At 41.5% G+C, this 140,733-nt stretch overlaps 4 protein-coding genes and 1 long non-coding RNA gene across 25 annotated transcripts; 1 reads left to right on the forward strand and 4 right to left on the reverse strand.

The window, feature by feature from the left end:
* Window positions 1–9,688: 9,688 nt before the first annotated feature.
* Window positions 9,689–36,514, reverse strand: RAB8B (RAB8B, member RAS oncogene family). The gene is made up of 8 exons (XM_033070747.2): window positions 36,313–36,514; window positions 20,200–20,260; window positions 19,100–19,160; window positions 17,657–17,734; window positions 17,161–17,250; window positions 16,306–16,371; window positions 14,245–14,295; window positions 9,689–13,770 (listed from the first exon to the last, which is right to left on the reverse strand). Exons 1-8 carry the CDS (start codon window positions 36,434–36,436, stop codon window positions 13,678–13,680), a joined length of 624 nt encoding a protein of 207 aa, XP_032926638.1. The 5' UTR covers window positions 36,437–36,514; the 3' UTR covers window positions 9,689–13,677.
* Window positions 36,515–45,116: 8,602 nt separating this feature from the next.
* RPS27L (ribosomal protein S27 like) lies at window positions 45,117–48,025 on the forward strand. The gene is made up of 4 exons (XM_033070203.1): window positions 45,117–45,163; window positions 45,582–45,690; window positions 46,343–46,453; window positions 47,537–48,025. Exons 1-4 carry the CDS (start codon window positions 45,158–45,160, stop codon window positions 47,563–47,565), a joined length of 255 nt encoding a protein of 84 aa, XP_032926094.1. The 5' UTR covers window positions 45,117–45,157; the 3' UTR covers window positions 47,566–48,025.
* A 3,514-nt stretch (window positions 48,026–51,539) lies between these two features.
* LACTB (lactamase beta) lies at window positions 51,540–59,944 on the reverse strand. The gene is made up of 6 exons (XM_033070991.2): window positions 59,914–59,944; window positions 59,000–59,066; window positions 57,294–57,484; window positions 56,618–56,954; window positions 55,171–55,336; window positions 51,540–53,056 (listed from the first exon to the last, which is right to left on the reverse strand). Exons 3-6 carry the CDS (start codon window positions 57,429–57,431, stop codon window positions 52,513–52,515), a joined length of 1,185 nt encoding a protein of 394 aa, XP_032926882.1. The 5' UTR covers window positions 57,432–57,484; window positions 59,000–59,066; window positions 59,914–59,944; the 3' UTR covers window positions 51,540–52,512.
* A 12,514-nt stretch (window positions 59,945–72,458) lies between these two features.
* TPM1 (tropomyosin 1) lies at window positions 72,459–92,894 on the reverse strand. 21 transcript variants are annotated; one of them, XM_033070384.2, is made up of 10 exons: window positions 92,566–92,876; window positions 91,800–91,925; window positions 91,500–91,625; window positions 85,034–85,167; window positions 83,353–83,470; window positions 82,838–82,908; window positions 81,960–82,035; window positions 81,358–81,420; window positions 81,024–81,093; window positions 72,459–73,394 (listed from the first exon to the last, which is right to left on the reverse strand). In XM_033070384.2, the coding sequence occupies exons 1-10, from the start codon at window positions 92,677–92,679 to the stop codon at window positions 73,312–73,314; spliced, it is 981 nt and encodes a 326-aa protein (XP_032926275.1). In that variant the 5' UTR covers window positions 92,680–92,876; the 3' UTR covers window positions 72,459–73,311. The 21 variants fall into 21 exon arrangements, with proteins under 21 accessions (XP_032926275.1, XP_032926259.1, XP_032926267.1 ...); XM_033070371.2 differs by lacking the exons at window positions 72,459–73,394; window positions 91,800–91,925 and adding exons at window positions 78,078–78,283; window positions 79,698–79,776 and having other exon boundaries at window positions 92,566–92,886; XM_033070368.1 differs by lacking the exon at window positions 91,800–91,925 and having other exon boundaries at window positions 92,566–92,886.
* Window positions 92,895–95,273: 2,379 nt separating this feature from the next.
* LOC117002128 lies at window positions 95,274–109,519 on the reverse strand. The gene is made up of 4 exons (XR_004419218.1): window positions 109,428–109,519; window positions 105,357–105,474; window positions 103,122–103,146; window positions 95,274–95,362 (listed from the first exon to the last, which is right to left on the reverse strand). It is a non-coding gene; the product is annotated as an uncharacterized LOC117002128 (long non-coding RNA).
* Window positions 109,520–140,733: the final 31,214 nt, after the last annotated feature.

Genomic DNA, 140,733 nt, shown 5'->3' on the forward strand with positions numbered 1-140,733 from the left:
GGAGGTGAAGGATTGTTAGTGCTCAACTTTTCCGAGCAGCAAGAGCATTTTCAGCTGACTCCCATTTTGAGAGAGCTTTTGCAGTTTGGTAAGCTGCTCACACAAGCCCGGTGCACTGCCACTTCATTCTGGGCTTTATGCGATCCAGCGAGAACTGACACACATTGGAGAACACTCGGGCACACTCAAACACACTCAGATACAGTCGGGTGAAATCAGACACACTTAGATACAGTCGAGCATACTGAGGCACACTCGGACACACTCCACAATTCTCACATACATTTGGGAACTTTCAAGTACATTTGCACACACTCTGGCACACTCAAATACACTGGGGCACACTCGACAACACTCACACATATTTGGGAACATTCAGGCACACTCTGGGACATGTGGGCACACTTGCAAACACACGAGCGTACTTGACAATGCTAACACACAATCGATAACACTCGGGCACATACACTCTTGAACACACTCAAAAACACTCTGGAAAAATCACACACACTCTGGCACAGTTGACAAAACTCAGGCACTCTTGGGCACAGTTGCACACACTGGGACACAAATACACTCAGGCACACTCCACAATACTCATACACAGTCGGGAGCTCCCATACACACTCGGGAACAGTTGACAACACTCAAATACACTTGGGCACCCTCGACATCATGCACACTCGGCCACACACAGCCACGCTCGCACATAATGGGACACACACGGGTACAATCATGCACACTTGGCACACTCATCCACACCAAGGCACACTCGGCCACACTCGAGAACACTAAAGCAAACTGGGGCATAGGCGGGCACATGCAGTGCCAGGTTCTGTCCACAACAGCGCTGTACTGCTGGGGAAGGGCTGCAGTACCAGGTTGTTTCCACTAGGGGGCAGCAATACCTGCAGGTTCTGCAGTACCGGGTTACATCCACCGAGGGGCAGCATTGGCGGGGAGCGGTGGCTGCAGAACCGGGCTGTGTCCACCAGGGGGCAGCGCTACCCGCGTGGGGAGGGTCTGCAGTACCGGGCTGTGTCCACCAGGCGGCAGCACAGACCTGCAGACCAGCCAGACAAAAACTCTCGAACCAAAGAGGAGGGGCAAAAAACCTGAAAGACAGTTACACATGAGAGGAGAGATGTGTGCTACTGTCTATACAAACAATTTTATGGGTGTTAGCGTCTTTGAAATGGGTCTGAACCTTTCTACTGACTTTGGGCAGCGGGTTTGTTACTGGGCCTAGACAGTTTGGCTGCTGAAGTAGGCAAGGGTCTGAACAAGCCTGAAGTTCTGAACTTTGTGGCAAAAGGATGTGTTCAAGGGGGAAGTATGTGGTAGGCAGTTCAGGAAGGCTGTACCTTCTTAGTACCTTGGCCAAGAGGGAAAGGAAGAGGGCAACACGCAGCCAGGAGTTTAGGCTAAAAGGAGGCTGCTCCCTCCAAAACCCCAAGAGAGGGAACACCCCGTGGGCATGTGGTGAACTCTCTGCCTTTATTTGAATCAAGTTGAAGGACTTGTCTGTCTCCTTTTTGGACGTAAACCTCCAGTGTTTGTGGATTTTTCTGACAATTGGAACTCGTCCAGGGTCCTTGCACCATCTGGGTCCAGCTTGCAGCAAGAAGAGCTGGAAGGCTTGCCTCATACAGTTTCAGTGACCAGCTCCCTCCGACGCTCACCAGCACCAGGTGGTTGACTGGGTACCTGAGAGAGATGAGAGGCAGAGCAGGGTGGTCTGTAAAGGGGAGAGGTGGACCCGGAGGGGTCCATGAAGAGTCCAAGGAAATGACCCCTGGACATGCCCAATAAGGGAAAGTGGGGAAGGGTCTTGGCAGATCTCACCCATGAATACATCTTTGGGGAGTAAAACATGGCAGGATGTCCAGGGTGGGCAACAAAGTAAAGTCAGAAAAAGGGTCTTGACTATAGGGATGACAATCCCAAAATACCCCTGAAGCATCCTTCAGGAGAATGTTGAGATGGTTTGCACCTTCTTCCAGAGGTAGTTAAAAGAACGTGGATGCCCGGAGCAGGCAATATGGTGTATGCCCATATTTTGTATTCCTGGCTTCCAGGACAGGGAAAACGGGGGAATTTCGTGTACATCTACCAGTGCTGTTCTGGAAAATCACATTATAAACAGTATGTAAGACTCATGTGATTGCCTTTTGCCTGTGTTTTATTGGTGCAGAGCACATGTGTGAGGGTTACAAAGTCATTGCAGTTTAGGTGAGGAAGCTCAGAAGAAGTGTATGGCAGCATTATGACAGGGATGGAAGTTGTTCAGACTTGTTGAAGAAATTTTGTCCTTCATCTAGCATACAGACCACAGCTAGTTAGTTTTGATGTTGCCTGGAGGGGAAAAAGGAAAAAAAATTAAAAAAAAAAAAAAAGTAAGTAAAAGTAGCAGTACAGATTTGCAAACAGCATGAAAATAAATTTAACAGCCACCTTTTCTTAAAAGAAGTTATACAATTTGCACTTCACTTGTAGTTAATTAGGTAAGTGAATTCTGCACTTTTCCCCTGCATACAGAAATACAGCAGCACTGAAAGGGAGGATGCAGCGGAGAAGGGGCTCAGCCCTGCGCCCTGCAGCGATCACTGCGAGCAGGTCCCAAAATCAGCCCACGCGATCGGTCTGGAACACCAGCTGCTGGGACACTGGTGAGTGATGGAGGGGCGGGTTCTTGTTGGGAAATCTGAAGGCTGGTTTATTGATGTTCAAATATGGGTCCAGGGGCAAGAACAGGGATGTGGTGAGGGTACAGGATTATATTTGGGGCAAAAGGGGATGGTTTGGGTTTAGGGTCCAATGGGGACAGAGCAAGGTACTGCATAGGAGGGGTTAGGGATGGGGAAAGCCAATGGGGATTGCCCCAGGGTGGGGCAATGGGACAGAACAGAGCCAGCAGAGATCCAGGGAAGGGAGAACATTCTAGGGAATGTACCCTGGCTGAACCGGGGTGGTCAGGGTCAACAGGACAACAAAATTATGGGGAATTAACATATGGGTGCAAAAGTTTGTGGGAAAGAGGCTTTTCTCTCCACAACCTTGGGGTGTATTACTTGTGAATCTCTCCAAGGTGGAGGGATGATTTCAATCACTTGGCCCTTGGACCTCCACACTCCCTCTTTCTATTTCACAAGAAAAGCCTCCACCACAGATCTTTGCAGACAACCAACCGAACATGAGAGCAGGATCAACATAACGACAATAACAATCAAAACCCGTAAAACAGATTTAACCAATGACAGAAGCCAACCCTTGAGTCCCCAGCCACCAAGGAGTTCGCCTATTCATTCGCCACCACTTTCTGCTTGGATTTTCTTCACTTGGTTGTTTAGGAAGATGCTGTGATGTATGGACTCACGGTGTGAGGACAGATTGAAACAGCACATCCCCTAAATTCCTGACAGCTCTGTCCATGGGAGGCAGTAGACAGTCGATGGCTGCTCGGTTTTGTAAGGTACCGTGCCAGATGGTCTCAGCATCCTCAAGGAGGCCTCAGTGTAACTGGGGTAGTGTTGGACTGCATGCTAAGCCATGCCCTGAATGATTTAACTCTCCAAAAGCCTTAGCAGCAGCCACCCAGGGTAGAAAAAGGGACACTGCGGCTCTCTCACATTTGCTCCAATTTGTAATTTGGCTATCACAATTTTCATCAAATTCCTTAAGAGATCTCTTTCTGCGGGCCAATTGATTCCTGCAATCTTGAATGAGGATAATGTTAGGGGTTAGGATAGCAAGCCATCCAAGACTACAGGCACCCGCCCCCCTGAAGATGAGATGGGATCCTGGGCCATGCTGGATCCCCACAGATGAGAAACACACCCTTAGGTAACCTTTTGGGATAGGAGCTGGACCAAGCACCACTTCTTCTTTCTATATGGGGAGTGACATCTTGTTTAGTAATTGTTCCCTGTTTTATCAATCTGATGTTCCACTCTTCCTGTCTGGGCTTATAATAAAATTCAATGCAGTAATTCATTTTTGAGGACCTCAACAGATCCAGTTCTTGGGGTTCCTCTGGTGCATGCTCAAGTCTCTTGGTCCGGTTGTCCTGAGTATCCGCTGGGCTGGGCTTCTTATGGGTGTTGCTGGGGGAGCTGCCTTCCTTGTTATGGATGGCTGTTCCTGGCCACTCATCCACAGGCAACCCTACCAGGCATGTAGAAGGGGGTTGTCAGGGCTTCCCATGGACAGGCACGTGCTATCTTGTTTTGTCCTAGTAAGGATGACTCAAACATTGTGGCTGGGTTGTGGGATCACCCAGCTGAGGAGCATCCAGAATCCTCCCACAGCAGTGATGAGCAGAGATCTCCTGGTCACAGAGGGATTTGGGTTTAGGGGCATGGCTTGGCCTCAAAAGGTTTTGTCATAGCTGCTGTACCCTCTGGTCCTTCAAACTGGATGACATTCTTGCTCTTCATGCTGCTCGTGGCTCCTCTGACCCCTGTCAATGGTGTTAGGGTCACTCTGTTGGCCACTTGCAGTGGGATACGATGGTGATGTGTGCTCTGATGTCCATCATCCCAGAAAGACAGACTCTTCCCGCTCAAGGACAGAGTGATCTCTAGCAGAGGTTTCTTGTGTCCTGGGATCAGCTGCCTCCTGGTCCCTGTTGTACTTGGATGACTCGATGGTGTGTAAGTTCTCTGTGGTGCTGGTTCCTTTGCAATGGATTGCAGGAGCTCGGTGCACTGGTTCTTGACATCCTCAGCAATTAGTGGGGAGGTCGGGTGGGGAATGACCTTAATTTGGTGTTTTAGTGCGACGCTGTCTCATGCTCTGCTGGAAGTTTCCCAGAGGCTTTGGATGCTGTTGGTGAGGCTGACATTGAGGACAGTGTTTTTTATAGTTTGAGCATTTAACAGAAGTCTCAGTACATTCTTTTCAAAAATATCCAAGCTCCCCACACTTACAGCAGCAAGTATTGCCCTGGCTGTCTTTGGGGCTGCAGGGAATAATTCTTGTGGCTGCAAGTGCCTCTACAACCCCTGGCCAGCTGCCTGAGCAAGGCTGGCATTGTGTTCAGGAACTGCCAGGTTGGGTGCATGCCTCAACCATTTGAGTGATGGTCGGCTCAGGGTCGAGGGGAAGCGCTCTCAGAATTTTCCTGCATTGCAAATTGGCTTTTGAAATAGCAAGCTCCCACAAAAGGTCCTCTTGAACCTGCAGGTTGTCTATTCGTTTATCAGCCACCTCTTTGAAATTATCAATAGGCGTAACAAATGTCTCATTTGGCTCTTGTTGACTGTCTGCAAAGCCAAGACTAGGGGTCACCCCATCAGGTGTCTGGATTGAAGCAGTTTTTGCAGCAGCTTTGATGTCTTCTGAGACAGACCAGGGAAAGTCAGTGGCCTGATCGTCAGGCTTAGAGTAATCCCCTTCCCCAGCTAGGTGTTCTAGAGAAAGGTGCGCTCACCCCTCCTCCCTTGCATAGTCTTTTATAAATTTTGAAAGCTGTCTGTTCCATACTCCCTCCTACAAGATGTATTCAATGGGAGGAAGCAGGACAGACATCATGTGTTTTCAATCATGTGGCACTAAAACATGCGCTGTCAAAGTTGCAGACAAAATGTTATTAAAGTAGGGTGATCCTGTCCCGAAATCCTTTACAAAGCTCTATCATCTCCCCATATGATAAAGACTCCCACTGGGGCTGGCTCCCCTCCGGTACCGCACGGGGGCTGGATGGATTTCAGCAGCCATTGCCCCTTCCTTGACCATGTGCCTCCACATCCTCTGCCAAGGGTTGTCCGGCTCATCCTCACAATCGATGAGCCTTCTCTATCCTCCTCTGAGGAGGGATCATACTCTTGGCAGAGTGTGATCGTCAGAGGGCTGCGTGGCCTGGTGGTGCAGCCACTGGTGGCCAAGATGGCTGCCTCCCAGTCATTCCCAGTTCTGGGAGCTGAGTTACTGGAGAGGTTCGCTCAGAGGTGTGAGGGGAGGTGGGGTGTAAGAGAAGGGGCTTCTCAGCGGAAGGGAGGGTCCCAACACAGGGGCAGAGCTCGATGCAGGGGTGTAACAGGTGCAGGGAAGGAACTCAGTGCAGGGGTGGGAAGCAGGGGAGGCACTGGGAGAGTGTCACTCACCCGGGAGGGACCGGGGAGTGACCAGAGTGCAGGGGCCTTCTGGGAATACAGGCAGGAGCAGGATGGCAGCGCTGAGTGGGGCAGGCAGAGGGACCAAGGACCGGGGAGCCCCTTGATGGTGGTGCCAGAGTGGGGCAGGGAGCAGCAGTTCCCCAGTGGAGGGACAGAGGGACCAGGGCAGGAACAGAGGGACAGTGTCACTTAAGGTGGCAATATCCCTTATGGGGTCACCAGCATTTATTGTGGGGTAACAAGAGAGAAAAGGGTTGTGGGGTGATGGACTGTGTGTGAGGGAAGGTCCCAGGAGAGCCTGGCCAACACTGTCTTGGTGAGGGATGGAAAGGGAGAGGGGCTGGCAGAAGGCAGCTGGCTCATCTGCGCTTTGAGTGGTTTCCATCTCCCGTCCTGTTCTCTAGGGCAGAGAAATAAGGGAGGAACATGGGAATTGGAAAGTGCGGTTTGAACATGAAGCTTGAACTGCCTCATAAATTAAATGAAAAAGAGCATAAAACTTATCAACTTTAAACTTTCCCTCTGTTTGAAGAACATTTTTCCCCAACTGAGTCCCTAAACCCCAGTGAATTAAGAGTCCTTAGAAACTGAGGGATGTTCTTAAGCAGCGAATGAACTGTTTTAAGTCCCTCTTTGGAAATGGCTTCCCCCTAAGAATGAGAACCTCCCTAACCCGCATACACACATCCCATTCAGCCATGCTAAGCACATTACTCATGGCTGTTTTACCCCACCCACAGGACTCTTTAAAGGACCCGGACCCTGGGCAGTTCCCCTGCAACTCACCCTCCTGCGGGTCTGGGAAGAGGCCAGGTGTGAGATTTTCTGTGGGGGCTCGTCAAAAGGGCTGCTCCTCCGTCTGCATGAAGGGTGCTGACTCTCTCCTGTCAGCTAAGCCCAATAAAACAGGCTCAGAGTCAGGGTAGGGGCTAACCCAAGCACATCTTTTTCCTGCCCTGCAGGTTGTTGCCAGGGTTGCTTTAAGGGACCTCAGGAAGAGTGTCCCCATCGGGTGCCACTTGTAGCTAGCACCAGGTCCTGAAAGCAGCCTGTGTGCCCGGGTCTGGGGCACCAGCTACGGGACACTCATGAGCAGTGACAGGATGGGTTCTTGTTGGGAAATCTGAAGGCTGATTTATTGATATTCAAATACAGGTCCAGGGTCAAGAACAGGGAAGTGCTGAGGGTACAGGATTATATTTGGGGCAAAAGGGGATGGTTTGGGGTTAGGGTCCAATGGGGACAGGGCAAGGTACTGCATAGGAGGGGTCAGGGATGGGGAAAGCCAATGGGGATTGCCCCAGGGTGGGGCAATGGGACAGAACAGAACCAGCAGAGATCCAGGGAAGGGAGAACATTCAAGGGGATGTACACAAATGGGAGATGGGGGCTGAACCGGGGTGGTCAGGGTCAATGGGCCAACAAAATTGAGGGGGTATTAACATGTGGGTACAAAGGTTGGTGGGAAAGAAGCTTTTCTCTCCTTGGGCTATATTATTTATGAATCTCTCCAAGGTGGAGGGATGACTTCAGTCACTGGCCCTTGGGCCTCCACACTCTGCCTGCTCCTGCCCCAAAGGAAGTGTCACAGAAGCATCACCTCATGCTGTTCTACAAAGGTGTTAAACAAAGTCAGAAAGGTCAGTGAGCACAACAGCAGCATTGCCCTGAGATATCAAATCTGTTTTTAAGCAAGTGCAGGGATCTGAGAGCCCAGTACCAACACAAGGCCTTGGGACACCAGTCAGAGCTGGGTGTCATGGACATGGCTCCAGGGGTGGCAGAGGCAGGAAAGGTCTGTGCAGTCAGCCATCTCAGCCATCTACTCAAGGAAGGTATTTCAGATTAACTAGGGTGAAATTCTCAAGGCTGAGTGGATGTTCACAGAGTTCTTGGTCACTCTGGAGGCAGCACAGTGTATTTAGTAGTACAGTTTAAGTTACACACACTTTCCACAATTCATTAAACCTGTTAATTCCTTAGATGGGGAAAATGCTCATATCCTGCTTATAACTTACAATTTTATTTCAAAAACTGAACTAACAATGAATACCAACTGTGTGCTCAGAACTCATGCAGCATTTGTTCTCACCAGCAGCTTCTTGCTGCTGTGCTCTGCTGAAGACAGTAAAAAACTTTTGAAGCAACTACAACACATAGAAGAGCACAACTTTTCAGTGTGTTTTGCATTCCATGCCATGCCCTTTCTTTAAACCTCCAGATGGTGAGAACATTATGCAACATAAAAGCTTCATTTATGTATCTCATCTGTTGAAGTTTAGAATCTTTTAAAGAAAAATTAATGTGAAATCTTATTATACTGATGACTTTGGTACAGAGCCAACTGGTCAACTAAGTAAGAAAAAGAATATTTTATGAAAAAGGCAATTTACCAGATTATAAAAACTGGATACATTCTGAATATGTACAACTTGCCTCTGATGCACAAGTGTGCAGTATTTGTATCATAATTGCTAGTCTGCAACCAAAAATAGGTCCAGACAGAAGCTGTAATAAATCTTTTTTTTTTTTTTTTAGTGTAGTTATGTCTGCTATTTCCTTTTAATAAAAGCAGAGTGCAAATGTACTTAAAATGTCATTAACTACTGTGAGGACTTAAGGACTGCTGAGCATCTAAACCCAGTTCAGATCTAGGGGATTTGTAAGATAATGTTTCAACGGTTGCTCCTAAACAAACAAGCCAGAATCAAGAAATAGTAAGGTGTAACAAGGATGTAACTCCAGTTTTGTGTTGCTAAGGGTAGAGACAATAGATCCTTTCAGCTAAATATAGCTGATGAGGGGAACACATAGAAAACACACTTTAGAAGCTATCTGTCATCCTTGAGTTTCCATTTATTTCTTAGGATGTCTCAACTATTAACTTGCTTTTGCCTTGGGTAGATAAAACCCTTCTTTCCTTAGGTTTGCTAATTTTTTGTACCAGTTGTGAGCTTCTGCCAAATCAGAATTATTTGGAAAGCAGAAACTGTTGCTAATGAACAGCTAACAAGCATTTGCCAAATCCTCAATTTGGCATTTGTTCCTCAGTGCTGAAGGACACTAGACAAACAATATTTCTATATTGATGCAATGATATTTGTGCTCCAGGCTATTTCAGAGTCACACCTTCCACATAATGCTGATTTAAAGCAACAACAAAAAAAAGAGAATATTAACATGCTTAAGCCAGTAGATGATTCTTAATGAAACTGGAACTTGTCTCATGTTACCTTTACAGGCATTGCTTAGAAGTTACTTTAAAAGGGCATTTCATGACACTAAATGTCTAGAAAAATGGTTTCTTAGGAAACTGAAGGTCATCAAAATAATATACTTAGATTTAAGCAATCACTACAGAAATAAAGAATTTTCCTGGACAACTCTAAAGGACAGTGAAGTTTAGGAACATGCAAAGACAGACAAAAACCCTTGTGCTTTATCACTAGTTAAACTAAGCTTTACAGATACAACTCAGCTGGACACCTTTCCACAACAAACATACCAAAAGTAGAGTGGAAATGCCAACTGTATAAAAACTACATGGAATATTTCATACAGAATACTCCAAATTGCTTTTCATGATGTAATTTTTATTTGAGATGCACATTGTAAAAAAAATTCACATGAAATAATAAAACTATTGGACTATGAAGGTTTTCTTAGGAGCTGGGTTTGGTTTTTGGTCTATATACATCAATACACATTTAATGATTAGGTTTATGAGTTAACCACATGACAAGTCCACTTTTATCTGCAGGAGCTTTTCACATTACACCTTTATATCAGAGGTAAAATGTGCTTAAACACACACAGCAGAACACTTCTATTTCAAAATTAGGCATTTTCTCAAGGACTATATTTTTTATTCTGAATTTAGTAGCTATATAGCATTAAAATAATGGTAATTGAAGTTTTATTTGCAAAAATGTTCGTAAGGCCATAGGAATGCACTGAAATAGTTAAATTCACCAGAAACAAGAAAAATCAATGTAAATTCTGCTTTTTTTGGAAGAAAGAAATACAAGTTTTATTTATAAGAGTGAAAATGATATAAGCAGTTCAATGAACAGAGGAGAAAAAAGACCCATACCTACATCTCACCTACAGACCAATCCTAAGCAAGTTTTTGACATTGCAAAAATTCCATTACATTAACAGGTAACCAAACAACAGATGCATCTTCACAAATAATGCATTTATGCATTTTACATATTATTGATGGATTCCAAATCATTAGGCTTTCACAATATTTTAATGCGATATGTACATTCAAGACTTTTTTATTCACTTGTGAAAATGATCTACATAATTCACTTAACTTCAGCACACTAGTATGAGAAAGTCATAATGGGAAATATTTTCTGTAAAAAGAACTACAGGTCTCTACAGGTCTGAAAAGTCAATCAGCATTTTTGAGAGTGTCCCCCAAAGAGAAAAGTGAGCTGCAATAGGTTTCATGAGTGGTTTAAACTTTAGCAATATTAGAACTCCCAGATAAGTCAATAACATATTCTATATACACTCAACAAAAAGTTCTTGTGCATGTTTTGCTGAGCACAGACTGAAAGCTAAAATCACAAAGCACTGAGACAGTTTGTTTTTCGTTTGGCTTTTTTTAAAAAAATCATTTAGAAAAGTATCGGTCAAGATATAGTGCACAGGCATGGGGCTGAGGGAAAGTTCTAAAACTCCAAAGCAAAAGCAGCATTTTTGTTTTATTGAAATCCACCAAAAATGTCTGCTTTCCTGAAAGGTTAATGGCAACTTCTGGAAGAAAACAGAAATACATTTGCTGCTAAATCAATAATAAGTAATGGGCATTAGAGTACTAACTAGTTGACTGAGGTATAGTTAAGAGTCCTTCAAAACTTAAGATTATCCAGCCTTGAGCAAAGTAACAACAAAGACTGCATAAAACAATCATAGTGATATTAGAAAAGCCTGTAATACCCAGCATCTGATGTGTAGGCAGAACACACCATTCTCATCACCCACTTGTCTAGAGGAAACCATAGCTAAAATATCCCAGTAAAACATACAGCTGATTTGCATGCTAAGGTACAGCACAGTTTTCCACGTCTGACAGGGCAGACCGTACACAGAAAGGTCTCTACTGACCAAAAGTTAGCACACTGATGAAGTGCAGCCACTCAGCCATTTAATACTGCTGGAGAAGTGGGGTGGGGGCAAAGACATAAAGAAAGAAATCTGCATTTTACCTTATTCATAAGATCACATGAAATTAGAATTCTTCAGTTTCAGCAGATGACAACAAAATTGCATTAAATTCTTCTACAAATAGAAAAAGAGGAACTGTACATGAATAATCAGCAAAGTGAAATATTTACTGCAGTACTTTCTCATGCATAAAGTGGATTTCCTATGGTCTTACCTCACATTTATGTACAGTTTAGCACAGCTAAATGTAAGAAAATAGCAAGTTCTTTTCTCCCTCCCACCCTCCCCCATACAGAGCAGATACCCCAATTCGCTGCTGCTTCAAGAAGCATAGACTCTACTACTTACAGGCTCTTTCAAAGGGAAGTTCATGGAGACTAATATTGAATGAACATTTAACCACACAGTGAAGACAGGAAAAACAATACAAAGCATTTTGTAAACAGTGCCAAACGCAGAACATGTCAGTTTTGGTTTGCAGACAACCCCTGAGATAAAAATCAAAGTATTATGACACCAAGTAAGTCAGAGGTAAATTACTGAAAATAAACAACATTCATAATTGGTGTCATAACACTTTCTGTATAGAAACTTTTTTTAACCATACAGAAAATATAACTGCTTTAGCCTGTCCAAGAAGACTATCAAGGGTAGACAACAGAGCAGTTAGGGTTGCTTTGTTTCTTCACTAAATCTTGTTGCCATTAATGTTTCTCTGTTCTAGTGCAGCAACAGCAGTTTATGAGATCCACTATCTAGTACTACTTCTGTTAAGCTACATGTGGGAACAGGCTGATAACCACCTAAAACTTTATGGAACCAGCCACTAAGGTTAAACCTTTTAAAATCAAAAGCTTTACATCTACACTATTGGCCCTGTTCGTTTTCAAACTATTCCAAACAGACCCAGAGATGACAAATTCAGTACCTAATGCAACAAAATGGTTATCTGTGGGAACAACTAACTCACTGTTTAGAACTCCAGACAACGAAGTGAAGCAAAAGCAAGCAAGCACTCAGACCTTTTCTTTGACAATGACAGAACACACCCATCCCCTAACAGCAAACATGCTGGCCACAATCTTGTAGTTAAAGCTTACAATGGTCCATGTTTGGCACACCAACAGAACTAAAGCACCTGTTTTAATTGCTCATTTAGGAAATTTTCCAGAAGACAATAAAATAGTAGAACAAAGACTAGGTTATACAATGCTCAGTTGAGTAAAAAAGGCAACTATGTTTCAGCTCTGCTTCTAACAGTTCAGGTCACTGTACCAGTTTTTGATGAAAAAACAACTGCTTGAGCAGACCAAAGACACACATTCAGCATTAACTGCATAACCAGGAGTACATTATAGCCCTAGTGCCAGGCTTCCTTAGTGCCAATGCTGAACAAACTATCCTTAGAATTAAGAGTAGAAATGGAAGTCACCTTTAGAAACAGTCATTTCTGAACAAGTGAATCCACAAAGAGGTTATGCAAAACTCATGCATTCAGCTTCCACAAGCCACTTAAATGTTAGTGACAAGGCCAATTTGTGGTGATGATTTCAAATCCAGAATGTACTTCCTCATCAGGAACAAACAAAGGAGCAGACAGTCTGAGCTAACAAAGGGAAGAGAAGTGAGGAAAGACACTGTGTTTATTCAAATAACTGAAAGGTGCATCTGTGAATCAGAGAGTGACTGGCAATTCAGAACACAACTTTTCTAAGTCTGGTAAAAAAGCAACATAACTACATTCCAAATAGAAGCCATAGCTTCTGCATAAACAGATTATGCATAACAGATTTATGCATCTAAGAGACAAAATCTGTACAAATTGTTAAATGCCAATTGTTACAGTAGTTCTCATCACTAGAGCAACAACATCATCCATGCTGCATGACCACAGGTATACAGCATAGAAAATAGGAAATGAGACAATTTTTTCCCTGGCTCTTCTGCTTGAAAATAAATTTGTTTAAAAAGAGAAAGAAAAGTGTGCACAAATCTGTTAAGAATCTTACAAGTCAAACTGAGCAAATACAAATGTAAGATTGTGCTGTAACAGGCAGTAAGAGGCCAATATGGATGTGCAAAGTTAAAAGAAACATAGCAGCTTTTGCAACAGGCAATAAAATAGAAAGTAAAAAAGGAAAACAAGTTAAATCTTGCATTTGTGTCTCCACTTCATAGCTTCCATATTTGAGAAAGAAGAGCCTGACAGGTCAATAGGCTTAGTGAGCAAAATCCACTTGGTATTTGTGTATCGCAGTCTACGTTCAATGGAGCTCTCAGCAGCAGCTTAGTGGTATTATTTCTGAGGCTTTGTGTCCCTGTGCTTTCAAAGAAGCAGAAAAGGTTCTAAGTGTGCTGCAGTCTTATCATTAGAAGTTCATCAAAGTAGCGTGCATCGAAAGAAGCTGCTCTTCTTAGATCGATTTTCTGTTATTTTTACTGGCCCACCTGCCCCCGATGAACTGCTGTCATTCTGAAAGAGAAGAGTATCAACATCATAAAATGCAGAAAACAGTATCTCTAGCTTCCCTAGTCTCCCTCCCCACTTCCTCCACTTGCAAGGCAAACCAGAGCAAAGATCTGATGCAACTTGAACTCCTCAGTTATTCAGATTTTTTTAATCACTTGGTAAAAATACCAAAAAACATTTACCCAACAGTTCAGATTTAAAGAATTAGCTGGAGAAGAGACCACATAATAAAACACTGATCACACTGTCGCATTTAGAAACAACACATCAGTTTCAGGTTGCCCAACATAAATGTTCATGCAAAATAATGAACAGTTATGCACTGATGTGTAATAAAGCGTGATAAATCACTGTTTGCTCAAATTTGATATAGTAACTAATGTGTTCTCCAGGAGTTTTTTGGCAGGGCTACTACTCAGCATTATGATAATTGTCCTCTCACTTTATCTAGTTTGTATGCTAATTGGAAATACAAACCATTTTTCTGTTGAGCTTTGTCATAATGTCTCGTGCAAGTGTGAAAAACGCCTGGTGAGGAGTGGAAATAAAGAAAAAACAAACAAGAGTTAGTCACAGGACACATTAAGGACATGATAAACCTGGAGTGGCCAGATACATTAACATTACACTGTTCTGTAGGCTACTAGAAGCACTTTGAGTTGCAAGACACTCTACATACAATATCTGTATATTTAGAACTTTAGTAAAATGCTTTAGAAGAAAAAACTATTTATTTTTAGTCTCCATCTTGCCAATCTTTGAAGCAAGTGAACAGACCTTCCCATTGCATACCTCTGGGGAGAGAAAGAAAATTCAGCTGAAGACAAGGCTGCCTATACTAATCCTGTTTTTATTTCCCCCTCTAAATGAACTGCATCACAATTAGGAACCCAGAGAGCTTTGAGAAAGACAAGCCTGCAAATTCACATTAAGGTTAGCTTGCTTTCTGTCCTCCAAAAGCTTTACTCCTGGACTATCTATAAGGTTATTCTATAAGGATCTCAAACCCTATTAAAAACAAAAACCCATGAATAATTACTCTGGCAAATCTCAGCATCCCAGATTTCAATGTATGAAGGAGCAAAGAAACTTCTGTAGCAGGAAAATACTGCAATTCTGCAGGAGCAGGAAAAAGCAAGACTTGAGGCTATCTGGAGACCCTAATAATCAAAGGACAGCTCCAGAATGTAGGAAGTATCAACACTTTCCCTCTCATTGTGTTTGGAATATAGCCAAAGACAGATACTCATTTAATGTAAAAAAATTGCAACAAACAAATTAATTAACTTCTGATTCCAAGAATATCACAATTGTAATCTAAATCATCAGTGATTGCCAAATGCCTACACCAGCTGCATTTTTTAGTGCTTTCTTCACTATTCATGTGACAATTAAAAGAAATATTCAGAGAGCCAAACATTTTGGAGTAAGCACAAACTACTGTTGTGCATTTCATGACATGCAGGGGTTAAATGAAACTGCCAAATCATGACAGAGGAACTCAGGTATCCACTCTGGTATTGACTCCTCATGGTCCCACTTCCAGTGTCTGCTCTGAGAATCACAAGAACACTGTGAAAATCGGGTCAAACTAGTTCAGGGGCAGCATGATGCAGATTATTCCACTCTAACTTTATCCTGTGTAACAATCACCCTGCAATCAGAAAAAAACCACACCTGGCTAGCACTACATCCCTCTTGTTATTTTAAAGTAACAATGTCCTCAGTTTCTAGTTGATTTGTTAGGTACATGAGTGAATTAAGTAGGTATTTGCAGAACTTTTAAAGGGTATCCCATAGAAAGACTTCTAAATTATTACTTACAAGGACAACACAAGTCCACATTATTGGATGAATAAATCTTAATTTAACTGGCTTTTGATACAGTTTATTTTCCCCCCACACTTCTCATACAACTCAGATCCTCCCCCCTCCACACATGATTTATAGTAAGATAGGCTGGACTTGGGCCACTCTTCCTTCTGACTCTATTTCCTTAAGCCCTCATAGAGATCTTGTGGGTTTAGCACAAAATTTATTTGCAGGAAAACAGATTACAAATCTATAAATAGTATTGTGAGTCTTCTTCCTCCTCTAACATGAGCTTATGACCTGGTGTTCCAGGCTAATACACAAATTGTCAGCCTCATCCTCACAGCATGTATTTAGTAGTAACCTGAAGGTTCTATGTCACAGTAGAATGTTGTCCTCAAAGTAAAGAATCCCATTTCCTGCACAAGGCACTGTTCTAAAATTAAACCTATGTGTTATCCAAAAGGACTTGAAATTTAAGTGGCAAGGCCCAGACATTTAAAACAAATATTTGCCACAGTAATAGTAAAGCACTCTGTTAACACCCATTTTTAAAACAATTCCAGACACTACCAGAAAACCAGAAACAGTTGGATTGTAGCAATAGACTCAGGAGCACATTTGGGACTTCAGGTCCCAGGTCAGGTGAGAAAGCCCAACAGATCATGGAACAAACCTCCACAGATGTAATTCAAGAAACACCTAAGTGTAGCACCCATCTCTTACCTCTTCCACATTTATGCTGGATTTTGCACTTGTCTCCAAAAATTTGATTCCATAATCTATTGCTAACTGGAAGAGAGGTTAAAGTTTTTCAGTGGTTTTGTAGTTCCTTAGTAAAAGTAATGTTTCATACATAGGTACACAATAGGTACCTAAACATCATAAAACAATAGATGCTGTATGCTGCAACAAGCTTTAAAAACCAAAATAAGCAAGCTTCACTTCTATTTTCTCTTATAAGAACATTAAAGACAATTAGACAAAGTATTAGAACTCATCATACCCTCATATAAAGTCATAACAAAACAGCAAAAACCCCATTAATTTCTCACCAAAATACTTATTTAGGCTCTAAAAGAACATTAATGTATCAATCTTTATTGACCAGATAACTACAATACAGTCATCCCATAAACTGTTACCAACAGCTAGATTACTTCAGCTGTACAAGATAGATTTTGTAGTGTTCTTCCTCACTTGTTTGTTCTGTAGAACAATTAATTAATTATTACTTAAGCTTTATGAAACAAGAATAAGTAACCACCATGGTGAATTGAGTACAACGTGGTCAAACTCTACAGAAAACTTTATATTGAGATCTAGAATACTTCATGCTCTAGCAAAGGTCAACATTCTTCACAGGATGTTGCCCTCAAGACAACAGTACCATTAAGTTCATTCAAACCTGAGCACAGTTAAGTGCTGTTTAAAAACTAAAAACCCCAAACCTGGTATCCTATACATATAAAAGTTTCTGAAACAAGAGATATGAGATCCATTCTCTCTCACATGCCTAAAACATATGAAGCTAGAATCCTAGAAGTAGGCTTCTAAACAGGATGAGTTTCCAAATTTTACCTTCTCTCCTTTTTCTTTTGAGACTTGTCTTTTTTCATTCATATCACACTTGTTACCCAAGATCATTCTTTCTACATCTGAAGAGGCATGCTGGAAGAAGAAAAAGTAATTTCTCAGGAACAAAGTGCATCATTGTTGAATAGAAACTTGTGTGTCAAACTCCTCCACAAAGGACTATTTTATTTTAGAGAAATTATCTAATGTGAAGGCATTACTGTGAGAAGCTGACTCTTGAAATAAGCAATTAAAATATTAAAATAGGCTGGAATAATTACTCCTAGATTACATTTGCCCATGTACTGTAATAGATTAATTGTGTGCCATGAGCTCTGTAGCAGGTTGCACACATGCACAGGCATTTGGCTATTCTGGAAATGTAACAGTACACACTTGTAAGTGATGCATGGCCATATATGTTGGCTGCTGCAATGGAAGTGAGTAATTACTTGATTTCTATTTGTCTCAGGGAAATCATAAAATGGAACAAAGCACTTACCTCCTCTATGTTTCTTATCCAATTTTTTATGTTGTCAAAAGACTTCTCATTTGTGATGTCATACACCAGCATAATTCCCTAAATAAAGTCAGGAAAATCTAGTTAGATGAGCCAGTACTATTGGCTGACTTTTGATGTATGCTGTAGTTTTAATTATAGTTCCAAAAAAATTCAACATAGGATTATAGGTGAATAAATTTTTTCTCAAGGCATTATGCCATGGCTTGGAACTTACCCAAAATATTACTATTTAACATTGTTACAATCCACACACCACCTACACAAACTTTTAATTATTAGCCTATAGTCAGGGCAAGTTTAGAAATTCTACCACAGCAGCAACCAGGACTCTATGGTTAAAGTCACATTCAGATGCAGCAGCTTTAAGCAGTCACATTTAGAACCAGCAGTAAGATATCAAATCTGTCAGCCCCAGTCTGCTGGGTGGGCAGACACTCTCACCCCTGTGGCTCTCCCAGAAGCTTTAGCTCTTTCCAGCAGTTCTGTACATACACTGGCATGGGATCTCAACAGTTAGCAAAGCATGGGAAACCACAGAGCCACTGCATTAAGGACAGATTGCAAAGTTCACCTCCATTTCCTAAGGCCTTTCCAATCATTCCTCATAGGACAAATAGAAGTCCTTGGCTGTGGACTGGGGAGCTGGCCAGGTCACTGCCAAAGCCTTTTTAAGCACTGGAGAGCTCTAATACAGAGCCACAACCATTATTATTTCTCCCTGTGTTCTTTAACAGTGGTTATTTGGACCCACAGCCTATGAATGTCACAGATCTGTTCATACAAAGTAGCAAGAACCTAAAACAGCAGCACAGGGAGTAACCAGCAAGTCAAAATTAAGTGTCCCAACAGAATTATCTCAAATCATAGCACTAAGAACTATTACAAGTGTTGCACCAAAAGGGTGCAGGTTCTAAGTCTATTATTTGACTTCAAGTCACTCTCAATGGAGGAAAACCTAACAGTAGGTGTTGCAGGTGATTGTATTTCAGATAGCATTCTCCATTGGCTGAAGGAAAAGCAATTCAGTGAAACACACTTTTAATATTAAAATTATTCATTATCCATTTTTGAAACACTTCAAGTGTTTAAAGGGGTTAACTGCATTTAAAAAAAACCCAAATCTATCTCATTAAAGCTTGGTAACTTATTTTATTGAAATCTGCAAAAATTTTAATTGTGTTAAAAAAGACAATAGAGCTGGAAGTTTCATTGCAAAAAGGCAAGCCTAGGCCAAGTACCAGCACATTTAAAAAGGGAAAAGCAAACAAACAGTAAACCCCCAACCAAACCACAAACTTAATTCCCCACATCTGAAGCCACAATTATCCAGTCCTTCAGTGGAAGACTTACATGACACAAACTTAGGAACAGCAAACTAGTTCCACTAGTTGTGTTTAGGCTTTTTGAAGTGTGAGCACTCACCATGGCTCCTCTGTAGTACGCTGTCGTGATTGTGCGGAATCTCTCCTGGCCTGCTGTATCCCTACAATGGAGTGGAAAAAAGGGATTTGTTTTACACTCATCTGTACTTAGAGATGTCTTATTAAAGAAAGTAACAATGCACTGATACTTGTTCATTAGGAAAAACACACCTTTGGCTGTTTGCACAAATTTCTCCAGCCCTCAGCAGTTTCCACATCCCAAGCCACTCTCCTTTTATCGGCAGTTAGAGCAGTGCCAGAAACGTGGCACAAAAACTACTCCAGTTTTCATGCAAGCAATAAAACTCAGCACTACACAGCCTGCCCTCCAGTAATTAAATAAAAAAGCTCTGATGCATCCAAGTCCTGTCTTAAACAGAAGTTAAAACATACAGCAATAAAACATTTCAGGATAGTGCACTGTCATACACAGTTTGCTGCTAAGGTAAGCCACTACACCTCAGTGTGCTGGTGTTTTGTCTGTCCTGGGTGACTTGAAAGCACTACCTGTCTGTGAGTGAACCAGCAGACCCAAATCTTTAGATACCACTCACACCTTGGGAAATCTGAATCCCAAAGGCCTGACAAAAAGCAGCCTTTTTAACATATATTACAGACAGAAAATTTTTATCAGCCACTTCTGGCACTGCACCTCCTTAGTCACAAGGATTCTGGCTCAGGAGACTCAGTTTCTACTAAGCCACCAGCCAAGGAATGGGAGCATTATCTCTCACCTGTGCCTTGGTGAGTACAACCAGGTATCAAAGTACCAGAGATTACATTTTATTGGCTTGCGTCTTTTAACTTACAGCTATTGAGTTAATATTTCTCCTCCACACAGGAAAACTAAAAGCACATTTAAGAGGACAGCTTTTGATAAAATAGGAAATTGTTGTAATGCTTGCATGTGAGTAGGCTATTTTCAGTGCTACTGAAGCAGAACCACTCCAAGGGCAAGCCAGAAAAAAGCAGAAACCTTATGAACAGTTAATGAATAAAAGGTATGAAACTTCTCGTTCACTGAAGCTCAAAAGCTATGCAGTATGCTTTTTCAAAGTGAATTCAAGTCACTGAAAACCTGAATTACTTTGGAATACTTACCATATTTGTAGCTTGATTTTCTTTCCATCTAATTCTATTGTTCTGATTTTAAAGTCGATTCCTGCCAGAGAAAGAAATACTCCTAAGTTTTGCAGTTCATGAAAAGGAAGTGTTCAGTTTCCTTCTGGCAATTTAGTAAGAGCAAACTTAGTCAAAAGAGCTATTCTGAGCTGCTATTTCTTCCACATACTTGGAAATGCTGAGAATACACAAAGGTTTTCAGCTAAATCCACCATGGCAAGGATAAACTATTCTGCACAATGAAACCAGGCCAAACTCACACTCACTACTAGTTAGCCAAGATCATTAGAGGAAAACCTGATCTCCAAATCCTTCCATTCTACACCAATAAGGTCACTAGTGTGAATGTGTATTTCCCCTGAACATTCCCTGCTACCTCTGGCTCAGAGTTAAAAATACATCCTGTGACCCCTTAGTTCCTTTTCAAAGCCAGCATCTGCTTTTGAAAACTGATTTTTGATGCAATCTAATCAGACATCACAGTAAATGGTAACACAATACAGAAGATATGAGACTCATTTTTCAAGAATACTCATTTAGAAACAATTTATATTTTCTAGGAAGCTCCAAAAAGTATCAAGAAAACACTTGTCTCCTTTTCCCCTTTATACTTCCACATGGTACCCATCAGTCCTCAGACTGATTTTGAAAACAAATTTCAGATTTTAAGCCATAGGTTTTTAAAAAAAGATTGAAAAAATTAATTCAGAAGAGCTTAATAATGTCTTTTTAAGTTTTAGAAGAGTGAAATGGATTTCCAAACAGACTAGCCTTAATCCTAGCTACTTTAACTTTTGAATCTCTAAATCTGTATTACTGCAGAAGTCAAATTGAGACTGCTCAAGCCTCACTACTACATGACTGCCAGATTTTTCAATCCTGTGACAGCACCTCCCACATTAATTGGTTTGGAAACAAATGGCTCACTTCTTCTTTATCTTAAATAGTTACTTGATACTTAGACGTAGTTTTTAAAACATGAGGTTAAGTTAGAAGAAATTTTAAAAACTTTCTTAAAATGTAATTTAATTGACAATTATCAAGGGTGTCTTAACTGAGAAAATGCTGTTTCTAGCTTTAAGAATTCATCCATCCATTAAACAGAAAGCTATGCGAGTTTTTGCTATACCACAGCAGAAACTGAATATGAAATATCAATGTTCGTTAGTTATTTGAATTTCATTCTTCTCACATGCACTATCACTATTTTAATATACTAAAAATAACAAGTTTTGGCCACTTAATGTGCCATGGATACACAGTTCAGCTCATTAGTTAGACTAAAAATTATGAGGAAAAATATCACATCAGCACTTAAATAGCATATTAAATTAATTGCATCAAATAAAAAAAGCTATGATTACCAGTACAATTACAATTTCAGAAGATTCACTGGTAGATTTGCAGGAAAAAAGATACTTTCATTAATTCACACTTATAAAAATTACATGAGAATTATATGCACTTTCAAAAAATCTTTATTCTATGTAATCTAAGTTTGGCAAGTGTTTCCATTTTACACTGGAGAGGATATAGCCGCCCTTGTAAAGATTTTTCTCCTAACTAGGTGCAATCACAGCTGCTGAAATCACAGATAATTATATTCAGGTCTGAAAACAAATAACCTTTGCTCTGAATAGATTTTGTTTTGGCCTCAAAGGTTATAAAGCACAAATATGGGTTTCTCTGGAAAGAGCATTTTATCATGGCAACAGCAAATTAAATCAGTTTTAAAAGTTCAGTTGTGTCTTGGCCAGAAGCTTTATGAAACAACTATCAGGAAAACTAGATTCAGAGACTGCTGTGGCTTAAAGAGAATTCTGCCTGTCCTGTGAGCTGCTGAAGCTAAGGCACAGCAGTGACAGACTCCTGCAGGGGTGGCTTTCTGAGAAGGACTCCTGACTGCAGTGCAAGCTTCCCCTGTGCACCAATCCAGGTCTTGCACAGACTGGTTTCTTCTGGTTACTCATTTCCCTTGTAGCTCTGAAATTATTTCCACAACCACTCCTTTGATGACTTCTAAAAGTCAGGACCCTGCACAAAAAACATCTTCTCAGAACTTAGGATTTCTAGTATGAACTTCAATAAAATTCTCAAAGATTAATTTCAAAGCTAAAAGAAGAATATAAAAGGAACGGCTGTAAGTACCTCTGCAACTATAACTTTTGGGAGGTTAAAATGAGCTAGAAACTGATGTTCCTTTTGTTCTTTCATTTCAGTATGAGGAAGTGGTGAGCTACACACATTTAGAGCAAGCCTGGTAACGTGTGCTACCACTTCCGTTCGAGTGCTGCTGCATGGCCAAGCACAAACCATGATCTGGTTACAGCTACATCGAAATTACACCATGGAAAACACTCCAACAGCTACAGCATTTCATTCTTGACAGAAGACTTCTGTTGTTAATCTACTCTTCTTTTGCACAGTCATGCACTGGGATACAAAAGTTTGAAAAGTTACTCAGGCCAAACAAAGAGGAGTCATTTGTGAATTAAAGTTTGCTTGCAAAGGATCACAAAGTTTGCAGTTTTAAAATGCAACATGAAATGCTGTTCTTCCAGTAGGGAGAAAAAGCCCAGAAACATTTGGATGTCCATCTGAAGTTATGTTTTAGAAGCTTTTAGAAAACACAGACTCAGATTAATTCTTAAGAGTGTAAATGCTAACAGGATAATTATTTGTTGCCAAGTGAAAGTCTGACACACAGGTGCCCACCTAGCATGTCACTAGATCAGAGCTGTACAGAAGCATTTGTTGCAGGAATCAAAATCTGCATTCCACAAGGATAAAACCCAGAATGTGCAGTCTGAACTGCACATTAGTTAGGGCTGGAATTGCTTGCATTTCCCTTGCAGCATTGGGCAAAAGTAGCTGAGGGCTTATTGTTCTTCAAAATCCTTTCCAGATCCTTGCTAACTAAAGGCCACAGACCCATCCTCTCTCCTCACTTCACTGAGGGTATTTGCTTCCACAGCTTCCAACAGAACTCTTAGAACACACGGGGCAGCATCATTAGTGCCACACAAAGGCTCTCACAGAACACTGTGGGAGCTGTATGTTGCTGTGCAAAGCTGATAAAATTCAGGGCATGCCTGGTCAGTGACACACAGCCAAATGTCACAAGCCAGGGGCACTGGCCTCTTTTGGTTTAAGCCAAGGAGCCATGTCCATCTCATATCCCAGATCTCTTCTGCCTATTCCACTTCCCAGCTACATTTCTTCTAATTCCAACCTACCTGGGCAGATTTTACCCATAATTAAGCTGCAATGCAATAATTTTAAAGACACTGTGAAATATTAGAAAGAGCTCACAACACTACATAGCAAACATCCAGGACTGCCCAGCAGCACACATGGAGCAGTTCCTTTTCCAGCCCTAGCACCAATGGTTTTCTACCACGAACCTTAATAAACCAGCCTGACGCAATTCTTACAGGAATGGAAGGACAAACGGAGCAGGGAGGCTGAAAACATTCATTTTGATACTTTGCTTTTTAGAACAGTAGCTTACGCTCAGGGCATCACTGTTACTCTTTTGTTCTCCCCTCACCCTGATTTTAACCCTGTAGCTATCAGAGCCAACACCTCAGGTTTTTCATGCTACAGTATCTGTTCCAGCTAGGATTCCACTACAACGTTTCCCTACACAGTACCACGCCTGGACAGATTGTCTTGTTTCTTCTTTTCAACAAAATTGCTGTCGCAGAAAATGCTACAGCACAAAGAAACCAAACAGAAGTATTCTGGTTGGAGCGGGTAAACTGTTCCAACTACCAGAAAATATTTCTTGAAGGTAAAGGTTTCTTGGGACTTCAGGCTGCTCAGCAAAATGCTTCTGGGAAGGGTCATGTTCTTGAATGTTTGCTACAAGTGGTAAAAGGCAGACAGAAAAGAAACTTGTATAAACTAGTGTAAATAAACAAACTGAAACAAAAAATCCTGCCACTGATGGGCAAATATTAGAACTCCTAATCTTTGTCTTTATTACCCAATTCATCAGTATTTTGGGGTAATTTTTCACGTGGCTCAACACCAGTTTGCAGCAGCAGGACCTTATGTGTGCAGCCGTAGCAAGAAATCAGACAGGAAATCAGCACCATTCAGGACATAAATAATCAATCTCTGATAGCATCACTAGCCTGTATACCTACCCCAGCAGAGTATTGCTGCATCTCTAACAAATAAATACTTTAGGGTTTTTTTAAGTAGTCAATGTACTAGCATTTTAATTTGTTTAAATTTTGATTTTATTTACTATATAAGCCAAAGTAATTTCGAGAAGTCAGTGAACACAAAAATTGGCAAAGAAGCTGGGGAAAAATTAACACCAGATTAGCTTGTTAGAAAAACCTTATTTTAGTCCCACCTATCAAAGAACATAAAAGATGCACCACAGCTCATTAAAACGAAAAGGGAACTGTTTTGCATGACCTGCATATAATAAAAGCTTCACCCTCTTAAAGAAGTTGTCTTCCTATTTGTCTAAATCTTTCCTTACTCCTTTGAAGTAAGAATGGAAGAATGAAATGGAAATAAAACTTTTTTTTAAATGGAATTCCATGATAAACAGAACTTTGTGACACTCACTGGACATAGACCCACTAAAGAGGATGGGGGAAGGAGTCAAGGTACAAAGTCTTGTTACCCTTCTGAGCAAATCAGCATGGGAAAAATTGGAATTTATGCATCAAATTCCAAGCTAGGCTTGATCCAGCTTTACAGCACTGGTCCTTCCTAGCCAGCTTGATTTATATGTGAGGTTGTGGGGTTTTGATTTTTTTCAATGGGCTGAGCTGGAAAAAGAGAACATCTTAAAAACTTTTTACTACAAGACATGTAAGAGTCTTGAGATACACAAAAAGAAAGGAAAACGTTTTCTGCAGTCACTTGGGTGAAGTGAATTAAATGCAACTTTGAACCAAGCAAGTAGATTTTTAACTTAGCGTCAAAAAGAAGTGAGAAGAGGCACATAACTGAAAATCAAAATGTTTCACCTTCAGTTTGCTGAATCCTGGGACAGAATTACTCAGAAAATACTTCTCCCCACAGGCTGTGCATCTTGTGAACTGCAAGTGGCTGAAGCAAGAGCAGGGAAACAGCAATGTTCCTAGAGCACAGCTGCCACAGCTGCTGCTGTCCTGCTCATCCTTCCAAGGGTGCCCTGGAGCCTGAGAGCACCAGCACAAGCCTGTCAGCCTGGAGACACAGCAGCTGTTTCAGCATCATCTGCTGCCAGTGCATTTATATCACACTCTGAGGGGCTGTGAGCACTGAGGGCCCTGTCACACACCTCTGCCACCACCAGGTGACACACACCAGATACCAGCGCCGATCAGACACAGTCGAGCGAGGACACACAGGAACAGAGCTCAGGAGTTTCATCATCTTCCATGGACAGACCTACAGACCCGTACTGCACAAACTTTTTCTTTCCATATATATCCAACAGCTGAGGGATATCAACTTGTTGCCACAGATTTTTCCCACAAGCTTACCAAGAGATTACTCCTTTTTTTGTTGTACTCAGCAGGAGGTATTGCAGGGTTTGGATTAAATACACAATTTTTTTTTATGTGGTTTTCAAGAGAAGATTTTCTTGTGCTACATCAGTATACTGTCTCAATCTACAAACACAGATAAATGAAACTTCCGGAATCTGCTTTTAAATTAATCCTCCTGGAATAATTATAGTAAAAATATAAAAGGACAAAGTAGGAGTCAAGATCACGGTAAAAGGTGGGGTAAAGAACCCTTGCAACATACCAGTGTGTCATACAGCCTCATACAAAAGAACAAAGTCTAATCATTTTGAACTTGAACATTCAGCTTTAGTGCCTAGTAACATCTGCAAAGAGTCTTCAGATGATCTCAGCAATGTCTTGTATCAGCAGGTAAATTAAGGAGGCAGTAGTCTTTTATTGCACCCATTCAAAAATACAGCAGACTAACATGAAACACCACATCAGGATAAAGGTCAACAGTTTTTCAAAAGTTGTAAAATTAATTATTTTAGAATTAAATACAAGCGCAACCACTTCTAGTCATTCTTTCACAACTTAAAGGGACAAACTATATTCTATTATTTCTGGGCAGCTCACAAGAATCCACAACACACTAGAACCTTGAGTGGGCTGAATAAGCTCCTTCAGGTTAACTGGCCATTCTTCATCTAACTCCTCACCCACACAGAGAACCCCATAGCAGTGTTGCACAGAGCACATACACAATGAGGTACAGAGCAATGTCTTGCACCTTAGAACTTATTAATACAGAAAGGCTCTGAAAGTTTAGACAAAACAAATACATATATGTTTATATATGTTTATATGTGTTTATATATGTTTAGCAAAACAAACACATACAAATGGCTAAAGTAGGTAAAGCAATAAAGAATGAGGGTGCCATGTGCAAGTGTAACATAAGGCAGCTTCCTGCTCCTAAGGCCTTGAGACTTATGATCAAGATCAGCTCAGTGCTCAGGGTTCCAAGTAAACTGCCACTTCCTCCAGCACGTGTCCCCTCAGCTACAGCAGAACTGCCACCCTAAGCTTCCTTTCTTAAGATAAGCTACTTTTTACTTAAAAGAGAACAAGGCATTCAGAATACAATTTCTAATCAACAGAATTAGACCAACCTTTGAAACATCCACTTTTTTTACAGCTCAACAGCCTACTGTGTGATCTGATTACCACACTAAGAGCTGAATCCAGTGCTCTTCAGCCACTTATTCACACCAGTGCTCCCGACAGTTCTGCCACCACAACTCTGCCCTGCAGTGCTTCAGTGTGGACACTGCAACATCCTGAACACTGAAACTCTCTTTTCAGTGTTCTGAATCCAACTTACAGATCGCTTTGAGCAACCTTTGAAATGCATGATTTTAAACACCAAAAATACTCAATATAAAATTCAAGATTACAAAACAACATAACACTAGAAACAATATTACGTGACACGAGTGAAATTATCATGTGTCACAAGAGCCCAACTTTAAAAGGGCTGAGTCCTTGCAGAATTTATTTTAGAGCTTACAATCTAGATACTATGAAAGTGCACAGAAATTAACTTATGGTCTACCTCTCAATCTGTTTTGAATCTAAGATGAGCTACACTTGATGGTAACTCAACTTCATCTAAAATAATTTTTAAATAGATTAAAATTGTACTATTGATACAGACAGCAAAGTTTGTTTATTTTAAGGATTATTTACAGACTGACTGTCTCTAAGAGGAATGCATTAGTTGCTCAGAGAACATATTCCTTTCAATCCAACATGCAACTGGAAAGCAGCAAACATTAAAAAATGGCAACATTGAGGCTGTAGTTTCACAGCCAAAACCGGGGGAGGCACTGCCAGGATCAGGTGTCACAACCAAATCCTTTTCTCCTTTAACTCACTCATCTGTGTGAGCACCATAATTCAGCTTCCCACCATCTGTAACAACAACTGAAGGCATAACCTGAGAGCACAGGTACTCCCAGCCAGCTCCCTCCTCCTGTGAGTAGCAGAGATCTCTCTGTTGAACCAGGTATTAAACTGAAGCCCTGTTTAACAGAGGTTGCCCACAAGCAGCTTGCCCAGGCTCCAGTGTGGATTCTAGAGCAGGCTATCACAGCTGGCTCCATGGCAGTGCAGGAATTGTGTCCCACTCCAGCTAGGGCTAGGTGTGGAAGAGAAATAGCAGCAGTGACCTCCCAGGGACCCAGTCCCACACTCACTCAACTTGTAATGCAGCTGTGGGAGACTTGTGCATCTCTCATCCACTCTGAAGCTCTCCTTTCCCTCAGGTCTCCAGAACATACAGTGTACAGCTGTCTGCAACATGAAAAAAACCTCTGCCACGTGCTTTAACGGGAAAGAACAGCAGATTTCCCCATCTAGAAGGTGGTTTATGAACACAAAAATTTGATTCTTCTTTCAGAAGTCCAGTGCTTCATACAAAATGACATGTGATTGGTCCTTATCAAAAGCATACATTAATAGTTAAGACAAAAACAAAACACCACAAACCACAAACCACAAAAAACCCTGATCCCAAAATGGAATACTCAAGAACAGCAAAAAATTAGCCTGAATCTCTTGCCTGTAAATGATCTATGTTTGTAGAAGTAGAAAACATAGAAAATTATTTCTTTAACCAAAATAACTAACTGAATATTGCTGTCAGGAAAAAGACAAAAAGAAAAACTTTGTCCAAAGTTAGCATCTTAAGAATCCAAAAGGTTGAAAAAAAGTCCCATGCAATCAATACTGCCTTGTCATCATGACTTAAATTTCATTTTTTATTATTCATATACCAAGCTTCAGGTGTGATAATAAGAACAGGCCAAAAAGATTAGGATTGGTTTTGCTCTGTAATTTTTGGTCCTGGTAAATCTACACATGTGGCCAGTGAAAGATGGAGATGCCACTTGTTTTTTAAAAAGTCTCTTAAAAGTTTCTGGGCCCTACATAAACTGGTTATTTAGAGTGAGGAAATAAAGATTTTGGGGGGCCAGCACATAGTTTGTTTAAAACAGAAGAGGTGCTACATGAAAAGTGAGCACACTGCATGTCCCAGGATCCACAAAGCAAAGCAAGAACTGGCAAGTCCATGACTGCTTACAGATAACATGCCCTCTGTACGTTCACAGCTCAAACAATGCACTTTTCATCTTCTATTTCAGCTGTGCCTGGGACTGGCACCACCTAAAAACCCCATCTGCAGATTTAACATAGGTATGGAAAACAGCAAGGGAACAGTTGGTATGGACAGGTGATCTCTGCTACAGCCCAGCAACTCAGACTGGCAAACACTTCCTTGATAGATTCAGGGATGCTACAAAAGCATCAGAGATAAAAGTTGTTAAATTGGTTAATGTTAGAGCAGGTATAAATTGCATATGACCACTGTAAAGACAGAAGTGATGAAATGTTTGGAAGTTTTATAGGAATGCACAAATACCCCACTCACTTTACAGGGCAGAGACCTGCTTACACTGGAAGAAAAACTAGAGAACATGTGGGTATTACCAGGAACATAAAAATGCAACCAAAAAAAAAGCACATATCAACAATATCAGTAAGACAGCTTTTGCTTTAACTGAAACTCTGTCTGAAAGGATCCAAGAAGAGCAAAATGCCTCATCCAGCAAGAATCATCTTTGTTAAAATAAATAATCTAATCTAGAAATTTCAGTTAGAGTCTGAAATACAGTTGTTAGAAGAAAGTGTAAAAAGTACCTAGTGAAGTAACAAAATCAGGCCAAAAAGTCAAAGCAGAAGAGGTTTAAAGTTACAAAAGTTAGTTTGATAGACAGCACTCTCAGCAGCCCCAAAACATCATCAAAAACTTTTTTCTACTCATGTTTTAACACGGGGATAAGTATGGGGAGTGGGGAGATTGGTTTGTCATTTACTTGTTTGTTTGGGAAGTTGAGGACATGAGAGAAGAAGGGCTGCTTTAACTTCTCACATGAGTAACCAAATAGGCCTTTTTTGGAAAGGTTTTTAGTACTTATACTAACAGACACAGCTGCCGAACTTATTAAGAAAGGCCACACTTCTCTTTCTGGTAGCTGGTTCTGATAGCTATTTTCTTCTATATCATGCAAGGTTCTTTTAATGAATTAATTTTAATTCATTCTTTAATTTCTTCATCTGCTTTTCCTGCTTTGCATGTTTTAAGTACTCCTCTCTACATCACTTCTGCTGAGCCAGAAAAGTGCTCGCAAGCAGTTACCCTGACTGTATCTTCCTCCTTTCCATGCTTGGATTGACACAGATACTCTTTCTTTAATCCCAGCAGAAGTCATACCACACAGACAAGATATTTTGATACAGTAAAGGAAAGCTATTGCTCTCTAGCAGGTGGAAGAAAGGAGGATTTTGTTGGGAGGTGGGGGGGAGTGTATGTGTTCCCTGGCTGACAGACACTTCAGCTTTGCCCAATTTCTTATACTCAGCCTGTTTTTCCCAATCTCCAGATGTGACCAGCCTGCTTGACATGTTTTTTGATGCTGCCATACATATAAGTGGATGCCACTGACATTTAACATCAGGGTTTTTTTTTAATCTGGTGCCCAAAGCAGAAGAGTGTGCACAATGGCAGCAAAAGAAACACATCTTAAACTTGGTCAAGTGTTTGTTCTCCCTAAAGAGACGCCTTCTGACACATGCAGTACTTTACTTGCCTTTAACTACATACAATCTAATCAAAAGTGTCATAGCTTACATTTAACAGGAAAGTTTACTATAAACCACAAGATTAAACTGATATTAGATGCAATTACTGGTCAAAAACCCTCTAAAAGGCACTAAATTCCAACCCACTGTAACCTCTGTTGAGACAGGAAGTTACTGACCTCAGTTTTGAGTTGCAAGTCTGGTAACTAAAAGCCTCTGGATGAAGTTTTGGGTCCCCCCACAGTAAAAGAAAGACACAAATATTAAGAGAGGGTCCAAGGGAGGGCCATAAGGATGGTGAAGCATCTCGAGGGGAAACCTTATGGGGAACAGCTGAGGGCATTTGGTCTGTTCAGCCTGGAGTTGGACTCAAAGATATTTGTGTGTCTGTTCCAACTCAGGATATCCTGAGTCTATGATTCTAAAGTCTGACACAGTTCAACTTTATTGCTGTTACTATTACTCTTAATTTATCCATGTTAGAAAAGTATCAGAGTTATTTTATGTATCTAGTCAGCCTGATAACTTGACACTTAACCTACCATAACATCCAATTAAAGATAAAAAGCAATATAATATCCTTTGAATTAAAACCACCTAACTTCTACCACAAAACATGAAACAAGGCATCATTATAAACACTGCATGTATTACTCTTATTACTATGAATTTTAGTTAAATTCTGAAGTAAGACAGTCCAAGATGTATTTCTACTAAAAGGATGTCCTACTACAGAAGGACTAGGAAATCCATCCTAAAACGTACATTAAAAACTCCCAAATTAAAGCTGTGTCTTGAATACTTCTCTCAAAGCCTGTATCCATCAACCAAGGCATTTGTTCCTACCCTTATTCAAAGTTTGTCTGTGTTCTTAACTTTGCATTCAAACCAAGTCACAAAAGCAGCTCAAAACTGCCCTCCTGTCACCCACATAATCAGTAAGACATAACCACGACAGACCTCCACCTGCCAATTAGGAACAGGCATCCACACTCAGATATCTGTTGCACTGCTTCAGAGTAAAACACACAACACAAAAGCTGCAGCAGCCTTTTTAATAAAAGCCAAACAATTTCAATTCCATTGTTGCAGAACACAGTAAAGTAATGCAACCTCACCAGCTGAAAATCAAATTTAAATGTCCTTTTCTACCAACTAGGTGTTAGTATCAAATTTGAAGTTACAAGACACAAAACTTTAAAGCTTTTAACCTGCAACACCTTCAGCTACAACTTCCTGTTCAACATCAGGATATCATCTTGCTGACCACCCACCAGTGACTTTGAAAATAGAATCATTCTTCCACTTCCGCATTTCCCTCCACAAAACTGTCTTCTGTAATTCATGTAAGCCCTGTCCAAAAGAGACACTCCAGTCCCAGATCCCACAAGCCTTGAGCAAACACTTCCACTCTGTACATGTGTGTGTATACACACTCTGTAACAGTGCCACCTGAGTGTGAGTGAACCCATCTCAGTCACTTCAAAGCCCAGATGACAATCTGTAGTAATGACCATTAATAAAGTACTCCTGACAATGCTTTCCTGATGCTTCCCTGCCCTACCTTCCCTGCTCATCTATTATTGATGTGTTTTCTTCTACAGCTCCTACCATCTGGAGAAGCCCAAAAGAAATTTATTGAATAAGGATAGGAAATGTTGAAGCTTAATGGGAGTGTGGGTAACAAAAACCCAAACCTCAAGAATGCAGCAAGCAGTTCCTTGTCCATCCTGCAAACAAGTAACCATAAAGAAGAGGACTAGAAATATTCAGTGAGGCACGATTTGACTCGAATACACAAAAACAATTTCCATTACACACTACAGACATGGAAATTTCACTGCAAAAGGGAAGCTGATCATTTTGCTTGACAAAGGATTTTCACTGAAGTGTTCAAAGGTCAGTGCACACGTGCTTGCCTGCCAGAGTAGTGTCCTATTTTGGAAGATGTAGACTAAGGAAAAGTTACTTCTGTAAAATCAACAAATGGTTTCAACTCTCAGATACAGTACTATCTTGTAAGCAACTTCCTGCCAAATGCTGATATCATCCTGGATTAAAAAAATAAATACGACAAATTTTGTTTCTGTCAGCAAGCCTTTGTATTAAATCAGAAATGCTATCAGCTACAAAGATTTGCCTTCACTATCATAGAAACTAGTTGATACAAAAAAGCTGAAAGGAATGCAAAAAAATAAACCTTATTATTTCAAATTATAAACCAAATCCAGTTTTACCAGACAGCACTACTTGAACAGCAAGTTAAGATACTTAGAAACTACTAAATTAATTCTTCTGATTCTCATGTATCGCACTGAAACTACTAGCAAAATGCATGAGATATTCCAAGATAAGTTTTGCTTTAGGAGTTAAGTATGAAAATGAGCTGACTCAACTGCATTTTACTTTCCATGTAGAAGAAGTGCAAAAGAAGAAGTTTCCACTCAGAAAGCAAATTAAACAACACAACCTTACGTAACACACCCCCATTGTAAAAAGGAATTTTATCCCATGGTCACAGTGAAAAGCTGATCCTCACTAAGGACCACAGCAGTATTACGCCTTGCCAGCACTTTCAGAAATTCTAAGAGAGTCCTGTATGAAAAATTAAAAGCTTCTCAAGGGCAAAGACCTGCCGTGTCTCAAGTTGCTTAAGGCCAATCTGTGCTTTTACAGAGTGAAAATATGTCACTTTGAATAACCCAGAGGTCACTGGTTCACTTCTCATCATGGGTAGCAAAGTCTGCTGAAGGTATTAGTTATGCCAGGTAGCAAAGACAAAGATATGAAGGCTCTTGCACCAACACTCATCCAAAAAAATAATAAGTCTGATGAATTATAAATACATATGCATTGCACTTGTATCATACTTCTTTATGCAACTGTTGGCAACAGGACACCAGGCTGGAAGTCCCTGCTGTCTGAACCAGCACAACGTTGATTATGAGCATGACCAAAGTCTCGAGGAGAAAAGTCAAAGGAGCATTTCCTAACTTCTAAGCAATCTACATGGATGTTGTAGCCTTACAGGCATGTTTTACATGACAGCAAAACAGAAGGGAACCTGCACAGTATAACACGAATACACTATGCACAATGACAAAGTAACTACAATTCATTACTGACTTTTTTCTATAATATGTGCTTTGAGCAAAAGTGAAACAGTTATTCTACAATAAAACAGTATTTCCATATCTCCCTCCTATTTAATTTTTTTCCTTTTGGAAAGTGTTTTCATTGCTTTGGTAACTGGAGTGCTGTAGTTTAACCCTGGTTAAACTACTAAAGAACAATAGGTGTGGGAAATTATAAGGAAAGTTATTTGGTAAGGAAGTTATCTGGTACTTGGATATGATGTGGGCCCCTTTCATCATGGCAACAGAGATAATTTTAACTTCTGGACCTAAAAATCTAAGAAAAAAGTTGAAATTGTCAAAAATTTAACCCCACCATAGTTAAAAACTGCCCAACCTCACTCACAAACAGCATGTAAGTACATAGGATAGAACAATAACAGTTGATGCCAACACATCTCCAACATATGCCTTCCTAGACTTGTACAGTAAAACCAAGTCTGATCTTGTTAGCAGAGGCACACCACAGGAAACCTGAGGGCACACAGTATCACAAATCAATACATCATAAGTATCATCCTACTGCAGAATCTTCGTGGAGAACATACAAACCAAACAGCCTGGCAGCTCATACTCCAGGAAAACTCTGTGTACTCAATAAGGAATGCTAATCTGGGGACCTTAAAACTTGAACTGGCAGGGCTGCCTGTTTGGGGAAAGTGCTGCATCCCTGCACCTCCCTCCACACCATGATTAACTATGACTTAATCAGTCACTGGAAAAAAAACCCCCAGAATTGTTAAAAATGGAATTCCCCCAAGCTCAACAGATGGACCAGTTATTACTGTAAAATCAACTAGTATTGAGAAGCCCTTAAAAGACAGAGAGAGAAAAGGCATGCAAGCACATCTTCAAGAACAGATTACAGCCATGTGATAGACCTACAAGTAATACAAGCACTAAGAGAGGAAGACTGAAAAAACTCCAAGTATTTTTATTCAAGCATTGGTCAGCACTTTTATGAAGTTTCACTATTTCCTGCATCGTCAGCTTTCCTGTTTGGAGGTTCTTTGCTAAAAAATAAAAAGGGACTGGAACTATAAGAAGGAATAACTGTGTAACTGTGAAATCACAACTATTACCTATGGAATTAGAAATATGCCTCAGTTATTAATAAGTTTCTTCAAGCTGACTCATTTTGAAAATAAGACGTTTGCACAAGTAAATATAAAGGAAGGAAATTAGAACAAATCCTATATTTACTGGATAAGGTAACAAAAAACAACAGCATATTCACCTCAAGACTTCAAAGTGAATCAGTGAGAAAAAAAAAACTATCAAGGGGCTAAGCTGTTCAAGAAACACCAAGAAAATGGCTGGAAGACAGACACACCCATTTATGTCAGCTATCTCTTTAGAAATACAAAGAAGTAGCACAGTACCAAAGTAGGCTTTTTTTTTTTTTTGATGATACAGCATTTATTAATGTTTATTAAGCCTTTTATTCTACCACAGGTACATAATAATATCTGTTATAGTAAAATGCTACTCAGATCTTAATCAGCTGGTGTTACTGATACAGCATTTTGAAAATGGTTGCAGAGAGAAAAGAAATGTGCCAGAAAAATTAAGAAAAACTGTTCAAAGCATTAGAAATGACACTACATCTAATTCAGTCAATCACACGGGCCTAAAAAAAGATTGTTTCTTCGTTGCGCACCAAGTTCTGCACAATAAAATATCTGAGAAGGACAGGGCGGTAGGGTAACATGAAACAAGTTACACACCATTTCACCTTAGCTTTAAATCACTTTCTTTTCAAGAGAGCCTTAGCGTTATTTTTTAACTCAGCATTAGTTTTGCCCTCCTAAATACCATTAACCTCCACTGCACTTCCCCCTTCATCCCCTAAACCGTGTACTTCACTTTAAAAGTGACCTCAGCTACAAGTAGCCAAACATAAATCTCAAATCCTGCCACACTGTAGTTTCAACTCAACTCTATCTCAGCGAAGGCCTTGAAAATTTTGCTCATGTTTATTTCAGCAGAGTATTTTAAAACTGACAAATCTTACAAAAAATTTAAGTCACAACAACCTGTTTTGATATATCATACCTCACCGTCATTTAAAAAGGTTCGTGACGCTTAGAAACAAACCCCTTTTCACAACCAAATTTTGGACAAAACTCAACTTTTCTCGAGGAGGTTCCTCCACCTAGTCGCTAAGGGGCTTCTATAGTCGACCGAGGAGCTCGTACGAAACTATTTCAGATCTCAAAAACATTAGAAGTGTGGAGGGAAGAACTGAGAGTTGAACCACCTGCCCAGAGCGTTCAGCCACTGTCACAGCTCAGCACGAACCACAGGAAGCTAGAGCAACCCCTGCCCTCCAGCACTTTCTGAAGATTTCCACGCAAACACGAGACACGACGGGAGAGCCCAGGGAGCCGCCGTTCGGCCAGGGCCGCGGGCTCGCCCGGGCTCCGCTGGCTCCGGAGAGCGCTGCGGGCTCCGCGCGCGGCACAACAAGGGCGGCAGCGCGGCGTGACCCGGCCCGGCACAACTGTTGCTGCGGCCGGCCACGGCAGGCTCCGGGGCCCCGCGAGAGCCGCTCGCACCCTGCGGGCCCCGCCAGGCCCGCGGCACCTTCCCCCGCCGGACAATCCCGCTGCCCCGGCCCCCGGTCCCGCATGGGGCCGGGCACGGCCCGACCGCAGCCCCGACCCCGGGCGGCCAGACGGGCGGTGCCCCCCGCCCTTCTCTGCCTGCTCTCCCTCCCTCCCCGCTCGGCCCCGGGCAGGATCCCTCTCCCGCCGGGATGGCGGCGACCGGCCGTGGGCGCGGCCCCTCACCGATGGTGGAGATGAACGTGGTGTTGAAGGCGTCCTCGCTGAAGCGGAAGAGCAGGCAGGTCTTGCCCACGCCCGAATCCCCGATCAGCAGCAGCTTGAACAGATAGTCGTAAGTCTTCGCCATCTTCGCCTGGGCTCGGCTCGCCGCCGCAGCAGGAGGGGGCGAAGGCGGGACGGAAGGAGGGCGGGACTCCGGCGGAGGGCCGGCAGGGAAAGAGGGCGGGCGGAGCGGAGCTGGGGCGCGTCACGGCGCCGGAACCGCCGGGCCCGACGGGGCCGTGCTCTGCGGGCCCGGCACACACTGAGGGACCATGGGGGCCGTGCTCTGCGGGCCCGGCACACACTGAAGGTCCATGGGGGCCGTGCTCTGCGGGCCCGGTCACTCAGGGACCATGGGGGCCGTGCTCTGCGGGCCCGGCACACACTGAAGGTCCATGGGGGCCGTGCTCTGCGGGCCCGGTCACTGAGGGTCCATGGGGGTCGTGCTCTGCGGGCCCGGCACACACTGACGGACCGTGGGGGCCGTGCTCTGCGGGCCCGGCACACACTGAGGGTCCATGGGGGCCGTGCTCTGCGGGCCCGGTCACTGAGGGGCGATCGGGGCCCTGCTGTGGGGTGCAATCGCATGGCCGCGTCCCACGGGTTCAATTATCTCTCGAGCCTAGCAGGAGTTGGAAGGAGAGGCATGTAGTTATGTGCCCGAGTGGCACGTTAAATAATGGCATCATACTCTCACGTCACCAGTAAGTGAGTCCAATGTGTGACGCCAGAAGTTATGTGTTGCCCTGGGCATGTCAACTCAGAAACTTGTGTGCACAATACACAATTTATTTTCACGCTGTCTCACATAACACTGTAAACGGAGCTACTCTACAACAAGATATATACAGTAAATTCACGAATACAAGCCGCACTGAGTATAAGCCGCATCTCTGGGTCTTGGCAAACATTTTGGTTTTTGTCCATAGATAAGCCGCACACGAATATAAGCCGCTCTGTCGTTCGCAGCGAGGACCCGCGTGCAATTATTAACAGAACCGCGGGAGGGCGGGGTTTACTGGCTGAGCTAAGGCTGTGCAGGCTCGGCCCGCTAGGGGCTGCCGACGGGGCCAGGTGGCCCAGCCCGGTGCTGCCGCTCGGGGCCGGCCGCCGCTGCCACTGCGCTCCGTCACCCCGGGTCGGCGCTGCCCCGCGGTGGCAGGCAGGGACGGAGCTTCCCCCGCTCCTACGGCAGCGGCGGCGGGCGGGGACGGAGCTTTCCCGCGCCCGTGGCGCCGGCGGCAGGCGCGGACAAAGCACCCCGCCTCCTCCCCGGGCCGCGGCAATGGCGGCGCCCCCCCACCCGTCCTCCCCTGGGCTGCAGCAGAGGAGGGAAGAAGAGAGCTCTCCCGCCTCTCTCCCCGCCCCCCCGTGCTGCCTGCAGGGAGCCAGGGCAACACAGTAACACTGTAACAATCGCGAAATGCCGGCTTTTACTGGCAGGTGCTTGGCTCGGCGCCCTGGCTGGCACGTCTGGGGTTGTAAATGTCAGAAAATTATTCACATATTAGCCGCCCCCGACTATTAGCCGCACTTCCGGGTTTCCACCAAAATTTTTGTCAAATTGGTGCGGCTTGTATTCGTGAAATTACTGTACTCTAAAACTACTGTCTACTCTAAGTTGAAATGCTTTTCCCCACCTTTTTTCAACTAATGATCTTGGTGTGAGGCAGCCTCATTATGTGTTCATTAACTATTATTCTCTACAGGATGTCACAAGGCACTATAAAAATAAATAGCACTCCTGAAACACTTCAAAATGACAAGAACTTATTGCTTTAATTTAATTTAAAAACTGTAGCCTTCAGACAAACTATAAACAAAACTCTCTAACACTATCAATCACTAGAACAGTTCTCAGTTCCTTCTTAACAAAACCAGAAAAAATATTTCCCCGAATCATTCACTAAAGTTTCTAGTAGTTATAACTCAACTTACTGTAAAAGGTCCTTTCTCACTATTGTTTTGGTTTTTTTTCCCTATTTTTGTATGCATGTTAACTAGGCAAATATTTATGTTGAGTTCTATACAGAATCAAACTAAACTAGTTTTGAATATTCAAGTTCTCTCTTACATGGCTAGTCTCCTGCAAGCACACAAAAAATCACCTCATTACATTAAATAACAACTAGATGGGGTGAAATAGGACTAAGCTAGTCCTAATGCCTGGCTACTGTTCTATTTGTGCACTGAGGAATCATGCCAAACAAATACCATTCAGCCATTATAATCCTTGAAGAAGCAAAAGGTATTCTTCTCTTAGTTATTAATTAACCAAATTTTCCCCATTAAGGGTCTCAGTTTGGTGGTATTCCCAGCCAATACATTTGTGGTAGCAAATAATGAAAAATCCATTGACAGATGTGATGTAAAAGTCTGTACAAGGTGAATGCAGTAAGAGCTTGTCATGAATGCTAATCTAACTTCCAGTTAATTGGATTAACATCTAATTTTATATATACACATTTATATGCTTCATCATAATTCAAGTGAAAAAATATTTTTCTTATTTAAAATAATTGTTTGATTGAGACCTCTGAAAGACCCATGTGATAGAGGAGAATCAAAGAATGAAAGCTGCAAAACAAGGATAGGGGGAATTGTCAGTTCTTTTTTTTTCTTTTTCTTTTTTTTTTTTAACACACCTGAAGACCTCTGCCTAGTTCAGGCCAGAATTCGGAAACATGGCTGCTTGGATCACTTTTTTAATGTAAAATTAGCAATCAGGCTATTTAAACGTTAAGATGAGTTGTTACACTATTTATTACAATACTTGAGTTTATAAATTATAATGGCAACCTAGCAGTGAAGCAGTCAGCCCAAATTGGTTAATTATTTCAGTCTAACATGAATAATTGGATTATAGGAAACTGCAAATGAAAACCTACTCTCTGAAATATTTTCCTGTAGCTGTGCTTTCAGAGACATGAGTTGCTGTGTACTGTAATTATGGCCATGCTGAAGATTATTACACAAACACATTTCAGCATTGAAGAGAGAATTTTCACTCTTGAGCTTTATGGAACACATAGGCTTTCATAAGTCTCCAAAGCAATATGTTTGCAGTTGCCATCTGTTACTCAAGAATATTTTTATAGACAAAAAATGCAAATTACTTCCTTCTTCAATTACGTAGGTGCTTTGCAATGGTGTGTTCTGTTCTGATTTGAAAAAGTGCCAGTTTGCCACGTTCAAGGGACAGATGTTTACTTAACCATGAACTTTAAAAGCAAGATATAAAAATTAAGTTGCAATATTTTTTCTAGAATATGAAAAAAACCCCTGTAACTGTTCCATTGTATACCTTGTAATATGTTAGTAAAAGTTTGAGGAGTAATATCAGAGCTGTTAAGATTCAATAGCAACACCTCTGTGATGCATGTTCCATGAAAACACTTTGGAACTCAGTCTTCATTATTGCACCAAATTAGAAAAGTTAACATTTGGTTTATATTGCATTACAATAGATCAACAATTCTTTTCTTTTCTGGCATGGGAGAACCACTGAGGGGAACACTGAACATTTAGGAAGTAGAACAGATTTCAAACTATGGTTTACCTTTTGTCACTGTGTAAGAGCAGATGGGACTGTAACAGTTCGATTCAGTTTTGTACATTGCAAAAACGTGGAAATTTAAAACCCGTTACAATCCCTAAATTACTACCCTACCTGAATAGAATCACAGAATCATGAAGGTTTGAAAAGAGCTTTGAGATCATTGAGTTCAACCTTTGACCAAACACCATCTTGAGCCAGAGCCCAAAGTACTATCTCCAGTCCTTTCCTGAATACTCCCAAGGATAATGACTCTGTTGCCTCCCTGGGCATCCCATTCCACTGCTTCTGTCAAAATTTTTTTCCCAATGTCCAGCCTAAACCTGCCCTGGAGCAGCTTGAGGCCATGTCCTCTCCTCCTGTCACTTGCTCCCCAGGAGCAGAACCTGATCCCCAGCTGACTATACCCTCCTTTCAGTAGTTGTAGAAAGTTATAAATTCACCCTGACCCTCCTTTTCTCCAGGCTAAACACCCCCAGCTCCCTGTTCCCCATCAGACTTGTGCTCCAGACCCTTCCCAGCTCTGTTGTCCTTCATTGGACTCACTCCAGCACTTCAGTGTCTTTCCTGGAAGTGCTCCCCAGCACAGGGGCATGGTCACTGCCCTGGTCCTGGAGGACACACCATTGCTGGCACAGCCCATTGGCCTTTTTGCCCACCTGGGCACACCTGGGCTCACGTTGAGCCACTGTCCACAGGCACTCCCAGGTTCTTTTCTACTGGGCAGCTTTCCAGCCCCTCTGCCCCAGCCTGTAGTGCTGCAGGAGTTTGTTGTGATTCGAGGACAGCACCCAGCATTTGGCCTTGTTGAACCTCATACAGTTGGCCTGGGCACCTAGATCCAGCCTGTCCTGATCCCTCTGCAGAGCCTTTTTGTGCTCCAGCAGATGAACACTCCCATCCAACTTTGTGTCATCCATGAACTTCCTAAGGGTGCCCCCAATCCTGTAATCCAGATCATCAATAAAGACCTCAAAAAGGACTGAGCCCAGTACTCATCCCTGGGAAACAACACTAGTGATGACAGCTCCCAGCTGGATGTGACACCATTCACCACTGTGCTCTGGGCCCAGACATCCAGATAGATTTTAACCCAGCAAAGAGTGCACTTGTCCAAGCCATGGGCTGCCAGCTTCTCTGGGACACTTCTGTGGGAGGCAGTGCCAAAGGATTTACTAGAAGTCCAGGCAGACAGCACAGCCTTTCTGTCACCCACTAGGCAGGTCATCTGGTCATAAAAGGAGGTCAGTACCATAGTTCAAGCTCATCCAATAAACAGGTGAGTCCTAATTGAGGTAGGGCAGAATTCCATTAGTCACTGGCATGTAGATAAAGTGCATCTGTTAAAGCCCTCAGTTAAAGAAAGGAACCAACAGGAATAGCAAAATGTAATGATTACCTCTGCTCAAATGCACTAAGTTCAAAAAGATTTACATACTCATTTTAAAAGCCAGAAAACACTTATTTACCAACACCTACATTTAAAAGAAAAAAACAGATTATTTTTCTACTTCATTTCCACTCTCATTTTTAATTTCTCAAATGACAGACATCCTTACTTCTAGCTTTCAAAGATCCTTTTCCCCCCTTTAGTTCAAAGGTGAGACTGGTTAGGTAAAAAGACAACTGTATGAAAATCTGTTTTCAGTGAAGCTCTTCTGCTCAATGCATAGAGAATTGTAGAAAAATCTGCATCTTAATTGCTTAAGTACAAGTTTTTTTAAAAATAAAATTTAAAACATGTTGGTAGAACTAAAATGCTGTTATCTTGGTACTATCTGGAATCAACAGGTCCAAGTCCTACAAACAATAATCTTGTGAGGCAGTCCTGCCCTGAATGCCACCTAACCACAAGTCATTAATATGAGCTTTGCTCTTTAGCTTTTGAACTCTGCTACCCAATATAATAATATTTTCAATGCATATCTCTAACAACTGTGGCAGGTGCCTCTGGAATTCATTGCTGTAGATGACCATCATATGACACTCCTTTAAAAGAAGTTACTTATTCCCTGTTTCCAGTAAATAAGTCTTTCACTGAAGGTAGATACTTCTATGTTCATTCTAAACTTTGTCTTACTGCATTTGACAGGTTGATATGTCCTCTCTTAACTCCTAGTTTTAAGATCAATGCATTGGTTTAATGTACAAAGAAAAGTACTCTCCTTTACTATAGTGATCTAAAGGTATGAATTTTCCATGTGTATATACTGCAGAACTTTATATAGAAGGGGTTAAATGAAGTCATTATTGGGGAAAAAAATTACATAAAGTATTTACAGTTCAATTCCAGAAGGAAAAAACACTGTAAGATTCTTATCTGTAAAATCTATTAATTTCAAAGTTTGCTATTACAGTAGTGCTAAAAGTGGACTTACTTCAGTTTCCATTGCTAATCTAAACTAACTGAACACAAGATATTTAAGCCAAATTATTACATGCCATAGTTTACACCATTAGTTTACAATCAATTAAAACTAATTCTGCAGTATAGGCAAAACCACAGTCAGGCCACATTCTGGATCAAACATAAAACTTGAAGTTTTATTTTGAGTGCAGCTTAAAGGTGGTTAGCAAAAAGAAATCTAAATGCTCTTAACAATATATCACAGAGAAATTCCCATTTTAGTATTCTAGACAACCACTATAAGCATTGGTAGGGTGAATCTGGGTTTTTAAAATCAGTCACTACACACTCTGTCAGTGACCACAGGCAGTTTATACAAGGTTCTGTAGTAAAACCTCCCAAAGCCATCAGATAGTGTCAGATAGCAAATCCTAAGGAGCTACCCAAATTCAGGTGCAGAAGACCACAAATGGAGCAGAAAAAAGCAGAACCAGGGGCAGCAGGTGCTCACCATGGTGAGGGATGTAGGCTGTGCCAGCCCAGCAGGAACCCACCACAATGATGTCCTCAGAGACATGGATCCACATTTCAAACACATGAGACTGACATTCACAATGCAGGAAAAAACCCAACTGTCATTGTGTTGTTTTAAAACACTACCAGATCAGCTTTGGGAATTTTTCTGTTGTCATTCTAGCAAACAGATAGTTTCTTGGATTTTTTTTTTCTCTAAAAGGAGATCAAAGTAGTTGCTTGCTGGGAGAAGGCTGGAATGAGGAAGTTGTTCTCTTAGACCTGAATGTATCTGTGTTTCAGTAGCCCAAAGCACTGTAGTACAGGCAGTATTTCTCTCCTTGCTAACTGACACTTAAACTCAATGCTGCATCTCTGTTATCTAAAGAGTACACTTCATAAAAAGCTTCAATTGTAAGATTAAAGGCAATGCATTAGAATTGACTCATACAGCAGGTCACTCAACGACAAGCTGTTACAAAAAGGAAATGAATCTACATGCAAAACCAAAATAGAGAACCAGAGGAATGTGTCCAAAACAAAACACATCCTGTTTTCAGATCATCCTGTGTGCCCTTCCTGCCATGGAAGCCAATTTCTAATGTGACTCTAAAGTCTTCCTCAGGCATCAGAGGCTCTTTGCAGGAAAGACCACTAAGGGAAAGCTAGGAGGAAGAGGTGAAGAAGGGCAGCACTTCAGAAGTTCTGTTTTATTTTAAATGGTGCTTTATACAGGGTGAAGGTATTTTATTTAACACAGAAAAACATAATTCCCCTTCAGATGCTAAATAAAAAGCCTTAAGCGATTATCCTGTTTCCATTCTACTTGCACACAAGTAACATGCATTTGAAAAGGACAGAAAGGTAGTAGGAACAGCCAAGACACAAGAACTGACTCTGTGCTGGTAACTGGTTTATGTTCTTAGCTTCACAGGACAGCATGCAGAGCAAAGTAAGAGTCAGAACTCTTCCTATTAAATTCCCCATGACAGAACAATAAATACTTCCAATATACCCCTATCTGTGTGTCATCACCACACCAGCACATAAAAAAATTCCAACACAGCATTACAGAGATACAAGGCTGTGACAGTGAGAAGAGGAAAACCAATATAATGGCTTGGAGCACTACAACACATGGGACTATTCTGACAGAAAAATGTTAGAGTTCGGGGTGAAAAGTATTTTGAAAGTTGTTATAGTGTCAGCACTGGAGAAACCAAGCCCAGCCTTGAGAATACTGTCAGAATGATATGCTTCTGTGAAATTACACCCTTACTTGTCTCATGGCAAACTTTTCAAACAAGTTTTGCTAAATGCATCAGTTCCCTCTCAGAAAGGCAGTGTCCTGACGTTCCCGTTGGACTTTTGGGAAGACTTCATACTAAGAGATTTTTGTAAGGTCTGTTGTGCCACCAGGAGGATTTCTATTGAACTACACTTTCAAATGTTCCAGCATAAATACATGAGATGTTGCAGGTTACATTTGTGATTACTGACTTATGGAAAAAACACTCAGCCTCTTACTTAAAAAAAAAAAAAATTATTTTCCACTGTCTGAAACATTTTTATGTTTCATAAGTTCCCTAAATTGATTTAAGCACATGAATGATAACTAACAAAAAAAATCTTCTGCCTTTTTCTTTTTTGACTGGGGTGGGAAACTGCAAAAGAATATGATCACAGGTACAACTTCATGCAATGCATCATTTACTATGAAACAACATAGACATGTTCAGTTCTGGGTTCCTCAGAACAAGAAAGACAAGGAGAGGGTCCTGTAGAGGCCCACAGAGATGATGAGGGCTGTGGAGCAACTCTCTTAGAGGAAAGATAGCAGGAGCTAAGCCAGTTTAGACTAGAGAAGAGAAGACTGAAAGGGGATCGAAGTAATGCATATAAATATCTTCAAGGCAAGGGCCAAGAGGATTGTGCCAGACTTTTTTCAGTGGTGCCCAGCAATGGGATGAGGAACAATAGTCATAAACTAAACCACAAAAAAGTTTCACCTCAGCATGAGGAGGAACTTACGTGTAGGCTGGCAGAGCAGTGGAACAGCTGCCCAGGGAGATTGTGGAGTGTTCCCCTCTGGAGACATGCCAAACCCACCTGAATAGGTTCCTGTGTCACCAGCTCTAGGTGACCCTGCCTAGACGATCTCCAGAGGCGCCTTTCAACCCTAACAATTCTATCAATCTGTGCCAAGTGAGTGATGATTTGGGCAGCATGTACCGTGAGGTCGAAGCCCTTGTGAGGGCCGCTAGGGCCCGAGCAGGCGGTGTGACGCTCTGTGCTGGCCGGACACGTGCAGGGGTTTGGCGGCGGCACAGCCCCGCCCCGGGGCGCGGCACGGGCACGGGCGGCAGCGCGGAGGGGCGGCCGGCGCGGACATGCCTGTGAGTTGTTCGCGGTGCTCTGCACCTGGGCCGGTGGCGCCGGTCCTCAGGCACCGCCACGACTTTGCGGGGGGTGGGGGCGATAAGGGAGCGGAGCGGGCGCGACATTCCCCGGTCTCCGGCCGCCGCTGCGGCCGCTCGGGCTTCCCGCTATTGCCGGCCCCCCCAGCCGCTGGCCCCCGCCGGCGGCCGCCGAGGCCCCGGTGAGGCCTGGCCCCCCGAGATCTGACCTACGGCCCCCCTGAGATCTGACCCCCGCCCCCCCTGAGGCCTGGCCCCCTGAGGCCTCGCCCCGGCCCCCTGAGGCCTGGCCCCGGCCCCGCGGTCCGGCTGCAGCAGCGCTCGGGGCACCCTGGCCCCAGCCCAGCTCCGCTGCGGCCGCGTAACGCGCTGGGCGCTTTTCCTCTTGACTCTCCAGCTGGCCAAAGACCTAGTGCATCCCTCCTTAGAGGATGAGAAGAGAAAGCACAAAAAGAAACGTCTTGTGCAGAGCCCAAACTCCTACTTTATGGATGTGAAATGTCCAGGTAAATATTTTAAATGCTCATATGTTACGGAAGGAACAAAACTAATTTTGTATACAGTTCATATAAAGGTTGTTAGGTAATAGAATTTATAAGTTGTAGACAAAAGCATTGCATAGCAATTAGTGAAGTTATTCTGTGCAGGTTTTTCCATTTAAGTATTATGTTAGTTTTACAGAATGCAACCAAGTCTTACATGTACCAATTATTAAACAGAATGCAAACACAGATTGGAACAGCAGTGTTTATATTCCCAGCTGCCAGACTTTGTCAACAGGAGTGTTCTATTGTAACAAGTTAAATATTTCTCCAGCTACATGGGTTCTTCTGTTCAGCAGAGAAGGCTAATCTAGAACTGCTGGACATCTTTACAGGAGACATGATAGGCAAATTAGGGCTTGTCAGCCAGCAGGGTCATTTAATTTTCATATGGGAGTCATACCAGTTTCTGTCACCTGACTTGCTTTCCTATGCATGTAAGTAAAGGCAAGCACTCCAGAACACAACAATGGCTTGCTTCATTTGGCTCGGTGTGTTGTGTAATGAAATAGAGATGCATTTTGGACAAGTGTGTTTAGAGTACATTATTCAATTAACACATTAAAAAATTATGCTAGAAATACCCAGTGGAAAGTTTCATGATGCTGTTTTTCAGGATGCTACAAGATCACCACTGTCTTCAGCCATGCTCAGACAGTAGTTCTGTGTGTAGGGTGCTCAACTGTCCTGTGTCAGCCAACTGGGGGCAAAGCCAGGCTTACAGAAGGTAAGGGCAGTGTTACACAACTAAATATGCCACTTGCATAAATGCGTTTTATAGCCTTCAAAATATTTTAGCTTTGATTTTGGAAACTAATACTGGAATACTGATTTTGCAAATTACTTAGAGTTGGCTAGTAGAAACATTGTTAATAGGCCCAGAATTGTGAATTTTTCTTTGTTTTTAAATGGCTATACACATATGCCAGGCTGCTAAACACCTACATTGTCATCAAACACACTTCATTTTAGGTGAATTGTCATTCCCTTCAGCTTATGTAATGAATACTGCTGTTTAACTCTAAGCTATGTTTAAACTCTAAACTATGTTTAAAGTGTTAAAAAGCACCATCAAAGGGGTAGGGTACTTTTGCCAGGCTAAAGTAATTCTGTGCCACTGCTAGTCAGTAATGGCTTACCTGTTTGTTTTTAAACATCCCTACTGTAAAGCAGTTCCCTGGCTCAAAGAAAATCTGTTTTATATAAATTACAAGGGAACAAATAACCACAGAAAATGTATATACAGATAACTGGTATAACACCAGTATCTTTGAGTGCAGCCCAATGTCTGGGGTGTATGAAAACTACTGGAAATACTTTAGGATTTAAAAATAGTAAAAATTAATCCAGATTGTATTAATTTCTTATTTAAAGGGCAAAAGGTAAACATATACAAATTACATGTAGCAGTGCTTATATAATGTGCTACTACAGAGGTGTGGCAAACATGAGGCTAGAATACCTGAAGTGAGGCTGTTGAGCAGTTGAAATGGTAACAACACACAGAGCAGCTGCTTCTGTTTGGGGTTTGTATCACAAAGGGATGGAGCAGTAGACTGAAATTTTAAAAGACATCTGGAAGAAAAGAAATAGTACACCTTAATCTTTTATTTTAAGATGAATCACATGACAGCCATGTTGTTCAGGTTGAGCTAAAGAAGACTTACAGTGCTAGATCTTCACCTCTTGTGGTACATCAAATTTAACTTTAATCCATGAATTTTTCTACTTACATTGGATGGACAATTTTTCAAGGCAGCCAAACAATTTAAGGACTATTCATATCTCTACTCATGTGATTTCTTTGCAGGCTGTTCATTTAGAAGAAAGCAACACTGAACAGTTCAGGATGTGATTTTTGGATCTGTGTTCCTGAGAGCCTTACCTGTTTAAGAATGCCTGTTACACAACAATGTAGTTATGATTAATTTTGTACAAATTACATGCTACTAATTACATGCTGACTAATCTGCTGGAATCTCTTTTTCAATAAATGATCTGAAGTGCAAGTTTTTCCTGTAAGTTTGCAGACAACTAAGCTCTATTTTTATAATTTTACATTTAAACAGTAAAAGCCTTGGACTTCCTGCATCCTTCCCCTTGCTAATCATAAACTACAGCAGTGTAATGCATATAGTGTCAGAGACTGCTTTAGGAATGCATTTTGTGTATTTTATTTCTGCTGCTACTGTGGCTGCAAAGGTTGCAAAAGCTAGATAAGATTTTAAATGGTTCATTTGCTTTCAATGTTGCTGTAGTCCCTTCTCCATCTTGGGTAATAAAAATGTAAAGTTACTCACCTATGTTCAGCTGTTTCTCTGGAACGCATGGATTTTCCCTCCTGCTAATCTGATCTCAAGACTGCACTTGGTTTTCTAAACTGGGACTTGTATTAAAAAAAAAAAGAAAGAAAAAAAAGAGTCCTTTGCAAAGCACTGAAAACATTTAGCATAGAGAAGACAACTGCCACATAAGCAATTTTAAGTCATGGAACTACACTAAGAGGTGTGAATGTGTTGGGGGGTTGTTGTTTTTTTCCCTCCCCTCTCTGTCTGTGGAATTTTTTCCCATTGCCATGCTAAGAAGCACTGATGGCTAGTGACAGGGGGAGGCTCCCCATTCTTTTTTTCCAGGTTTTCTCTCGCAGGGCAGCAGTGGGGGAGAAGGGAGGGAACCCCTCGAGTTCAGGGGCAGGTAAAGGAGGGTGGGGAGCAGCTGCTGGCACTCGCTGGTTCTGGCTCCAGAGGAGGAAGCTGCTGGAAAAGCTCTCCCCGCCATCCCAACGCCGGGAGCTGCCTCTTCTGCTGTCGGAGCCTGCTCCCCTCCCAGCACTGAAGCTCTCCTGCTCCAGCTGCCATCTCCAGGATCCTGTTGGAGCCCCGGGCCCCACACTGCCTCCAGGACCCGTGAGCAGAGCCTCTGCTCCTCCCTTTCCCAGCCGGGACAGCCCCATCACCCCCAGCCCTGCGGCACCGCGAGGGATCCCCGCATCTGCCCCTGCCCCGGGAGCGCTGGCACCACTGCCCTGGGACGGGAACTGCTCCGGGGGGAAAGGGATCCACAGGGAAAGGGATCCATCCACAGGGAAAGGGACCCACAGGGAAAGGGATCCATCCACGGGCAAAGGGACCCACAGGGAAAGGGATCCATCCACAGGGAAAGGGATCCATCCACAGCCAAAGAACTGCTGTGTGTTACTGTCCTGGTTGTTGGTAATTTCATAGCTGTTCTTGTTTTGTTTGCCTTGTTTTATATATATATATATATATATATATAAATCTCTTAGTAAAGAACTGTTATTCCTACTCCCATAATTTGGCTGAGAGCCCCTTAATTCCAAATTTATACTAATTCAGAGGGAAGGATTTATTAGCTCCATTTTAAGGGGAGGCCCTGCTCTTCCCTAGCACACACCTGTCTTTTTCAAACCCAGACAGACCATATTGTTAGTATTAAATACTGGCATTAAATAATTGCCCTCTTGCAATAAAGAAAAGGGTTTAATTAGTTTTTGAAAGTCATGCCTTTCTAAATGGCTGGTAAAAATGGATTTTGTTTTTAACCATGAGAAAATATTAAAACAAAATCTTACATATATCTTATTTTATGAAATAATATCTCAAGTTATGTATCAACACCTTTTTTAAAGTATCAGGTGTCTTGGTGAGCTAATTATTGTTGGGATTTTCTAATTAATCATAGCATTCTTTCTATGACTTTGAAAAGCTGTCAATAAAATAAACCAAAAACTTGATACTACAATTTGTTGCATCTGCAAGGTAAGTTTTATTTCTGTTATTTCAAACAGCAAATATGTAATTACCATATGTAGGAGGCGGTGTCTGATCAGAACCAGGTGTACCAATGGAATACACATGCTTTTCAAGAAAAGTGGGGGTCAGTGCCACTCACAACAAAGGTTCACTCACAAGTAAGTTTATCATGAAAGATGCTCTTAACTGCCCAGTTTCCCACAAACAATGCCAGCCCATCAAAGTATTGGTTTTAGAACAACGATCAAAGTAGCAACGTTAATTGTGACCTGAATACATATGCTAAGGCCAGATTGATTACTAGACTGTCTTATCTCTGCCTTCTCTACCCTAAATGATAAGAACTCATGATTAATTTAATACCTAAGCAGAGACTATCAGGGACTGATTTTGTTCCAAGTACTAGAAGATGAAATGCAGACATCAGAGGCATCTCCAATACTGCACATGTAACATCAGAGGCTTTAAAATAACCTTAAGTTACAGGAGATCAAGTATAAAAAACATGCTGTGCAAATTAAAAATTGGTGGTGAAACGTATTCTATGTGGGGAGCGAGACACTGTCATTAATATCATGGTATTAGCAATGCCTTAGGTTTTACCCTTTTTCATTTTCATATATTCAAATATTTACATTTGTTAAATGTTTAGCCATATGCAAACAAGCCTAAGAGTAAACCTACACCTTCTACATTCTCAAACTTTGTCTAAATCCACACACAACAGTCAGCAAGTGAAACTTGTTTTCTCTCAAGTACACAAAATGGCTTTCAAAAATAATACCATTTGCAAAACAGGTATATTATATGTTAAAAGTCTAAAGTAAGTGTTACTTTTTGGATTTTCTGCATTTAAAACATTGTATTTACTCTATTTCTATTCAACACAAAACCAGAAGTTCTTATTCCCTGTCTAAAACTAGCACTGACTTCTGCTGTTTCTCCAGCAAGCAGGTTCTCTAGACTGGGGCAAGAACCCCAGTACTTCTAAATTGGAATGTGAAGACAAAACAAAAAACTTCAGAGAAAGAGGAGATAAGTTATTGCCTGACCAATTAAAGTTCATTCAGAAGGATTTTCTCTGTTGTTTTCACTGATTGGATACTCTTGAGAAGAATATATATTATTAATGAATAAAAAAGTGAAATTTTGGTGAGTGAGCCAGAAATCTCAAGCAAATAATTTTTAAGGTACAATAATGATTATGATTATGAAGAGTATACTAAACTAGTCTTACTAGCTCCAATTAAAAATTTAGGTAAAACACCTACCCCTCAAAATACTAAATTTCTTGGTCCTGGATAATAAATATTACCATAGGCATAGTGGGAACAGAGATGGCAGCATGCTATGTCATCATAGGGCAGGTAACAACTATGAAGGTAATACTAAAAGCATTAGTTTGAGAAGGAGGCAGGTAGGGCTGCCCTCTGCTAGCTGCTAACCAAGACATCTTGCTCCTTAACTTCAGAGAAGCAGGGCTGCTAAGCAGTGCAGGAAAGGAAGTATTGAAACCTCTCCTGAAAGATAGCTCTGGTTTGTGTCACCCTGGAAATACTGTCTAATGTAACTGCAGGGGAAGGGAGGTGGGGGTAAATCTTTAGGAGGACAGAGATCTTCCATGCCACTGTGAAATACATAAAATGGACACTTCAGATGCTACTTTATTCCCATTGTAAAACTGAAAATTAGAAAATCTCACACCTCCAGTCCCACGTCCAGCTCTCCTCACTTCAAAAAAGAGATTGAGGAGGAGGAGCATGTCCAGAGAAAGGCAGTGGACATTCTACCTTTCTCTGGGGGAAGGGTCTGGAGCACAGGTCTGACAAGGAGAAACTGAAGGAGCTGGGAAGTGCTTAGCATGGAAAAAATGGAGGCTCAGGGGTGACCTTATCACTCTCTACAATTCCCTGACAGGAGGGGGAGTTGGCCTCTCCTCACAGGCAAGAAGCAAAAGGACAAGAGGACATTGCCTCAAGCTGCACCAGGTGAGGTTCAGGTTGGACAACAGGAAGAATTTCTTCACAGAAGGGGTGGTCAGGCACTGGAAGGAGCTGCCCAGAGAAGAGGTGGAGTCCCCAGCCCTGGATGCAGCACTTAGAGCTGTGCCCCAGCTGCCATTGCCGTGTTCAGCTGGTTGAACTTCTACTTCTGGCTTCAAGAATGGGCTTTAAGTTGTATTGAGCTGAGGTCCTGATTTCTGTTTACAAGGGAGTATCTGTGTACAGAGTACAGTGCCATTTCTGGCTACCTACTTAGCATGTATATCACTCAAACAATGGGACATTAGACAGCTTGCCACATTGTGCTATTTGGGTGGATTTGACTCTAAAATAATACCATTATTGCACAGTAAACTAATTTCACACATGCTCCATGTCCAAAAAAATGGATGAGAGAACATCTAAATAACAAAAATATTTTTACTTACATTGCTCTAGATTCATTCTTTTCTAGTCCTTAATCCACAGCTCTGATAAAAGCTTGCTTCTGGCATAAATCTGCATTCTGGATGCAGCTTCAAGGTTAAGGGATAAAAAGGCAATGGTAACACAATTTTTCTTTACAAAGTAATACTGAATAGTTTTGGCAGACTGGAACTGTGAGAATAACAAGCAACCTATTTGTGTGCTCAAATCAAGATGTAAAATTTATCAAAAGTTTAACATTCAAGGCAGATAATTTGTACTTCTTAATGCAAAAAAAAAAGGAAAAAAAGCTATATTTTTATCTTGGTCAAGTGTTTCACTAGTTGGAAAAAATAACCTGCTAATATAATGATAATTTACACAGGTGCTACAGAAAGTCACCATTGACTGTTACATTCTCATTTTCTGTAAGTTAGGAACTTCCCTGAGAGATGAATTCCAGTGAAGACGTAAGTTTAGCACCACTAGCAGAGGTTAATTGAATTGTTTATGCTTTTTCTTCCCACACACTTACTGAACTTGAAGTCCAATCACACCCTTCTCCCTCTGTTTTTCAGTACAGAGAGTTCAGTCACATACATCTCTTAGTCTACACGTTGTGCCTGTTTTTCTTTATCGAACTCCCTTGCAATCTTTAAGGCAGTGCTGTTGAGTGAAACTGACTGCATGTTACAGATAATAGTGACAATTACTCCTCTGGGGGGTGCCACTGGCTGGGTACCCAGAGCTTCAGGGTCCAGCTCTTCAGGCAGAATGAGGAGGACACTGCTGGCCCCCACGGCACCCCCAGTATGAGATGCATAGTGTCTCTGCCGCCTGCAGCAGCCATACTGCTGGTTCTTCTCCACCACAGCCCAAGCCATTGCATATTTACCATCCCTGTCCCACGACACTTCTGTTTTTGGCACTGGAGTCCACATCATTGCAACTGTGCCTGGCTTGAGGTACCCTGGGAGAAGTTTGGCATTCCTATTTTTAAATTGTCCAGCTTGATAACTGTACAACAAGGCATTTCCAAATTTCAGGAGGTCACCCACTGATGACAGAAATCCACCACCGGCCCACTTGTAAGAGTTGTCCACGTACGGTGCATTCACCAGCCGTCCCTTTTTGTTATAAATGTAACACCTAAAATTCAAGAAAATTCAACTTGTTATTCTCATATACTCTGCACAATGATTTTAAGCTGCCCTACCCTAAAAGAGCAAACTGAGCATGTATTAGCTTGCTCTCACAAACATTTAAAGGGTTTTAAAAAGACGTTTTTGAAATATATTTATTGCAAAAAAATCAACAAGTAATCCAAACAGAAAAACAAAAATTAAGGTGACTTCTTAGGTTAGAAGCTTAACTTCAATAAAAGTAGTAATCCTTCTGCTTAATCTTAGGATATACTAAGAATAAAAACAATATACAAATAACAGATGTGACAGAAATAAATAGATCAGCCAGCACAGATTTTTTTTTTCTTAAATACCTCTACTACTATGAAGTGTTTTAAAGAATAAGGAATTCTACAACTGAGGCGTAGGTGACTGCTTTCAAACATTTATGGCTGATGTCCCCCACTGCCCCATTATGGTTGCCATATTCTACAACAAAGCAAGGAGCATTAAAGTCTTGCATAACACAAATTAGAAACTGCCAACCAGAGCTGCAGAATGAACTGTCAGGAACAATACATCAGAAGTGCAGAACCAACTATACTTTTGAAAGAAACAGTCCAATAATGACTTGATTAATTTCATACAACATATAAAAATGACTTGTTGAATAAATACATAACCCAAGGAATTTCAACCTATGGTCTTTATACCAAATAAGGTCCATGCACTACTTGGAGAGCTAAGAAAAGGAAAAGCCCTGCCTAGATGGCACTTGTATTGAGGCTTTTTAGCAAACTTCTGAGTAACTTACACCACTGAAACTCAGAGGTTGAAACAAAGGAAGAATGATGAACAGTCCAGGATGCAAGACTCTGACAGTGATTTAGTATCTTGTTGTCCCCATAATGAGTTTTTTGGTCACAAAAACACCCTGTTACAAAGACATCAACCTCTAAAAGATCTAGAACATGGATTTTTTGCATTTTCCTATTAGATAAATATAGTATAACCAAACCATTAAACAAACCTCAATGCATAATACATTCTATTTTGAGGCCTAAAGTTCCAGTTTGTGGCAGCAAACCATCAGCATCTCAGTTTTGCATAACAGTAAGTACCTATAAAAAGACTTCCAGAACAGCATCCGACCCAATTCTTTGATCCCTCCTATATTTCAGTTTATAAAAGCACAAACGTATGCACGTTCAAAAAAATCTGGACTGTACAAGGCTGATAAATTCATCCAGATGAGCCTCTGAGCCTACAGCCAGAGAACCTCTGAAATTTTGCAAGTACATGAAACACCAGCACAAAGCATCTTAGACTAACTAGTAAAACTGTACACACATGCACTTTCAATATACACTTTTTCTTAGTATAAACCTCAGCTTCAGCATGTTCATCATTCTTGGAGAGTATTTTAGAAGCCAAACTTTAAAAAAGTCTGAGTCTCATTTTCGTGAGACTGTTACTATAACCTGCTTTGTCATTCAACAGAATTCTTGCCCCACACCAGAATTTAACAAGGGAATCAATAATCAGTTTCTGAGCCCAGACAGGAAAGTCAATAAAATAAGACAAGAAACCCTAGCTATATCCACTACATCAGAATGGATTATCCAGTTACATAAATTTCTCTCAGCTTGTTGTTTTGTGGGTGCCTTTTAATTCTGGTCAAGATTCATACTAAAATTTGATTTATGAAAACCTTACGCTACTGTGAGACTATTACAATTCCATGGAACCCTTTAAATGCCAGAACATTAAGCAAACCAAGGTAACTATATATTCCAACATAACCTCCTAATTAACTCCTTATTTTATTTGCATTTATGTGCTTACTTGTACCCAAAGCAAATATAAACTTAGAAGTCACTCCTATTACTCCCCTCCCTTCCCAAATTCACACTTCGAACAATAAATACTTATTTCTTATCCTGTAGTTTAACATGCTAATCACAGAACCTATACCATGGCACTGGAACCAGCTACATGAGTAATGCTGAGGTAACATACACCACTTCATTCAAATGTCTGGGAAAAGGAAAGTCACACATTTTTAATTCAGCTCTCTTAATTAAAATACAAAGGGCAACAGTTGCTGTGGAAAAATTACAGAGTTCCACCCCTGTTTACCTTGCTCTGTTATATATCATTGCTTCATTGTCATCAAGGACAGTTGACAGCATATCCAAATCACGAAACATTTTCAGCATATAATCTGTAAATTTTTGTCCGGAAGCTCTCTCCACAACAGCACTTAAGAGAGTAAAGCCATACGTTGAGTACAAGAACTGACTACCTTGAAGAAACACAATGAGAAAGGGAAAAAACCCCACATTAATTGCATGATGCTTAAATGGAATCATATGTGCAAATAAAACTATATATAGCAATTAACAATCAACCATTGTTGATCCTAGGCCTGGGAAATTCTGCACTGGATAAAGATCCTGCTATGAGAACAGCACGAAAATCTTCCAGGGATCTCCACGCACAGTCACATTTCACGGTGTCAACACTGACATTTTCCACAAGATTTACCATATCAGATCTAACAAGGATGTCTGCATTTGGAAACCTGACACAAGTCATAAAATTACTGCTTAAAAGATGCTCAGCTACTGTGACTTGTTTGTGTGCCCATATCCCCTGGAGAAGGGAAAACAACAGCAGTACTCATATTTTTCAAGGGTATTCATCACTTTTAACACAGTGTTTCTAGTCCTAGAATATCCCAAAAGACTATATGAACACAAGCATGCATATTATTTAAGACAATAGAATTTCTTTACAAAGCAATGTTTCATTTTTAAAAAATCTCATCCATGTGCTAATGCCTTCTATGAAACATTTCCATATTGAGCTACTGCTAAAGTGCCTACAGTTGAGAAAGATCTCTTACTTGGTTTCCTAGAGCTCTCCAAGATGGGGAGTGTTTAACTTCTCCCTCTTTCTACCACTCTCCCCCTAAATGCACATTATTTACTGTTTATCCACAATGGAAATAATTTACCTTAACCTGACTAATTTAAAATTTACACCTGAAGCTCCTCAAGTCCTCTCTAGACCTAATTTAAATAACCCCCACAAATAAATTCTGTGATTCTGTGTTTTTTCTGTAGATCTTTTTTAGGTTTGATTTAGTGCCTCAGTAAATTTTTTGCTTTTGGTTGGTCCCCATCTAGAAGGCCCAGAACATGACTACAGCAAGTTGGTATCTGTTTACAAAATACTTTGTAGATACAAATTTATCAGAATTATATTCTGCTTCAGCATTTATAAATCCACTAACTGGTATGTTTCAGAGCATTTACTGCATCACTTACTGCTCCAGGGAGAAAAGACTTATACATAAATATTATATGACCAGACAGTTTGTGCAGAACAGACCAAATATTTCTCTGTTGAGCTTTTAATGGGCCACATGAAGAAAAAAAAAAAAAAAAGGAAGAGAAGCAGAACTAATCAAAACCCCTACACAAACACTCTTCACTGAACTCTACTATCATCAGGTAAAAATATTTAAAACAAAAATCTCACCAAAAGAGCATATTTTTGGTCTACATTAATAAAAACTCACCTGGTTTAAAGAATAAAGGATCATTTTTAAATATCTTCAGTGATTCAATCACACTTTCAAATTTTTCCTTCAAATAATACTCCTCCTGTAGAAACTCGTCCTTCTTGCCAGGCTTTGAATTTTGGCTTTTTGTCTCACTATCGTGTTCTTTTTTCTGTTTGACACAATCAGTTTTTTCAGTCCCTTTACCTTCTTTTTGTTCTTTATCCTGATGAGATTTTGTTAGCTTAAGTGCTCTGTTTGCCTTTTCCTTTTCTTCTTTTACTTTTGTAATATCTTTTTCATAGTGACGAATCCCACTCAAGTGTGAAACCAACAGTCTTGTGGTGATCGTGACCTAGGTAGACAGGATATGTGAGCTCTCTTCATTAAAAGACCAACAGCAAACCAGCAAAAAAGCAAAATTCACCATGACAAAGAGCAGGCAAACATGCAAGACATTTTAAATACCACATATTAAACACAGTATTAAAAGAAAAAATATGTATGTGGACACTATACACTTGATATCAATTAAAGATCCAAAATACACTTTTTGAGCAGGAAACATCAGTATTTGTCTAAATTTTTTTGAGTGTTTTGTAGGAATGTCCAGATCAGACACCTGTACACAGATAGCTGTGTACCGACAGGAACGAAAATTTTAAAAAACTCTTACCAATAAACAATTACATACCTTTTCACCCTCGTATTCCTTTTCTGGAAACTCAGGGACATATTTCTGCACTGGAGCATCTAAATCCAGTTTCCCCTCCTCCCACAGTTTAGCAACAGCCATCATTGTAAGACACTTGCTGATACTGGCGATGCGCATGATGGTCTCTGGCTTACACACCACGCGGTTCTCTACGTCAGCATAGCCCAAACCTTCAGGAAAATAAAAACACTCTGCTAAGTCCTTTGCACAGAGACATGCTGAATTAATTATATGCAATGAATTAGATTTACTGGCCCTTTAAAATATTTTTCCTCTAGCTTAACTGGGATACAAAGTGTTGGACTATCCCAGCTCCCTGCTTCAATTCATTTAATAACACATTAATATTGTTATTAATATTCTATTAATAACATATTTAATAACTACTACTGTAGTAGTAGCAGTTAATCAGAGCCCATTGGATCAGACAATGGCATCTCAAGTTGGTGATTAGGGCTACAACAAACATAATAATAAATGAGATCAAAGATTAAGCCAAAATTTACGCAGCTGAGGTCAGATATTCAGTGTAGAAAACCCAAAGAGACCAAAATCCAGACCATAAAATAACTGACCAACAGTCACAAATGCTCCTTTTATTGCTCTGAATTAATGGCTGAAGCAGTAAAGGTTTTTATTTTATCAGTACAAAAACTGAGAGAGGAAATCACCCTCAAATTAATACCAATTACCTCAGCTGTAAGGCTTCACAAAACCGCGGTGTTACCATGTTTCAACACCATTCAGCATGTCTTCAATTAAAACACAGCTTAAGAGGCTCTGTAACAGTGTTTTCCTATGTAACCAACCCACAAGTCTGGCAGCAAGAACTGGAAATAATCAGGCAAGCTAGTCTTCAGTTCGAGTGAGGTTTGAAGAAAGTGCAAGCGATGTTGCAGCATAAAAGCAAGAAAATGCAGCAATAACATATTTACAGTTTTCAGTACAAGAAAGGCCTGCAAGCAACACACCTCTGCCTACATAAAACTGTAGCCTAACAATGAACTACTCAGGGAAAAACCCCAAACCTTGACAAAGTACAAGAAATAAAACAGATGACATGCCATTCACCCGAGACCCTTTCTCTTACATAGTTGCTACTCAAGTGTCTGGTGCTGGTCAATTCAGATGCTGTTCCCCCAGTGAAAACACCTTCCAAACCTCACACCATTCCCATCAAGCAAGAAAACAGGTTTATTATGTGGTCACAGAATACACTCAACTTACACCTGTTCCTATTTTGCCCCCATGGAGAAGGGAGGAGGAGACTCAAACAACCCAGAACTGGGTTTTTTGAAATTCATGAAAATGTTTCTGAGAACAGATACACATTTTGGTAGGGTTTTTTTAAACATCAAATGTCTACATGACATGAGAAGCACTAACAGGCTCTACTCAAAACTAAACTGTGTAACCAGAAAAATCAATTGAAATTTCTGAAAGGATAACACCTCTTAAATCCCAGTATCATCCCAGTAAAACTACACCTCTGCCCACAGACAAGAGCCAGTTTACCAAGGAAGGTGTCATTTGATACTCCCTCAGCACCCATTTGTGGCTACTGTGTGGAGATGGGACATCAAGTAGATGAAATCCCAGTTTGATGAGCTTGTCTGAATTGATAAATTTTTAAAATGTTCATCGGTTCTTGACAGTACACACAACTACTACTCCCACATACTAACCTTCTGACCAGACTTCCTTTCCATCTACAGAAACTCCAACCAGTATACCTGGGATTCCTGCTTCATCCTGCCAAAAAAAAAAAAAAAAAAAAAAAAGACAGAAGACTTTTAGAAGGATCTTTGCAGTTTAAAAATACATCCTCCCAAACCCTTGAACTGAAAAAGCTATAATAAAACCCCTTCAAATAATTTTGTTACATACTAGTTTGGGTGGACTGGTACAAACTGCTTTTGCAAAGCTGACATTTTAACTCAGCTATTGGGGAAAACACACCTAACAAGATAATATTTTTGCTTTAATAATTCAATTAAATTGTTGAACGGAACATGCAAAAGAAACAAAATATGACAGAGTTAATATGCAGCCGGCAAACTGCATCACCTAATGGCAGGCGAGATTGCAAAGAAGCTTCAGCTGGATTTTCGAAGTAACTACATGGTGCTTTTTTAACAGAATCACAAAACATCCTAGGTTGGAGGGGGTCCACAACGATCCTAGAGGGCAACTCCTGGCCTTGCACAGAATTCCAAGATGGAATTCATCCTGTACCTGAGAGCATTGCTCAAATGCTCCTGAGCTCTGCCGGGCTTGCGAGCCGTGACCGCTTCCCTGGGGAGCCTGTTCAGTGCCTTAGCACCCTCTAAGTAGAAAACTTTTCCTAATATCCACCTAAACTTCTCCTGACTTAATTCCCTGGTATTCCCGAGTCACAGAAGGCAGAGAGCAGTGCCTGTCCCTCCGCTTTTCCTCATGAGCAAGACGCAGCCCGCAATGAGCTCTCCTCTCCACCAGGCCGAACACAGCGCCCTCGGCCACTCCTCCCATGGCTCTCGCCACACCTTCCCAGAACCTTTAATGCTCCCCTCGTTCTCAGACACCCCACACTGTGCCACACTCCCTCAGCCCTCTGTACCAAGCTAGCGTAAGCTGCTCCAGCACTGGCAGCCTCCAGCGGACCCCCCGCTCAGCACCTTGATCCTCCGCACCAGGTCCCTGCTCCTCTCCACGGCCGCGCCGAAGCCCCGCGGCGGCTTCTCCTCCCGCCCGCTCTCAGGCTCGCCTTCCGCCGGCGCCGCTCGAACCCCCAGCGCCAGCCCCAGCGCCAGCCCCCAGCCCCAGGGCTGCGCCCCGGCCCCGCCGCCCCCTCTGCGGGACGCGGGGACCCACCCGGGAGCGGCCGCCCGGGCCCGCTGCAGGGCCCGCGCCAGGCCCGACGCGGCCGGGGCGGACATGGCGAGCCCGGGTCACAGGCACCGCCTCGCCGGGCCGAGCCCCGAGCGCATCGAGCGCCGCCGCCTCACGGAGCGGTGTGGCCGCAGCGGCGGGACGGGCTGAGGCAGGACGGGCTCTGGGCGGGACGGGCTGAGGCAGGACGGGACGGGGCGGGACGGGCGGGACGGGCTCGGGTGGGGCCTGCGGGGGCCGGCGCAGGGCAGCGCGGCTCTGCCGCGGTTACCGCGGCTGCGAACGGGCGGGCTCCGCCGAGCTGCACATGCGGCTCTCGGGCCGCTTCTGGCCGGCCACAGCGATAAAGAGAATCACAGGAACAACGAGGTTGGGAAAGACCTCTGAGATCAGCAAGTCCAACCGGTGACAGAACACTACCTCATCAACTGGACCATAGAACCAAGTGCAACGCGCAGTCTTTCCCTGAACAACTCCAGGGTCGGTGACTCCAGCACCTTCCTGGTCAGCCCATTCTCATGTCACTCTTGCAGTGAAGAAATTCTTCCTAGTACCCATTCTAAACCTCCCTTGGTGCAGTTTAAGATTATGTCCTCTCATTCTGTCACTTGTTGGGTGGGAGTAAAGTCTGACCCACACCTGGCTACACCCTCCTGGTGCAGTGAGTTCTAGAGGGCAATAAGGTCTTCCCAGAATCTCCTTTTCTCCAGGCTAAGCACCCCCAGCTCTCTCATCTTACCAGACTTGTGCTCCAGACCTTCCCCCATCTCCACTGTCCTTTGAAGCCACTGCAGCACCTCAGTGTACTTCTTGTCTTGAAGGGCACAGAACTGGACACAGCACATCAGAGGTGGCCTCACCAGTGCCATGTACAGGAGAGCTGGTTCCTTTAGTTAACCACCAAAAGCCACCAGCTGTTATGGGTGGTATTTGGCAAAATGAGCCAAATCCCTGTGAATTCTCCCCAAAGACTTACTCTTTGAAAGTAAAGGTTTCTGAAGCACAGATCTTCTCTGTTGGGTAACTGGAATGCTCAGAGCCCCCAGCAGGCTCAGCACCACTCACTCTTCCTCCTGATGGAGGTGAGGTTGTAACTCCTGCCAGCACCAATGTGGATCTGACAAAATAATCTGGTTTTAACCAACACTTTCATTGCACTGATGCATAAGAACAAGATGGAGAATGTGAAGAATACTTCAAGCCACAAAATAATTTAACTCTGCACTCCCCCGTAAATGTTCGCAGAATCTAATGAAAAAAGCTGGCATATGCAGCTGACAGACTCCCTGCTTCTGTTACAAGTATGGCTCACTTCTTTGAGATGCTAACCTAGGGATTTCAATGTTCTTCATGTCCAATGATCTCAAAAACTGCAGGATTTGGCAGAAAGTCAGGCCAAATAGCTTTCATGTGTGAAGTCAAAGGCAGACTAGATGCTACCCTTTTCATTGCAGGTATTTATTGCTGAGTATTTTCTCAATAAAACTCCATTGCTTATCACAGTACAACTTCATACCCAACTCCTACAAGATGATGTATTTACTTTCTTGTAACTCATTTTCACGGTGTTAAACTGTGTCTGGAAGCATTTTGCAGCAGGATTCTCTGCATTCTTACATTAACCTGCTCAGCAGGAATACTCTTTGACATCACACTTTTGAATGGGCCAAAAACAAAGCTTGCCATTTTTCTCTGATTGCCTTAATGAAAAGCTTTGTTGTGCTAACTCCAGTAGCACAACTTGGCCTATTGTTATCTATTTTATCTTCCTCTAAACTGCTGAGTTTGTTAGCTTTGAATTGAAGTATAAGGCTTACAGTGTTTTGAGGATTTTCTACTCTTTTTCTACTGATCACAATAGAAAATGAGGCGAGCACTAGGTTGATCCAATTCTAATTTAGCAAAAAAGACTATATTTTTATTCTATTCTTGTCCATCAGAAGTATAGGCACAGAGTCTCAACTGTAATCCATCTTCTTTATTTAACATAGCCAGAAAAGTCAATCTGGAGACCCCTCTGGCATGGTGGAAAAATCACCACATGGTTGGTTTAGTACTAAACCAGCTGACTTTTCCCCTGCTCTGCCTCCTTGCCAGGCTATACTTGCTGGATTCTGTTGAGATATGCCTTGTTCAGATGATAAAGAATGGTGTGAGACAGTGGGCCTCTCAGCAAGGCAGGGCTGTGCTCCCTCATTCCACTTGGGCCCAGTTTTGGAGTCTCACCATCAAGAACCCCTTAAGGTTTAAGAGCCTCTAAGACAAACACCAACTGCTCAGTAATACAAGATCTTCAAACAAACTGCTGGAGTATCTTCCCAGTTATCTTGCTCTTCAGTTGTGTGCTACAGCATCCACTTGCTTTCTCATAACACTGCTGATGTGAGATGGGGAAACCACAGGAGGTTGGGCAGCAGCTTTTGTGCTGTTCTGCAGTGGTGTAGCCCACCAGCAAAAGGTACAATGTGCTCATTCTGCTGCTGACAGTCACCAGTTTGTGGAAACACCAGGCCTCTGCAAATTGTGAGGCTTCACCAACATTTCCTAAAACATAACTCTTGAGACAAAAAAAAAAAAAAAATTGGGAATTTTGAAAACAACTTCATCACTTCTGTCAGTCCTCCTCCATTTCTGCAAATGCTTTTGTGGATTCTGGTGTCTCAGCAATGTTTAACAGATGCTATTATGGTTGTTCCTGCTTGTAGGTCTGGACTTTGATCACATTATTGCTTGCTATGATGATCTCATTTGCTTTTCTAGTTCACTGACAAACTCTGCAGTGACATGCCCCTAAATGTAATCCTTCAATTGAAAAAATGGGTAATGTTTTCAACAAACAACATGTAAGGTTTGAAAGACAGAAAACAAGTGATCAGTATTAGTGTTCCCCTGATAAAGGGCTGGTCAGATCTGGAATCATGAGCCATCTCTGCTCTTTCATATTATTAAATACCATTTGTAACTGCCCCAGATCCAGACTGAAGCTTATAGGATGAATGTGAAAGGGCTTTTAAAAATGAAGAAAGTAGTAGCTTAAGGAAGTTCCTTTGTTTTCTTTTTGGATTTATTGTGAAACAATGAAATGGTCCACTGATCCAATGGATTCCCATTACTCCAATTGGATTCCAATAATTAAAGACTAACTTACATAAAGATTTCTGGATCTAAAAGTGTTGAATCTAATGGAATGTAATTAACAGACAAGAGCAAAAGTTGTCAAAAAGGACTGTAATTTATATTTGTACTAGAAAAAATGAAGAAAAATAGGAAAACAGCAATTAAAATATTATCTAGGTATACATAGATATGTAGAAAATTTATGATGATGGAAAATGCAAAGGGTGAAGGGATAATGATTACCTTGATCAAACCTGATGGTTCTACTCTCAGCGCAGGAAGGAAGTAAAAGACCCAAATTCTTTCTGAATTAGAAAAGAAGATAAATAAAGGGAATATTAGATGTAGAGAGAAATTAAGCTCTGCTTTCCCTCTCTTTTCAGAAGCAATTTCATTTATTTGAGAACCAAGAGACAGAATTTTTATTTCCCTCTGGCTTGAAGCATTTGTACAGTAGATGGCAGTAAAAACCCTCACCCATTTAATGAGCTGCCAACAAAAGGAGTGGTTCCACTGCCGTGGGAGCTTCCTTGGTTGTCACAGAGTTACTGAACTCAGTTATTACAGTCTCCTCACTCACATACATTTTTTTGTTTGGTCTTGGTCAGTATAACAATTCTTAGAGTATTACTATTTATCAAGTAAGTTAAGAGCTGCTTGATCTCAGTATATGCACCACTGCAGTAACAGAGCTGCCCTACCAATGTGCACCTGTAACATTCTATGCTAAGACAGTCTGACCCAGCCATAAATCCAGGCATAATCCCCGCAAAGGCACAGAAATAAGGGCATACTCACAGCTCGAGTTTAACATTAAAATCTTCCCCAAGTTGTTTGGGTTGGTTTGGGTCTTTTCCAAACTAAGGTCATAGGTCAGCTGAGGAACATTAGTCAGGAACAAATCTTTAAGCATGTAAGATATCTGGACCAAGAGAAAGAGGATTAGAAGCAGTGGGTCCTCAGACAGTGAGATCAATACATTTATCATCAGCTGTGCTTAATTTACTTCCTTTTCCTGTGTGCTCAGGATGTATCACCTGGGCATTATACACTTTCAATGAAATAGAATATGCAAATTTTGCAGTAGCACACTGTTACTGTCCTAATTTCAGAAGTTGCATGCAGTCTGACACAGATCCTAAAAAATAGGATGGGAGTTTGAAAAATACTTTGCATGTTCAGAAAAGGAATGCTGAAAAGACCATGATGTGGTTACAGATCAGCCAAAGGGCATACACACTTTGTAAAAACATTAATTTTAAAATTCCAGTGTTGCAGTGGTGGCTTCCTCATAGTTTTAATTTAGGATCTACTTGAAACTTTTTTGGACTCAGAGGAAAAATAATTTTCACCAGCTGAAAGTACGTAGTGAAGGAACATTTGTGAAATACATCAGTCTAAAAAAGAGAAAACCACCCCCACACACACTCCCTCCAAAGAAAAGAATATATGGAGATTTTTTTCTGTTTTTCCTGAAGTTATTCTCCAGGTAACAGTCTCTTCTGGTAGAAAACAGCACAGAGAGGACTGTGCAATTTTGTGGCTGAGAATGTATTCACATTTATCATTAGAATTCAGTTGCAGTGTGTAACCTTTTTATCCTCTCCATCATTTCTCCCACCTACTGAGCAGAGGTACAAGACACCATGGAAAATGATGGTGTGCATCACCATTGCTCAGAGTGCCAGAGGCACCACATAGCATCAGTGAGTTTGACTTTTCCAGCTGTATCTTTTCAGACTCAATGCTTTGTTTCCAAACAAAGTAAGAGCCATGGAAGGTGTAAAACACCTGAAAGATTAAACATCTTAACAAGGTATGGTGAGGCTCGTATGCCCAGAGATGGAATTACATGTGCAGGCATTTGGGAAAGCTTTCTGACTTGCTCTAGAAAGAGCTTCTCACAGTTAGGTGATAACTACCTCTCTTTCCATCCTTTCTCCCCAAAATACAAAGCTTAATGGAATGAACATGTCCCAGAGTCTGTGAGTCAGAGATGTGGCTGTGAGGACTCTGACAGCCTGACACCCACTGGTAAGAGAAGCAGGCCAGGCAACTGCATTCAGCCACCCTGCAGTGCCAGCACCAAGTGCCACCTGCAAAGCAGGTGTCTACAAGTCAGGAAGAAAGACAACAGGTACATTTGCTTGGACAGATACAGCAGCAGGAGGAAAAACGTGGTTCCAGATTTTCTGTGTAAATCTTCAGGCATACCCTGTCTGAAGAACACAATCCTGATTTGCATTTACTGTACTTATGTGTTCTTCTAGAGAGAAGACTCTGGATCCTGCTCAGTAGCAAGTCTAGCAGTTTTTCCAAACCATTCAACATTATTTGAAGCCCCAGCATGTATTTTTACTGCTATCTACTGCCATAAGCAAAAGGCTTCTCTGCAGTTTGTGCCAAATACTCACCCAGCTGTATGTGCAGGCCAGCTGCCAGCCCACTGTCCACATGTTTACTGCTCTGACCATCCATGCTCCTGTGCTGTCACCCACCTGTCCTGCAACTACACCTTCATTTTGCTTTGCAGACATGTTCTGAGCCACTAAAATTGCTCTTCACAGGAACGTAGTACAGATAGCTTGAGAAACTAGTAAAAAACAGGAAAAGGACTCTTATCAAGTTAGTAACATCTCAGGTATTTGGGTGGAGGCATTTGGCACTGGGCTTGCATATTCTTATGGGAGAGAGTCCATGCATACTTTGCTTTGTATTTGTCTTCCCAAACTCAGATATATTTCAAAAGAACCCCTCTAAAGATGTCTAGTTACTATATGCTACATAAATCAATAAGTAGGGATTTTACTTTATTCCCTTTCCATATAGGATTAATCAAGTTAATGACATTTGCACGTTTATATCGCAACAGGATATTTGCAAAAACTAAAATAGGTATTTCTTTTGTACCTTTGGCTGTGGGAAACAACTAAGAAAATTTTAAAAACTTTGCTGCTGAGAGAAGAGAACTGCCTGGGATGAGTGACTTCTCTGATATGCCCTAAGTGTAAGACAGTTCATCTCTCTTGTGACTTGGAATAACTCATCAACTGCTTGAATTGGAAATACTGCCATTTATTTCATTTACCTTGAACAAAACCAGGACCATTTCCTTGTTTTAGATGCTTGTTGTACTTCCTGGTGTATAGCAATGTACATCACACACTTATAGTTATGCCTTAGTGCAATTAACATTACTCAGTAGAACAGTTTTACTACCTGCACACTCATCTCAGTGTCTGCCACTCGGCTTGGGTTGTTTCCACCTTTTCATCACCAGTAAAAGCAATCTGCAGTGTGAAGGTAAGCAAGATAAGAACACAATCATAAGAGGAGAATCAAGCTCAGGGTGTGCTGGTGTGGAGGGGAGACTGTGCTCTACTTAGTGGATGATGACATTTTTTCCAAGTGCTATAATGAAAGCTAACAAGTTCCTACTCGACTTAGTGCCTGGCAAATTTAACCAACAGAGTGACTAAAAAGCATTTTTCATGTGGGCTGTTGTGTTCCTGTAAATTCTCAACCAGGAAAATAAAATAGAAGCAAAGCTAAATCCCTGTGTTGAGAAATGTATCTGTAACTGGTAAGTGCCTGATGTTAGAGAGTAATGTCTTCATTATTGATTCACAGGCAAAACAGACACAGGCAAAAGAGGAACTGGGAAAATAGATTTTAGGGCTTTCTGGGTTTAAAGTAGCTTGAAAAGGGATTTCTGCCATCTCAGACCTTTAATACAGTATGCAGCTGTCCTACTCAGATCAAAAAGAACTGCTCAGCACCTATGAACACCAGCTTTTCTTTAGAAACTGAAATACAACATTGCACTGCTCACTGTGGGCAGCTGTTTGGTTTTTAAACCTACATACCAAATGTCACAGCAGCTAAAGACCCAGCAGCTTTGACACAAGAGAGCACTTTTCATTGTGCAATGGCTATTAAAGCTCAATTCTGCAACACTGAGACTTTGCTCTAGTGGAACTATTTGTTTGACTAAGGCTTAGTCAAACAGGCAGGCTTAGTTGTATGTACTCCATATGTGCATATGGCCAAAGCTGTGTATGCACCTGGGTGGTTTGGTAAAATGATCTTTAAAACAACTTAGCTGAAATGGCACAAATCCCTACACAATCTGCACTCCATTTAAACTTGGATTTAATAATTTTTCTTTAATTAAATTCAAACCGTTAATTGCTTGCAATTCACAAGTATAATGGATCTAGAGCAAACCCTTCCAAAGTCCTTCTGCCAGCTGTAGTGTTCCTACTGCTGGCAGCACATACACTGAAGGAGCTGCAGAGGGAGGAGTCAGTAACTTACTTGCTCAAAATGGCAATAATGTCTGTATCTCCTGCACATAGACACGAGCTCGTGTGCTTTCCATTCAGGTTTATGACAGTAAGTCTCAGTACTGAGCACCTCCCATGGACTAACAGTCAGTTTGGGTCATTGGGCTGTCTCTCATATCCACATTCCTTCCCAGCAGTTGGTAATTTCCTGGAAATGCCTTGCACTCAGATACAGCAGCCTGTGAGTATATAAAATACACACATGTGCTACATGTTTGCTACCTGCTGACAAGCAGCAGAAAATAGTGGGTTTGCATTTTTATTTTTTGAAGTGTTGTAATTTCTTGGTTAAGAGAACTGATAATGAAGTCCTAGCATAGAGAAATTTTACCCAGATTCTGCCAGTGTGGCAAGAACCACCAAAAGGATTTTTACAGAAAAAGTTCCTGCATAATTTAAACCCAGACAAGGTTGACAAAGAATTCCTGTCACCTAGATCTTGCCAAACATCTTCCCCTGAGGCAAAGGAATGTGGTGGCTGCACAGACATGTGGAGGCTGTAGGAGCAGGACAAGGCATAACAACACAGCAGCATTCAGAGGGGAGGATTCGTCCCTCTTTGGAACACCTTCATGTTCTCTATACCATCCAGACTGGCCATCAGCCCCCATGTGCAATTCTATCTTCTTGTTTCCCTTCCTATTATTCTCACCTAATTCATGTTACAGAATTTTTTTTTTCTGGACAGTCTGCAGAAATTACATCACTCTTTTATCCTATTTCATAGTCTACACATGTACAATAAGAAATAAGGAAGTAGCACAGCAGTTCAGATTAAGTAGAAAGAAGTCTGGCAGGCTCATCCTTGCTGACTGCAAAAAACATAATCCAGGAAAGATTCTGAAGCATTTTCCCAGGTGATTTATTCAACTAATATTATTGTCAAGAAAAACATAATAAACTATCTGTTGGGCCTGCAAATAAATGCTCCATTTTTAAACTGGAAACTCAGACAGATCTCCATGTTAATATCAATATCAATGTGTCCCAAGTTAAAACAACTTACCAGAGCTTTGCAGTTGCACCACCCTGATTATTCTCTCACAAAATGTACTGTAGAAACACCAGATCTGCATAATCTTCCTCAGTGTCACAGCCAACTATCCCTAGGTGTAGCACTTTGCAGATTTTAGCCAAGGAAACACCGTTTGCCATGAGCTTTGGCTGTGACAGACCACATGGATTCTTCCTCGACATTTCTCTTTGTGTCTCAGGGTAAAGAATGAAAACGGCATCGAAGAAAAGAACAATCCCAAGAAGCAGATCATAGGCCCTGGAATAGAAGGCATTCAAAATACTTTTCTAGATCATGGCTTCAAACATGTATCAACCCTTTATACCTTTATGATCCATATAGTCTTACTGTGAAGAACTGAGAAATGTTCTCACAACTCTGCATGTCTGAGTTATGACATGTGGTAACTGCTACTGGTACAGTTGCAGCTGGGTCTGCAGGACTAAGGGTTTTTGTGCATCTTTGCTCTATTTTCTTAATGAAAAAGGCAGTTTAATCTTTATCCAGCTATTCCTCAAACCAGCAAAGAGACAGGAAGAAGCCAGTGCTGTGGTGTCCCTAAGGTCCACAATACTCAAATCCAAAATACTATGGAACGTTCTTTTATTTTGGCGCATTATGAGAGGAAATAACAAATGGAAAAGGAGTGAGGGATTTTTATGTGTCTGTAAGACTTCTATCTGCTTCTGTTTCCCATTGTTTCCATCTGGACTATCCTGATTGCTCACTAAGTTGCTGGCATTGAGGGGAATCCTGCATTTATGCAATTCTCAGCTGCAGCTTACAAATTGGCAAGGTGCTGACTTACAGAAAACGAGATGGATTTGCAACTGAAGCCAAGAAGATTATGCAAACTTGTACAGATTCTGTGTGCCTTGGAAAGAACACAACACACACTGAAGACAGTAAGTTATACAGCTTCCCTCTATTGAAAGAGCTATTCCTGTGTGCCTTTTCAAAAGTCCTCCATGAAGATAAAAAGCATTATCCTTGTTTCCTCCACTTTGACTTTTTTTTGCTGCAATTCCCACTTAATCTTTCACTGATGTTCCTGTTCCATTATTAAAAGAAGCCCACCCAGAAGAATACCTGAGGAAGAAAGTTCTCTATTTTTTGATGTGCTGAGTCACGTAGAGTATTTCCTTTCCCAAATTTAAAATTTAGTTGGTTAATTACTTTCCTGTTTTGCTACCACTAACATCACAGCAGTCATAGAGCCCAGTCTAATAGATATTTCTATGATTTTAGCAGTACAGTGATCTTTGACAACCCAGATTTTGAGTTGCATTTAATACACACAATACCTCACAGATCCAGAGCTGAGAGGCAGTGCTCTATAGGTACAGCTTCTGCTTTAGCTTTGTTTCCTAATCAAAATAACTTTTCTTTCTTATCTCTCACCCATTCAGTAACTCTTGATTGAACTGATTGACCACACAGAACTCTAACAGATAAAATCTACTTCGGCAAGTTTTGTGAGCATAAAGAACCATTAAGATAGAACATGCCTCTGAGGGTTGTGATGGAAGGAAAGCACACTCTGCAGCATGCCTTGTGTATTATTCAATATCAGAGAAATGCCAAGAGGGAGCAGGAGACAATACAAATGTCTCCATATCTGGAAAGTAATTAATTTCAAGTTTACAGCCAACCATGAGACAGGAATCTGCAAGGAGGCAGGTTTTGCCAGTTCTGGTGCTCTCAGAACTATTCATTTCATTGAGAGAGGTCAGCTCAAAAACTAAACCAGACAATTAAAGAGTATAGCTGCACAATTACGATACATTTCAAACTGCCAAATGTGTTTTTGCATTAAAAGAAAGGGTGAGTAACTCTCCAAACTAGGACATACATCTTGAGGAATGCTGAATGATGCAGGATTCTGTGACTAAGCAAATTTTTAGTTAAACTAGCAAAGTAGCTGCAAATTTGCTAGAATGGGGTTAAATTTGGGCTCAGCTTGTTTGTACAAGCCAGTGCTTTGTAGCTTCACTGAGTTTTTTCTGATTAGACACTGCATCTAAAGAACCCATGAGGGGTAATAGCTTAGGAGATAGGGTAAAAATTTTCCTGCTCCAGCAAATACATCCTTATGTGTATTTAAGTGTCTGTTGCTAATCAGGAAAAGAGACACTTGGTGTGATTCATCCATCATCATTTTCACTGCTCCACTCAGCTCTCCTTGAAACTGGAAAGCTTTTATTTACCGATTACGAACCTTTCTGGATTCATCTGCAACAGTGCACTTTGGATAAGTCTGCTCTGCAAACAGATGTTTTTCAGATTCATTCTTATCTCCTTACTTGCAGATGCTTGCCCTATTAATGGTGACACAATACCAGTAAGAGATATGAAAACCACAGCCTTCCCGTACCCTTAGACACAGTGAGAGTTGAACCCAGATTCCCCAAACCACAAAGCAGTTTGTGGTCTCCTGAAAAGCAATTTTAAGCAGCAAACAAAGGGCCTGACCTCACTCAGATGCATTGTTTAGGACTCAAGCCCACAGCAAGGGACCATAACAGCAATCCAGTGGAGCCGGTAGCACACTCAGCTGTGTAAGACTCGCAGCCCAGTGCCAAGTGCTCCTCTGTTCCCCTCCTGCACAGCCTCTGGCTCTCTTGGGCCCTACTCTACAAACAATTGCCCAGCACAGCACTTCGTTATGGGAAACCCTCCTGACTCCAGCAGTACCAGTGGAAGCCACATATGCAAGGGCACTTGAACTCTTACAGCCGAAGTACTTGACACTTCTTACTTGTGCTAAGCAAGGAAAGAGTGAGAAATGAGAGTAACTTACCTCTGCACGATGTGGCTGGAATTTTATCTGTCTCCAGTACAAGCTGAGGCCTTGCAGGAGATTTGCAACATGTATTTTGCTCCCCAAAACCACAGGAGAAACATGAAGCCAGTGATTTCATCCTTTCCATTTAGGGTGACTTGGCAGCAGCCAATAAATCACACAAAAGCTTGTAATGTTACCAAGTTCCTCCCTTTAAAACACAATAAAAAACCCCCAGGCTCATACCAGTACATCTTCCCTCCCTGACTCTCACTTAACCTAACATTACTGTGCATTACTTTACCAGGTTACAGCAGCTGATAAAGTCACCTGTTTCCAGTAGCTTGCTACGGGTGCACTAAGGGAAATTCTTTGGTGATCTGGAAGGTTATCTGTACCTGTCTTCTACCAAGCTCCTTGCTGCTAGATGGATGGGCAGTATCAGCTTTCAGCAATATACTACAGAAAACAAAGGAATAAAAATTATTTTTCAAGTCCTGAAGCTGCCCATTGACAGACCTCACAACTGAAATAAAGATACCTACATATGTAGTAATTAGCAACCAGTAGCGAAAAGGTGAGCAAAAGTATCTCTTGTGAACGTGACACATGATTTTCAGAGGTTTATGCTGCATTAAAGTAAATTAGCACATATTACCAGGTAAGATAAACAAATAGATGGCAGTGTTTCCAAGGGCATGGCCTTCAGGACTCATTTCCCAAAGAGGTCTATGATTTACTGGGAGATAACTGCATCCTGCACACACCTGGGCATGCAACCAAGTGAGAGGGACAGGTTCCTGCACTATGGCCCTCAAAGGGCTCCTCTGAGCAGCAACAGCTACCTCTGTCCAAACCACCACATTTCTATGCATTAGCCTAACAACACAGGAAAGAGCAAGAGCCAGTGTGTTAACAGTGCCTCACACACCGAGACACTGCACACATGCAGAGCTCATTCAGGGATGCACAGGAAACTGATGTGACGAAAAACAAACCACAGCAGAACAAAATTTAAAAAATGTCCTAAAATGTGCATTTTATTTCATATCATTATACAATGTTTACATACAGGTATACTTTTAAGACTGCTCAAAGAAAGTGTGAAAAAAGTGAGGCAAGTATCAGTTTAGAAATTCCTCCCCTACCCCAAATCCCCACAAATAAAATACATTTTAACACAATCTCTTCCAAATGAATGTTTTTGTCCTGAATTTATTGAATCTTTCATTTCAACATGAAAAATACAATCGAATAAAAACTCAAGGTGAAATGCTGACCTACACTTCTGTATTGAGTTGCAAGAATACAATTTAAAACCTTCAGAAGCCTTCACTTTTCTCCATTGCTCATTTATCTTTGTTTTACTGAATTAGAAGGCACAGAAAGTCCAAATTCTCACAGATCAGTCAATCTCTGATAAAAATAAATTACTGCACTGGACAACTCCTAACTTGTCTGATATCAAACAAAAGATTTCAAGTAGAAACTTTTGTTCAAAATAGCACCATTTCCACCTGATCGCTCTTGAACAAGAATCATTCTTCTCACGTAAAAACTGTAGTTGGCACTTGAGGTGGGACACAGCCAGGATTCTCTGAAGACTAAGCATACCAAATTGCTGAACTCTCTACAAAGTGTAGGTAACATTTTTGTTGGGAAATGGCACGTTTAAAACCATAATGTAATGTTGCTGAACCCGCATACGGCTTGCCCAGTTTGGTGTTTCCCTGACCCCTGCTCGATAATTTAGCAGATGTTCTTGTGAGTGTGGTGAAACTAAAATAAAAACATGTTTATGGGGCTTCACGGCAAGCAGGTGTAAAAATAATAAAACAAATAGCGTGGTTGCTGCTAAGAAGGTTTTCACATGTTGTTTAACTCCAGTAAAGTTTGATCCAGCATCTGATGCATACTAAGGTTTTCTTCTTTGGCATGCGCCACTTTCTCTGTTGTGGGATTAGAAAATTAAAACATGAATAGCAGTTCTTTGAGGCATCAATTCTCACAACATGAAGGCGTGCAATCATCATTTCTCTCAGTGTTTAGAAAGTTAAGAAACGTGCATGCTCATAAATAACAATGTTTCCAGAAACACAACTAGAGAATTCCAAATTAATAAAACAGTAAGTAATGCAAGTTTAGAACTGTTTACAGCTGCATTTGTTAAGAAAATGCACTGCCAACAGAGACACAACATTCTGGAAGCTCTTTGCTTATAGGTATGTGAGATAGTAAGTGGTTTTTACTTTCATTTTTTGTTTTTTAAGTAGGCAATAAAGAAAATAAGTTCTTTGCAGATACATAATTAAAAGTTTCATAGAATTAAACACTAAGAACAAAAAAATAAAAACTATTATAGTTTTCAGTGACCTTTAAGAAATTTATTTCTTATTCTTTATTTCTTCTAGAAAATAAATAAACTTGAAGTTACTAGCCTTATATTGCATGCACGTAGGACAATCACTTAACACACACAGTTGATACAGTAAGTGAGCATAATGTTCTGGTGGTGCATCCTACTGGGATCCCAGAATAGTAACTACATACTATGCAAGCATACCTTTGAACTGATTTGGTATTGTCAGATGGAGCTCCCATTCTTTTTTTATTAAATACAAGCCAAATTCATAGTAAGGCAAAATTATTACATCAAAGTCTCCAGAAATAAAACAGCAGTAAGTATCCTTTAAATTAGTTTTGAAATACAGAAATATCAATTATAGTGAATATTTTTCTCTCACTGTGGTAAAAAATCTGAGGGCCAATTCATGTTGTTGGATAAACTGAGTGCATTTCAGCAACACAGGCTGTTACTTTCTGGATATTGTTAGCAAAATGCTGAAGCTCTTTTCTTAAGTGAAAAGAAGCTACTGTACAGCAGAAGGGCTTAGTGCTCCTCCAAAATAGGTGTGGAGACACATAATGAAAAGCCTCATCCAGAGAAAGCATTTCAATATTTTCCCAAGAGAAGCTGAGAATTTCATTAATTTACCAAAAAAATCAACAGCTAAAAAAAAAAATCAATTTCTAAATTTCTTGCTTATTTCTGCATTTACTGATTCATTCTTAAGGAAATTTGGAAGGTGTTTTCAAACAGGTTAACAATATAGCCACACTAAAGTTTAATCCTCATTCAATGCCAGCTTTAGTTCATTAGTTAGGCGACTGTTTTGTTCAAGTTGCTGGTAGAGTTGGTCTGTACAGGCAGCAAGCAGGTTAGAAGGGAAAAAAGAGGCAGAATGAAGACAGATTAGACAGAGAAAACAGTTAAATAAGAGTTAATAAAGAAACTGGTCACATGACAGACAGTTCAGTAACACAGAGAGAAACATTTTACCTCTGTTTCTAGAACTCTAGTCATTAAATAGCTACTCCAAGGAACAGCTATTGTACTGTACCAAGAACTGGCTAAGAATCCTGTTGTGGGGAACAGTGAGACACAAACTGGAATAGAAATGGAAGAACTGCAGCTTTATTCCTAGGAATACTAAGTCTTGCTTTAGTCCTCTGTACAGTGTGTGAAAGATTTGTTTTATGAGTGACATTTTTCTTTGCAAACTATTTAAGGTGTGGTGGAACCTCATCTGCCAGTAGAGAGAAAGCAATTGCACCACAGGCAGTGTAAGTAATAGCAGGAGAGATGTCAGTGGGCAACTATTACCAGGCCTGAGTCAGCCCAAACTCCTTTCCTAGGAAATCTGATGGGCTGAATGTTAATTTTGATAGGAAAATATACTTGTGTTACTAGAATCAATACATTTTAATACCTTTAAATTGCCAAGTTTTACTTCATGAGAAAACAGATTCACATTTGGTGAAAATGAAAAGGAAGGATGAACACCTTGCTCAAAAACAGCAAACAGAGAGGACAATTCATGTTGAAACATGAACAGCCACAGCCATGTTGTGACAGCACATTTAGTGAGAGCTGCTCTGCTGACTGAAAAAAATGTCCCACAATGGCTTTTGACTATTTTGTGTTCTCAAATTGTCCATATTCTCCTCAATAGCCTAATTGCACTCCTGACCTCTTGATCCCAGACTATTCCCCTACAGGAAATGACTGTTTCTGACTCTTTTTGACAAGCTGCCTAACAGCTTCCACAGGAATCCTCTTCCCCTGCAGGTACTGGACACAGCAAAGGCAAAGCTGTGCAGTGAGCTGGTCTGCAGGACATGCTTGTATGGTGAGCAACTCCTGCCAGCTTCCTCCTAGGGCAAACTCCCACAGCCAGCTCAGTAAAGCCAGGGCACATTTCACAGCTCTGATCTTGCACCAGTAACAAATGGATCTTGTCTCTCTCATCATGATAATGCCATCTATACGTGTAAAAAAGCCATCAAAACCTTAGAGAAACTAAAATTTCACTTTGTCTGGCAAAGCGCACGTATATAGTTGCTATTCAAAAATTAATCACGTGAACTTATGCTTACCATCATCACAGAAATCTCCTCTCTGACTGAGGCAGAGATTTACAGTATTTCTCAGCTTCCAAAACAACTAAATCCCACAGTAAAGCAGGGAAAGCCCTTCCCAAGTGTACAGTGAGCCCTTGATTCCCCATGGGCCGTGTGTCCATCTGTTCCAGAGACATTGCAGGAGCCCCAGCAGCCAAGCAGAGTTCTGGCTCTGTGCAGAGCCAGCAAAGCTGGCCCAGAGCCAGCCCTGTACTCCTGTGAAGAAGCCTCAGGCACAAGAACAGCCAGACATGGCAGCTACAATACCACAACTTGAGGCTGACAAGAGTGCTGAAGCACCCTGGAGCAGGGAACCACAACAGCTCCCTGGAGTGAAGATCAGTGCGGCAGAACCAGCCAGGAATTCTGCATGCAGCTACCTGGGAATCTACTGCACTGCCCACTTCCAGTACTCTGTCCACCAATCTGTCATCCTTCAGTGCAGAGCTGATCATGTGTGACTGACACAAAAGGCAAAATTTTAATACTGATGTTTAAAATCACCATGATAAAAATCGACAGGCCCCTAGAATGGATTTTGGGGATTTTTTGTTTACTTTTCTTAAGAAACACCAGTACTGCAAGGAATCGACTGGATAAAAAACTCTGCTAAAACAATGAACCAAAACACAATAGATTAGAGAAGTTGGAGTTGCTGTAGTGTAATTTACTCTAGCTCAGATGACAAGTTACAGCTGACCACATTCCTCCTGACTCTTGTATTTGTGAAGTCCTTAGCCTCAGTCATTTTACAAATGCTCATCCCATTATATTTGGTTAACTTTTATATATCCCATTCTATTTGGTAACCCTTCACACACAGCCACTTACTGTATGTCAGTTGAAGAGTAGTAAATTACTGAACTTTATTACTTGCACTATCTGTGATTGCTAACATATATCCTGTATTTGGGCTTCTTCTCCCAGCCAGCAACATTAGGATGTGTCATAGGTAGAAAAGTGGGGTACGCCAAAGTCATCCAAGGATGGCAGGCCAGGAAGGGAATGCATCCACTTGCAAGCCTTATTTGGAAAACAAATTTTGAGGAGGGGAGAAAATCTAGTTTAGACTGCACTGTTGAATAATCTTGAAGCTGACTTCACATTATTCTACAAGTTTAAAACTACAATTCAGCTATGGGATAATTAACTTTTGCTTTGGTGACTTAGGAATTTTAGCAATATATAGAGCTATGGCATCACCAGAAATCAATCTAGTTTTCACTTTCACATGAACTGGAAAATAACTTCTTTAACTGTGATGTAAATTAAGTTAAAATAAGGCAATAAACTCCCTAGTTGCAAATAATAATACAAACAAAGCACAAGATGTCAGTATTTAATGCCTCATCCTTAATTAGACAGTGACAAACCAGCTGAAGCCTGAAACCCATGATGTTCCACTCTGGAGCAGAGTAATTTCATTACTAGTATAATCATGAGAATTTTAATACTCCAGCTTTGAAATATTTCTCATGAGTCTCTAATTCAAACTCACAAGTCTGAACTAAGCACAAGTGGAAAGCTACCAAAACCTCCCCAATTAACTTCCAATATTACCATGCCACTCAAGAAAAAAACATTGTAAAAACCCCAATATTCTAGCAAGCATCATCTTTGCTGAAAAACTGATGTGTGAAAGAGGGAAAACTTTTTTCCAAGACACTTCAAGGATTATTTCATTTAAAGTTTTTGATGTTGCCTCTTTGAATCTGTCTCAAATATATAAGCTAATGAACAAACACGTTTAAAAAAAGATAAGAAATTTTCAGCATAAAGCTAGGAAAAGATTTCAGGCTTTAAAGTGAAAAATCTGGTTACATCAAGGATGTAACTGCTCTCTCAGCCAGGCTCCCATGAGCAAGTGACCCCAAGGAAGTAGTGTCCTTGCAAATTTTGTCCAAACAATAACAACTGGAAAAATTCCTATTACATCTATTTGTCATTTTATCTGCAGTAGAGTTTGAGAAAAACTAAGATAATAACTGATCAGTTTTCACACCATCCCACACACTGCACTCGCTGGCTTGGCATTGCCAATATTCAGGTAAAAGTGTTCTCAGCTAAAATATGAAAAGGCCAAAAAAATTAAATCCCTAAAAAGCATAAATTTTATTAATAACTAAAATAGTTATTTAAATAAGTAAAAGGCAAAGGAATAGCAAAAGGGATACAGCTGGGATATTTATTTTACATTGAGAACTGTAGTTTCTGTACAGCAGAGCACAAATAGAGCATGTTCTGAGACAGGTGATAGAGGAAGAGTCAACTAAGCTAGAAGACAGGACAATGAACCCATGAAACATCCAAAGCTTGGAAAGATGGTTTATCCAGCCCGATGAAGATGTCTTTGGAGAACTGAAGCAAAGAAAATTATCTGCATGAAAAGAAAAAGTGAGATAAGGTAGAAAATGAAAAAAGGTGCAGTAAAGACTTCCAAAAAAGCAGCAATGGCACAGCAAAGCCCAGCATGCTGAGATGACTATGCTAGAGAAGCAGCACACCATGCTGGGACTGGAATGATAGTCAGGTCCTCATGTACCAGTAGAGTACAATTTTAAATCTGTTTTTCACTTAGAAATATCCCAAATTGAAGAAATATTGTAATCTCTCTACATAGAGGAGCAAAAAAGAAATCCATTTGCTTGATAAGCCACTGAGCAAAACTGTATGTTCGGAAAGAATTTAAAAACAAAAATATCAAAGCATTCAAAGCAGGCAACATTAGACCTTTACTAAAATATTGGTAGAGAGAAGGAGGAAATGAACAGACATGGGGACAAAAAACATGAAGAAAAAAACATTTAAAATGGGAGTGCACACAAAATATGTTTCAAGCTCTAAGCAAACCTTATGTCTTGTTGAAAGCATGCTTGGGTTTCCAAAAGGGAATGCTGGGACTAAACATTGCACCTCCTAAGCACTTGAGAGCCACAGCTCTTCCCTTTCCCATGTCAGCTGCAGTGTTCATGCATGGGAAGATGGAGGCAGCACAGCTGACCTCTGTTCAGAGTCCATGGAACAAGAGTCAGTTTGTGTCAAACACTGCAGCGACGAGTCACACCTTACAGCTGCTGACTCTCCTACTTTCCTGCACTCTTTATTCTTCTCCTTATGACTAAAGTTGGTATTACCAAATTTTGCTGTATGCAAATAAAATTACTACTGCTATCCAGAAAATAATGCAGAAGCAACCTACAATTCAATTGTCACCTTCATGGGTTTAAATGACAAGGTACTTTAAATCCATTTCCACACATGTAATTTAGTGGTAACAGCTGAAATTTTCAGAGCAGTTACAGAAATTTAGATGAACACTTTCTACTGTCATTAATAGAGAATACAAATAAATCTAAATTTCTCTGACATTTTTGCAGGAACTTTGCCAGAGCAAAAACTGTGACAGCAGGCAAAGGAATACACTCTGAATGCAACATATACCACAGCAATTTTCTTTGGTAAAACAAACATGATGGGCCTGGTAGATAATGTCTGAACAGAGGTGAACTGGAAGGATAAACACAAAGAGGAGCTACAAGACACAAGGATGACAGACACAGAATCAAAGAGTAACACAAGTTTACAAAATCACCATGAGTATTTACCAGGCTTGGCACAACACTCACCCACACTTTGCCAGGGTAAAGCAATTGTTCATGGTATTTTGTACACCTATTCTCTCTAAAGGAAAGCATCTCCCACTACACTGGGAGCACCATTTCACAAGGCTGGTACTGAGCAATCAGGGAGGGAGGGAAGCAGGAGCAATCACAAGCTGGGAAGACATTTACATGGAAGTCATATCATTGAGAGCGTGGTCCAGCTCCTCACTGATGGCTTTGTACTTCAATTTCTGAGCATAGAGCTCATCTAATGTTCCCCCAGGGACGGCAGAGGTGTGCAAGGAAATGCAGCAGGATCATGGGATGAAAGGTGAAGGTGGTGGCATGGGGATACCATCCAGAAGCCATAGGAAAGGGGAAGAGTGCACAGAAAGAAGTACCATGACACACAAAATGAAACAAAATTAGAGAAGAATAAAATAAAGAAAATAGTGAACAGTTCTATGCAACAAGTTCATTAACTGCATTGCCAATGGGTCAACCTGAGATAGACAGAAAACCAAGAAAAGAAAGAGTACAAAAGAAGCAGTAATTCAAGTTTCACTGCCCTGGATTTTTGTTTTAATGCTTTTTTGTTTTACTTAGGAGGGGACACAGGACCTAGGGAGAAAATATCCAAAAATGGGGCTCCAGGAGGATGGAGCCACCCCTTTTTTAAACCACTCTGGTTTGCATAATGTCAAAGTCAGCTTACAGCAACTTTTATTCCTTCTAAGCACTTATCTTTCTTATCTGCTTCCTTCCTGAGTCAAGGATCATAATTTTTCAGCAGCTACTGAGGCATTTCATCACCTTCATGCAGAATCCACCCTGTCATGCCACACAATTTAGCTTCTTCAAATCCTACACTTAGTGTAACTCATCTAAATAGCAAGCTCCATGTAACTTCAAATTACAAAGTCCTACTGAATTATTTTCTCCAGAGGCAGGAAGCACATTCTACTACTTTGCTGCAGCTCTGATAGATTTATCCAAACCTTACAAACAAACCATCTTAAGTTAAATAAGCTGTCCTGATTATGTACACAATCCATTAGCTTTACCAAAACCCAAAAATTGGTCTGTGCCACAAAATGTCCCAATCCACACTTACCACAGTAATAAATTAGGTTAGCTTGCTACATTCCTAACTACTGCAAACATAATGCACTCTTCATCAGCTTTTTACTAAGATGATAATAGCAACACTTATAATCTGATCAACTGCCCTTTCCATATTTCCAAATAGAAGAATATAAAGCAAAAAAGTGGAAGGAGTCTTAAGAACATAAGAGAAAAAGTAACAGGCAAGAGCAAAACACTGTTCACCTGAAGCATTTAAGTTGTCAATACATTTCATTTGGAAAATATTTATGTATTTTATATATTTTTATATTAATATTTATATAAGTGAGACGAGTCAGCCCAATAGAATTGGGTATAAAAGAAACAACCACACAAGTGAAGAAGAAGACATATGCATTTCCACAGTAAATAGAAAAACAATCCTTGTACCTTCTAGGTCATCAATGCTCTTCTCCAGCTTGGTTACTGACCTCTCAGCAAACTCAGCACGGGTCTCAGCCTGAAGTCAGGACAAACACAGACTACTTTAGGAAACATACACAGACAGTACTTAGGAGTAGAGGAGAAAATTCAATTGAGGAAAAGAGTACAGTGAGTGGAGGCAAATAATGAGGTTAATATAAACTAATTTCTAGCAGAGATATTTAACACTGAACTGTTTCCAAAATGGTATGTTCATCCTTACAGAATCAAAGTAGTGTTTACAGTAAAAGACTCAAAGATGCAAAGGAAGATATATTGCAAAGAACAGCTCTAATTTTACCTCTTTCAGTTTGTCAGTCAGAACTTTGATCTCCTCCTCATACTTGTCTTCTTTCTGTGAGTACTGTAATTAGAAAGAGGATCACTGGTATTAGATGGGTATTCTAAATATACTAAAAAAGTCCCACATTTGAAAGTCTTGTAAATAGATTAGCTGTACACCAGAAATTGTTATAGGTAAAACAAAATTAACTCCACTTGGAAGGCTGTGGTAATGTGGTTTATTACAAGAACTTCCCTTGAGTTGCATTCAAGTGCAATATGGGGGGAACTCTGAGAAGAAATTAGCACCACAGTTTTAAAGAGGAATGTCTTTTGGAGAAATTTAACGGTTAGTACACAATGCCATTTTGAGGGACACTCTATAATTAACCTTAATCCTGTCAGAGTACTCAACAGAACATGTGGCCAAATAATACTGACGTATTTGGAACTACAAGATATACTATGGTCCATTAGAAGCCAAATACGAATTGAGTAGCAGATCCAAATGCCTCTGTTGACAACAGCCCTGAAGAAATGCTGCAAAGTGAGCAGCAAAGAAAACCCCATTGGCCAGATGACAATGTAAGGGGCACATTCTCACATAAGTCTCTAGCCTACCTTCTCAGCCTGAGCCTCCAGCGACTTCAGGTTGTTGGTCACAGTTTTCAATTCCTCTTCAAGCTCAGCACATTTGCTGTTATTTTGGAGGGAAGGCAGGAAAGAGGAGGATGGAAGATTCAGTCAAGCAAAAGAAACAGGAGAAAAGAGGGGGAAAAGATAGAGAAAAATGAAAACAATTACAGGGCAAAAGAACAGCCTCAAAAGCAGCTGATCTATCACAGATTGAAAGCAACTCTTTGTGATGCTGAATACCAGTTCAAGTGCACATTAAGACAATGACCAGACACAAATTTATCTACAGCTCTTGGCTTACACAGGAACATTTACAGAGCTTTCACACGTGAGACAGTTCAGCTTCTTTTGGCTGCACAGGAGATCAGTTTTAAAGATAAAAATCAATGAATAAATAAAAAAAGAGACCAAAGAAAACCACCAAAGCAAGATGCCAAGAGAGTAAAGAGCATAGCAAGGACTTGTTACTACTGAGTGAGCTAACCGGCTACAGAAGCTGAAACACTTGGGTTGCAGTTAAATCTAAAAACTGTTTATTAGTATCAGTACCTTATCCTCTGCAGCCATTAATGCTTTCAAGGTTTGATCCATTATTCTTAACTGTTCTTCCAGCTGTCGGACTTGGCTGTTAGTGAACACATGAAATGCACAAAAGCCATTCACAAAATCAGTGTGCAGGTACAGCATGCAGTGACAAAACACACACACACACATAGGAACACATTTACTTTGGAACTGACCATTTGTTTCAACAATTTCAGTTAAGAGCTTTGAGCTGAACACACAACGTGCTGCCAACATTTCATGCAGTTATAGCTCTCTTCTAGCACCTCACATACATCTCAGGGCAGTTCCACACTTACCTTTCTGATAGTTCAGCACGCTCCTCAGCACGCTCCAGGTCACTCTCAATGATCACCAGCTTACGAGCCACCTACAAGGACAGGCAAGGGACAATCAGGGATGTTATGTTGCTGCACTACACATCACCTGTTTCTAGAACTTACAAAGCAGGGGCCAGGCCTCTTCATTTTTTGATCAACACATGGGTTTTGATTACGTCGTATATTCATTATTCATTTGAGAGTTAGTTATCTTACATTTTTCAAGACCTCTCTTTCATCCACCAAAATGCCACTGAAAAATATTTCTATCCCTAAGAGCTTAGGGAATACTCTCAAACATTTTAGTGAAAGATCTAAGCACAGATATCCTGTCACCTTGTCCCCTGAGGTATCTGAATGCCTAATTTTCCTTTCACAGCTCTGAAGAGTGGTGTTTGTGATCTTTTGAACTTAAAAGGCAAAAGACAAAACCAAAAAGTACAGGCGCAGTCTAATGGGCTTTAGGAAGAGATGACCTGCACTCAAGAACAGACCTCTTCATATTTGCGGTCAGCCTCTTCAGCAATGTGCTTAGCCTCCTTAAGCTGGATCTCCTGAATTTCCATCTTCTCTTCATCCTTCTGGGCTCTATTTTCAATGACCTTCATTCCTCTGAAAAACGTGAAAAACAGGAAATACAACATTCAGGGCTTGCCAGGTTATCTCCAGGTCTAGTATTTGTGGTATGTGACTTTCAGACAGCTGTTTTCAGGTGAATGAAGCACATCAGACAGTTGAGTCTTCACACCATAGATTTAGTCCCCTGAACTAACAATTCAGAAGTTCAAGGAACAAAACATGTCTTAGGAAGGAAGAAAAAGTGGGATTTATTTAGCTCCTACTGTAGTTCTCCTGTAGAATTCCTTCTCATTTTAAATTTCAGGAAAAACTCATCTTATAGAAAGGTAAACAAAGGATGTTGTTTCTAAAGACCTAGTAAGACTGAAAACATCTGTGCTTTTACACTCAACAGCACATTACAACCCTTGCAGGACTAACAGGAATCATGTCTATGGGTCAGACTCCCCTGGGTTTTGCCATGTCAGAGCCCTAGAAGCTCTCTGTGCTCTCTAAAAGCAAAATTTAAATCCTTCATAACACAAAACACTGCGTGTTGCACATGTCTGATCCAAAATTACCTTAAATGTTTCAAAACACACTCTGAGTTTCTGGCACATTTCTTTTCAACAGACTGCATGTGGACACTGCTAGTGGCCTAGGAAAATTCCAGCCAGGATTCTTCCCAAGCTTTGCTTAGCTAGCTCAGAATCTTTCCCAAGCTGTGAACATTCTCAGCTCTGGGCTGTGATCCTTTCCCAGGAAAAATACTTTATCAGAGGTAGAAAAGAATTAATAACATAGATTAGCACCTGGTGTCCACCATGGGACAGTACATGGTGTACGTGCCATGGGGTATTTTTCCTATTGTCCAATAAGCTATTGTCTTGTCTGAGCTTTGTGGACTGTCCTATAAATACAGGTGGGATTTTCAAAAAAGTGCTTCTTCTGCCCAAGAAGAAATGTGTTACTATTATTCACCTTTCCTAGCGTGATAGTGACATCTGCATCCTTAGGAATGTAGAAATACACATGCAGAATGTGTGGGTTTCTTTCAGAATAAAAGATTCTATCACAGGTATAAAATACAATTGGAAGAAGAGAGAAGATCTTCCAAAGTCACAAATCTTGACTTCCTAACTTACATTATGGACTTCTGGAAATCTGAAGGAATTATCAGTCTCTTTCCTCTGCTCACCTTCATGGACCAATCTTGCCAACAGGAGAATCAAAGACTCTTCCAGCACCTCACTATTCTACAGGTCAGATTTTCTACCCACAACGAAAACAAGAATCACGCAACAGCACAAGAGTATCACAAGGAGTTGTCATCTAATAACAGAAGTCTGTGCAGGGCCAAGCAGTTTTCCCAGGATGCAGCATCAAAAGACCTACCACATTTAAATCTCATCTTAACAATTGAAAAAGAATCCAAGCCCAGATATTTTGGACATTTCTACAGACAAGCTGTAACTGAAGTCTATGTACAGAAACGAAGAGCAGATTACACACGTTCAGAGACCTAGGAGTGGTTTAATTGATTTCCACAACCCACACCCTGGCAATTATGATCTTTGTCATAAGGGTAACAGTCCATTCAGGCGTGGCTTCACCCACCTTTCACTCTCATCTGCAGCTTTCTCAGCCTCCTCCAGCTTCTGCAGGGCAGTAGCCAAGCGCTCCTGAGCACGATCCAACTCTTCCTCAACCAGCTGGATGCGTCTGTTCAGAGAAGCTACCTCACTCTCAGCCTAAGCACAGGAAGAACAGAAATTAATTGATTGTAAGGCCCACATCTTCCCTTATTCCATTACCTGCTAGTGCCACTTAACAGCACTTCTGTAATTTCTGACTTCATCCACTAAAAAGTCCATACACAGAGATATACATGATTGAATTGTGAAGTTATTGCTTAACAGAGGAAAAGTGATTAATGCTTGTTTTCAATGAAGCACATCAAGGACTGAACAACTGGTACTAGTAAGAACTGCACAGGAAGAATTATGCATCATTATCCAAATATTTTCAGTTACTGTATTTGCAGGCATTAATTACAGACCTCCCCTTTTTAAAATCAAATCAACACAAACTAATTACTCCATTCTTTCGTTACCCCAATTCCTTTATTTATGACCTTTCACCATGTTTTGTAAGAATCATCCTGACATTTCCTTGAGTTCCATAAGAGCAGTTCAGTGTAAACATGTAAAAACACACCTGGATCAGCATTTGCAATGAGACAGCTGACAGACAGGGAGTATGAGAACATTTAAGAAGTGCCCCAATACCCAGAAGTTTTGTTTACAGGCAAGCTGTGCAAGACTTGACAAAAAAGGCACCAGCAAGGGCTCTGGTACAGGCAGCTATCCCTTAAAACATCTCTTTTTTTTTTTTTTCCCCTTTTTCTCCCATAGTTCCATCCTCAATCTTCCCCTAAATTTGCCTTTCTTGAATTACCTGTTCACTTAACCTTCTGCACAACACTTGCAACTCATCTGCCTCTTATCATTACAAGCTATTACATGTTACAGCCTCAAACCTACACTTGCTTAAGTTGCCCAGTAAGTTCCAAAACAGCCATCTTGCAGCAACCTCATCATTAAACTTACCTTCTTTCAAAACTATATTAAGCACAACGTATATATAAAAGGGTAACTATTGTAAAAAGTTAATTACTTCAGAGAATAGCACTTAATTAGTACTGAAAACTAACATACATAATATATATGTGTGTATATATATATATAAGGAAGTACATTTCAGAATTTCCTATGATGTCTAGTTTCTAGTTGAGGGGAGAACCAACCCTCTGGTAAAAGTAGATACCAAAAGTATCAGTTTGGTACTTTTTCTTCTCTAACTAGAGGCAGCTGGATACAATTGTCCACAGCAAAGATTTTGCTGTACATAGCACAAGAAAGAATAACATACAGGTCGGACAAGTAGAACAACCCTTGACATAGAAGTAAGGATTCCAGCTACAATGACTGAAATTAGCACATAAACAGGGAAGCAATTATACCTTTGAACATTAATATGCATTGGTAGTGAACCCATAGAAACAGGAGGAGAAGAGACTTCATCCTTGGAGATTCACATTAATCCAAATATAAAACACTTAGCTATGCAATCATGCAGTAGCATTCGAAACATGTGGGTTTGGACTTCTGGCTTTAGAACAGTAAGAATTTGAACTTCCACATTTAGGAAAGAAAATTACCTGTCGTAAAAGCTATCCTAGGGAAATTTGTTAAAAGTTAATCATTATGACGTCAAGACTCCTCGTCATGATAAGAGCATAAAATGTGCTTCAAAAACACAGGGTGACTAAAGTTCAAGTTTTCACTTCCTGCTCCAGTAACTCACTAAGGATTTACCAACCAGCCTTATATGGCTCCAGTTATTCTTCTGCAGAGCAGGACTTCTCTCCTTATATGGCAAGGAAGGAAAAAACCCCAGTGACATTCGGGGCACTCCCACTGCTACCACACAAACATAACCTGCGTTTCTGCTGTGGCACTTACCACATATTTTTACAATGACTGATGACATGGATAAGTTACCACTGGCTGTTAATTACCACCATTATGAGGGAGATTCTGTTTTCCAGGAGGAGGAAAAAAAATGCATTTTGAAAAAGTAATTACCGACAGCCCCTTGAGATGTATGTACTCAAAACAGAAGAGTCTCTTTTAAGGGAATGGCTGCTAATCACAGCCTTGAAGCTTTTAACAATCTGGTTTAACAATCAAAAGCTGGAGGCTGTGCTATGTTTTGGCCACAGCTGTAGATTTTTGTTGTTTGCATATCTGTACCTTGCACAGGAAGGAAAAAACCCTCATGTAACAACAGCTGGTCACATGCCATACATGTAAGGCATTTGCTCTGAGGGAAGGGGCAGATTCACACCTCAGCTCATTTGCTGCAGTGCTCTCAGCCTCCCTCTTCAAGCATGCAGAAATACAGCTGCAACAGTAAAACCCCTACCTGCAGCCAGCACTGCAGAAAAAGCACATGTCTACATGTGCCTGGGAGTTCAGTTTTCAGCCTTTATTCAACCCAGCACTGACCCCTCCACACAAAAATTTAAATACCATGTAAATGTACTCTGCAGAATTCCACATCATCCACATAAACCAACTCCAGGGAAGAGACAAACATTAACCTTCAGGGTCCCAAGCCTTATTGCAATGTAGCTGAACTCTTAAGGGAAGACTTCACCAGAAGGCTGTAATCACTCCTCCAGCACTATTTCTTTTGCCACAAAAGTTAAGAGCAAAGCTTCCCTTTTCAATAGACATTCCTTAATTTATTATTCAGAATAATACATGTTACTAAAAGTAGGGATATTTGTGTCCTTTAGTCCACAAAGCTTAGAAAGCAAGTACAAGTTTTTTTAAAACCAGAAACCCTTATGAAATGACTTATGGTTTTTCACTGAAAAAAAAACCTAGGTATGCCAGGTGATCTGCAAGAATGCAACAGTTAAAGAAGCACAAGTAGCCATATTTTGCTCCATAAGGAAGTTCACCTGCAAGTAAGCAGGAGGCTCTTCCTTTGAACTCACTGCCCCAAATCTGCAGAAAGGCCCATAGTGTAAGGGAATCAAATAATCACCACTTTTTCTATTGTAATAAACATTACACAAGAGCTTTGTTCTTTTGCTTTGCCTTCATGCAACCACTGAAGACACTGAAATTGCCTCAAAGAACACTACCCATTTTACAGCAGGAAACATTAAGCTACAGCTGCTAGAACTCCCAAAGGTCAGTGATAAGATAAAGAAAAGCCCTATCATGTTGTGGGGGTTTTTTTGTGATTGCCGCCCATAATTACATCTCTCTGCTATGTAAGCCTATGCTGTTCACACCTGATCTTGCCTCTGCCTAAAACCAAGCCGACTGTTCCTTTCCCCTCTTGGCGAGGGGATGTGTTGATGAACACACACTAGAGATGCACATCGACTGGGGCTGTCGGCTCACACTGGGGAGGTACTGCCAGGTACCATGGGCTAGCTCAGGTTCAGCCTTACATACTTGCCAAGAGTCTCCATGCTGACTTCCCACAGATGAACTCGTCTGGACGGGATAACAGAACTAGGCCTTGTGATGGGGCGGAACCCCAAAAACCTTGCTCATAGCTTAATACAAAACAAGTAATCGCAAACATCTCGCTATGTTCAACCTCATACAAGCTCGGGGTTTTGCTGTTGGCTAGCACACCCAGTGCGCACCGCACCTGGGCCCGGCCCAGGCAGCACTCGGGTTACCCAGCGGGGAGCGCAGCACTGCGGCCCAGCGGCCCGCAGGTAACACCCATCCTGAGGGACACGGCGGCCAAGGGAGCGGCCTCCCCCTCCGCCGGCCGGGGAAACTCGCGGGGCAGCCGCGCCCCGGGACCCGCGCCCCCAGCCCCGGCTCGAGGGGCAGCCCTACCTCCTCCCGCAACGCCCGCTCCTGGTCCACCTCCCGCTGCAGCCGTCCCGCCCGCTCCTCAGCGGCGTCCGCCTGCTCCTGCAGGCTGCGAATCTTCCTGCGCACGGCCTCGAGCGAGCTCATCGCCGCCATGCCCGCACCTCGCCCAGCCCGCACCGCCTCCCTCCACCCGCCGCAGCCCCGGAAGTCCCCCCGCGCCTCAGCGCTCCGGGGCGGGGCTGCGCGACCGGGCTGGGAGCGGGGCGGGGATGGAGGATGGAGGATGGTCCTGCCGTCCTGAGGATGGGCCGGCCCTGAACCGGCATGGGCCAGTCGTGGCACTGAATGGGCCGGCCCTGGGCCGGTCCGACCGGGGATGGGATGGGCCGCTCCTGCCCGGGGCTGGGCCGATGGTGGCCGGGGCTGGGCGGATGGTGGCCGGGGCTGGGCGGATGGTGGCCGGGGCTGGGCCGATGGTGGCCGGGGCTGGGCCGCTCCTGCCGGGGCTGGGCGGATGGTGGCCGGGGCTGGGCGGATGGTGGCCGGGGCTGGGCCGCTCCTGCCGGGGCTGGGCCGCTCCTGCCCAGGGCTGGGCCGCTCCTGCCCAGGGCTGGGCCGCTCGTGCCCGCAGCGCGGCCGTGCCCGCTGGATGTGCCGGGCCAGCAGCGCCGCCTCGCGGCACGGCACAGCACGGCAGGTCCGGACCGGACCCAGGGCCAGCACCCACCTTCCCCCCGCAAACGGCCCCTTAGGAGCGTCATAAAGTGACATCAACCAGCCCGCCAGATGCTGGTGCACCCGGCCTGGCTCCTGAGACACGGGGAGGGGAGGGGGGCTCCGGGATGTGCCTGGTTTTTGGGACATGAGTCATACCGGACAGGTAAGATTTTCTCGTCCCAGTGAAAGGCGTGTCCACCCCAGCGAGCCGACACACCCTCCCTGCCTCTGCCCTTTTCTTAAGGCTTGGAACTATCCAAACGAATAAGGGAAATACTGAGTCAGCTGCAATGCCCCAAATATATACTCTGCATTGCCAAAAAATTAAATACGTCCTTAAACTGTCAGACATATTCCATGCATACAAATAAATAAGGCATTTACCTCGATGAAAACAAGGCAGACACTCTCCTACCCTCGACCTGAGGGAAGACTGCAAATAAAATTGCCTTCAACTAGTTTCCAAATACTGTTTTCCAGAAGGGGAAGGTGGCACGGGGATCAGTTAGGTAGATCCTTAGTTTCAGAACAGGCATCTAGTAGCATTTCTCCTGCCTTCATCCTAGGGAAGCTATTTCCAAATAGTCTGCATACTTTTCCATATAAGGAGTATCTCCCCTGAATCTATATGTGGTTCCTTTGAACAAACTGAATCGATGTCCTGCTAGGAAGCTGCCTTTCCTATGGCAGCCATGCACAGAGCAGACATCTGATCCACATTATATACAGGTCCCTCTCCCCTGCTCCTTTGAACACTTCTGTTTGTGAAGCTCCTGGGTTCTCTTTCAAAGCTATGTAAGTTTACTGCCATACTGAAGCTAAACCTTTTTTTTTTAATCCTTTATTCCTTTTAGAAGTAAAATAAGATAAAAGCATGTTGCCTTTCATGCAAAGTTGCTGTGTGTAACATTTTCGTTTCTGGAAGTATCCTTCCTCCTCCTGAAATGCTATGCTTTCTTTCTTTCTGTATGGCAAGTCCTTTTCATTATGGCTTTGAGGCTGACTTTTAAAGCTGAGCTATAGGAAAAGGAGGGTCATTGCTTTGGAAATACTGTAGTTTCATCCAATCCTGTAATTTAGACCTGAGATTTACTCAAGGAGAATTAAATTGTCCAACAGCAGCAATAGAGACCAGGACCTTAACTGCACAGACTTACATACTCTTATGGTTCCATGCATGCGATCCATTAAATGCATGTCAGGGACAGACAGGTGGGTGGGATGAGGGCCTGGGAGAGGCACAAGCTCTTGACTTATTACCATATAAAGTGCTGAGCTATATATATCTCTCAGCTTGCTCCCAGGATCCCTGTCCTCTGAACTTGCAGAACTAGCAAGTCTCATCTTCCGGACAATTTTTTGTCACACAAGAGCGAACTTTTCTTTGACAAGTGAAGCAGTTCCACTGACTTCCAAGAAAAAAAAAAAAAAGAAAAAGAAGGAGGAGAGGACCTTTTATCTCAGGGACCAGTGAGCTAAACCAGTATCTACCAGCAGTTCTGACACAAGCATGCCTAGCAACACCTCTACTGCAAACAGAACTAGCACAGAACTAGCAGCCCTGGCTCTTCTGGATCTCCCTCACCTGTACCTGTACTCATTATTAACTCTCTGCTTCTGTTCCACTATCAAGACAGTGTTGTTCCAGCCTGAGCAATTTTACCCATCACCTGAATAGATAAACCATTTCTTTACTTTCATATCTAGAGTTGCAAGTACACATGAAAAGCACATGTCAAGTGAGCAGAAACCCAAACAGATGCCTCTGATAGTGTGCAAACCCCATGCAGGGAGGCAGTGCTGTGTTTTTCACCTCCCTGTCCAGGAGGGGCCTGGACCCTGCCTTCAGCAAAGCTTTGCAGTGCTGCTGAGTAGGAGTCCAGGCTGTCCTGAGCAGAGGGAGTGTGTGATTTCTCTATCAGGCTTGTGGTGAAAGGGATGTGGTAACTTACATCTGTGGCCTTTTTGTCAGCCAGTTCCAACTTTTCCTGTGCATCTTTAAGGGACTCGGAGTATTTGTCCAGCTCATCCTCAGTGGCCTTCAGCTTCTTTTGTAGAGCAACCAGCTCATCCTCCAGCTGTGATATGGGTGGAAAGTGGTGGAGAGGGGAGGGCGGGCAGGAAAAGGTGCAGCAGGCAGCGTGATCGTGCAAACGGAGAGGTGTGAGTGCAGAAGAGACAGAAAAGGACAGACAGAGAGAGAAAGAAGGAGAGACAGTTAGATCCTCTTTGCTTGCAGCAAGTCACGATACCTTGGCAGCATTCTCCTCTGCGGAGAGGAGGCTGTCCTCAGACTTGTGTAGCTCTTCCAGCACTTGGTCCCTTGAATCCTCCGTCACACGCAATTGCTTTTCCAATTGCACAATGTCATCCTCTAACTAGGTGCACAAGAGGAAATATAACATACAAATATGTTTCTCCCTTGGCTTAGAAAACTTTCTCCCTTCTTCTTCAGGATCTCCCGGAAACGTGCAAACAATGCATCCCTTCCCTGAATCGAATAAAGCCCCAGGTGTAAATCAGGGGGGTTGGAAAAGGACAAAAAAGTGGGGCATGCGTCCGGAGAAGGGCGGGAGGGCAGCTGGAATTGGACACATCTGCTGAGTGATGCTGGAGTGGGTGAACACAGCTTTAACTATCCTTTGCCAAATCGCTGCACATCTGTCCAGTGCTAACCAGGTGTTCTGTGCAGCCTCTCTAAGCTCTCTGTCCCTCTGTGACAAAGGCACAGAGGTCATGCAGCTGTCCCAGGGTGCTGCTCCCCAGCTGAAATGGTGGGGACGGGGGAAGGACCTTCTGCCGCGCCCCTGGGAACTTGCAGCCAGCGGCCGCCAGGCAGAAGCTCTGCCTCAGGGAAAGTTCAACCAGTTCTGCAGGGGCGCGGGGGTGGGATATAACAAAGTACGGTGAGGGGGGGAAGAAGAGGGGAGGAGGAAAAAAAAAAAAAAAAAAAAAAAGAGTATAGTCTGGAAGGATTTGCGCCCCGGCGCTGGCTGCGCCTGGGCCCTCGGTGCAGACCTGTTTGCTTCTCTCCTCCGCTGCCTTCTTGTCCGCTTCGGCTTGTTCGGCTCTGTCCAAGGCGTTCTCCTTGTCCAGCTTCAGCATCTGCATCTTCTTCTTGATGGCATCCATGGTGGCGGTGGGCTAGGGCGCGTCCCCGCGCGAACTGCTTCCGAAAGAAAAACTTGAGAAGTTGCGGGACAGCCCCGAGTCCGGACACAGGCCCCGGGGAGCGGAGCTGCGGGGCGGCGGGGTTGATCCGTTCGTGACCGGGCGCCGGCCGAATGCAAGCGGCGGGCAGGGAGCGCCTCACAGATATGTACTTTCCCAGGGGGCTGACTGCATTCCTCAAGACATCCAATACTTTTTTGGAAAGGGCTTTTTTTTTTCCCCTCCCTCCTTCCCTCCCTCCTTCCTTCCCTCCCTCCTCTTTTGGTCCCTACCCCTTTCCCTCTCTCACTGCCCCCGGGATTTTTTGGGAGGCACAGCCTTCCCATTCGCTGCCGCCTGCCATTTGACCGCAAATATGACTATATATGGGATGCGATGAGCGAGGTAAGGCGGGGGAGCAATTTGTTCCCATTTCCAAATAGGCAGAACGGGACATTTCGTTGCTACTCCTGGGAGAAAAAAAAAAAAAAAAAAAAAAGGCACCAAGCCAGAGCGAGGGGAGCAGAGGAGACGGGCGCGAAGGCTGCGAGCAGGGAGTCTGGGTGACACCAGTCCCGTGCTGGAGCCGTCCCCAGCCGTGGAAATCAATCTGTTGTACAGCAGGAGGGTGGCGGAGCCCATCGCATCAGGCGGCAGGGGATCGCGGGGCTGCGGGGCACGGGGCAGTAAGGGGTTAATCCGTGCACGTACGGAATGACTGCGCTCGGAGACCTTCCCCCGGCAGCCACAGGAGAGGAGGAGGGGGCAACTCTACTCGACAGCCAAATGCAGGCGGCGGGGCGCTGCACCGGCCCTTGCAGCGTGGAGCACGGAGCCCAGACTTGGCGGCGAGATCCGGGCAGGGCCGGGCTTCCGCCGGGACCCACAGCGAGGGAGAGGCTGCGGTGCCACCCTGATCCCCGAGCAGTGCCGGGGCAGAGGTGCCAGCGGTGCCTGTGCTTCCACAGTGACCGCTCTCCTCGGCACCACCTGGCCCTGCAGAGACGTGCCCCGGTACTGCACACTTACAGGGCGCAAAGAGTGAAGGGGAAAGGCGGGTGAGCCCCACTGCGAACCTCAACGGGAACAGCAGTGGGGCCGTGCCCTGCCGGGGCTATCCAGAGCTGTGAGGGATGGAGCCCAGGAAAAGCTGGGGCAGGGAAACTAGCCACAGAGGTGACTTGCAACCTTTCGTAATGGCAGCGAGGGACAGCAGCAGATAGACAATTAACAAAATTACATATAATTAAGTGGAAACCTATTTAATTCACTTCTGGCATGTCTCTGAGTCTCATCAGCAGAGTGAGCAAGACACAACATGTTGTCCTCAGGACACACGCTCCCTTGTACCGTGTAGAAGGTACAGGGGATGTGCATGACTCCCACAGGATGTGGGTTGCACAAAGAGAAAATTAGGCAGCCTCTTTGTCTACACTCAATACTTGTAGCAGAAAATTCCTCCCTGGTGCTGTCACTGGACCAGTCGAACTGATGTTACTTTGCAGGAGGAGGGAATGTCCTACAGCTTCTGGCCCATGGTACTTGCCAGGGCTGGATTTGCAAAGCAGGCCTTGGAAGCCAGCTCCTGGAGAGCTTAAACAAGCTGCACCAAAGCTTCAGCTCCACAAGATAGCAAAGCCCCCAGTGAGGGTTCAGACCAACAGTTACTGTCCCCAGGTCCTCCAAAAGGCCTGAAATAACCTAGAAACCTAATCTGAATTAATCTAGAAACTGTACAAAGTTCAGAGGTTCACAATTAGTCATGGGAATTCATGTGTACTGCTTCCAGAGAGCTGAAGTCCACTGTCAAAATAGAAGCTTTCCTTATGCCTTAAAGAAAAGATGATTTCTCACTGCAGTCCTTTCTCACTGCATTGGTTTAATAACCAAACTAGTACAACAGTAACAGTAAAAATTATTGAGCAAAACATTGCACTTCAACAGAATGTTTTAAAACACAAGAGAGTATTGAAAAAGTCTACAGATCTAGTTGCAATCAACTCTGTTGTTTTTCTCTTTGCACTCATCTTGATTTTACACTATAGTCAATTGGAACAGATCAGGGCCTTTCTGAGATAGTATCGTGAATATTTAAAAGATACCTAGTTACATATTGTTCAACAACCTGACTGCTTTGTTAAATGTATCAGTATATTTTGACCCTAGTTTAGGAGAACATATTCCTCTGCCACAAAAGGTGTCTTTAAAAACATGAGTATCATGGCTGGGAATTCACTGAGGTAGCTCTTCTCACTTTGGGGAAAGAAAACGTCTTGCGAAATTAAACAAACAGCTGTCTGGCTAATTTGGGAGTGGTGCTGATAGGCTCTTAAAAGACTGCCTGTGCAGCTCCAGTTTTCTAAAAGAATATTAGCCATGACATGGGAGCCTCCAGGATACAGGAGAAAGTATGAGATATAGGCAGTAGGAAAGGAACTCAAAAAAACCAACCAACCAACCAACCAACCAACCAACCAACCAACCAACCAACCAACCAAAAAAAAAACCCCAAAACATGAAGGATGGTGTCATCTCCACAGAAAAAAAAAAAATCCTGAGGTTCTACTTACATGAAAATGTCCAGTTAATAAGCTTTGTTTATAGCAAAAAGACCTATATCCATAGGGCTGAACTGGCTGATGGTGATTTAATTTTTCTTTTCCTCCTTGAGAGAATATGAAAAGTACATATTATTTATGTGTTAACATGCTTGCTATACCTTTCATTAACAATTTCAATTACTTGGAAATGTCTGTTCCAGCTGGCTGAGAAAGAGAGGTGTAGAAACGAAATAGCTTGTATAGTCTCTCTCTCTTTAATTGATATGTGAAGACAGATTGTATACAAATTATTTTTACTTATTGAAAAAAGAAGGCAGCATAAACTGGTTTTATGATATAATATCAATTCTCTAATGTTACTCATCACCTCTTGTTTTTCACCATAATGGCTTGGCTCACATCTCATCTCATCTCATCTCATCTCATCTCATCTCATCTCATCTCATCTCATCGACAAATGGTGCAGGAACTCCCTAGTAGTAGTTTCACTTTCTTCTGAGGAGTACCTACTGAACTCATTTTGAATTCTGTTAATTTAATTGGGCTCTTCAGAAAATAAAGACAGCCTACTGCTGGGACCTGTTTATATAATGATGTTTCTGCATTGTCACCTATCCCTTGACAAACATAGAAATTTGCCTTGAGGAGGATCTGCTCTTTCAGCATAGATTGGGTTGGTCATAAGGGGTTGATTCTGATAACAGACAAATGGGTAGGTGGACATATTCAGGACTTGGAAAAATGTCAAACATGCCTTTGGAGTTGCTTTACCTACTTCTTCTTCTCCTAGGTCTCTTTTAGGAATATACACAAAATGACACCTAACGACTGGTTCTGCCAGTTGTATAAAACATGCCTCCTGAAAGATTGTTAAGGATTCAAGTTAGGTCAGTCACAGTGAACTCACAGGCCTGTATGGGTCATTTGAAAAGTGGAGTGTTCCCTCACATGAAGGCAAATATTAATGAAATATAAACCAGTTTCTCAAAGGTCTCTGAGACCTCTGCTGCCCTTGTAAAACAGGAATGTTCCTTTTGGATAAAGGGAGCCAGCAACATGTGTGTAGGATATAATAAAAAAATAGAGAATTGAAAACACCTGTATTCACCTAGAGAAACAAGTAAAATAATACTAATGAAATCAGGCAGGTTTTACTAGTACAGTCATTGTATTTTATCCTGTGAGGATCTCCAAAAGCTTTGTACTAAAGAAATTGAGGGACAATATTTCTAAAAGAAGAATAAAAGCGGTAAATTTTCCCCGGGGAAATTGGTCATCTATGCTCCAGCCATAAGGCAAGAGAAGGTCCTGAAATAGAAGGTAGGAATCCCGATGGCTAGTTCTCTGCACAGCTCAGTAGGCAGCAAAGGAGTGCAGGAATACTCCAGAGCATGCCAGCCATGCTTAATACATGCTGTAACCCTGTAAAAGGTTTTCTGTAACATTTCCTACATAATGGTGGAGAGCAGTTTAGCTTTTGTGATTAAGAACTATGGGATGATTTGTTGGAAAATTAAGCTTTCAATTATTTTAATAATTTTCCTCTTCAGAACGACTGTTTATGTTTGGTTTGTCATTTAAGAAACTACTCCTTAAGTACAGAAGTATTTATAGCACAGTCTTCTGCACCTGCCCTCATCTATACTCCAAGGGTCTACTCAGATACCACACGAAATGCTAAGAAGCTCATGACCTAACTCATGACCTAAGGCCCTAAAATAGCTCTGAGGTCTTTTTTATTTTTTCCTTTTCTAATTGCACTGCTATGATTCGTGAGATCTCAGATGAGCAAATGTCTCCCAAGTTTTTGTACTGTGCTTCCTTTAAAAATCAGATTTGCTTTGGCTGGTAGTTAGGAACTACTAATGTCATTCTCTGAAAAAAGTCTACAAAAAACAAGTAACAGAAAGACAAAATCCAAAGTTCACTCTTGGTAAGATATCTTCTTAAATCTTTTTTTCTTTACAGTTTCAGAGCATTTCAGACCAAAAAATAATAATAATAAAAAAATTAATAGATCATTTAAAACTGTTTATCTGTATTTATATATTGCTGGATTTATGTCTCACTCAGTGAACTCTCAAGTCACTTACTTAAATCTGACTAAAGTAAGCTTCAATTTTTAAAAAAAGTGTTTAAAAGTAGTCTTGAAAAAGAATACCCAGTCCATTTGGATTTGGAGTATGGCATTGGGCAACAGAAAAGAAGAGCAGTGAAGAGGCCAAGTAACAGAAAAGAGCAATTAATAAGCATGAGGGAAAAAAAGAAATTCTAAAATCGACTGTACCCAAAGACCAAACTGAAAAGAACTGTGAATCAACAAATCCATAAAGAAGCAACTCTTCTGGTAAAAGTCCACCCATGACCTTACAGTGGTGCAGAAATTGCATTAAATTTTGTGATCTCCTCTGATTTACACTATGCCAAATGATATCAGACCCAGTTCTAGTGCATGCAGTTGAGAAGAACAATAGATCAAGAAGGCCAATACCTTCAAAGGCAGAGTTCCATCCTTGTGAAGCAATTCACTTGCCAGTGCTTTGAGCTATATATAGATAAATACACTATCATTGTAACATCTGCTGCCATATCTACAAGACTACAAGTTGTCCTGAAGTTTAGCTTTGCAGTTTTGTTGGGGGTTTTTCCTTGGCAGAACAAAGAGCAATTACCACTGCATACCTCCAACAGATTTGTGTTACTAATTTTATTGGTACGGTAATATATGATAGTAGAGCAGATCACAAATGAAAAATAGGAAACAAGAAACCTGATTATATTTCTATTCTTGATATAATAGTAGAGATATGCTGCAGAGAAATACCAGGGCAGACAGCTATTCCCCTTCTCTTGGCTGCAACTGGGAAAAGTTCAAGTGGTTTAGCAATGTCTTGAAATCATACATCAGAGTTCACAGCAGTTCATACAGCAGTAGCAACTCCTTCAGTACAGAAGGAAAAAAGAAAAGCTGCTGCAGTAAGTGAATGAGCAGAAGTTGTTGGGCTGTAAATGGGAGTGCTCCTCTCCTGACAGGATTTAGTTTTGTCCTGTGGAGTGAAGCAGTGTGCTTCAACAGGTCTCTGCAAGCAACCTGCACTCTCAAAGGCTGGAGCATGCTTATTGAATTGCTGATGAACAAAGGTGAAGGACGGGTCTTTGTACAGAGCTCCAAGAACCCCTCACAGCCTTCAAGGGGCTCCAGGTCCAAGACAAGATGGGGTTGAGGGCACAGGATTAAATATGGAATAAGAGGGGTGGCTCTGAGGGTCAAGAGCCAATGGGAATAGGTGAAAGTGGTACAGAGGAGGGGCAGCCAACCGAGAGAACCAATGGGGTAACAGAGTGGAGCACTGTGATGAAACAGAACCAATGGGGATCAGGAGAGGGAACAACCTCCTGGGAAGGTACATATAGGGTAGACAGGGGCTGAACCAGGGTGAATGGAGTGACATCAACTACATTAACCAACAGAACTTAAGGGATTAACATGTGCCTGCAAAGGGCTGTGGGAGGGATGCAATTCTCACCATGACTAGAGGGATATTTCTCCTCTCTTGTTCTTGCCCCTCCGGAACAAAACTATTATGGCTCTCTGAGCTTCCATAGTGGAGGTTCTTAATTATAAAGCATCAAGGCATTGATCTGAATTTGGGTGGGATGTAGGGAAATATGTTCGCATTCATACAATCTAAATTAACCTATCTACGTATGTCTGATGACTGAGGAATTTAGCCAGAAGTCTTATGAGATTTCTACCAAGAAGAAATAGCAGAGTGGGAAATATCTACTGCGTGATTTTGGCTTGGGGAAAAGCAAGTTTTCTGTTACCAAAAAAGTTAATATTACACTTAACCGTCAAGAATTATTCTGTTTCAATCAAACTGCGTGTGTACCTCAAGAAAATAAGTAATTAAACAGTGAAAATTCATCATATAAGCCTAGGCAGTAAAGAGGTTATTTCTGGAAGACAGGAAACTTTTTATTTGATCTGAATATTCACCTTTCTGGTGGGAAGATCCTGAGAACCAAATTGTCTGTGCCTTCAAACAATGTAAATTTTTGACAACAGCCAACCCTGCCAGATCCATTTGCCATCAAAATTAAACTGGGGAACAAGAAAACCCACAAACAAACAAACATTTAAAAAGAAAAGAAAAAATTGTCTACTGAAACCTAAAGAAGTTTTTTTTCTCTGATCAGAGTCTTTTTTTCTGAAAGGAAAGAAAGGGTAGAAAGATGTACACAGCCTTATCTTATAAACAACCTTTCATCACATAGCAGAATATGTAATACTTTATCCCCTTCACTTCAGACCTTGTATTTGGACAGCCTGAGACCTGCTGCCACAGCAAGAGAGCTGTGAAAATGTTCAGTCCCCATTCAGGAAATAAGAGTGCAGCCCAGGTGCAAACTCTCTCCTGATATCTATCTTCATGTGTCCCACAACCTTATCTTGGTCTTTCCTATTGTCCCGGATAGCAAACATGCATTTTGTATCACTGAGATCTTTGCAACTTGATATGTTATTAGCATGACAGATGAGACTCAGCAGTAGTAAACACAAGAAATCCAATCCACAGGAATAACAAATACATACTAATCTGTCCTCTCATTAGCGCCTTTTTCTTTCTCTGAAACACTTCACTAATTACTTGGCAGTTAATGTTTTTTATTGTTAAAAAAATTACTTGATGTTCTCATTAATGTTATTTTTGCTAAGAAAAGCTATTAGGGCAGAACTCATGGGTCTGTACTGGGTCTGTACAATTTACTTTTACATACTGCTCCCTGCCCCAATGAAATAGAAAATCTGAATTCCCAGATCATTTTCCTGGAATCAATCCTGATTTGACTGTAAATTCATCAAACCTCAGAAGACATGTTTTTTATGTTCCAGATCCAAATTATCAGATGCAAAGGGAGTATCTGAAATAGCAAGCTGACAAATTCAGTGAAGAATACTATTTATCTTCACAGAAAAACTATCTTTGAGTTAGTTAAAATTATCTCACATAGCATAATGCCAAAATGAATGGCTTTCCATTTGTGTGGGAAAACAGATGTTGGACACAAGACTGCCATGGCTTGCCACACAACAGCCCCTGAGCAGCAGCAGAGAGAACAGTCTCTGCACACCCATCACAAAGGTACCATCATAATGAAAGCAGTGTATCACAGCAGGTATATTTGAGTATGCAGGTGCCAGTTTCAAACATTAAGGTCATTGCAGATAATTAGACCTCACAGCTCCTTTTCATTTTGCAGGTAAAATGGCCTCTTTATTTCAAATTTTCAATCAGTTTTACTGAGCAACACATTAGTTTGAAATGTGTCTAGAACCTGGTGTCACACTTCTCCCAGTTCCTCAGTGGCACTGTAACAGTGGGTGGCAAAGCAGCAGATTGCAAGTGTCAACAATAAATCTGGAAGTGGTAATCCTCTGCCTGTCAGAGTGTTTAACATCCATCTCAACCATCCTATGGTCTGCAGGAATTGTTATTCAAATTGAAAACTGGCACTCAAATGGCATAGCTGCTACAATTGGATAATAGCCTACAAGCCAGCCAGGAGCTAAAGTTTCATTGAGCTATTTTAACATTCATTTGTCTACAGGAACAACAAGCTTAACAGACAACTGGATTGTTATCAGAGTCTTCTGCCAGACGGCTCTTGGAAGCTCGTGGCTGAAGTTAACATTTTACAAGAATCACCTGCACAGCTTCCCAGTGCAGGCAGCAGTGAGCTTAACTAGAACCACAATTCCCCACTGGCCTTTTTGCAGAAGTTTTACTTTATTGATTGAAATTTCAGTTGAGCAGTTTACAAGGAAAAATTATGATTTCTAACACAAAGGCTGCACATTCTACTTCTAACATCAGCACATCAAACATAAATCCTGATGAAACTGAACACTGCTTACAACCTTTCTTCTTTAGTACACAGCTCTAGAGCCAAGACTTCAAAACAGACAACTGCTGAGAGTTAGTGAGATTTAGATATTTTGGAGTCATTCATCTAAGCTACAGTAGGACTCATGAGTGGGACATTCTGACTAATTTAATCACCAGTGGAATGAGGGTTCTATATGCCTATATTCCTTCTTGTTAGACCTTAGTTAAAACTGGCAACTACTATTAGTCTAAAACAGATGCAGTTTTTGGATCCTTGACAGGTTGCCAGCTCAGCTTCTCTATGTGCAGCTTTTAGGTTTTGGCTATTACCACAGCAGCCTGAAGGATTTTTAAGGCAAGACCTGGCAGTGTTTGCTTATTACTCCTGCTTTTATTAACAAATCCAGTAACAGTCAGCAGATAGGTAACAAGTGCACCCTGATGACAAGTGAATGATAAGGAGAAAAGTGTGAATTTTACAACATTTTATAATGTATTTCAATTTGAGTGTTTAACAGGTAAATCACATTTTAAGATCTGTTGGTTTGCTGAAATAAATCCTGAGTCAGAAGATGGGTTACATGCTGAGTAGTAAAACCTTAACTTGGATTAGAAAAGCAATACACCATGTTTTTGTCAGGGCTGTTGCACAAAACAGGATTGTTTTGCATGCTATTTTCCTTCCAAAAGCAGAGCACTGGTTTCATTCTGTTGTCTACAACCGCTGAAATTACTAAAGCATATTGTACGCTTCACCTGAGCCCTTCTTGATCCCTCTAAACACTCCCCACATTACTTTGATGCAAAGCAAGATAAAGCCTGTTTCTACAATACTCCAGGGTATAATTGCATTTCCTATACTTAAGACTGATATATTCAGAACTTCCTGGTATGGTATATTTTCTTCTCACAGCATCACTTATTACCCAGTTTACTTTACAGATCCTTTGGGCATGTATGTATCACATAATGAGCATCCTGTAAAAATCCCCAAGCAAGTGTCAGACAAGTCAGTGCCAGAACTGAAAGATGTTTACCTGCTTCAGTACCCAAAGGTATAAACTCTAATTAGCACTTACAGCATTGCCAGGACCAAATTCTGCTTTGTACCTCTGCATGACACTGTACTGCCCAATACAGACTCAGCAGCCTGCTTGGAGGTGAAGATGGGATTGCTAATTTGGGGTTATTCTTTGCAGAGCAGACCTGATCATTGACTTCTCTAATTAAACAGGGTATCTGCAGAACCTCCCTTTTTCTGCAAAATACAGCCCCAGGATGGATGCATAGATAAATAAAATATCTAGTTCTAGCTGTTGAGTGCTGTACATATAGGGAAAATAATATACTCAAATAATATACTCCTGCACCATATGTTAAAAAACATATAACAAAAAACTTGGTCTGAAATGTTATATATGGAATATTTAATATTAGTGAATAATTTAAAAACAAAAACAAAGGGATTCTTCTACCTCCTACCTGGGGTGAATCAATTCTTGGTATTGATACAGGACTTTGGTGTTGAGAACAAGCTCTTTAAGTTTCTTTTTATCCTTTTTGAACTTTATATGACATTAAATTTAACTACTTCCTACATGCAGTTTATTTTGTTTAACAACCGCTTTCAGAGCATGGCGACCTTACGCTCTCAAGAATTCTAACGAAATAGTTGGGGGACAATGTTTTTGGTTTCTCCTCCCCAAATAAATAATTTATTCAATAAATGACAGTGCCAAATTTCATAAGAGCTTTAAAACATATCCTTTAAATTTAAATACAATAAACAAAGGACAAACAAAATTATTTCAATGGATTTGATCTCTAAAAACATTACATGATTTTTAAAATCAAAACAGAAGTTTTATAAAAGCTCATGTACCATTGAGGAGATTAAATAAAAGGAAGTAACCCTCTTCTAAATGAGGTTTTATCACTGATTCCCTGTTATTGCCTTTGCCATGTAACTTACCTGCTATCTGCCTCTGGTTCTGAGTCTGCGAAAAAAAATTGAAACAGGTTAAAAAATTGCTATTTGTGAAGCACTGTGAGAACTGCACACAACTAAGAATATTGCTATCTTCCACTACATTGCTGTTAGTAAGGATATAACCTACTTATTTTTAGGCATCTATACAGCACATAGCATCAATATCAAGGGAAGTGGATGAAAATTTTCCTAAAACTTTAAAGATAATTACATGAAATATCATTAAAATCACTAGAACTAGAAATAATATAGAATCACACAAAATCTCCCTTTAAGAGAGGCTTGTCTACAGCTGGTGACAAGAAGCTTGGACTAACAAGGCATGAGACTACCTGAGCCCCTTGTCAGCTTTGCTAAACCTGAGCAATCTCTGACAAAGCCAATGTACACATGCTGGGTCTGAGGAGAACGGGGATTACTGCTCTTCCTCTCTTATGTTTCAAATATGAGCGCTCAGCCCTCACTGAATTTTTTTTTCTCAGATCTCAGAGCTGCAGAAGCCCATTTTACACCACAGACAGTGTAACAGTAACAAGTAACAGTTTAAGCTCACAGACAATGTATGAAGCAAAACGCAGACCCAGAATAGTGGATTCTTTGTTACCTCATGGCACATTTTTTATTCGAATTTACAAAAAACCCTCATGGTTTATGTTACTCAGTACTGGAATTCAACATAGAACCCACATTGCTTATTTTTAAATCAAAACTAGACACTCAAGATTAAAAGAAAAACGAACAAGCCACTGAGTGATTTTCCCTGCCAACTGAGCATTTTGCAACTCACAACATTTTTAGAGAATCCTTTATTCAGGGGTTCTTAATTTATGAGTAAGGAAATTTTCCAATTCTCTTTTTCTTAGTCTGTCCCTAATTTAAAGGTATTTTTAAAATATTCTAAACATTCTGCTTCTTCCTCTTCTGGCTTCCCTTATTATTTTAAATTAAGATGAAACATTTGCTATGTTAATGCTAATTTTTTTCCCCCCAGAATAGCAGAAATTTGGCAGTAGAAACATGACTGCAAGAATACAGTGACTAGACAAATTTCTGCTCTTCTGTCTTCACAATAAATCATTCACTCCAGAAATGGCTGAAAACCTGTCTGTTGGAAAACAGTTACGATGACTGGGGAAAGATGACAACTTTCAGGACATTATGGGGTGCTTAATTATTTTACATGTGGACATAGGAAGCAGTCACTGAGTACAGAATACATAACTGAGATTTTTCAGAAGTTCCCAAAGAAGCCCTCAAGTGCTATCGAGTCAATAGGCATAACCAGTCATGGGTTTTTATTGAGTGGAAGAGAAAAATGAGGAAGAACAAACCTAGAACTACACTTTTATCTGTCCCTATCACAGGTCATGATAGAGCACAAGAACATAACACAAAACAGGTTTGATGAAGAGAATGGGGGCAAAATAGGACGCAGAGTCCTGTGGCCCTGGTTAATTCCCTAAATATTCTCTCTGAAACCAGAACTATGTCAGGAATCTCGACTTTCAAACACAAAGTATTTTTCCTACTTAAAAATGGCCTGGTGGAATAAATTCGAACATAAGGAAAAGAATCCTGGAGTACATCTTTTAATGCCAAGTGTCTGCCTGAAACAAATTTTTGTGGTTGCATATTAATCCCCATAGAAATGTTGACAACTGCAACAGTTATTCATAATGCTCCTTTAGTCCTTTACTTCCACAAAGTTGCTAAAATCTTGTATTTTATTATCCATGCCTAATTATCACTAATTATCAGAAAAAAAATCCCACTGACCAACTGACCACTGAACAAAACCCCATTACTTTTGACGAACTAAACAAAACCATATTAGTTTTTGAGAAAAAGATCCAGTATAATCTGTAACACCAACATGGGCACTCTTTGTCCACAGAATCCCAAGTTCTTCATATGCAAAACCACAGGACTACAGGACTGGGTAAAAACCTTTTGGATTCAGGGACACTGGTGGCACAGACATCTTGTTACACTGGGCAGCAGCTGCTTCCAGTGAAAAGGGGGATCTCACTGCTGCATTTCTGCCTTTGAAAATCTGCATGTGATCTAATCTGCACCCTGCCTTTACAGGTGCTGCCTACATCTCTCACAGAAGCTTGTGATGGATGAACTAGCCAAAAACACTGCAGAATGAAGGATGCAAAGACACTGCATCCTTTCAACTTTAAAAACTTGAAGTAAATAATTTTTAGCCTTTACCTGGTGGAGTCAGATGACATTTGATTATCAGCAGGGAATTCTCCAAGGCTGCTGACAGTTTTGTTAATAGGTGATTCAGAGTTCCCTTTTAGATGAGGGAAGAAGAGGATCTCTGTTCCTAGGGATGAAGTATGAACAGAGAGAAAGATAAAGAGAACTTTTGCTTTTTGAACAGTTAATTCTTAAAAGGAAATACCCCATGAGTTTAACATGGCCCATAAGCATAGCTTCTGGGAAGGCTGTGAAAATGGGAGGAGTTTTCCAGGAAAGTGAAACCACAAGAGAACCGGTTTTTTTCTTCTTGTGGAGAAGTCCCTATAGCCTAACAAAGGGAGACTCCTCTCCCTAGAGTAAACTGAAAAAGATTATTTTAAAGTAGGTAACTGACTGAAGTGTTTCTCTATGTTGTTAAGAAGGAGAAGAAGGTGTGGGAGAGGGGAGTAGGGGGATCTGAAGGTTTTATTCTGTATTTATTTTTTTATGTTGTTAATAAAATTTTCTTTATACCCTTTAAGTTTTAGACATGCCTTGCTTTTGCTCCTAATCCTATCTCACAGCAAAAAAAAAAGTATATTAAAATTGGAAAGTCTAAACTACTACAGTGGCTTAAGTTTGGAAATGGGCAGTGCTAAAGCTACCATGCCAGCAAATTTAATAAAACAGTGTAGAGGGCCAAGAAGTCTTTTGTTCCTTATTACTGACCAGTTTCAAAGCACACCCAAAAGAGCAGGGACCACAGCGTGCAGGGAGGAGCTGCATCAGTGTCCATTAGCCATGGGATGGAAATTCCCAGGTTTCACATTGAGTTGATTTGAGAAAGCAGAAGGATGTAGCAGATTTTAACTGGAAACCAACTGGGATGCTAATAGAGAGTTTCACCAAACCAAATGAAAAAACTTTCAGCATAAACCCAATAATGATATGTTATTGGGGATTTTTTCTGAACACAATATTTTAGGTGTTACAATTCTTAATTGTAGAGTGCAATAGAACATACAATATTATAACTTGTCTTTGTTTACACAGAGAACTTTTGGTAAACCAAAACCACACCAAAAATTAAGGAGCCCTTCCTTGGTGAAATGGTAACTAAACTTTTAACAGAGGAATTTACCACAGAAGAGTGCAGTGGAAATCTGAAACATCTGAAGGAATACACATTACTAAAAGTAAAACTGTTTTTTTCTTGCTTTCCATTGCTATTTTAATGCCACTGTTATAGGTGGGTAATTTGATGGTTGGCTCTCACAACTAAGGGATGAATATTATGTGTAAGTTAAGAGAAATTTTATTGATGTATAGTTATATTATTGTGATTTGTTCTCCCCATAGCCCTCTTTCCCCTCCCCTCTTATATTGTTGCCACTGGACAGCCTTGATAGTCAGGGCATTTGGGAGGAGGGAAGACTTGTTCCTCGGAGGTGCAGCATGGGAAGAACTGACCTCCAAACAAGTTGCAAGACAGCAGTTTCCAGCAATGGAAGGTGAAGAAGAATTGACTGACAGACTTTGGGAGGGGCCAGGGTTACCTGATACAGCACCTGATTACAAAAGGGGAGCAGCCACTTTGTGACTGAACACGTGGCAGAGAGTCCCTTGCTCCTGGTGCTGTTTTCTCTTGCCTTATTCATTTGAGAGGAATGTTGGGTTTGTCTTTACAAACAAGCTGTGGGGCTGCTGGTAGATAAGACTAGCAGTGAGAGAGAAAAGCAACAATGGGAAGGATTCCATTGATTGATGAATGGGAAAAGATATTTGCCTTTACAAACAAACTGTTTGTTATCAGGTTTGCTGATAACTGAAGCTGGGTACTGGAAGATGAAAGAAACAATGGGAGAAAAACTATGAATTCTGTAAGAATTAAAAATTTAAAGGGAGAGTTGTACATTAGAGGGGAATCTCAGGTATCAGGAGTTCTGGGAAGTCTGTGCCTCTCAAGTACCTCAGCCATGGGGAAAGAGAGGGAAATGCGGCTGGGAAAACAGGATAGAAAGGAGGCTGCGTCCTCCAAAAATTTGAGAGATCCCAGAGGAATGCCCCAGGGCCTCTCCTTTTATTTGAATAAAGTAAAAGGCTCCTCTGTCTCCTTTTTGGACATAAACCTCTGGTGTTTGCAGATTAATTTTCCTGACAGTCTTTTGCTGTATTTTGTTCAGGTTTAATAAACCTTTGAAAATTTTTTTAAAAATGAGCATCATTTCTCACACCACCAATATTATATAATACCATGAAAGATACTTAGTATTCTTTTTTTCACTATGCTGAAGATTTCAAAATCTTGGGAGGTTGTTTTGTCTCATTTGATTAATTTTTTTACTATCATACATTTCCACAGAATAAAATCTTCTGGAATAGGGTTTCTGTTGACAAACATGCTGACACCAATGATGAGATCTGTGAAGGGAGAAATCCCTTAATATATTAACATAGAATTAACAATTTTAACAAAGAATTTTAGAAAACCAATTAAAAATTAAGAATATTGTCAAAGAATACTGATTCTAAAATAACATGACATTATTCTGATTCATAATCCTAAATTCAGAATGATTAAAAGCCCTTGCATTCAGCTATTCCAACAATGACAATGTATTCACAGAAATATTCATAAAAGTAATAGGGATGTCTCAGCTAAAGGTTCTCTCCTGTAGTTTTAACTGGGTAGAAATGAAAAAACTGGACAGACTAACATCAGGCAAATTCTTTATGTTTCAAAGAGAAGTAATGTACTTTGGGAAAGATATTCTGAATTTCACTTGTTAATAACTAAGTGCTCAGGTGGCTAATTGCAGACAGTTCTGTTAAAATCTTTGTTAATTGGGCTGATGCGGTTAGTTCACTCATGTGGAAAAGAAAGTAATTACAATATTAAAAGGCTATTTGAAAGGGAAGATACACTTTGTCTTTATTTGTGGCTTCAATTCTGGGGAGCAACTGGGCAAAAGCAAAGCTGAGGAGAAAGACTGGTGGGGGAATTAGAAAAAGTAAAGACTTCTCTTTTAAAAAATCCCACAGATGAAAGGAACTTAAGTGTTTCTTTTATAAAGGAAACTAACAGCAATTAGGCTATATAAAAGTAGCAAATGGTGCAGTAAAAGATGATCAGGAATTTCTTTTTAGCTACTCCTTAGGAGAAAAATGAAACAGTAAGGAACATGAAAACAAAAAAATTTAAATAGTTGAAAACTTGGATAAAAATGACTCCATGAAACTTCCTGCAGCAGATAAAATTGAGGCTAATATTTTGTCAGGTAAAAATTAAAGCCAGTTATGAGATGATTGGGAAGCTAAACACCATGGGGCTTCTTCACAGCAGTTTTTTAGCCCTTTATGCTGCCCCTTTTACCCCTCCAGAGAAATAAAATCAAGCCAGAGACTCAAAGAGAATATAGTGCAATGCTTCAGGAAGGAAAATCAATAATTAAAAAGAAATGTAAAACATAGGCAGGTTATGTCAGAATTGTACTTTACAGATTTAGGATATTCTGTTTGAAACATCTGTCTCTGGCTATAGAGTCAGACTTCTGGACTACATTCATTTGAGCTATTGTGGCAAGTTTAGCTTTTGCCTTTACATTGTGTGCATGTTACTTTTCTGTTTCCCTATCTGTTAGAGACACAGTCAAAGCTTCCTGTGTTTATGGAATGTCTGCAAAAACCACGCATTTTTTGGGCAGGGAAAACTGACCAAAGTGCTGGATGTTCAGAGGCTTACTCAAAAATAATCTGATGATTACTCAAAAATAATCTGATGATTAAAAAACTAATGCTAACTCTTGCACCATTTGAAAAAGAACCACCACATTAGCTTGGGTCTCTCCCTTTCTTACAGTGTCTGACTAGAGAAGTAAGGAACAAGTAAAGTCTGGAATAGCATTTGCTATAACTATAGGCCAACATTCTGAGCAGAAAAAGAGAGGAGCACCAGTGCTGCAATGATTCCCAGCTAGTGGATATTCCCCTTGAAGACAGGGTGAGCTGGTATTCACTACAGCAAGCTGTAGCAAGGCAATGCTCTCAACCTTACTGTACAACTGAGGAACTGAGATGCACAAGAGTAAGGCCACTTACCTACTGTAGAAAATCTCCTGAGAGATGGGACTTACACTCAGGTCTCCTAAGGAAGAAAACAGAGAAGCAGTTGCTGGAACATCTCTTCTGGAAGTTCTGTTCACTCCTTATCTTATTTAGTTGAAGACTTTACCCAGATACAGAAAAACATAATGTAATATTGAAAAACTAATAATTCCTTTTTCCTTTGCAACTTTTTTTTTAATGCAGTAGCAAGAAAAAACAAAAAAAAGAAGGAAAAAGCCATTTTTCTTTATGAGGACTTGAGAATACAGAGTTCAGCTGTAGGATAAATTCCATTAAGACTGAGTCCACCAGCTTTGTTTCCTCATTACAACTGATCACATAACAAATCTCAGCTGGATACTCTGGTTACTCCCCACTGTATTCCTTTCTCATTGCAATGAAGCTGGGTATTGGACTCTATGAAAAGCCATAGGGAACATAACTAACAACAAATTTTATAGGGACAAACACTCCTCCTCTTTCTCAGAGGACACCTGAAACAGAGCTAAGAGTTGACACTTGCCATTTGGCAATTCTTGTGCCACACAATTTAACCTGGGAAGTCAAGAACATGTTCAAATGAAACTGCAGAGCAATTTTGGGTAGAATATAGTTACCAACACTGGATTTCAGCTAGGAGATACGATTTATCAGCACTTGCAAAAATTAGTGGCTAGATTATGCTATGAGAGATATTGGATAAGACATGAAAGGTCTCTTAGATCCTTCAGTAATGACATGTCAAGGAACACATGGAACTTTCAGCTTCACATTTGCTATTGGTTCCATTTTCAAACCATTGTTATTTCTGTCTTTTTGTCTAAAAAAACAGAAAAACATTAACACTGGAAGTGGTGGAGCATAATCAACACAGCACACTGAATCAGCAGCCACAGCGAAAACTCTGGAGTTGAAGCAGTCCAATGCTGCTTCAATTGCTCAAAAACAAAAAAGGGCTTTGGCACATAGCTCTCACCCTGAGGGTAAAGTAACCTGTGTAGGCTCCTCCTGCTAGCATGGTGCCATATACCCTTTAACAGTCGTGCAGAAAAGGATGCAGAAGCAAAAAGCATAATCTGTTAGAAGCTAGGGTGAAAGCAAATGACTATAAAGGGGAAGTGTGCTGTAGACAGGTAGAAGAATTATAAAAGAAAGGCTTCATAAAATCAGGCCTTGGTCTGCTCAATTAATAGCTGACTTTTCACTTCTTCTTAGTGCAGCTAAGTGGTTTGCAAATTCCCACGTGAAAACAGTCTTGGGAACTATTCCTGGGTGAAAAACAACTGCACCTGGTAAACAATGGATTTGTCTCATGAGAATCAGTGAAGATATATGTAAACAATTCAAGAATAGATTTGATGGACAAGTCAAATACCTTTTACTAACCAATAAAGTACAGTAGTTTCACGAATACAAGCCGCACAGATTATAAGCCGCACCCCCGGTGCCTCGACAATGTTGCTGTCTTTGTCAATAGATAAGCCGCACCCCGAATATTAGCCGCACTTTCGTTCGTCGCGAGAATCCGTGCGCAGCTTTCACAAATTGGCCAATTAGTAACAGGATCGCGGCATAGCGGGCTTTACTGGCTCGGGGCGGGGCCAGGAAGGCTCGGCCCGCTCATGGTTGCCGACGGGGCCGGGTGGCCCAGCTCAGCGCCACAGCTCGGCGGGGCTGGCCGGGTGGTGCTGCCGCCGCCGCCGCCGGGCTCACTGGCCCCCCCTCTCCCGTCAGCACCGCCCCGCTGCCGCGTTCGCTCGCCCGGCTGGCAGGGCTGCCGCCGCCGGGCTCGCCGCCCGCCCCGCTGCCGCTTTCGCTCGCCCCGCTGCCGCTTTCGCTCGCCCTGCGCCGCGCCTCGCGAGCGCTGCGCCCGCCCCGCGGCGCTTTCGCGAGCGGCGGCGCTTTCGCGAGCGGCGGCGGCTCGCGGCGGCGGCTCGCGGCGGCGCTTTCGCGAGCGGCGGCTCGCGGCGGCGCTTTCGCGAGCGGCGCTTTCGCTCGCCGAGCGGCGCTTTCGCTCGCGCCGCTTTCGCTCGCCCCGCTGGCAGGGCTGCCGCCGCCACCAGGCTCGCCGGCCGCCCCCTCCCGTCTGCACCGCCGCCGCGTTTCCTCGCCCTGGCCGGCACTGCAGGCCCCCGCACTGCCGGGCTCCCCCACGCTGCTGGCCCCGATTCTGCTGGGCTTCCCCCGCTGCCAGGCAGCCCCACCCGCCGGCCTTCCTGCTTCTGCCATGCTCCCCTGCACTGCTAGCCCCAGTTCTCCCGGGCTCCCCCGCCCTGCTGGCCCGGGCTCTGCCGCCCCCCTGCCCCGCCCTGCTGGCTCAGGCTCTGCCGCCCGCCCCCCACACTGCTGGCCCCGCCTCTGCCAGGCTTTCCCACCTCTGCCGGGGCCGGCCGGGCTCCAGCTTGGCTTGGGGCTGCCGCGGGCTCTCACTTCCGTGTTGGCAGCTTTTAGAATTTTGTTAATAGATTAGCCGCCCCGGAATATTAGCCGCACTTCCGGGTTTCCACCAAAATTTTGGTCAAATTGGTGCGGCTTGTATTCGTGAAATTACTGTAATTGGCAAGAACACTATTAACCACTTAATGTTGCATACAAGGTCCCTAAAAACTGTATAAAATTAGTTGTGTGAATAAAGAATTGACTTTTCCTGCATGAAGGAAATGGAGTCTCGGCTTTTTTATTACAACAGGGGAGTGGATAAAAAAAAATTGAAATGGATCTTTGTTTTTTAAAAAGTCAGCTTTACTAAGCTCCAGATACTGCTCCCTTAGCAGACTGCCTGTGGAGACATTCACTAACCAAGGGTATTTTGGAGCTGCTGGTTTCCTTTAATACATGCGTATAAAAAATAGGTGTTTTTCTCTCTCTCTCTCCCACTGTGACTCTTTGAACTTGTGTGCTGGTTTGGCACTAAAGATAACCCATGGAAGTGATTTTTTTCTGAGAGGAGCAGGTAGGCTTCCTCTATATCTAACAAAAACCAATCAGTGATTGGTTTGAGAACTGACAACTGGTTAAACCACTGAAAGAGACGGACACGCCTCTATGAAATTCACATTTTAAAACTAACAAACCGCAGGAAGCTCTCTTTCATTTCTTGGTGATTAGTCCTAGTTCCCGGACCAGGTGCCCCGCAGCCTGCGGGCTGGGCAGGGCAGAGCAGAGCAGGGCCCTGCCTCTGCTGCAGCGCTGCCAGGCGGGCCCACGGCACGGCTGAAATGCTGCTGCTGCTGAGGCTGCTGCTGCTGAGGCTGCTGCTGAGATGCTGACCTTTGATAGAAAGGGCACAGGAGGCCCGCTTGTTTGCTCAATCTCAGCCCCTCCCGCCCCGCTTCCTGCCCTGATACAGCAGTGGCCGGAGCCGGGAGCAGCCCCAGGCAGGGCCGCCCTGCTGTGCCCCTGTGCCCCGGCGGGGCCGGATCGCTCCTGCCCACCCCACCCCTGCTGGGTGGCGGGGGGACAAAGAGCATTAGCCCTGGACTGGAACCGAACGCAGTCAAAAGCCAGAACGCAGTCATGCAGCCACCATCGTTTCTCGCTGCTATCCTGCCCAGCCCCCAGCGCGGCCTGAAGTGCTCCAGCCGCTGCCCGGGCAGGATATTAACCCTTTAACTTCACAGAATGAGACTTGCACACACTTTGTTCTCTCTCCTGAGTGAACGAAAATGATCGAGATGAAGATACGCACAGAAACAGCATGAAAACACCAAGGTCAGACAAAAGGAAGAAGTCAGGTCCCAGATGGGAGGGGTTGATGGAGATGCCTTACTCTTGGACTGAAACTTCTCCTTTTTTAAGCTGTGGAGAAGAAACTCTTGTTTCCCTATAACTCATAGAAATGCATTATGGGGTGGATGAAAATGTTCTAACTGCAGACATGAGCAGAGGCATTTGTGCTAAAGTGAGCAGATGCTGAAGTAACTGGGATCCCATTAGGAAGTTTGAATATAGATGGAGAAGAGAGATAAAGATCCCTGTCACCCCCCAGGGAAGAAGATTACTTCTGTTTTCAAAGACAAAGAGAGCTTTCGTTTGAACTGTTATAATCCTTAAAGTGTGCCCCATAAATTGACATGGTCCTCGATAATGGTTGTGGGAAGACTGTAAGTCGAGAAAGGGATTTTTACACAGTGATCAGATTTCCATTCTCCCAGGCAGTTTATTCACTGTGACATCGAGGCCATGAGAAAACTGTTTCTTGTGGAAAAATCTCTATAGAATGAAGAGAAGTCTCCTCTCCCAAGTAAACTGGTGAAAGAATATTTTTATAGATGGTAAACTGACTGATTTGTTTCTCTACGTTGTCAGTGTGAAAGAAAAGAAGTTGTGGGGGGAGGAGAAGTGTTCTGAAAGTTTTATTCTGATTCTTATGATTTTTTCTTATAGTTTCTAGTACTAAAGTTTTTTCTTTGTACCCTTTAAAGTTTGAACCTGTTTTGCCTTCCTCCTAATCCTATCTCACAGCAAGAAATGAGTAAATAATTTTAGTGGTGATTTGGCCAACGCTAAAGTAATGACAATAAATTGGTGCATTGGCCAGGAAATCTTAAATTGGAGACCTGAAACCACTACACTAAATTGGTGTTTCCACCTGGTTAGAACCAAAACCGCTACAGTTTGTCTCAAGTGCCAACTTAATCCAGTCAGACCAGACTCATTTCTCTGGTACCAGCATTTAACAGCTCTGGTCAGCAGACAGATTTTTGGGGGGCAGGTTTCATGTAGCTTAATTTTGAAATAATGAGAGAGAAGGAAATCTAAAAATAAAAGAAATAGAAAATAGGAAGGCAAGCCTGTGGAGGTGGTGCCATCCATCCATCTGAGAACGCAGAGTGATCTGATCCCACACTTCACACTTTCACTGCTGCAATGCTGGAGCAGATGTGGCAATGGTCAGCACTAAGGACTGCTTTCTGCAACAGCAACCTGCAGATTTCCTTGGAGATGTGGAAAGAAACAACAATTATGAAACAGTATTCTTGGATCACATCGTGCCAGTAGATACAATGCTGTTTTTTTAAAAGGCAAGAACCCAATACAATAACTGTATATCTGCAAAAGCCAGCAATTTATTACATTAATTTTATTTCCTATTTATAAGTATTTTATGTGGAATATGTTCACATTCTGCAGTGATGGGGAGCAGTATAGGCTTCTAATAACACCTTCTAGCTTTCATTCTTACTTTTTTTTTTTTTTTTTTTTAATAATACAGGTATTCTTTCAAATGCTTGTGCTTCTGGAAACTATAACAGTAAGAGAATTATATCTTTAAAATGACAGGTCTTCACAATGGGAGGACATTAAAATAGTGGAAGATTATTCTTCTGGAACAATCATCAAGGGTAAAAAAGAGAAACCCAGGAAAGAAGCACTAAGTCCTAGGATTTAAGGTGATAAATTTTTGAGAAACTTTGATTAGATTATTCCCAAAGGAAAACTCTCTGGTGAACAAAATCATTCATAATTAGATTATCTTTTTATAAATTCCTGATGGAAGAAACCAGTCCTGTAACACAATTAGCAATGAAAATACAAGAATGACCCTTACATCTGTGAACCAGACAGGTTCCACTGTCTGTGTCTTGCTATACAAACCTGTTTCCTTTTGGTTGTTCTGGGGGTGCACCATGTTTTCAAGCAATACAATTCATTTCTTGAAATATCACCGGGATTTTGTGACAGACAGCTATTAGTAACTGATGGTTTGAGTAATACAGGATACAAAATCAGTAAGTCACAATATGTTAAAATCCTAACCAGAACCTTTCTCTTCACCAAATATTCACATGCAAAATTCTCTTTTGAGATAGAGATTTTTATGCCATACTGTTGCTGTCTTTAATGACAGACTTTGGTAGGCAGAATTAATTCAGAAGATTTCTGATCATACTTGGGATATGTAAGTATACTGCAGAGCAAAGACAATGAAATTTGCTTTGATGTTGACTGCAGTACTGTCACCCACTGGGAGATGTTACAGGTAAGTCAAGCAGAAGGAAGACGACAGATAAGGGATACAATAATGGAGAATTTTGCTAATAATTTGAAAGTACTTGGAGATCTCCAGGCATGGATATCACTATAAAATAACCAGGTATTATATTCAAAGTAGAAGCTACAAAAATGTGTATGTTGAAAATTCTGATGGAATTGTTAAAATATTCAACCTATAGTGTCTTTTGGCTATGGACTGTGTGATACCCTGTTTTATGAAAACAAAAGCCAGTTCAGGTCTTGGAAGTGGAAAAACTTGCATTGCCCTGAACCACACCAGCTAATTAATATACCTTGTTTATCAGCACCTCTAATGTATGTGGGGTGTGGAAATTGGGGTGGATAGGGAGCTGGCTTCACCTGCAGGTGCAGAGAGCTTCAGCTTCAAACCCTGGGAGACACCTAGCTAGGAGAGAGGACATCCTTTACATTGTGGTGAGAGAACAGAAAAAAGAGCTGTCTCATGGGAACTAGTATGTTACCCAGTTTGTTAAAAATGAGGTGTTGTTCTTGGTTTTGATATATGGTTGGCTAGCTGCCAGCTACAAATATGGTTTTGTCCTTAGCCTCGTTGTCAATTGGTTCCTGTGCCCTCCACCCCCATCTATATGCCTCTGTCCTTTCCAGGTTTGAGGTCTTTGGAAGCTGCCCTTTGTTTCTATATTTGTTATTTTTGTTACATTAAAGCCTTTATGTTTCAAGGCAGTGCCATTGTTCACATCTCTATGTATTTACCCCACGGATTCCCCAGCTGGCCTGGTCCTGTTCTAGCCACCTGCATCAGGCACAGCAGGGGAGTGCAGCCTTCCTGTGGCCACATTGCCTCACTCTGTGTGGGTGCATCCCTTGCACAGCTCAGGCTGAATTACGAAACAGGGAGCGGGCGGTTTCACACCCAGGTGACAGCACAAAGTGAGCAGTGCCAGAGATGGTGCTCACAGCTTGCCCCAGGAGAATCCCCTGTTTTCACTGCATTGATTTCCCTCAGGCCAAACCCACGCTGATGTCACTTTTTAACACCGGTAGGTTGAATAAAATGACTTAAGCACATGAAAGCATGAGTTAGTTAATTAACACAGGGTTTGGAACAAATAGCAAATTATAAGGCAAGCAACTTTTCCTCTAAGCATTGTGATCTAAACAGCTATAAATTAAATTTAAGATGAGTAAAACCAAGAGAAAGACTTTGGACAAAATGCTTGCTTAAGATTGTAGGAGAAATCAATCAAAAAGCTGTAAAACAGCATCTGCTGTAGAAATGTCACAGCTAGGTAAGAAAGATGTATCTTTCTTCAGACTTAAGACTCTCTAGAAATCCCAGCACTTGATGCAGTGATCCTATGAGTTTCCCACAGCAGGCAGTGGGAATGACAAACATTCTTCTTGAGGCTATCACTAGCAGTGGACCCCTCACACAGACTACTAAAAATCATTCAATTCTCTCCACTTAATGCTGACCTAAAGAAACAGAAGATCAAACATAACCTCTGGAATGACCTTAGCTTGCTCTGCAACACCTCACCAACGCAGGGATGTCAAAGAGTTCCCTGCAGGCCCTTGCTGTTCTCTAAGGAATGTATTGTTTATCAAATCAATGAGAAAGCTCCTTTATCCTTTAGAAATATGTAACACATACCTGAGGCCTACTGGCCATCTTCCACATGAGATCTACATGCAAAGCAGAAGGCAAAATTTACAGGTATACAACCAAGACACTGAAACAAAATCTATACTAATCCAGAGCTGAAAAAACAATACACCTCAAGGTTGCAGCATCAACAGGCTGATTCAATGTATTGCTCCATATTTTTAAGTGGTAAAGACATGATATAAGGCTTAGAACGCAACTGCAAAGCACAAGACCACTATTCTGACACATCCTGCTCTCTTCCAAGTATGGATAAATCTGCAGTGACTCAAGAACAAGAAGCCAGGGAATGCTAACCTAGACCCTGGAAAACTTTCAAGGCTAGCAGAGCAACTCCTTTTTTTTTTTTTTAATAATCACAGTTTGCTGTCAGAAGACATCTGAAAACAGATCATCATGTCTACTGTACTTAGTGTTTCCATTGGCAGAGTAGCAAATAACACAGCCTACCTCCAAAACAACTTCTGGATGAGCTGACAGAACCCCAAAGGGAGCTATTGCTTTAACTACTGTTGCTTCTGGATATGCTGCAAGGTTCTCCAGACTGCTCAGGCCTGCAGACCTGAAGACTTTGATAAGATCAGTCTGTAAAAGTAAGGTGAAAAAAATTCTAAGTGCCATATCAGCTAATCAGAAAACTCAGCAATCTGAGAGGAATTCTGTCTGCTGATCGTGAGCCCCTGGAATGAAGATTCTTATGTTTCTTTTTCCTACCTGGTTATATGTTAGTCTGAATTTACTGGAAGTTTTAAATCATGATCCCATTTGTATCTCACCATTTATCACAAGTCACATTACTTGTTTCCTAAAGAAGCAGTTGCCACTAGATTGAACAGGTAGTACTTTCTGCCTTTAGTCATTCTGACTCTCAACAACACAAGAAATTAAAACCTAGATCTTCCATAGTGGTGGTCACATGCCAGACCTTTTTGATGGCCATCTAAGTTTAAAATCAGATGGCTTATTCTCCACTGACCATGCATTAAAGAGCTAAGGGGCCTCAGAGATTATCAGGCCATTTCCTGGCAAGCCTTGTTTGATGCACAGGACACTGCCTCTCTTGCAGAGAGGAAGACTCTGGGTTATGCTGCCATCATTCCCACAAACACATCTGAGCTAGCTTGGTAGAACTGCAGCCATGGTGGTACAAGGTTAACTCAAAAACCACAGCTTAGATATTTAGCCAGCTTTTAAAATGGATTTTACAGCCTATTTTGTTTTAGATATACTATTCCCAGTGTTAAATTAGCCTGTTAAAGGACAAATGTATTAAACCTTTAGTCAGTGCCTTCCATTCTAATTACATTTTTTGCTCTAGTATAGTATCTGAAAGGAAATTTCAGATACTAGAAAGCCATTTTCCAGGATTTTGTTTCTAAAATATAGAAAGCAGAAATGGAGAAGAAGAATCATGTTTAAAGCAGCTTAAAATGAAATGCTAGGATTCCTAGAGGGGCTGAGAAATGTGGGTTTAGGATGAGAAGAACCAAGCCAAGAGCTAGCTGGGTAGGTCCAGTTTCCACACCATAAATTGTTACATTCTTAATGTCCAGTCCTCTTTCACATGTAGAAAGAAATGGAATACAGTAGGATGGAGCAAACAAGAGAGAGCTTAGCCAAGGGCACATTGTGTCAGGAACCTTTTGGACTTTCTAATAATGCAAAGAAAAAGCTGCCACAAGGCCCAGCATCTCTGTAAATCAATACAGCTGTTCATTTAAACCAAATGGCTGGTAACCATATCAAGCTTTTATTGTTGCATACATTTCCAAAAGGAAATGAATAAAATTTTAGGAGATGACAGCCAACCCGTGTAAAAACAAAAGAATTCTTTCCAGCTAAGTTTTATTCACTATAGGGCATGCTTTCAGTTCACTCCTTGAAGCCAATAACAGGAGTATCACATATTAGCAGAATCACTGTAAAGACAAACAGTCAACCAGACAGATATTCTCCTCAAGTATTCCTGACTGGGGAAAATTTCCTAAATATATTTGTAGTCATGAATGAAATGGGTTTAAGCTTCTCAGTAATGTGTGAGACTCCAATCCCTAGATTTCACTGCCAAGTACATTAAAGACTGGCATGGACATGTGCAGTGATATTCAATCCTCTGGGTGAGAAGCCAGACTTGGCATGACTCAGGCCCAATGTGATATCTTACTCTAATCCATTTTTTCCCTTTGGGGCCGTGGCTGCAGATACAGAAACCTCTCACTTAAAAAAAGATAGGAAAAAAATACTTAAGAGGGAGAATTTGCCTCTTTTCACTTTCTCTCTCACCCTATCCTGGATCACACAAATGTTGGTGGGTTTTGTTATCATTTTTACAGATTTTGCTTTTGTACAGGTGCTCCCTTTCTATCTATTCTCAAGGTTGTTATTAGTTTTTTTAATAACCTCTTGAGAGGTGAAAACAGATACTCTTAAAAAAAGCTACAACCTTTGACACTTCTAAGCTATGTTGTCACACATTGGAAAGATGACTGGGTAGGATAAATTTGACAGCTTCAAGTAAGCACGGGGAACATGAGACTAAAGTGTCTTCTTTTTATACTGAGTAAGAAAACTGCTTGACTGTGGGTCAGACTCACAGCTGGTGCAGGAGGATAACAGACATCACTCTGGCCTGTGTCATGATCTGCTAAACCCAAGCGGGAGTTGTGATGGTTCGTTTGACCTCAGGCTGCAAAAGACAAATGGCAAGGGACTGAAGTTTTATTCAACAGCAAACTGCAATGCACTTTATTGAGTGCCAACAACTCAGTTTTGTGATAGAGGGGAAAGATATAAAGGAAACAAAGTAAAGAGAGAGAGAGAGAGAGGGGAATGGGGAATAGCTACCAGCCAACAGATTTGTCGTCTGCAGGGAGATCTTGAAAGTCTCTTCAGAAAGTCATCTTTTTATAGTCATTTTCCAAAGCAAGTGGCCTCTGGCCAAAAGGTGGGGAGATTTATGGACTATTGTGTGCAGAGGCCAGTTGCTCTGAGAAGCAGGTGTAGAAACACAGCTCTCCCAGTTCCAGCCTGTTCAAAAGCACACCTGTAACCAGTCCCTTGGCAGGCATCCACCTCAGCCAGGCCAGGACTCCTGCCCAGAGCGAGTGGTGGGGCCCAGGGTCTCAGTCTCTGATCTTGAGATGGTCATGAGGCAGATCAGGGAAACTTCAGACAGATTCTTACAGCCTGTCACTATTTACTGTCAGTAAAATAACATTAACCTCTCCTCAAACATTTGTAATTAGGGGCTGGGAGATTTCTGATTTGTGCAGCACCAAAAAATCAAGACTGAGAAAGTCACAGATTGTAAAGCAAACATAAATTATATTTATGTATATATATAATACATTGTATGTTTATTATATCTATAGTTCTTGATGCACACAATGCTTTGCCTACAAACATGGTTTTGGAACGGATATATTTTCACAAGAAGCCTTCTTAGCTGACAGCAGGCAACTCAGGAAGTTAAGAACCACTACTACAATAGCAAAGGCTCTACAGAGCTCTATAGGATTCCTTTCATGCTGTGCCCACTTGATGAAGAACCATGAGGACCATCTTGCTATTGCTAAGTCTGGTTTTGAAGAGATATAAAACCCATGTGGCTGAAGATTGCTGACTGCTAAAAGATGGTGGGAGAAAGCTCTTTGTCACTGTGTAGTGGAGACCTGTAGGGCATAACAGTCCACGGGCAGCATTAGTAAGGGTTTAGTTAGTTCTGCCATTCACTCCTGCTCTTTCAGATATAGCTGGAGTCTCTTGGACACAGTGATGATCCTAAAATTGGCCCTTGAATTCTCAGTAAAAGACGCCTACACCTTGAACACAATTCAGAGACTCATGGTGAGAGGCACTAGAAAAACAGCAATTTGTTCTGCTTTTTTTTTGTTACTGTGATGTTATTGGTAGAAATTTTGGACAATCAGTCTTTGACATTTTAAGCCTGACTATAGCCACAATAATGTAAAAGAGAAGGAGCATTGAAGAATTTCCCACACTTAAGTGTGCTCCAGCTGGCAGCTTGCAGGACTCTCCCCAACCTGTCCCTTTCTCGTGCCGAGCTCCTTCATCCACACTGATGGATGTGCACCTGACTGAACCTGTGCACAGCAAAGAAGGTTTAACGTCACCCCCTGACTCACACAGGCTCTAACTGAGGCCTGAATTCCATTTTCACATCATTGTTCTGCCCTACACAACACACAGTTGGCAACAATACGTACTACATAGCACAAGCAAGCCTGTGTTACATTTTGTCTGCCTCTCAAACTAATGCTTCAGCCATGGAGTAATCTTTTTTCAAGAAAAGAAGGTGGAACAGGAAATCAGTCCTATATTGCATCAAGCATTATGTGGGCATGGACTAAAAATCAAACCACTCACTTAAAACTGTATCAACAAACAAAAAGGAATTAGAACGTTATGTGATTAAGAACAGAGATTCAGAATCTGACTTCAGATACCACTGCATCAGTCTGGAAATAAGTACTCCCTTACTTGGCTGAAAATAATACTAGTCAACATAAACCTTGTCAAGCTCCACAACAGGTAATGTAATACCTTCCCTACCCAATACAGTAATGCATCATTAGGTGCAGTAGTGTATAATTAGGTCTGGTATTAGAGGCAGGAAGGGAGTCTATACCTCTTCTGTGGTAGAAACTATGTCCTGAAGAATATAACTGCTGCTTTCAGAAGTCTACTCCCTCAGGAAAAATGTGCTTGCTCTGGTCTTTGGGGATGTTATTCCCCAATACTGTAATATTCCTGACCCTGTAATCAATGGTGAAGTACAGATGTAATCTTACTACTGGTCTGAATATAGAGACTTCATTATATTGTATATATGATCAAGCGCATGCAGAAAACTGCTTCTTAACAGACTGAAAAGTATTTATGGTCAACAGGAACAGAAATTATATAATGCTGTCAGGAGTACTGAGTGATCTTAGCCACTTTAAACACCAAGCAGGTCCTCACATTTAACTTTTTCAACTCTTCTCTGGACACTGATTTTCAGAATACACGTAACACCTACCAGAGAAGGGCACTGCTACTACGCCTAGTGACAGGTGTCCTGTGCAACTCAGGGAGAGATCACATCACTCCAACCACTTCAGCCTCCAAAGTCCACATCTCAAGATCTGACTAGCACAGTTAAAACCATACTGTGATCACAAATAACAGTATAAGGGAAATTCATAAATTAAGGACATGTTTCAGTGTTTAGACAGTGCAGGAGGACACGTGGCAGGAAATGTGTTACCTGCTCATTTCACATCAAAGCAAGCACATTGCTTCCATTCAAACAGGAGAGAGACAAATTTTAAATACTCATTCTTCAAAGAACCATAGGAAATTTTAGCTTGACTCTTCTGGAATCCAGGACTCAAAGCAGTACAAGTATATCCATCTTGCTGTACGCGTGTGTCTTATGCTCTAATTTCTCTTGAACTTCACACTTCAAGATATGCTGTGACCCCTGCAATACATATTGTAAGGACTGTTACAACAGTAAGAGCAGAGAAGACTCTTACTTAACTTCAAATGTGTTTTCAATTAAAACAAGCTTATTCTTACATCTCTTGGGCAGCTGAAGCTAAGTACCGGAGCCAAGAGCAAAAGGACACTATTGACTTTTTAACTGTACAAAATGCTTCAGGGTTTGGTAAGCTCTCTGTTGCCATTTCTATCACACCTCTGTGTGCTTCCTCAGTTTTTCATCACTTTAAAGCTGAATGCCAACAGTTACAATGTGAAACTCAGGAGTCCACAATTACGGGGATTCAGAGGCATAAGCTGTACACACTGTGCAAACTGCTATTTCCCTAAGAAGATCAAGTAGGGCCCCTGCCTCTCTTCCCAAACAAAAGCAAAACAGCATTTCCAAAGGCAACAGGTGGGAACCTGGTTTTGAATGCACAACTTTTTCATGTACTATGCAACATATGGAAGACTTGAAATGGGCTACAGTGCTGCTCTGCCTCCAGGAAATTCCATGCTGAATGGCACACTGCTTGGACCAGAGAAGGGGAGGAGGAAAAAAAGAACAGAAAGAGAAAAATACTAAAAAATGAAAGGAGTTGGCTTAGCAAAATATTATTTCTGGATTCTACACTAATAGATGCATTAAAACTGCACAACTTGCAGAGCAGAAGGATTGGATATATGAACATCTGTATACATTCTCTAGCTTGAGAGAATCTGTGGGAATTGTAGAGAAGTTGTGAAGACTGGTTTTGAAAAAAATGGAAAAACAGATCACATTACACTTACATAGCATACAAAATAACAGTATCTTGTATTACCATTTCTGTAGAAGGTTGCTAAATTTTCTAAACTATAATAAGAAATAATTAGGTGGAAGATTGATTTTAATTATAAAAAACACACTTTCACGCTTATGAAGGAGTATTTCTCAACAGGAAGGCTTTCAAATCTGGAGTTAGTTCTTGCACTGGCAACTGTGCTTTCTTTGTTTATTTCCTGTAGCTGAAACAAGAAAGACTTCTGTGGCCCAGGGCATTTCTACTCTCAATTGCCATGCACTCCTGTGGTAGGGCAATGTTTCTTGCAACATATTGATTTTCTTTTTTAAAAATTATTGAATATTTTCACTGTGTTTTTTTAAAGCCCTGTTGATTAATAAAAGCACAACAAAAAAAGTCCCAAACCACCACTGTTTATAATTCACTATCCCTTTTTCTCCTACCCAACTCATTTTACATAGGGCTATTTCCTAGGCCATTTACTTGTAGTTTTCTTCATAAACCCAAGAAAGAATCATGTTGAGCTAATGATCAACTAATACTGATGCTTGTTCCCCAAACTCTAACATTCGATCAACAATAATACAAATATTTGTATGATTGCCCAGTTAGTAATAAAGAGAAAAGAACCCAACTGAAGATTCTGTCACATCCAACCCATTCTTGAATCTGTTCTACAAGAACAAAGCAGTTATCTGCAGTGCAACATAGCTCAAATAGATTTTGGATCTCAATGAAACAACTGTGGAAATACATTCTGACTTCTAATGTCTTTTGACAGCTGTTGTACTGAGCTCTGCAAACTTACCTAGCTGCTTTGGGATCAGAGCCATAATGTTTGGTGGTGGTTGGTTTTTACCTCTCCCAACATTATCACATATCTCTTTCCAGATGAAATCTGCTGCTTTTTCACCAACATATCTGATACAATCTTCCCACAAACAAGCTAGCTCATAGTACTTGGAGGTGTCAAAGACAGAGAACAGAAGTGTTTATATTTGTTGGCATTATCTACATTCACCCTACTTTAGGCTCTCTGATACAGGCCATAAGAATAAAAGCTCAGCATCTGGAAATGAGGCTGTAAATTCCACACCAATTCATTTGAAAGGAAAGGACACAGGTAACTTAGTCACATGTGTATTGTTTTCTTCTTAGTCACAGGTGAAATAATTGATAGGTTTTTGGCTGTACATCATTCTGGTTAGAGAGCAGTAAAGACAAATACCAGCAAATGGCTAGGAGAATTACAGGATTTGATAGCATATGTCAATAAATTTTAGAATTTATGGACACAGCAGCAATACAAGTGATGCTGATGAAAGCTCTTTCTACATAATCATTCCAAGCACTTCTTGTTATTGCAGATCTAACGTACAATATCTGCATAAGAAAAAAGATCTTTTACATGTAATGGCATTCTGCTGCTTTTGCTTCTCTGACTGGATATAATATACCATCATCTTTCCAAAAGTGTAAGTTAATGCCTGTAAAGAAGTCTTTAGTGTAAAAGAACCCAAATTTCTCATATTGATCATCCAGAAACGGGACTTAATTTCTGTGCTGGACATGCCAGCACAGGAAGGACATGGACTTGTTGGAGCCAGTCTAAAGGAGGGCCACAAAAATGACCAGAGGACTGAAATACCTTTCCTGATGAAAGCTGAGGTTGCTCAACCTGGAGGAAAAGAGGCTCCAGGAAGACCTTACTGTTGCCTTTCAGTACAGCAGTAAAGGGGGTTATTTTGAGCAGGACCTTCTGTGATAGACAATGGGTAAAGGTTTTAAACTAAAGAAGGTAGATTTAGACAAAACATAAGGAGAAATGTTTACAATGAGGATGATGAAACACTGGAACAGGTTGCCCAAAGGGGTTGTAGGTGCTCCATCCCTGGAAACATTCAAGGTAGGTTGGACAGGGCTCTGAGCAAACTAGATTTAATTGAGTATGTCCCTGCTCATTGTAGGAGGGTTGGACTAGATTATCTTTAAAGTTTCCTTACAAACCAAACTATTCAATGACTCTATGCTGAAGACATAGAGCTGAAGATGTTGTGGCAGCAGACATATAATGAATTAAAGGAAGTACTTAACAAGTTCTTTGCTGAGGTGGAATCGATATTACCTTGATACAAGCTGGGAGACACAAAGGCTAAAAGGTGTGAAGTATTGCATTCTTCTTTCCCTGGACACACTGACCTTTTCTTCAGAGATAGGGGGTGACTGCCACAAGCCTTTTGTTTCTGACAGAACAGTCATGTTGGCTGGTACTCCACATATTGAACTTGATATTTCCCAAGCTGAACACATGAGCTACCACAACCCAACCTCAGGAGCTAACACCTTCTGCCTGGGGCAACAGCTGACTAATAACATTTTGTGGGTTGGGCACTGAGAGATTTACAACACAGTCTCACTGACAGGTTAAATTTCAGTAGCTTTTGAGTTTACTACAGGTAAAAATACATAAAAAGAAGGTGCTGTGGAAAATTTCTGCCAAGCTGCTCTCCACTTGGGTAAAACCAGATAAAACTTGAAGAGGGTTTAATCAACGGTCAGGGCAGTACAGCAGGGATCCTGCTCTGGAAGCAGTTATGCATTTTACTCGTTGGGAAGATTGCCAGGTGTCAGAGCTACAGGTAACAGTGGTAAGCTTTCAGACAAAGACTTTCCCTTCAAGTTATCCATCTGTTTTTACAGGAGGTCAGGATCAACCTGAAATAATTTGCCTTGGTAGTCTGGATATGTTTGCACAATGCCTATTAACGTTACACCTGGCTCATACCAACACAATGAGCTACTTACTTTCATCATCACTAGATACATTCCCAAGCTTGAAAGAATGCAGCTGTTAGAAATCGAGGAGGATCCTAGTATTCCTTTGTTGAGTGGAATAAATTTTGCTCTGTAAATCACCTGTACTTTTTTAAACCTCAAAACGCAGAGCCAGCCTGAATCAAGACAGGCAAAAGGGGATGTGCAACATGAAATCACTACAATTAGGCAACAGCAAACACCATTCAGCCAGGCTTGTGAAGTGGAAGGAAGACATCAATTTTACTGGCCAACTTAACTTCTTAGCTTGCTTCCACAAAACCTAAAACTCATCTGCCAAAACCTTCTGTAAGGGCTTTGTCACTCTCATCCAAACATCACCTGTTTACCATTAAAAGCTTACAAAATACCAAGAATATCTGTAAAGGAAAGTACTTACTTCAAAGCAAGCAATTAATGAAAATACAGGTGCTAGACAGCTAATTTGTGAGTTATGATTGCAATCTGTTTCATAATATGTGTGTCCCCATTAACAAGTGCCTTATAGTTTAATGGTTCTCAGTATCAAAAGATTTGTCACTCAAAATTCTTGAGTGAAGGCTACCATAACACTGTGACATGTTTTTTAACAAATGGTTATTTGTGATGATGGTTACTTTTCCTGAGCCTTTCTGTACATGGGGGAAGATGGTTTATCATACTACATCTACTGTTATCTGGCACTGAACTGGGCTGCTGAAGACCTGGACTCCTTTCCTTTCTTGACTGCATGCTCACATCAGTTCTTTTGACTATAAGTTAAGTGTTTGGGTGTTTGCATAAGTTTCTTGAAGCAGACCCTCTGTACTCAGTGCTTCTACAGCCTTGAAGGGTTTTCTCACTTGCAATTCATTCCTCTGCAGATAACTGCAACAAGAGTAACACCGAGATGCCAATGAAACAAACCAAGCCAAGATTTGGAGGGTGTGGTTCTTCTTACCTGTTTTTGAATGACTCACATATCTGCCTTCCAGATCCAGTGATGGACATCCATTCTAAGGATTTCCAGACAACGGAAGAAAATTAAGTCAATTCTGATTTTCTAGATTTTGGACTAGCTAAGTACATCCTCCCTTCTCTATTAATCTCATGACAGATTTGTTTAGTTTAAAAAAACAAATAATTCAAAACATTGAAACCATTTGTGTGAATCAGTGCTATGTGGCTACTAAGTAAGAGTTGGCTGTATATAAGGAGATGTAGCTGCATGAGATTGCAGGGATATTGCTGATCCTCCTAAATCATACGTCAAATTCTCTCACAGAAGTGAACAGTCTAACATCCTAATTTCTACAATTTTATAGTAATAATAAATTGGAGTTTCTTTCCAGATTTTGAATTTACATGACCCTTACAGGTATGTGGGTTTTGCCATACATAGTAATTTAAACAAACAACTTCAGCCTACCTTTGCCTAATCTGAGATTCTTAAGCACTTGAATTACTCTAGGAGCCAGGTCATGCATTGGTATAGAAGTTGGGTCTGACTGAAAATCATCCTGTACTGCATGGCTCACACTCACACTGAGCAGACTGGCAGAACTGGTACAATAGGGAGAAGCAGTCTGGTGTTTCAGTTCTGCTTTTTATTGCTTACCAGGCACAACAGACCATCAATCTCTCAACACAGGTTTATCACATACTGAAGAAACAGGAATGTTGTCCTGCTATTGCCACTGAATGAAACCTGGACAGAAAATTGCTGCCCAGAAACAAGCAGACTATACACTTCTATGTCAGAGAGGGGAACTTTGAAAAATTTATAGCATGCAAGTGCCTTATTCAACATCTCAATTTATTTCCTGTACTGTAATTGTTTGGAAATTTTCAGTCATGGGAATTCTGCTGCTTGTCATTGCAGGCATAAAAGATATTAAACAAACTAATCAACTGAATGAGTTCAGAAATACAGGTTGCTTTATTATGTCAGAATCACATACTGCACTTCTTAACTCTCCCAGTAACAACAAAGGGTTACCTGTGAACATTGCAGGTGAAACACTAAACCTTTTAAAATTTCGTGGACAGAGATCTAATAGGGATGTTTCAGTTTGTTACATTTATTATTTTAATTTCTTATTCAAGTATTTTGTTTGGCTTTTTGTGATTTGTCACAGCACAAGCTGGCTTGCAGCTAAGTAATTAATTCAGCCATAGATAAGAAATTCAGCTTGATTAGCCTGGCTTGAGAAGCAGGTCCAGAGGTGAACAATGACAGGATATATTCAAACCTAAACAGAGATTTCACCCAATGACGTTCCATCCTAAACTGCAGACTGGTCAGAGAGCTGAGCAGTTCCAACTCCCAGCCAATCAGCTGTCATGAGCTGGGAAATTCAAACCCTCTATTTAAAAGGGTTCAGAACAATAAAGAGGCTTTTGCCATGTGGATCACAGAAGGTTGTTTCTGTATCCAACCACGACCCCCGTTAACGCAATAGTGATTTTCTTTTTTTCACTAGAAGATGCTATGAGGTGAGAAGGAAACTCACACTAAGCTCCTTAAATTCTTTCTGGATCTGGCTTCCAGCCTTAAAAGAACATATATGGTTTTATTTTGCTGGTCTTTAAGGCTCTATAAGCAGAGTTTGTACCACAATAGACCAAAATGTCAGAAATTTCACAGCCACAGCTCATCTTCTGTTAGAAAAGGGAATCTCTAAACTATCTCTGATATTGCAGGATCATCAAGTCTACCATAACTGGCTCCCACCCTTGAACTCATATACTCAGAAATTCTTGTCTGGCCACCTTCTGTCTTGTTTTCATACATGCATACAACTTGTTTTCCTGATCAGAACAACACAGAATGCAACTCTCTCTTCTTTCTCTGATTAGTCAGAGAGCTGCCTTCATGTTCACAAAATTTAAAAAAAAAAAAGTACAAGTGATGCTATTCAGTCTTTAACATGCTGGTCATCACTCTTCAATTTGCAGCTGTGCTATTTTTAGTTCACCCCACTGTGAGGTTTAGAAATATTTATTCCCTTTGTCATTGTTTGTTTAAGGATTACTACTCTCTGCAATTCATAAATGCCAGACCAAGTTCCTCTTGCTTCTAGCTTGCCCCTAGGCATTGAAATTTGCTCCTGAAACTTTTGGAGAGGGACTTTCCCATAAATTCACTTAAGCCCAGGAAGAGTCTAATTTATTCCTTCTCACATATTACCCATCTGAGAGAGCTTGTTCATATGGCACTGGTCTGATGCCCCCAGTCTACATGGTCTATTTGGCTGCTGGAGGACCTTCCCACTAACTTTCATGCTTTTCTGGAGCTGGCAGTTAGAAAAACTGATTCTCTCACTCTTTACCTTGTTCCACCAGCCCTGGAAATGACTCTTTTGCAGATATATAAAAACTGACCAGTTGCTTTTACATGACACTCCAATGCAGACATGTGAGTCATATTGCATGAGAGTGAAAAATTCTGTCAAAATTCAATGCACACAGCAAAATAAAGAGCACTGAAATATTTTGAAGGAAATATTAATAATACTGAACTATTGAAATTAATTGCTTTGATATTTCTTATTTCAGAACTAGCATTCTGCACCAGAGTTTAATGAAATACACAATCTAACAAAACTGAGATTGAACAAAATGTATCAATATATTTACAAATATTCTTCATCCTCACCTGTCTCTGTCCCAGATACATAGATCTAAGTGTATCTTCATACTTCAAATTATAAATAGAGGATCACAAACATAAGGAAAAAAATGTATTGCCACTTCAACTACTTGTCAGCAGATGCAGGCATACAATGTCCATTTTTCATTCATCAGTGTTTCATACATTCTCCTTGAAACACCACACTTGTTTTTCAACTAGTCCATGAGTATGTTTCTTTGCTTCATTAGATTGCTCTGACATCTAAATCTTGAACTAATCTGGAGCACGAATTGCCTCTGATTTACTCAATCCTGACCAGGTTTTCTTAGCACAATTACAACAGCAGTTCAGGAACCAAGATGTCAAGCACATGGAAGACTTACTTCCAGGAAATGAAGTTACTAGACCAGAATTGTAAACATTTCTGGCTGCATTCCTGAACATGAAGCTAATATGCTGCTGAACACTGGGAATACATTAAACACAACATAACTTGAAAAAGTCCAGTTTTAAAGCTGAAAAAATGCAGAGGCAAATTCTGACAGGTTTAAAATAAAACTTTGAAATCTATCATAACATGCAATTTTCTGCATCTTCTTCAGGCAAGAATTGAAAACAGTTCAAGTTTTCTTCAATTTATTTCTGTGTTTTAAGCCTTTTAAACTGCATTGATGGAGAAACTGTAAAAAGGCATAATTTCTTCTGGGAACATGTGCCTGCATCATATTGAGATCAGCAGATACAAATAGCTGTGAGCTGTATCAATAGCTGTTTTCAGAGTGGATAAAGTCAGGCAGAGTTGTATTATTTCTGCTCTCCAGGAGAGCAGGAAAGGGAGGCAGCATAAATGAAACATGAGAAATCCTTCATGTAGGAAAGACTGGACAATGTCTTGTAAGGAATACCTAACCCATGCAGTTTCTCAAAGTGAGGTAAGGTCAACAATTCTGTCTGGAATTCCAGCCCTCTGACATCACCAGCTCCTGAAGTCACAGTGAGTTGAGAGAACTGAAAATTCTGGCAATTTGATGACACCACTGAGTAGGACTTCCTCTTGTGACTTTCCTTCCTTAGAGGACATAGAGGGTTCACATCCTTTTAAAAGAAAAATGCTACCTTCCTATTCATGTCCTAGATTTTTGTTTTCTTCCTTGAGAGTTGGCATATATAGTTACTCCTGCTTGATGTCCTACTGAAACAAACTCCCAAGCAGAGGGGCAGTAGTAGAAAGTTAGTATAAAGAAACTTCAAGAGGAAACCTTGAGCTCCTTCTTCACATTTCCTGTTTTCTTTTACCCTGATGATGGCTCTGTACCTTCTAGTCAGAAGTTGAAAGCAAACAGAAGCAAAAGGTCCTGAAAGATGAAAGTTAAACTGAATGTAGATGACTTGAGGCTTAATTATGGTTTCTGACAAGTTTTTTTATGTCATAATTATACTCCATTGCTTGTTGCACAGTGATGCCTACCCATGTCAATTCAGAAATCAAAATCCTGTATTATGGCTGGTACTGCCTCAGCATATGCAAGTGAGTTTCTGCTCCACATACTGATTTAGTTCAAAGTGAAAGAATCAAGCAGAGGTTTTGTGATGGTAGCATGCAAACACTAGCACTCTCATGCTGTTCTGAACTCAAGTGTCCAAACTCAAAAGCAACTTGTGCTATCCAAGAATGGACAGAAAACAGGTGTGAACATTGTAGTGCTCCACAGAGAACAGCTCAGTACGTACCCACAATGAAGGATAAGAAAAAAATTATGGAAGACACTAAAAAATTTTATTCTGATACTAGTTACAGACAACATTACAGGATGTTGTCTTTATTGCAGTAATATGTCCTGCTTTCCCATGTTTCCTTCCCTATTATTGTTTACTGCCTACATATTACAGAGGTCAATGCCTTGATGCTGTTTATGCTGATAGATAAATTACAGGAGGTTCTGATGACTCATAGTGTACACAGCAACAATGTTATGCCACACTTCAGAAATATACAGTCACTGAAAAAATCTGTAAGAGTCAAAACTGACTGTGAGGGTGAAAGTCAATAAACATCCTGTGCCTTACATGCTATCCTAATCTGTTTTGCTGAACCATGGGTTCCTATCATAGAAGCAAAGAAAAAGCAGAATAGCACTTACCATCAACTGTCTGAACTTACAGTTTAGTCACGGAAATCAGAAGGATTATTCTAGTCTATTCTAGTACTCAGCAGAGACTATTCTATTCTCTACCATATTCTGTGGTAGAGGTGTAGCAAAGCTCAGCTCTGTTCCCTCACAGCTGAGCCCAGGGAACCCCCTCTTACTTGCACATTCAGCAAGGAAGAACCTTATTCAGCAAGAATAACCTTGAAATATATACCAAAGAGGCCAATCAAAATGTTCCCCACCCATGGCAGGAAAAAGAAATCTTCTAACAAACCATTTCCCAACCCTTTCCTCAGGGTGTATTTCCAAACCCCATATTCAGCTATAAGACACCAATTCAGACAGCAAAGCGCCAAATTCCCTCATCTGCCCTTCCTGCCTAAGGAACAGGAAGGAAAGGGGAACATGCTTCTTCTGATAACCTCAGCCACAGAGGCTGCTTGTTTGCCCAACACCTTTAACTTGGCTGTAATGTGAACCAGAGCATGCCAGCTATCCACTGTACAGACCCTGGCTCACGTCCTCAGCATGAAAATGAACCCATGAACACCACCTAGGAGCTTTTGCTTAATCATTCAGCTATGCAGACACAGGATCCTTACAAGCAAACAACTCTGGACAGAGAAAAAAGAGAATACTTAATACTCTTTTCTAAAACCAGTGTTTCTCCTCTAGAAAAAATCAATGTTCTTGTCTCAAACTGGAATTTAATATAGTAATTTTTATGTTTTTAAATTAATTTGTGTGGTCAAGTTATAGTTTTGAAAAGAAACCTAATCCATATAAAGCTAGGAAAAATATGAAATATAATCAAAGAACGTCTTCCAAAGCAAAGGCTAGATCAAGAGACAGATCTTCCAAGACAGAAGGAGCAGCTCAATTTGATTCATTATGTTCAAACTAAATAACCTGGGAGACCTGCTCTGTTGGCTGCAGTTTCAGATGGCTGGCATGCCTCCTGCTTTATTGACATTTCATATACAATAATGCATTTGAGAAAAAAATGCAACTATGCCTGAAGAAAAAAAAAGGAAGAAGTGAGAGAACTGCTTAGCGAAAAGAAAGGATGAAAGAGTACATTCATTTTTTACATGTCTGTGAAGAAATTTCAGTATCATTACTGGTTTAATTTACAGATAATCTCAATACAGGATTCAAAACAAAGCACATGCAAACAAAATGTATTACAAGCAAAAGACCTTGAAAACAATGGAACTTCTTACAGCAAAAGTTCAGAGGTGTCTCTGGAATTTGAGGTTTAATTTATAAGTCTATTGCCACGCAAACGATTGTTGTGTATGCCTCCCTAAAAGAGGAGAGCTGTTACACCCCAAGTGAGAGGATTTAGAAGGACAGCAGATGGCAATCATTCAAACAGAGACTTGTCATGAACTATGCACAAACAGAAGCAGCTCACTCAACACTGACACACCTTCAGAATAATCTGTTCTGTGATTCACAGATGAACTATGATGCAACCTCCACTGCTCTGCTCCCAATTGATAATGAGAGTCTCATGTACCCTACACAAAAAGAAAATCTTGTATCTTGTTCCACTGTTATTCTTTTGATTCACCATGGTTTATAATGGTAGTCCTGGAATGGCCTGAGGGCCCAAGAACAGGCTCTTACAAATGATGCACTATGACAGGCTTTCTAGGATTTACAAGAATTTTGTCTTACTTATCTGAGGAAATCAATGGACGATTTTAATCAAGAGTCCAGTAAAACGAAATTTCATAGCCTAAGTTTTAGCAGTACAAAGATGATCTTGAACATCACTGGCTGAATCTGCTTCTGGGAAACAGACTGTAAGCTCACAGCAGAAAGACCACAGGGCTGCTCACTCCAGAAACTTCCCCAGGAAATCCCTGACCATGGGATAAATTTCCATTAACAACTAGTGTCATCAGCAGGCTGGATTTTTAGAGTTTACCTGTGGCAGTGGTGGGAGCTGTCCAGAAAACAAGCAATATGCAGGAGCTGACTACAGGCCGGTTGAACTCCGCAGAAGGACTTGGCAGAGGCAGGTATTGTCTGCTGCCAGGAAAGGGGATCCAATTTCACAGGTCTTTGCAACAAGACCCCTGACAGTCCAGCCGTATAAGCACACCCTGAAAAATAATTAGGGACAGCAAACGTCTACCCAGACATTAAATGAAGAGTTTTGACTACAAAAGCTCAAACAAAAACTTTTTCTTGTTTTTTTCCTTCCCCTATATCAGAGAGAGCTTTTGCAACAAAGTGACCTTTAGGAGCTGGATTCATCAAAATCTAAGTAATCCTACACACATCCAAAAAAACTTCTTCCCCTCCTTCACTGGTACAAAGCAAGGTTTGGGGTAAGCACATTTAAACTAAATACTGAGTCTTTTTCAGATCAGCATCTCATAGCAGAGCTTGTTTGGACTGCACATTCATAAGCAAACTAGACATACAAACACCAGATTAAAACTTACATTCAGAATAAGATGAACCTGGAGGTGGAAAACCCTATGCATTCACATTCCAGGGTAAGAGATGCACTGCCTTGCTTGACTTTGTTAAAGGGTATGAGTGTTTAATCTGTATATAAAAAAATTCTAAAAATAAACCCAGGCATAGGAAGAGTCTTTAAAAACTTGTGAGAAAAACATGGCTAAAACCTCCCCTTTGCAGCCCTTTCTCGTGGTTACCCTTTCAAATTGAAATTCAGCTTTGCACTTTGCCAGCCTGCCTATGAGACATTGCCCTGTTTGTCACCTGCAGCGACTGGTATGTGGCACAATGCATCCTGCTTGGCAGATGTGTGGGAGAAGGGAGATTTCACTCAGAAGACTGCAAACACTTATTTTATATACAGCATTTTCTGAAGCTCCAAGAAACTGTGCCTCTCTGTGCATGTGTTTGCACTCCAGGTAGATACCTGATAGGGAAAAATCGCTCAAACAGTGGATAGAAGGAATATAGTCCAGGGTTTATTGCACTGCAGAGCAGTTCTTTGGTTCCACTGGCTCTTGTTCAGTAAGCATAGGCTTGTAATTAGGGGACAACTCACACAGAAAAGGAAAGTAGAAACTTGACATAATCTGACTTCAAGAGTCTCCCACAGAAAACACGTTATAAACAACAAGACCCAGTGTAGAAAGGCACTTAAAATTTACTTGGGAAGGGCTTATCTCATCACATTCCAAGGTAACCCTGAGCAAGAGGGGACAATGCAAACTAGAAGACCCAAATCAGTCAATTTGGAGAGAGTTCAGTGACAGAGGCTGTGCAGGAACACTCTCAAGGCCCAAAGCAGTGAAGCAGCTTAAACAAGCACATCAGCAGCAGGCAGAGCTCCAGCACACTATGACAAAGATGGAAGAAGGAAAGAAAACAAAAAACATATACTACATCCAGAGAAGGGAAAAAAACTCCAAAAAATTTTCACAAAGGGAAGCCCAAAATCTTTATGCTGCAGAGCAGAGGATGTGGAACTATAACTGCCATTTCCCAAAACCTCTGCAGGACATGATCTCCAGGCCCAAGAACATCCCTAGCATGGCAAAGTGCCTAAGCACAGAAAATCTCAGCTGGTTGGGCAGAGGGAACACAGCAACCCCCCTGTTTACATTGGTAAATGTAAAGCAAATTAGCCACAAAATAAAGAATTTAGACCAGTTAGGACCAGACAGACCAAGGAACACCACAGCTGTATGTGCTCCAAAAACAAAGTTGAAAAGTTCAGATGTGAAGAAGACTTTGGAAGCCTTCATCAAAGACCCCCAAAGCTCCCCAAACTGGGCAGGTGCAAGCATAGTGCAAAAGAACTATCTAATAACCATCAGTCATACCACGTAAATTAGTTCTGGTGCACATATGATGGTGCTATAATGACAGAGCAACACTAAGCAATACTTTCTGTATTAATATACCACAGCACTTGACAAAGTTGGGTGAGTTGGGAGAAATCCCCCTCACCTCCTGCGCTGCAATAAACAAATACCTGCTCTACAGACACCGGTCTAGAGGGTTTTATTTCCAGCCTATCTTTCAGGCATCATTAGTACCTACATTCAGAATCACAACAGTAGAGTGGTAGAGTGGTTTTTGCACCACCGCTGTTAAACCAAGTAAAATTATGAGATATCCAGCCTGAAATTTGCTCCTCCCAATGGAATTACCTATCACCACCCCCTTAAAAAGTCTGGATGAAACCTGCCAAAGTTTTTGCTGTGGCTTCAAAGGTTTCTTCAGCATTTCAAAGTTTCCCAGGAAACCTATTTTAGAAATTACTTAACATAAATGGAAGCTGAGAGTAAGCTACAAAACTCAAATCCAATTTTTAGAAAAACTCAGTGCTGGGAAACCTTAAGAATGGAGAAATTGCTCAGGGTCTATTTGTATTAGAACATGTGGCAAGGAAGAGAAGTGGTGAAGAAAAGATAGCTGTGCTTGGCTGAGCTTTCAGGTTGGTTTAGGTTCATGCCTTGTTGCAGCACTTTTCTGTTCTCTCCTTAAAAAAGTAACTATATCAATCCTTCTGACAGAAATCATAGTTGAAATAGAGTACTGGTGGTTCTTCCACTGAACAATTCACAGCAAAAATGCCATTTCCACCCACTAATGCTGCCAGTGCAAGCTGCTGCGCTGAATTCAAACCAGAGACACTCTTGATTTGGCATGAAGTTGTGTCTGAGGTTAATTCTTTCATACAACTTTGTTTTATTTGGTAAATCATATTACAATGGTATGAATTCCTTAATGGGAGAAAATGTTACATCAGTAGTGAAACTGCATTCCAAAACCAGTTTTTATGCAATTACAATGGAACACAATAAGAGAACAAGAGATATCTTGAGGTTTTTTCTTCTAGGTTATTTATGTCGTGTGTTCAGAATGCTACTCATCTTTAGCTTATGTAACCAATGTGTACTAATTAAAGAGGCATCTTCCTCAGTAGGAGCCTGCCAAATGAATTGAACTATTGCTCCATCAACTAGATTAACACCTTTTAAGACAGTTGAGATTCTTTGGGAGTCACGGCCAGCCAGTCACAGATTGTTGTTGCAGGGACCACAATCAAAGAGTAATGTGTTTGTTTCTCTGAGAATTTCTGCTATGGTATCCAGCACTGCTCCCTCCTGAAAAATGCTTCTACTCTGGAAGTCTGGGGACAATGCAGGTCAGCACTTCTTCAGCATTTGCATAAAGTAACAAGAAACTGCTCTGGTCTAGAAGTCACAGAAGAAGTCACAGCACACAGGAGAATATCTTACACATAGCAATTCCAAGCAGAGACCTGAATTGTTTTGCTGGTGCACTGGGTAAGGATTTGAGAAAGAAAAGAACAATAAATTTCTCATTATAAACTATGCAGTAGTATACAGTTCTGCATCTGAGTGACGATCTCATCTCTCATTCTTTTCCTTTTATTCTCACCTTCTGCATTTTGCCAGTTCGGTGTCAGTTGTGCTCCGTCCTTAGGGGCTTACATCTGCCCTACTGTGGGACAGCCAGACAGGAGAGCACCAGCTTTTCCCTCTTGCAGCAGTCTCCTGAAGTAACTTTTCTAAGCAGTGTGTTACTCTTTCTTCACGTTCTTTACTCTGTTAATCTACATTGAAAAAATAAAGGATGTCAAGTACAGGATACCTTCACAAGTTCACATAGTTCATCATGTGGCTACAGGTGGATATGGGCTTAGGAAAAACTTTCAGCATGCACTCTCTTCATGAGTCAGGAGTGTTAGCAACACATGCCACCATGTACAGAAATCCCTGTACAGCATTTTATAAACCAGAAGCCTCCCCTGACCCTGTCATGCTGATGTATGGGAGCTGTTGGGCCAAACCCAGCCCTGTTCAATGGCAGCCGTGGTGAGTGCACAACCTCCTTGAAGCATGCTGCTATGGACTTTCTCCCATTCCTTCACAGGGATACCACACATACTTGGCGTGGAGAGGGAGGAGACAGGTCTACCGGCTCGAAGGACTCCCTCAAGAACAGGAGACCATCCTCACCTCCCATCCCTGGCAGCCGTATCGAGTACGTGCCCTGAGGCCCCTCCGCTCCCCTCACAGCGCACCCGCCATTGTCTCCCCTGGCCCTCGCTCCGCCTGTCCCGAAACCGAGGGAAGCGCCCCGAACCCCCTCGGGCGGCTCCGCAAAAGGCGGGCTCAGAAATTACTGTTTTGCACCTCAAAGAAGGGTGAAAAGGTCTGTGAGGAGAAAAGGTGTCAGACTTGTTTTGACGAAGGCTTGGAAAGACGTCATTGGAAGATAGCAGTGCTGCCAAATCCCGCCCTCGCTCCGGCAGAAATAGCCGCCCTTTGCCTGAGGGGACCGAGCTAAGAACAGCCAGGCCGAGCAGGGAGCGACCACCACAGGCCTGTGTGACAGCGGGGATGACAGCACATCTGCACAGAAACACCAGCGTGCTAAAACCACGGAGAAAGGCGCAGTGAAAGCACCATTTTGCTCAGTGACACGTGGGTTGAACTAAACAGTATCAGCACACAACCTTTATAACGTGTGTAGCTAGAGCAGACTATAGTGCTGAGGTGAAGATCAGAGCTCAGTGGCAAACGGAGTTTATGAAATGGCCCTCAAACTTTAACTGCACTCCAGAGATCCTCACCACAGCAAACCTCACCACAGTTTGAAACACTGTCAGCCTCATGCAAGGGCCCTCTCTCCATGCTGGCGTTCCCCACAGCACAGGGAACAGGAAGGATGTCCCTGCACTTGAGCAGCTGTGGTATGTAATCCAGCATAATTTACCAGGGGAAAAAAAAAGGTTGATGGAGCAAAGCTATGAACCTGTGCAAGTAAAGGGCTCAAGGAAAGCCTTTTCTGATACCTCTGCCATGAGGGCAGCAAGCTTTGGCAGATGGTCAGAGTGGACAGTCATGGCTTATGAGGCTTTAGTGAGGTGTGTCACTACCTTGATTTAGTGAGCAGAATCAATGCTTGCCTGTGCAAGCCTCCAGTCAAGTAAAACACGCCAGCCTTGCAAAGAGCAGAGCCCAGAATCCTGCTCAACTGAGTTCACCTCTGAGACACTTACCTGCAGGGAAATAACAGCTGAGGTAAGATATTGAATACCAGCCATAGAAATTACTTTATTTGTTTTGTATAAACTTGAGCCAGTGGCCTATATTTCTTATGTTTCTCTGCTTTGTTGTAACTTACTTGATTTTGTCTGTTTCTTGTGAGGTAGGATAAACCTCATTTAAGGGACCCTTTAAGGGCCCTGAACTTTCAGAGACTTTTGATCAGGCATGGCAGCTCTAAACATTGTTCTTAAATCTCCTGCTTATATCAGAGCAATATGATGACCCACAAGCTTATAATCACGTAATTGACTACCGTAGGAAGAACAGCAACAGTTCCTTAGAATTGTTAGCACAGTCATTGAAACAACAATAATTTACCTGCTGCCCATTCTGCAAATCTGAGGAAGGACTTGTCTAATGCGAACAAAAAATAAAGCTTTTCTATAGTATATTAGGATTACGAAAATGTGATATTTTTGCAGAAGAGAATTACTTTATGGTATCTGCAGAATCATGGAATACAAAACCTCCTGCAAATGCAGAGTAGGCTAGAGTTTTGGCACCATTTCATTATTAAGTACACTTTTACAGTTGTGCCCAAACATGCCCACATAGACTTTACTGACTGAAGTAAGAGGTAGTTATGACTTAAAGTGTCTTAAAAAAAAAGTTGTTAGAGTATTATGGGAAAATAGCAATACACTCATATTGTGCCTCTTAGCCTACCATGTTCTCTTTATGTGTCCTCAAAAGCAGCACCACAAAATGTGTTCAACCTTTCTCCATAAACCTTATGTGTGATGTGCTATGGCTGCTGGAATGTTTATGGGCTAATACCTCTTTTTAAATGAAAGCTTTGGTCTCTAGCTCACTATTCTTTACTAAGATCACTGCAGTAGGTTAATCCCACTGTGTTTTTCATCCTAACTGTGCAGCTGTCCTGACTGAGGGAACAGTTGTTCAATAAAAGAGACTTAACTAATCAACAGAAAATAAAAATACATGGTTGAGAATGACACATTAATGATTATACTTAGGCTAATAGATAAGACAGTGGCCTGGAAACATGCACTGCAATTCAACTCTAAACTTTCTGCTTACCTTCTGACTTTTAGCAAGTCCTGGTGTTCTGAGTTTTCTCCATCTTCAATTTTGGCTGGTAATTCTGGTTAAATCAAACAGATTTACTAGGGGTATTCAAAAAGCTTTTAAGCTCTTGCATTGCTTTGTGCAGCATATATGTTTGTGTTGTATATATTATGTATGTATGTATGTATGTAAGGCCCATGATGTATGGCTCCAAGGGCCTTACAGTCAGAGTAAAACATCCTCTGTCCTGAAGAGCTGACCTCTGTGAGAAGCAGCTGATCTCTGTGGAGCATCTGGGACCACTGGAATGCTAATACCAGTTCTGATTCAGTGTTGAGCAAAGATATTCAAAAGAAAGTCTGGAGCCTCTGTAATTTTGTTTTGTCTCTGATACTTCTGCAGTCCTGACCTAATTTTTCACTTAAAATGAGAGGCTTGGTTGAAGCAAAGGCTTGATCTGTTCTGAACAATCAGAAGTATATCAGGTAAGGGTTGAAGATAAACACTTCAGGTCTGTCATGGAGTCTGACAAAGGACCAGGAAAAGAGAGGCTGGTGTGAGGTACAAAGAGCACAACTAGAGAAACGAATTCGGCCTATTAAGAGGCACACAGAATAAAGCTGCAGCAAGAGAAAGCAAGCAGAGGTGACTGGATGCTGCACCTGAGAGGCACTCTCACCCTCTCTCAGAATGTG

The sequence above is a fragment of the Catharus ustulatus genome, chromosome 12 (genome assembly GCF_009819885.2).
Source record: "Catharus ustulatus isolate bCatUst1 chromosome 12, bCatUst1.pri.v2, whole genome shotgun sequence".
NCBI classification, from domain to species: domain Eukaryota; kingdom Metazoa; phylum Chordata; class Aves; order Passeriformes; family Turdidae; genus Catharus; species Catharus ustulatus.

Bases quoted from the DNA above. Each gene is read 5' to 3' on its own strand.
- RAB8B (XM_033070747.2), bottom strand. From the start codon at position 36,436: ATGGCGAAGACTTACGACTATCTGTTCAAGCTGCTGCTGATCGGGGAT. The intron at 17,735-19,099 runs GTGAGTGCTCAC...GACTTTATTTAG, and splicing joins CGTACTACAGAGGAGCCATG to GGAATTATGCTGGTGTATGA. The intron at 16,372-17,160 runs GTAAAATTTGGA...CCTCTCTTCCAG, and splicing joins CAAAAGAAAAAGGAGAGAAG to TTAGCAATAGATTATGGAAT.
- RPS27L (XM_033070203.1), top strand. The intron at 45,691-46,342 runs GTAAATATTTTA...GCTGTTTTTCAG, and splicing joins TATGGATGTGAAATGTCCAG to GATGCTACAAGATCACCACT. The intron at 46,454-47,536 runs GTAAGGGCAGTG...ATTTCTTTGCAG, and splicing joins CAAAGCCAGGCTTACAGAAG to GCTGTTCATTTAGAAGAAAG.
- LACTB (XM_033070991.2), bottom strand. From the start codon at position 57,431: ATGCGCATCGCCAGTATCAGCAAGTGTCTTACAATGATGGCTGTTGCT. The intron at 55,337-56,617 runs GTGAGTTTTTAT...TGTTTCTTCAAG, and splicing joins TCCTTTATTCTTTAAACCAG to GTAGTCAGTTCTTGTACTCA. The intron at 53,057-55,170 runs GTAAACAGGGGT...CTTGAATTTTAG, and splicing joins ATGATATATAACAGAGCAAG to GTGTTACATTTATAACAAAA.
- TPM1 (XM_033070365.2), bottom strand. From the start codon at position 92,679: ATGGATGCCATCAAGAAGAAGATGCAGATGCTGAAGCTGGACAAGGAG. The intron at 83,471-85,033 runs GTGGGTGAAGCC...CACGTTTTTCAG, and splicing joins GCTGCAGATGAGAGTGAAAG to AGGAATGAAGGTCATTGAAA. The intron at 81,421-82,523 runs GTACTGATACTA...TTCTAATTACAG, and splicing joins TAATGGCTGCAGAGGATAAG to TACTCACAGAAAGAAGACAA.